The sequence below is a fragment of the Lynx canadensis genome, chromosome C1, assembly GCF_007474595.2.
Source record: "Lynx canadensis isolate LIC74 chromosome C1, mLynCan4.pri.v2, whole genome shotgun sequence".
NCBI classification, from domain to species: Eukaryota; Metazoa; Chordata; class Mammalia; order Carnivora; family Felidae; genus Lynx; species Lynx canadensis.
This window is the reverse complement of record NC_044310.1, coordinates 109,933,665-110,077,413: the sequence shown is the minus strand read 5'-3', so window position 1 is coordinate 110,077,413 and position 143,749 is coordinate 109,933,665. Positions and strand designations below refer to the sequence as shown.

At 49.0% G+C, this 143,749-nt stretch overlaps 1 protein-coding gene across 1 annotated transcript; it reads right to left on the bottom strand.

Moving 5' to 3' along the window:
- Positions 1-45,372: 45,372 nt before the first annotated feature.
- On the bottom strand, positions 45,373-91,519 carry HS6ST1 (heparan sulfate 6-O-sulfotransferase 1). The gene is made up of 2 exons (XM_030325779.1): positions 90,970-91,519; positions 45,373-48,900 (listed from the first exon to the last, which is right to left on the bottom strand). Exons 1-2 carry the CDS (start codon positions 91,494-91,496, stop codon positions 48,192-48,194), a joined length of 1,236 nt encoding a protein of 411 aa, XP_030181639.1. The 5' UTR covers positions 91,497-91,519; the 3' UTR covers positions 45,373-48,191.
- Between the last annotated feature and the right edge of the window lie 52,230 nt (positions 91,520-143,749).

The following is a 143,749-nucleotide window of genomic DNA, read 5'->3' as shown; positions in this document are numbered from 1 at the left end:
GGGTGTGGAGTTTGGTGAGCTCTTTATAGATTTTAGATACTAGCCCTTTGTCCGATATGTCATTTGCAAATATCTGAATAAGAATTTTAAAATAATTATAAATACCTTAAAGGATCTATAGAAAAGGACAGACACGAAGATGAAGATGTGGAGAATTTTACAAGAGACATACAATTTTTAAAAGTCTCATGGATGGGCTTACAATATTAAACACTGCAAAAGAAAGGATCAGTGAATGTGAAGACAGGCTAATAGATATTATCCAAGTTGAATAGCAAAGAGGGAAAAAAAATCATAGATAAATGAACAGAGATGTAACAACTTGTGAGGCAATAGTGAAAATATAAAATATGCTAAGTGGAACACTAGAGGAAAAAGAAAATATTTGGAGGAAAAGAAACAAGCAAAATGTTTCGGAGAAATATTAGCTAAAAATTTTCAAAATGTGATTAAAATATCAATATCCAAAAACCTCAGTGACCCTCTGTAATAGTTTTTAAAAAAATTCTAAAACCAGTTTTGAGGCCTTGGCTAGAGACCAGTGAATTATCTTGAGCATCCAATTAAGTTCATACCATCAACCACTTTACTGGTTGGATATGCACATTCTGGGCCACTGTACACCCACCCTAATCGCCCAAAACCATATACCAGACAGCCAGCGGCAGCTCCCAAGCCCCAGAGCCCACTGGAATTGTTCAAATTAGCTAGTCCTAATCTTTTTTACCCTTCCTTGCCCATTCATTCCTGGGGAAACCATTATAAAAATTCTTTCCCACAGTTCCTATCTTGCCTTTTTCTTCAAGACCAACTCTAGTGTTTCCCCTGAGTGATCCTGCATGGTGTGAACTGTGAGCATCACAGAACTCTGACACTCTTCAGGTTTCTAACCATATGTCACCCCACCACCCAAAAAGCAGGATAAGTATACAGGCCACACCTTAGGCACATCTTAGTCAAATGCTGAATACCAGAGATAAAATCTTTTCAAAGTAGCCAGGAAAAATAAAAAAGACACATGATACACAAGAACAGCAATAGGAATGACAGTTGACTTTTCAGCAGGAAAAAAACAGATGACAGCGGAATAACATTTTTAAAGTGCTGAAAGAAGGCAAAGCTGTTTTAGCATTCTATGTGTGGGGGAAATGTTCTCTGAGAATGAAAATGAAATAAAACATTTCAGAATAATTGAATGCAAATAGAATTCATTCCCAGTAGATCTGGACTATAAAAAATGGTAAAGATCCCTCAGGCTAAAAGGGAAATGATGCCAGATAGAAATTCAGATCAACAGGAAAGAATGGAGAGTATTGGAAATAGTAAATATGCAGGTAAATATACTATTTTTTTCTTTAAGATATTATTGATTGCTTAAACCAAAATTGATACCTATATGTCATAGGTATAATAGTTATATAGATAGAAGTAAAATATATGACAATTGCACAAAAGATGGGAGTTATAAGATTCTTATGTTATATGTGAATTGGTGTGATAGTAATGCAAGATAAACTGATAAGCTGAGGAAGCATATTGTTTTCCCTAGAGTAACCATTAAAAACCAAATATGAAGTTATAGCCCTCCCCAACCAAATGGGAGATAAAATTCAGTGCTTAAATTTTTTAAATAATAAAAAAAAACCCTATAATAATCAACCCAATAGAGGCAAGAAAGGAGGAACAAAGGAACAAGTACAGAGGAGATAAATACTAAACTAACAGCTAAACAGCAGACTTTAAACTGAAAAAGATCAAGATTTGCATCATATATTAATAGTTTTAAATATTCTAAGTAAAAGGCAGAGATTTTTAGATTGTGTTTTAAAAAATAATTTACAAGAATTAACAGTTAATAGAAATAGGTTGAAATTAAGAAATATACCACACAAACATAAGAAAACTGGTGTGGCTATGTTAATGTCAGGCAAAGTGAAATTCAAGACATTACCAGAGGATTATGAAAAGGACATTCTATAATGATAAAAGTCAATCAAGAAGACATTAACAATCCTAAATATATATGTACCTAATGACATTAATTTACAATGCATATGGGGTCAATCACTATTAAACTGGGAAAAGCTATTGCAATAAACTATTTTGGAACTCTGGAACATGTTTGGACACTTACAACAACCAGCATAGTGCTTCATGAAGAAGCTTCTGATCTTGTGTGAATGGCATGCATGAACTAACTACCACTTCCTATTTTTTGGGCACCACTTTGGCCGTGGGGACAGCAGCCTGTGTTCTTGGAGTAGATGGATGGTGCTGGTGTGGACAGAGATGACCTTGTTCTCAAAATATTTGGATCCATACATTTGAGCTGGTCTAGTGATATGTGAGGAACTGGCACAGATACTTGCCTTGGTTTGGGCCCTCAGTAGCAGTGGCTTACACTGGTGTCATCCTTCAGAAGATTTACAGAGACAGGACCCTCTTCTTTTCCTTGTTGGAGACAGACATTTAAAGAAATTGTTCTCAGGTCACTGCTTGACTACAGAGACAATGGGATAGAAACTTCAGGAACCACACAAAAGGAATACATACTTTGCAAAAATAGTTTGGGAAAGTCACAATCATATGGCTTTGTCCTCAATAAACAAATATCATCAACCCCTGAGGATTGGGAAAATCAGATTTCCAGATTTAGCATATTATAAAATCCCAGAATGTCCATTTCTTAAAAAAAAAAAATGAAAAACAAAGAAACAGAAAAATATGGCTCACCCACAGGAAAAAAACAATTTGACAGAACTATCCTTGAAAAAGCCCAGACATTGGAATTATTAAAGACATTGAATCAACTGATTTAATATGCTCGATGAGCTAAAGGAATCCACGGACAGAAAACTAATGGAAATCAGGAAAATGACATAAGAACAAAATGAAAATATATTAAAAAAAAATAGAAATGATAAACAAGTAACCAAATTGTGCAGCTGACAAGTACACTAAGTGACATAAAATGTTCACTGAGGGTATTCAAAGGCAGATGTGTATATGAGCAGGCAGAAAAAAAAGACCAGAGAATTAAAGACTAGGACAGTTGAAATTATCCAGTTTGGTTGGGGGGGTGGCGCAGAAAGAAAAATGAAGAATCTGAGGGATTAATGGGACACTATCAAGTGTACCAACATATGCATTGTAGGAGTCCTAGGAGGAGAAGAAAGTGCAGAAAAAGTATCTGAGGAAGAGATTGCCACAATCTGTTGAAGGACATGAATCTACACATCCAAGAAGCTTAATGAACTCAAAGCAGGATACATTCAGAGATCCACACCAAGACATAAGTCAAATTGTTGAAACCAAAGACAGAATTTTGAAAGCAGCAAGAGAGAAGCAGCTCATCAAGTACAAGATCAGACTAATAACCAAATTCTCACCAGAAACCATGGAAACCAGAAGGCAGTGGGATGACATTTATGTCCTTTAAAAACAAAAACAAAACCCCTCTCAACCAAGAATTCTATATCTGGCAAAACTATCTTTGAAGAAATTAAGATACTTCTAGATAAACAAAAACTGTAAGATGTCATTAACAGTAGACCTGCCTTACAAGAAATGCCATTAGGGAATATTTCTGGCTGAAACTCAGACAGTAACTCAAAGCCATAAGAACACTGGTAAATGTAACTACATAGACAAATATAAAAACCTCATTTACTTTTAGTTTATAACTCATCTTTTTTCTTTTTTTAAAAAAATTTTCTTTTTTAAAAATGTTTTATTTATTTTAGGGAGAGCATGAGTGGGGGAGGGGCAGAAGGAGAGAGGAACAGAGGATCTGAAGCAGGCTCTGCTCTGAGAGCAGTTAGCCTGATGCAGGGCTTGAACTCATGAACCGAGAGATCATGACCTGAGTCGAAGTTAGGTGCTCAACTGACTGAGCCACCCAGGCATCCCTCATCTGTTTTCCTATATGATTTAAAAGGCAAATACATAAAACAGTACTTGAAAATGTATATTAATGAGCACAAAATGTATAAGGATGTAACTGGCAAAATAATAGGAGAAGGAGAGAAGTATATAGGAGCAGAATATATACTATTGAAACCAAGTTGCTATTCAAACTAAGTTGTTACAAATAAGTTTAAGATGTTAATTGTAATTCCTGACATAACCACTAGGAAATAATTTTTAAATATATAGAAAAGTAAAGAAGAAAATAGAACATATACTTCAAAATTTTAAGTAAACATAAAAAAAATGAATAACAGATTAATTGAGGAACAAAACGTGTGGCATACGGAAAACAAAAAGCTAAATGGCTGAAGTAGATCATGTCTTATCTGTATTTACTCCAAATGCAATGGGTTAAACTCCCTTATTAATAGACAGAGACTCGCAGATTGGGGGAAAAAACTCATCAACTATCTACATGTTGTCAACAAGAGACTTAAAATACAAAGACACAAAAAAGTTGAAAGTAAAACGATAAAAAAAAGATATCTCATGCAAATAGTAACCAAAAGAGAGCTGGAGAGACTTATATTATCTGACAAAATAGGCTTTAATTAAAAAAATTTACAAGAGATGAAGAAGGACATTATAGGAGCTCCTGGGTGGCTCAGAGTGTTGAATATCTGACCCTTGATCTCGACTCAGGTCATGATCCCCATGGTTCATGGGATCAAGCCCTGCATTGGGCTCTGCACTGACAATGTGGAGCCTGCTTGGGATTCTCTGTCTCCCTTTCTCTCTTCCCCTCCCCTGCTCTCTCTCTCTCTCAAACTAAATAAACTTAAAAAGAAAAGGACATTATATACTGATAAAGTATTTAATCCAGCAAGAAGATATAACAATGACAAACTTGACCACACATAACAAAAGGGCCCCAAAATATATGACGTAAAATTGGACAGAATTAAAGGGAGAAATACAGTTTTACAGTAACAGGCGGACACTTCAGTGCCCATTTTCAAAAATGGATAGGTCAGACAGAAGATTAATGACATAAAGAGGACTTTAACAACAACCTAAAACAAGTGGACCTAACAGATATAAACAGAACACTCCCACAACAGTACAGCACGTAATCTTCTCAAGTGCACGTGGAACATCGTCCAAGACACACAAAAACATTCTTCATGAGTTTTAAAAGACTGAAATCATATAAAGTATCTTCTGATGGCAATGGAATAAAACTAGGTATCAATAATTGAAAGAAACTGGAAATTTCAGAGTAATAAAATCCACAAAAATTAACAGACTTTTAACGAATGGGTAAAAAAAAAAGTCACAAGGGGGATTTTTAAAAATATAATATTCCAAAATTTGTGGGAAGCAGTGCTAAGAGGGAAATTTTTAACAGTAAATGCCTGCATTAGAAAGGAAGAGAATCTCAAGTTAATATCCTAACTGTAAACCTTAAGGAACTAGAAAAAAGAAGAGCCAACTAAAGCAGAAGGAAGGAAACAATAAAGATTAGAGCAGATATACATGGGTTAAAGAGTAGAAAACCAGGGGTACCTGGGTGGCTCAAGCAGCTAAGTTTCCAATTTCAGCTCAGGTCTTGATCTCATGGTTCATGAGTCCCACCCCTACATTGGGATCTCTGCTGTCAATGCAGAGCCCACTTCAGATCCTCTGTTCCCCCCGCTCTCTAACCCTCCCCTACTCTCTCTCAAAAATAAACAAACTTTAGAAAAGAGAGAGTAGAAAAACAACAGAGAAAATCAATGATGCCAAAAGTTTGTTCTTTGAAAGTATTGACAAACCCTTAGGTTCAGGGAGAGAGAGGGGTGAAGGGTAAGAGGGAGAAAGAAGACTTAATTAAAATCAGAAATGAAGTGGGGACATTATTACTTAAATAACAGAAATAAAGTGGATTATAAGAAAATACTACGAACAATTATAAGCCAGCAGTTGAATAACCAAGATTAAAAGGAAAAATGTTTATAAACACACAAATTACCAAAACTGATTCAAGAAAAAACAGAATTTAGACTAGACATATAACAAGTAAATAGATTTAATCAGTGACCAACAACCTCCCAACAAAGAAAAGCCTAGGAACCAGTGGCTTACTGGTGAGTTCTACCAAATATTTAAGATGAATTAAAACCAATCCTTCTCAAACCCTTGCCCAAAAAATGAAGTAGGGAGGGAACCCTTCCTAACTCATTCTATGAGGCTAGGATTGCCCTGACAGCAAAATGAGACAAAGACACCCCAAGAAAACCAAAGTCCAATATCCCTTATGAATAGATGCAAATGCCCCCATAAAAGACAACCAAATGGAATGCCAGTAGATAAGGACTATACTCCATGAGCAAGTGGGATTTATCCCCAGGGCAAGTGTGGTTCAATGTATGAAAATTATTCACTGTAATATACCACGTTGATAGAAGCGAGGAAAAACACATGATCTCAACTTGTGCAAAAAAAAAAAAGTCATCTGATAAAATCCACTTCCCTTTCATGACAAAACACTCAATAAACTAGGAGTAGATGGAAATGTTCATTATGTGATAAAGGCCGCATATGAAAAACCAGCAGCTGGGGCGCCTGGGTGGCTCAGTCGGTTAAGCGGCCGACTTCGGCTCAGGTCATGATCTCGCGGTCCGTGAGTTCGAGCCCCGCGTCAGGCTCTGTGCTGACAGCTCGGAGCCTGGAGCCTGTTTCAGATTCTGTGTCTCCCTCTCTCTGACCCTCCCCTGTTCATACTCTGTCTCTCTCTCTGTCTCAAAAATAAAAACAAAAACTTTTATTTATTTATTTATTTATTTATTTATTTATTTATTTATTTTTTATATGAAGTTTATTGTCAAATTGGTTTCCATACAACACCCAGTGCTCATCCCAAAAGGTGCCCTCCTCAATACCCATCACCCACCCTCCCCTCCCTCCCACCCCCCATCAACCCTCAGTTTGTTCTCAGTTTTTAACAGTCTCTTATGCTTTGGCTCTCTCCCACTCTAACCTCTTTTTTTTTTTTTTTTTTCCTTCCCCTCCCCCATGGGTTCCTGTTAAGTTTCTCAGGATCCACATAAGAGTGAAACCATATGGTATCTGTCTTTCTCTGTATGGCTTATTTCACTTAGCATTACACTCTCCAGTTCCATCCACGTTGCTACAAAAGGCCATATTTCATTTTTTCTCATTGCCACATAGTACTCCATTGTGTATATATACCACAATTTCTTTATCCATTCATCAGTTGATGGACATTTAGGCTCTTTCCATAATTTGGCTATTGTTGAGAGTGCTGCTATGAACATTGGGGTACAAGTGCCCCTATGCATCAGTACTCCTGTATCCCTTGGATAAATTCCTAGCAGTGCTATTGCTGGGTCATAGGGTAGGTCTATTTTTAATTTTCTGAGGAACCTCCACACTGCTTTCCAAAGCGGCTGCACCAATTTGCATTCCCACCAACAGTGCAAGAGGGTTCCCGTTTCTCCACATCCTCTCCAGCATCTATAGTCTCCTGATTTGTTCATTTTGGCCACTCTGACTGGCGTGAGGTGATACCTGAGTGTGGTTTTGATTTGTATTTCCCTGATAAGGAGCGACGCTGAACATCTTTTCATGTGCCTGTTGGCCATCTGGATGTCTTCTTTAGAGAGGTGTCTATTCATGTTTTCTGCCCATTTCTTCACTGGGTTATTTGTTTTTCGGGTGTGGAGTTTGGTGAGCTCTTTATAGATTTTAGATACTAGCCCTTTGTCCGATATGTCATTTGCAAATATCTTTTCCCATTCCGTTGGTTGCCTTTTAGTTTTGTTGGTTGTTTCCTTTGCTGTGCAGAAGCTTTTTATCTTCATAAGGTCCCAGGAATTCACTTTTGCTTTTAATTCCCTTGCCTTTGGGGATGTGTCGAGTAAGAGATTGCTACGGCTGAGGTCAGAGAGGTCTTTTCCTGCTTTCTCCTGTAAGGTTTTGATGGTTTCCTGTCTCACATTTAGGTCCTTTATCCATTTTGAGTTTATTTTTGTAAATGGTGTGAGAAAGTGGTCTAGTTTCAACCTTCTGCATGTTGCTGTCCAGTTCTCCCAGCACCATTTGTTAAAGAGGCTGTCTTTTTTCCATTGGATGTTCTTTCCTGCTTTGTCAAAGATGAGTTGGCCATACGTTTGTGGGTCTAGTTCTGGGGTTTCTATTCCTTTCCATTGGTCTGTGTGTCTGTTTTTGTGCCAATACCATGCTGTCTTGATGATTACAGCTTTGTAGTAGAGGCTAAAGTCTGGGATTGTGATGCCTCCTGCTTTGGTCTTCTTCTTCAAAATTCCTTTGGCTATTCGGGGCCTTTTGTGGTTCCATATAAATTTTAGGATTGCTTGTTCTAATTTCGAGAAGAATGCTGGTGCAATTTTGATTGGGATTGCATTGAATGTGTAGATAGCTTTGGGTAGTATTGACATTTTGACAATATTTAAAAAATAAAAACTTTTAAAAAAAAATTAAAAAATCCCAGCAGCTAATATCACACTCACTGGTGAAAGTCTGAAAGCTTTTCTCCTAAGATCAAGAACAATATGAGAATGCCCACTTTGTCACTATTCATTATAGTGCTGCCAGTACCAATAGGAAAGAAAAAAAAAAGGTTACCAAACTGGAAAAGAAGAGGTAGTTACATCTGTTTGCAGACAACACAATACGTAGAAAACTTCTAAGGAACCCACAAAGAAGGTTGAATTTAGTGATGTTGTAGGATACAAAATTGACAGACAAAAATCAGTTGTATCTCTATACACCAGGAATGAACAACCCAAAAAGGAAATTAAGAAAACCATTACATTTACATAGCATCAAAATAATAAAATTCTTAGGAATAAACTTACCAAGGGGGAGAAATACTGTACACTGAAAACTGAAATTCATTGCTGATGGAAATTAAAGAAGACCTAAACAAATGGAATGACATGTCACATTAGAGGACTGAAAGACTTAATATTGTTAAAATGACAGTACTTCCCAAATTTATCTGTAGATTTAAAGCAAATCCTTATCAAAATCCCCACTGGGATTTTCTACAAAAATAGAAAAACTCACCCTAAAATTCATATAGAATTTCAAGGGACTCTGTATAACCAAAGCAACCTTAATAAAGAAGAACAAAGTAGGAGGACTCACACTTTGCTTACTGCAAAGCTACCACAGTCAAAACAGTGACACCATCATAAGAATAGAGATATAGACTGATGGAATAGAATAGAGATGCTAGAAATAAACCCTTACATTTATGATTGATTTTTGACAAGAGTGTCAAGACAACGTAAAGGAGTAAAGGCAGTGTTTTTAAAAAGTGGTGCTGAGACAAATGTACAGCCACATGCGAAAGAATGGAGTTGAATCCTACCAAGTTAGTGATAGATCATTGGTTGTTCGTTTGTTTTTGAGAGAGAGAGAGAGAGAGAGAGAGAGAGAGAGAGAGAATGAGTGGGGGAGGGGGAGAGAGAGAGGGGGACAGAGGATCCTGAGCAGGCTCTGTGGTGACAGCAGTGAGTCCAATGTGGGGCTCGAACTCATGAACTGAGATCATGACCTGAGCTGAAGCTGGACGCTCAACCGACTGAACCCCCCAGAAGCCCCCCAAGTTAGTGATAGTTTCTTAATCATGACACCAAAAGCACAGATAACAAAAGAAAAAATTGGACTTCATCAAAATTTTAAGAGTTTGTCCATCAAGGGACACTATCAAGAGAGTGAAAAGACAAGCCACAGAATAGAAATAATATTTGTAGATTATATATCTGATAAGGGGTTAGTATCCAGAATAAAGAAACTCTTACAATTCAACAGGAAAAAAAAAAAGCAAACAAAAACCCACTTAATTACAAAATGGGTAAAATGCTGGAATAGACACTTCTCCAAAGAAGAGACACAAATTGCCAATAAGCACAACAAAATATCCTCAAATGTCCTAATTAACCATGAGGAAAATGCAAATCAAAACCCAGTTTAAACGTCTCCAACCAGGAGGGGGACCTGGGTCGCCCAGTCGGGTAAGCATTCCAACTCTTGATTTTGGCTCAGCTCATGATCTCACGGTTCATGGGATAGAGTCCCAGGTAGGGCTCTTTCTCTCTCTCTGTCCCTCCCCCATTTGCTCTCTCTCTCAAAGTAAATAAACATTAAAAAAATTCCAACCATAATTATGTACTAATCTGTGTCTATTTTCAGTTCTGTCAATTATTGTTCCATGTAATTTTGTTACATTTTTTATTGTGGTAAAATACACATACCATAACATTTACTATTTTAACCATTTTTACATGTAAAATTTAGTGGCATTAAGTACATTCACAACGTTGTGCATCCAATACCATTATCCATCTCCAAAACTTTTCATCATCCTATACCAAAACTGTACCCATTAAACAACTCCCCACTGTCTCCTGCCCTAGCCCCTCATCACCTCTATTCCACTTTCTGTCTTTATGAATTTGATCCTTTTAGGTACCTCTTATAAGGGGAATTACACAATATCCTTTTGTGTATGCCTTATTTCATTTAACATAATGTCCTCAATATTGATCTATGCTGTAGTATGTCTTAGTTATCTCAAGCTTCCGTAACTAAATACCACAGACTGTTTAAACAACAGAAATTAATTTCTTACAGTTGTGAAGTCTGAAAGCCTGAGATCACAGTGCTGGCATGGTCAGGTTCTGCTGATCATGGCCATCTCTTTGCTGTGTCCTCAGATGGCAAAGAGAGAGAGAGAGAGTCCCCATGTCCCTTTCTCTTCTTATAAAGACAGTAATCCCATCATGAGGTCCCTACCCTAATGATGTCATCTAAACCTAATTATCTCCCAAAGGCCCTATCTCCAAATAACATCACATTGGGGATTAGGGCTTCAAAATATGAATTTTGGTAGTGGGGACAGAATTCAGTCCACAGCATAGTGTGTATCAGAATATAGTTCCTTTTCAAGCTTGCAGAATATTTCTTTATAAAGCATTTTATCCATTCATCTGTCATCGACTTTTGGGTTGCTTCTGTCTTTGGGCTATTATGAATAATGATGCTATGAATATTGGTGTACAGGTATCTAGTTGAGTCCCTGCTCTCAATTCTTTTGAGTAAACATCTAGAACTGGAATTGCTGGATCATATGGTCATTCTATATAACTTTTTAAGGAACTGGCACATGATTTTCCAGAGCAGCTGTACCATTTTACATGCCTACTGGCAATGCACAAGTGTTTCAATTTCCCCACATCTTTACCAATGCTTGTTTTCCTTTTTTGCAATAGCCATTCTGTTGGGTGTGAAGTGGTATCTCATTGTGGTTTTGATTTGTATTTCCCTAATGACAAATGATGCTGAGCATCTTTTCATGTGCTTATTGGTCATTTGAATATATTCCTTGGAAAAATGCCTTTGCCTATTAAAAAATTTCTGGGTTTTTTAAATTATGAATCAACAGGGTTCTTTATATACTCTGGATACAAGACTCTCATCAGATATATGATTTGGAAATATTATCTCTCATTCTGCAGGTGTCCTTTCACTTTTGACAGTGTCTTTTGGAGAAAAAAACTTTAATTTCAATTATGTCAAATTTATCTATTTTTTTTCTGTTGCTCATGCATTTTGTCTTATCTAAGAATCCATTGCCAAATTCAAGGACATGAAGATTTACTTCTACACTTTCCTTCTAGGGAGTTTTATAGTTTTTAGCACTTACATTTAGGTCTTTTATCCATTTTGAGTTAATTTTTATTATGGTGTAAGGTAAGGGTTTAACTTAATTATTTTGCACATGGCTTTTCATTTGTCCCAGCACCATTTGTTGAGAAGATTATTCCTTCCCCCATTAAATAGTCTTGACTTTGGGGAACCTAGGTGGCTCAGTCAGTTGAGCATCCAACTCTTGATTTCGGCTCAGCTCATGGTCCTGGGGTCCCAGGGTCATGGGATTGAGCCCCACATTGGGCTCCATGCTGAGCATGGAGCCTGCTTAAGATTCTCTCTCTCTCTCTCTCTCTCTCTCTCTCTCTCTCTCTCTCTCTCTCCCTCTCTGTCTCTGTCTCTCAGGGTGCCTTGGTGGCTAGGTCGGTTCAATGTCCAACTTTGGCTCAGGTCATGATCTCATGGTTTGTGGGTTTGAGTCCCATGTCAGACTCTGTGCTGACAGCTCAGAGCCTGGAACCTGCCTCAGATTCTGGATCTCCCTCTCTCTCTGCCCCTCATGCTCTGTTTCTCTCACGCTCTCTCTCTCAAAAATAAACATTAATTTTTTTAAAATAAAAAGTAAAAAAGATTCTCTCCCTCCCTCCCTCTCACTCTCTCTTTCTCTCTCTCTCTCCGTCTGCCTGTCTCTTCCACTCACATGCTCTCTTTCTTTCTAAACTAAAAAAAGTTTCAACATCATTGTTTAAGCTCATTTGAATATATACATTATTTCTTTTTTTTAACATTGTTTTTAAAGTTTATTTATTTATTTTGAGAGAGCAAAAGCATGCATGAAAGGAGGGGAGGGGCAGAGAGAGAGGGAGAGAATCCCAAGCAGGTTCCACATTGTCAGCACAGAGCCTGATGTGAGGCTTGATCCCATGAACCGTGAGATCATGAACTGAGCCAAGATCAAGAGTCAGACACTTAACTGACTTGAGCCATCCAGGTGCCCCATCAGGGTTTATTTCTGGATTCTCCATTCTATTCCATTCATCTGTATGTCTGTCTTAAGACAGTACCACACTATTTTGATTATTTTTGCTTTATAGGTAGTTTTGACAAAGAAATATGAGTCCTCCTACTTTGTTCTTCTTTTTGAAGACTATTTTGCTACTCTCAGTCCCATAAAGTTCATACGAATTTTAGAATAGCTTGTCAATCTCTGACAAAAAAAGGCAGCTGGGATTCCTATAAGGATTGTGTTGAATCCGTAGATTAATTTGTGGGATATTGCTATTTTAACAATATTAGTTCTTCCAGCCCATGAACAAGGATATCTTTCCATGTATTTAGATTTTTAATTTCTTTTAACAGTGTTTTACCATTTTCAGAATGTAAGTTTTGCACTTATTTTGTTAAATGTACGAAGTATTTTATTCCTTTGGATGCTGTTGTAAATGACATTATTTTCTTAACTTCATTTTCAGATTGTTCATTGCAAATTTCTACAAATACAATTGATTTTGTATATTGAGCTTGTATTATGTAACTTTACTGAACTAGTTTAATAGCTTTTAGTGGATTTCTTCAGGATTTTCTAGATATAAGATCACATCATCCATAAATATAGTTTTACTTTCTTCCTTTCAATTCTGGATATCCTTATTTCTATTGCCTAATTTCCCTGGCTAGAACTGTCAGTACAATTTTGAATAGAATTGGTGGTTGTGAACATCCTTGCCTTGTTCCTGATCTTAGTGGGGAAAACATTCTGTCTTTCAACATTAAGCATGATGTTAGCTATTAGTTTTTCATAGATGCCCTTTATCAAGCTGAGTAAGTTCCCTTATTTTTCTAGTTTGTTGAGCTTTTATCATGAAATTTGTTGGATTTCGTCAAATGTTTTTTCTATGTCTATTGAAATGATCATGTGTTTTTTGTTTTTTATTGATATGGCATATTTTAGTAATGAATGTTTAGATGTCAAACCCACCTTAAATTCCTGTGATAAATCCCATTTGGTTAGAGAGTATAATTCTCTCTCTTTTTTTTTTTTAACATTTATTTATTTTTGAGAGAAAGAGAGAGAGAATGAGACAGAGGAGGGGCAGAGAGAGGGAGACACAGAATCTGAAGCAGGCTCCAGGCTCTGAGCTGTTGACACAGAGCCCGAGACAGGACTTGAACTCACAGACTGTGAGATCATGACCTGAGCCCAAGTCGGGTACTTAACTGACTGAGCCACCCAGGTGCCCTGTGGTCATGGATATAATTCTTTTTATACGTTGCTGGATTTGGTTTGCTAGTATTTTGTTGAATATTTTTTCTGTCTATTTCATAAGAGATACTGGTCTGCAGATTTTTCTCTTGTAATGTCTTTGTTTGATTTTGGTATCAGGGTAATACTGGCTTCCTTTTAAATGGGAATTAGAAAATTTTTTTTGTGAGTAAAATAAATTCAAATTTACCATGTGGTTACCAAAGACTATGAAATGTATTTTTAATAAAACTCAAAACAGAATAAGGTTGATAATCAGCAAAGCAAGGGAAGAATGTGATCAAATTATACAATCACATAAGTAATACTTGTTATTATATAAAACCTGACGGATACAGGGAAAAAAGAGAAAAAAAATTCTACTACCAGAGATTACTGTTAACATTTTAATGTATTTGCATATATATTCACATAGACATATATATCAAAAGTAAGCCAAATTGTATGTACTACTTTTTAAAATACAGTTTTACTTTTAGCAATTTTATACATGAATGGAGTTATACCTCTTTGGATGCTTTATGGTGTATATAAGAGGAAATACTCCTTGGGTGGGCATATCTAATAAGAAAACGTGCTAGTTCACACATCAGAAATCAGAGTGAGGACTGTCTTCCAGCTGAGTGATTTAGGTGTTCAAAGATACATTAAAATCCCAGGTCTTCTCATCTCTCTGCTCTGCCAGTCACAGCATCAGCTTGGTACTAAGATAGTCACCCACAGCATTTGGTGCTGTCTGTTTCCTTATCCACATGGTGGAGAACGTGGCTTCCCAGTGACAAATTTCTCTTTCATGTCAGGAGAGAACTTTCCAGAACACTGGGCAAGATTCTTCTGTTCTGGAGCCATCCAATAGGTCTCAGTCAAGCCCAACCCTTGAGCTGAGGTCAATTCCCCAAGTGCCTTTTCAGATAGGACTGGGAAAAGTAGGAGTGATTATTGGTAAGTCCATCACATTGTCTATCATGAAAGTTTAAAAATCAAATAGTACTTAAAAATGTGTATGAAAGATCAGCAGGTTGAACTTGTATTGTGTAACTTTACTGAACCAGTACTGGCCCATTCTGCTCCACCCAGAGGCAAATATATTTCAACACTTTAAGTTATATTTTTCCAGTATTCCTCTCCAGATTTCTCAAGAATATACTTATATAGTGTTATTTCTTGATACTCAGGGTGATTGAGGATTTAACTCTTCCATAATAACATCTCCTGCTTGCCCACTTTCCCTCATACATCATTAAGTACAGTAGCTTTATGTTATGTTATGTTATTATTATGTTTTTTTTTTCAACGTTTATTTATTTTTGGGACAGAGAGAGACAGAGCATGAACGGGGGAGGGGCAGAGAGAGAGGGAGACACAGAATCGGAAACAGGCTCCAGGCTCCGAGCCATCAGCCCAGAGCCTGACGCGGGGCTCGAACTCACGGACCGCGAGATCGTGACCTGGCTGAAGTCGGACGCTTAACCGACTGCACCGCCCAGGCGCCTGTTATTATTATGTTTTATGTTACATTATGTTGTTAGGTTTTATGTTATGTTATGTTTTGTGTCCCCCAAAATTCATGTTTAAGCCCTAACCCACAATGTGATTTGATTGTATTTGGAGATAGGGTCTTAAAGAGGTATCTTAGGTTAAATGAATGAGTGGGCTCTAACCCACTCCTAGTTTTGTTGATTTGATCAACTATTTTTTTGGTTTCTGTATCATTTGTTTCTTCTATAATCTTTATTACTTCCCTTCTGCTGGCTTTGGGCTTTATTTGCTGCTCTTTTTCCAGCTCCTTTAGGTGTTAGGTTAGGTTGTGTATTTGAGACTTTTTTTGCTTCTAGATGAGGGCCTGTATTGCTATATACTTCCCTTTTATGCCTTTGGGATAATTGCCTTTGCTGCATCCCAAAGGTTTTGGATACTAAATAAAGCCATGTATTTTAAGTTTCTACTTTAATTCCCTAGTTAACCCATTCATTCTTTAGTGGGATATCTTTTAATCTCCATGTATTTGTAACCTCCATACTCCGCCCCCCCCCCCCCCACCCCGCCTGTCATTCCTCTTTAGTGTGTGCTTTGATTTGTTTGTTAAAATAAGCCTGGGGCCCCTGGCTGGCTCAGACAGTTAAGCATCCAACTCTTGGTTTGGGCTCAGGTCATGATCCTGCAGTTTGTTAGTTTGGACCCCAAGTTGGGCTCTGTGCTGTCAGTGTGGAGCCTGCTTGAGATTCTCTTTCCCCCCGCTTCCTCTCTGCCCCTCCCCCCCACCCCTGTCTCTCAAAATAAATAAATAAACTTAAAAAAAAAAGCCTGGCCCAAAAAAAAAAAAAAAAAAGAAAAGGAAAAGGAACAACAACAACAAAAAAAACCCAGACAAAAAACTATAAGCCTAATTCCAAAGAAAAAGAAAGAATGAAAGAAGAAAAAGAAAAAAAAAAAATAGAAGCTTGATCCAAAAAATGAGAAAAGGAAACAAAGAAATAAAAGAACAAAGAACTATAAGCCTGATTAGAGAGAGAGAGAGAGAGAGAGAGAGAGAGCCTGGTTCTATTTCCACCAGAACTGAAGTCAATGCTTTGGAGCACTCTATGATCAGTAGACTTGGTATATATGGGGGGCCTGTGTGCCTTGTGTCCTCTGGGGGAGAGGCCCAATGTGCTGGCTCACAGACCTGCCCTAGTAAAGATGCAGCTACAGGGCACAGAGGGGCAGGGTTTGGTATAAGCAGCTTCAGCCTCCCCTGGGAGCACAGCGTTGCTTGCTGGTGGGTGGCGGAAGATGGCATCACCCCACCCTCTCATCCCCAGGGAGGAAAGCCCACGCCTGCCGCTGTTCAGGTAGCCCTCACAGACAAGTGGACAATCTCCCCTCCTGTGTCCCAGGCTTCCATTAGATTCCTGCCCTCAACACTTCTGCGCTGGGCCATTGACCCGCCTGGTGCCACAGCTCTCCTGTGTTTTATTTCTGGCACATGGCCAGGATTCAAAACTCCAAATCTTAAAGGGCCTGGCAAAGCCTGGACCCACTCCCCTCCTCCAGAGGAGAGCCTCACAGTGTTGTGCCTGGTGTCGTTCTGTCCCAGAAAAGCAGTTACACAGCCACCCCCAGTTGCCTGGGGAATATGGTGAAGCACAGTGAAGAGCTGTGACCAGGCTATCCGCCTTCTGCATGAACCTCTGTCCCCAGTTGAACGGCTGCTCAAAGGCATCAGCCAGGTCTTTTGTCCTTGGAGGGGCAATATAACCTCTTCCAAATGTAGTCCAGGAAGGGGAGAATTTTCTCCCACTGCAATCCAGGAGATCCATGCACTACTCTGTCTGACGTCTGCTCTCAGGTCTCTGCCTTCCTTCTCCCCAGGAGCATCACTGTCTGTCTGGATTGACTCGGGTGAATGGTGGGGACTTCCAAAACCTCAGAATTTCAGCTCCACTGTTTGCATAAACTTGCAATAGTCAATTTTTAAAAAATTGGGCTATTTGTATTTTTCTTACTAAGTTCTAAGAGCTATTTATAAATATTAGATACAAGTCCTTTGTCAAATACATGACTTGCAGATATTTTATTCTCATTTGTGGCTTGCCTTTTCATTTTTGTAACTTTTTTATCTTTTAAAAATCTTTTAATTTTGAAATAACTCACAGGAAGTTGCAAAAATAGTACGGCGACTCTCATTGATCCTTCCCCCACCTTCCACTAATGGTGCCATGTTGTGTAATTGCAGTGTTGTGTTGAAATAAGAAAACTGACATGACATAGTACTGTTATTTAGACTATGGACCTTATTCTATATTTATTGGTTTTTATATGCACTCATTTGTGTGTGTGTGTGTGTGTGTGTGTGTGTAGTTCTGTGAAATTTGATCTCTTATATGGCTTTGTAACCACCACCACCGTCAACATACGGAACAGTTCCGTCACCATGAAAAAGTCCCCTTGTATTATCCTGTAGAGTTGCTTTTATTTCCAAAACTCCTGTCCCTGTCCTTTAGTGACCATTAATCTGTCCTTCGTTGCTATGGTTTGGTTATTTCCAAAATGTTGTGTGGTGTCATACAGAAAATGAAATCATATGGCATGAACCCTTTTGATATTGACATTTTCCCACTAAGCAGAATTCCCTTGAGATCCATCTAAGTCGTGTGTATTAATGGTTACTTTTTATTGCTGAGTACTAGTCCATTGTGTGGATGCACCAGAGACTTCTTTTTTTAAGTTTTTATTTATTTATTTTGAGAGAGAGAGTGGGCAGGGGAGGGGCAGAGAGAGAAAGGGTGATAGTGGATCCGATGTGGGATCTGTGCTGACAGCAGAGAGCTTGATGTGGGGCTCAAACTCACGAACTGTGAGATCATGACCAGAGCTGAAGTCGGATGCTTAACTGACTAACCCACCAAGGTGCCCCCCCCCGCCCCCCGCCCCACAGAGATTGTCTTTTTAACCATTCACTCACTGAAAGGCATTGGGTTTTGTCATGTTTTGGCTATTATGAATAAAGTTGGATGGCCACTTGTGTATAGGTTTTTGGGTAAAACATAAGTTTTCATTTTATGGGGGATAAATTTCAAGAATGCAATTGCTAGGTTGTTTTGCAAGTGCATTTTTAGGCTTATTAAAAAAAGAACCATCAAACTATTTTCCAGACTGTACCAGACTGTACAAAATGGCTGTACCATTTTACATTCCCATCAGAAATGTACGAGAAATGATTTCTTTGCTTCCTCACTGGCATTTGATAGTATCACTATTTTTAATTTTAGCTATTCTAAACTAATAGTGTAGTGATAGCTCATTTTGGATGTCATCCTCTCAGCTTATTTCATGGAACAAAAATGTTAATTTGATGAAGTTCAATTTATTCAGTTTTCTTTGTGCTTTTAGTGTCATGTCTCAGGACACTTTGCTTTGCTCTAGGTCCTGAAAATTTTCTGCTATGTTTTTCTTAATATTTTAAAATAGTTTTACATTTTATATTTAAACCCATGTCCACTTAGAGTTAATTTTTTAATAAGGCATGAGACTTAGGTCGATGTTCACGTTTTTGCCAATGGATGTCCAGTTGTCCTGGCATCATGTGTTGAAAAGCATATACTTTCTCCATTGAACTAATATGTGCCTTTGTAAAAATATCACTTGGGTGAATTTGTGTGAATCTACTTAGGGTTCCATATTTCTGGAGCAGTCTATGTTCTTCCACTGTGGTTTTGTAGTGTGTGTGTGTGTGTGTGTGTGTGTGTATGCCCCTTTCAATAGCACAGTTATTTACTGTAGTTATACAGTTAGTTTTTTTTTTAATATATGAAATTTATTGTCAAATTGGTTTCCATACAACACCCAGTGCTCATCCCAAAAGGTGCCCTCCTCAATACCCATCACCCACCCTCTCCTCCCTCCCACCCCCCATCGACCCTCAGTTTGTTCTCAGTTTTTAACAGTCTCTTATGCTTTGGCTCTCTCCCACTCTAACCTCTTTTTTTTTTTCCTTTCCCTCCCCCATGGGTTCCTGTTAAGTTTCTCAGGATCCACATAAGAGTGAAACCATATGGTATCTGTCTTTCTCTGTATGGCTTATTTCACTTAGCATCACACTCTCCAGTTCCATCCACGTTGCTACAAAAGGCCATATTTCATTTTTTCTCATTGCCACATAGTATTCCATTGTGTATATAAACCACAATTTCTTTATCCATTCATCAGTTGATGGACATTTAGGCTCTTTCCATAATTTGGCTATTGTTGAGAGTGCTGCTATGAACATTGGGGTACAAGTGCCCCTATGCATCACAAATCAGGAGACTATAGATGCTGGAGAGGATGTGGAGAAACGGGAACCCTCTTGCACTGTTGGTGGGAATACAGTTAGTTTTAACATCAGTTCAGGTGGTTCCTTTCTATTTTTCTTTTTCAAAATAGTTTTAGCTATTTTAGTTCTTTTAACCATCCATTTACATTTAAAAACTATCTTATCTACAAAATATCTACAAACACATTTTTTTGGCATTTTGACAGAATTGAATTAATCTATTTTGATAGATCAAGTATATAAATTTGGGGAGGATTGGCATCTTTACTATGTGAATGTTCCAATCCATGAACATAGAATGTCTCTCCATTTATTTAAAGCTTCTTCGACTTCTGTCATCAATGTTTTGTAATTTCCAGCATAAAGTTTTATGTATGTTTTGTAACATTTGTAGGTAAATGTTTAACGTTTTGAATGGATTGTAAATGGTTTTGTGTTTTGAACTCTGGTTTTCACTTTTTTGTTCCTAGGATATAGAAATACAATTGATTTATGTTTGTTCATCTTGTATCTTGCAACCTTGCTAAAATCACTTGTTCTAGGAATTTTATTTTTAAAAGATGACTTAAGATTTTCTATGCAGATAATCATGTTGTTTGCAAATGGGGACAGTTTTATTTCTTCCTCTCTCATATGTGCACAATTTTATTGCATTTTTTGCTTTGTTGTCCTGGTTAGGATTTCTAGTACTATGTTGCATGAGACTTGTGAGAACCATGTTCATGATCTTAAGGGAAAAGTATTCAATCTTTTACTGTTAAATATGATATTGGCTGTAAGACTCTTTTTGTAGGTGCTTTTTATCAAGTTGAGGAATTTCCTCTTTATTTCTAGTTTTCTGAGAGCTTTTGTCATGAATGGATAGTGAATTTTGTAAAATTCTTTTTCTACATCAATTGATATAATCATGTGTGTTTTCTTTTTTAGCCTTCTGATACAGTGTATTATATTGCTTGCTTTCAAATATTGAACCAGCCTTGTATCCCTTGAATAAATCCCAGTTAAGCATGGCACATAATTTTTTAAAAATATTTCTCAACTACGTTTGCTAATAGTTTGTTTAGGAGTTTTATATTTAAGTTCATGAGACATATTGGCCTATAGTTTTCTTTTTTTAAAAAAATATGGTCTTTGGTTTTGGTTTCAGGGCCTCATAAAATGAGTTAGGAAATGTTCCCTTCTCTTCTATTTTCTGGAAGAGATTGCCTGGAATTGGTGTTAATTCTTTAAATGTTGAATGATGAATGTCTCCAGGGAAACTATCAGGGTATGGAGATTTCTTTTTTGGAAGTGATTATAGATTCAACTTCTTTAATAAACATAGGATATATTCGGGTTATCTATTTCATTCTGGGCATGTTTTGATAGTTTGTGACTCTCTAGGAATTGGCACATTTCATCTAAGTTGTTGAATTTATGTGGATAGAGTTTTCATAATATTTCCTTTTTATACTTTTAATGGCTGCAGCATCTTTATTGATATCCCCCCTTTCATTCCTAATATTGGTAACTTGTGTCTTTTCTCTTTCTATTTTTATCAATTTTATTCAATATTTATCAATTTAATTGATCTTTTCAAAAGCTGCTTTTTTTCCTCTATTTTTTCCTATTTTCAGTTTCATTGATTTCTGCTCTTATTTTTATTATTTCCTTCCATCTTCTTGCTTTGGGTTTTTTCCCTCTTCTTTTCCTAGTTTCTTGAGGAGGGAACTTAGATTACTAATATGAACCTTTTCTCTTTTCTAATATAAGCATTTAGCACTATGTATTTCCCTCTCAGTACTGCTTTAGACATATCCCACCAATTCAGATATGTTGTGTTTTTTTTTATGTTTATTTAATTATTTTGAGAGAAAGAGAGAGAGAGAGGGAGAGGGAGGGGCAGAGAGGGAGAGACAGAATTCTAAGCAGGCTCTATGCTGTCAGTATGGAGCCCAAAGTGGGGTTCTGTCTCATGATTGTGAGATCATGACCTGAGCCAAAATCAGGTGCGCTGATAAGTTGTGTTTTCATTTTCATTCAGTTTTATGTGTTTTTTATTTTGTTTGATGCTTCCTCTTTGATTCATGAGTTATATACAAGTGTGTAGTTCAGTTACCAAGTGTTTGAAGATTTTCCTGTTATTGATTTCTACTTTAACTCTATTATGGCCAGGAATATACTCCATATGATTTCAATTTTTAAAAATTGTTAAGGTTTGCTCTATGACCCAGGAAATGGTCTATCTTGGTGAATATTCCATGGACACTTGAAGATCATGTATATTCTGTTGTTGGCTAGAATGTCCTATAAATGTCAATTAAATTCTGTTGGTCAGCTCTTCCATATCTTTACTGATTGCCTGTCTTGTTGTTCCATCCATTGTAGAGACTGGAGTGTTCAAGTCCCCAGCTATGGCTGTGGATTTGTCTACTTTTTCTTTTAGCTTCATGTATTTTGAGGGTCTGTTGTTTGGTGCACATATATTTAAGATTATGATGTCTTTCCAGTGGAGCGATTCTTTTATCTTGTAATATTTTTCTTTGTCATGAGAATTTTTTTCTTTGAAATTTATTCTATGTGATATTAACATATAACCACTCCTGCTGTTTTTAAAAATAATATTTGAAGGATGTATCTTTTTCTATTCATTAACTTTCAACCTATCTATAGGTAAGTTTGAAATGAGTATCTTATAGATAGCATGTAGTTGGGTTGTGTTTTTTATAATCCACTTTGCCAATCTGTCTTTTAATTGGTATATTTAAACCATTTACATTTAAAGTAATTGTTGCTATGTTAGGGCTTAGGCCTTTCACAATATTATTTGTTTTGTGTTTGTTTCCTTTGTTTTTTATTCCTTTGCTTTTCTTTTCTTGCCTTCCTGTGGGTTACCTGAGCATTTTTTAGAATTCCGTCTTGATTTACTTATATGAATATGATTTTTAAACCTTAGTTCAAATAAAGAAGCTCAAAGGAGGTGATCGTTATGCACATATCCAAATTAGAGATTTAGGGATCATCAATATTTCCAATATTTTCAATATTTCTTATATTTTTCTATTTGTTCCTTCTGTTTCTTATTCATCTCTGTTCCTTTTTTCATGCTTGCCTCTGGGTTACTTGAACATTCTGCGGGACCTATGTTATGATTTCTTTGTAGTTTTTTTGAGTACGTCTCTGTGTATACTTCTATTTTAGGGGTTTCTCCAGGTCTGACAATATACATACACAACTGATTAGACTACTCTTACCAGCATTTTACTGATGCTGAGAAAGTATAGAAAACTTACTTCCATTTAAGTACTTTTAATTTCTCCACTTTTAAAATATAGTTGTTGTAAGTATTTCCTCTCTATATATCAAGAATCACGTCAGATCATGTTAAAATTTTTACTTCAACCATCAAACACAATTTGAAAAACTTATGAGGAGAAGGATATTTACCCTTATTTTTTATGCATTTCATTGTTCTTTCTTTTTTCTTTTTGATGTTCCAAAATTCTTTCTGTTATCATTTCTTTTCTGTTTGGAGAATGACCTTAGTCATTTTTAGAAGTAGGTCCACTGGTGACAAATTCTTGTAAGCATTTCTCTGCCTAAGAGTGACTCCTTCATTTCTAACGGATATATTATCTGCATGTAGTTTGGCATTGACAATTCTTTTCTGTCAGCACTTGAAAAATGTCGTGTCATTCCCTTTGGTCTCCTTGGATTCAGATAAGAAATTTGCTGTCATTTGAAGTGTTTTTCTTTAGACAATGAATTATTTCTTTCTAGCCACTGTCAGGATTTTTTCTTTGTCTTTAGTTTTCAGAAGTTTGATTATGATATATCTTGGGTGGATTTATTTAGGTTTGCTCTTTTGGACTTATTCACTTCTTGAATGAATAGGTTTATGCTTTCCACCAAATTTTGGAAATATTCAACCATTATGTCTTCAAATATATATGTATATATATTTTTTTGTCCCACACTTTCTCTTCTCTTCTTGGAACATTAACGACACAAATGTTAGACTTTTGTTATTACCCCATAGGTCTCTGAGGCTCTCTGTTCATTTTTTCCTCCATCTATTCTCTCTTTGTTGGTCAGACTGAATCAATTCTATTGATCGACAGATCAGTATTCTTTCATATCTTATCTCCAGTCTATTATTGAGCCCATCCAATGATTTTTTAATTTTGATTATTTGATTTTTTAATTCTATAATTCCTCTATGGTTCTTTTTATATTTTCTATTTCTTTACTCAGATTTTTTATTTTTACGTGTTTCAAAAATATTCGTGATTGCTTATTGAAGCATTCTTATGATGGTTGCTTCAAAATCTTTGCCAGATAATTCCAACATTTGAGTCCATCTCAGTGTTAGCATTCGTTGATTGGCTTTTCCCCTTCTAGTTGTGATTTTCCTGGTACTTGGTATGATGAGTGATTTTAAAAATTAAAAAAAAATTATTTTATTTTATTTTGTATTTTAGAGAGAGAGAGAGAGCAAGCAGGGGAGAGGGGGAGAGGCGGGAGAGGGGGAGAGGGGGAGAGGGAGAATCTCAAGCAGGCTCTATGCTCAGTGTTGAGCCTGATGCTGGGCTCAATCCCACGATCTCTGAACTGAAGTAAAGGGTCAGATGCTCAACCAACTGAGCCACCAGGTGCCCCTGATGAGTGATTTTTTTTACTGTATTCTGGACATTGTGAGTATTATGTCCTGAGACTCTGGATCATATTGAAATAATCTATTTTAGCAAATAGTCATTCTGTTTAGGTTAGTGTGATGGTCTTGGCCTACTTTTGTGGGCTGTGGTTCCAATGACAATTTCATTTCTGAGTCCTTGCAATGCTATTCTGGTCTACTTTGTATGTGTGCTATTCAAAGGCTGCTCTGAAAAACCTGGGTCAACCAGCTGTCTGTGCAAAATATCCTATACAGGTTTAGAGAATCCCTTTTCCCAGTTCTGTTCTCTCAAAAATCCTCCCACCATTCTCTAGCTTGGAGAGTGAGGGGCATTTCCTGCCACTGCTAGGTCCAAGCTTCCCATGTTTTCCACTGACACTACCCACAGAGGAGGAATCTCTAGGGCTTCAGCCACTGCTGAATCATGGGTGGAAGTGAGACCCCCCCCCCCCCTTGGTTAACACAGCCAGCAGTGGGGGAGGAAAATGCCCCAGGTTATCTGCTGTTGCTGTGCTGCCATAAACTATTTGCTACCCCTGAGTGAGGGATTTCAGTCCAGAATCACCACTCAGTCTGCTGGTGCCACACCTGGAGGGGAGGAAAACATTCCATCCAGGGTCACAGATGTTAGTGGGCAGGGAGAAGTCTCTCTATTCGTTCTCCACTGACTGACCTGTCGATAGGGCAGCAAAGTACTGTCTCTGGACTGGCCAGGGCTCTCTGCTACCATTCAGTCACCAACCTGCCTTCTATCTTTCAGAGTCCTTGTTTGGACTGAATGTTTGTGTCTTCCTCCAAATTCATATGTTCAAGTCCTAATTCCTGGTGTGATGGTATTTGGAGGTGTGATGGTATCTGGGAGGTGATTAAGATGGGGTCATGAAGCTGGAGCCCCCCGATGGGATAAGTGCCCTTATACAACTGGGAGGACAACAACTCTCCTTCTCCTCATAAGGATGCACTGAGGAAAAACCATGTAAAAATGCATCAAGAAGGCAGCTGTTGGGGCGCCTGGGTGGCTAATTCGGTTAAGCAGCCGACCTCGGCTTAGGTCATTATCTCGTGGTCTGTGAGTTCGAGTCCCACGTCTGGCTCTGTGCTGACAGCTCAGAGCCTAGAACCTGCTTCAGATTTTGTGTCTCCCTCTCTCTGACCCTCCTCTGCTCATGCTGTCTCTCTCTCAAAAATAAACATTAAAAAAATTTTAAAAAGAAGAAGAAGAAGAAGAAGAAGAAGAAGAAGAAGAAAAGACAGCTCTCTGCAACCAGGAGGAGGGCTCTCAGCAGACACTGAATCTGCTGGCACCTTGATGTTGGACTTCCCAGCCTCCAGAACTGTGAGAAATAAAAGTCTGTTGTTTAAGCTACCAGTCTGTGGTATTCCGCTGTGGCCCTCTGAGCTGACTGCAACACCCCTCTTGTGATTGTCAGCTGTGTTATATCCAGGTTTTTAGGTGTACGTGGTGGAAGGAATTGGGAGAAATAGTGTCTATGAAGTTTCATTGACAGAGTAGAAGTTTTTGATTTTTATAAAATCAGATTTATGGATTTTTTTTCCTGTTATAGTACATGCTCTCTGTGTCATATTTAAGGCATTGTTGGCAAACCCAAGATTACTGTATTGCTGCATAATAAATAACCCCCAAACTTAGTGGCTTAAAACAATAAACATTTGTTTTTTTCACAAGGGTCAGGAGTTTGGGAACACCTTGGCTGGGTAGTTGTGGCTCAGTCTCTCATGAGGGTGCAATCATCTTAAGGCTTGATGAAGTAAATATCTATTTCTAAACTCACTCATGTGATTGAAGGCAGGCCTTCTGTTCCTCACCATATGGACCTCTCTCCTTACAGCAGACATGCTGCCCTCTCCACAGAGCAACCTCATGACATGCAGGTGGCTTTCCCCAGAATGAATATGGGGAGAGAGACAGATACAGAGGGATGATGGAGAGGGGGAGAACCCAAGATGGAAACTGTAGTCTTTTAATTGCCTAATCTTGGAAGTGACATTTTATCACTTCTGCCATATCTGTTTGCTAGAGGTGATTAAGTCTGTCCACATTCAGGGCGAGGGGGATTAAACTCCACATGTTGACAAAAGGAAGATCAGAGAGTTTGTGAACATCTCTCTTTAAAAAAAAATGTTTTGAGAGGGGGGAGGGACAGAGAGAAAGGGTGACAGAGGATCTGAAGCAGGCTCTACACTGACAACAGAGAGCCTGATGTGGGGCTCGAACTCACAGACCGTGAGGTCATAACCTGAGCCCAAGTCAGATGCTTAATTGACTGAACCACCCATGTGCCCCTGTGAACATTTCTTTAAAACCAACATGACCACTAAATTTTTCTTCTGTTTTCTTCTACAAGTTTTACACATTTACCTCATACACCTACGATCCATTCCAAGTTAATTTTTGTATATGGTGTGAGGTATTGAGTCCTTCCCCTCCTCTGCCCTCCCCTTCCCTCCCTTCTCCTCCTCTTCCCTCCCCTCCTCCTCAGCTGCCTTCTCCTCCTCCTCCTCCTCTGTGTATAAGGTTATTTGTTGAAAATGATGATCTTTTCTCCATAGAATTGCCTTAGCGTCTTTGTTGATAATTAACTGACTGTATATTTGTGGGTCTATTTTGTTGCATTTAGCTATGTGTCTGTCTTCACATCCATATCACACTGTGTCAATTTCTGTGGCTTTCTGAAATCAAGTAGTGTAAGTTCTTTTAGTTCTTCTTCAGAGACATTTTGGCTATTTTAGGTCCTTTGAATTTCCACATAAATTTTAGAATCAGTTTGTCAATTGCTACAAAAAATCTTGCTGGGATTTTGATTAGATTTCATTAATCTTTGGTCAATCTGGGGAGAACTGACATCTTTACGATAATGAGTCTTCAAACCATGAACACAGCTTATCTCTCCATTTGTGTAGGTCTTCTTTAATTTATCTCAGCAATGTTTTGTGGTTTATGGTATACGGGTCTTGCACATTTTTTGTCATATTGGTGGGGACTGGAGGCACCGAAGAGCCTGGGCCAGAGAGCCAAGCATGCCTCTTGAGAATGAGGTTAGGACTGTAGAGATCCTTCCTCCTCTCGTTCGGCCCAGAACAGCGACAGTCATGAGGGAAATGCCAGATGGTCAAAGGAATGAAAGAATGAACAAATGGGTGTATTCCTGGGGTCAAAGTCCACAAATTGACTTCTGATGGTCCTCTTAGTTTGGACTGGTGGAATAATCCTGAGCCTGGAGCTTCAGATGGATTCTGATATAGCTGCATAGTGACTGTCAGTTAGAAGGGGGCTGGGGAGTCTCTGCTGAGTTGTGAGGTCTGCCACCCCCACCCCCTCCCAGGGAAGTCATCTTCCTAGGGCTCTTGTGTGGCAGCTCAGTTGCCACATATTGTGCCAGGCACCTTACAGATGCCAATTCATTAATCTTCATCATCCCCGACTTAGGTAAATGCTATTTTTATTGCCATTTTGTCAGGTGGGGAAACTGAGACACAGGAATTTAGGAGCTTTGTGTAATTGCTCACAATTACACAACTGGAAGGTAGTGGGGTGTGTCACAAATGCTTGTTGCACCTGGATACGCCTAAAAACATGGACCAACACAGAAAATGTGTTGTAGAACACCTCTGTGCTACATCCTTCTGAAATTTTAAATTTTGAACTATGTCTTATACAAAGGAGAGTGTAAAAAATATATCTGTTCAGTCTAAAGATTCATAATAAAACAATACATCTGTCCTAGGTTGTGAAGGAGAACATTCCAGGTAACTTAGAAACAACTCCTCTCCTCCTCATGTACCCCTCCCTGATCCTGACCCCCTCGCTCTACTAGAGGTTATCATATTTCTGTCTTTTTTTAGATATTTTTTTAACATTTATTTTTGAGAGACGGAGCACAAGTGGGGGGAGGGGCAGAGAGAGAGAGGGACACACAAGATCGGAAGCAGGTACCAGGCTCTGAGCTATCAGCGCAGAGCCCGACATGGGGCTCAAACCCATGATCTGTGAGATCATGACCCAAGCCAAAGTTGGACGCTTAACCGAGACACCCAGGCACCCTGAGGTTGTCATACTTCTAAAAGTATGAATCATTGCTTTTCTTTACAGTTTTCCCTACTGGATATGTAAGTAATGCAATGTATTAGGTTGAACCATATGAAATTGAATATAGATGATTTCACATGGTTTAACCCAAGCATTTTCAGGGGGCAATATTGTTTCGTGGGGGTGAAAATTGGCTCTTGGTTGGGGACAAGCAAAAAAATACCTAGACAACAGTGGTTTATGGTGCCCCAAAGAGCCACAATATAGGAACAGACAGCGTATCTGCGGAATTAAAATTTCATGGGAGGTTGACATTTTAGGAAAAAAAAAATCTCTAAAAAGTCTCCTTTGGCAGGTGATAAAGAAAAATAGGTTGAGAAACACCATCTTAACATTATTTAGTTTTACTTGTTTTTTGAACTTTATGTAAATGAACTTTACAAACATCCTGTGCATGCGTCAGGTATGTGGACATTTAGTTTTGAGGTTTGTGCATGTGGGTGCAGCCTGTTTGCTAGTTTTCTTGCCGTAAACTAGTCCACCGTGGGAACATGCAAGCTGGCTCGCCCCCTGCCTTTCCAGTGAATGACCATTTGGGTTGTTTTCAGGTCTTTTGGCTATTGTAAACCTTGTTTTACACGGGTCCTGGTGCGCTTGTAGTCATTTCTCTTGGGTACACACTGGAAGGAGAGGAATCCTGGGCTGTGAGGCACCTCTGTTAGATATCCACCTTTATTAGATGTCAAGAGGAGGTCCCGTGATTGCTGCATTTTGCATTTCCACTAGCTGTGTATGAAAATTCTTTTTTTCCCCGTAAGACTTTCCTAACACTCTATACTTACAGAAGTTTTAATTTTTGCTAATTTAGTGGTGGGAAATTGCATATCATTGTTTTAATTTGTGCTTTTTTGAAAACGAAATTGGATATCTTCTCCCACATTTACTGGGCCTCTTAGGAAGTAGCAAGTTTTAGGTTTTACGCCATTGAGTTAACGTTTTTCCTTGTTGATTCAGACTTAAAAAATATATATATATATGTATATATGTGTATATACGTGTATATGTATATACATATGTGTATATACATATACACGTATATACACATATATATACATATGTGTATATACATATATACGTATATACACATATATACATATACACGTATATACATATATACGTGTATATATACATATACATATACATATATATACACATCATATATATACATTTATATATATAATTTATATACATTTATATACATTTATGTATGTATATATATAAATACGTGTATATATATATATTCTGAGTATGAATCATTTTTTAAGTATATGTATTGCAACTATTGTTTTCCCCTCTTAACCGACTGAGCTACCCAGGTGCCCCTGTTGTTTTCATTTTTTTATGGTGTCTTTTAAAGAGAACTTCTCAATTTTAATGGAGACATTTTCTAAATAGCAATCTTTTTCTTTTGGTTTATGCTCTCTTTTGCTTGTTTAGAAAATCTTTCCTTACCCCAAGGCCCTAAAGAATCTACTCTGTATGCCCGTTTAAGTCTCACTGATATGCTTTCCCTATTGATACTTGGAGATTTTCACACCTTTTCACTGCCCCACACCTCTTGGCGACGCCTCCGTGAGGCTGGCCTTGTTGAGAGAGAGAGGGACACACAGGACCGGAAGCGGGTTCCAGGCTCTTGAGCGGGTGAAATGAGCCTTGTTGAGCGGGTGAAATGAGGCCCCAGGCATCCCTCTCGCTGCCTCCCGCGCGGGGGCGCTGCTCCCGGCCCGGTCGCAGGCGTGGCGTAGACAGGCTCGGCCACCACGAGCTGACCTTCTGCGGCCGGCAGGTGGCGCCCGCGTCCCGCGCTCCTGCACAGCCTGTGTCCTCCCAGGAGCATCTGGCAGCTGCTTCTTGCTGTGTCATCTTGGGCTCTGCCTCTCCTGTTTCTATCTTCAAAACAGGACAGCTTTCAGAGCTTTTATGATGATTTAAGATTATGGTGGCAACAGCTGGAGATGGGAGCAGCTGGTTCTCTGCAGTCCCCACCACTCCCTATTGTCTTATGCTCAGCGCTGCTCTCATTTATTCATCTCGCCAGGCACCTGAAGGCATGTGACTTTGAGATCTCCCTTGTCAGACTTTGGCCCACTTAGATGGAGAGGAATTCAGGGCTGTGTGAGTCAAACGTCGCTTTAAAAATTTTATTCTGGTGATACCTCTAAGTGGTTTAGAAAATCTGAAAGGCATAGGAAAACAAGATAAATAGCCTATGTTTTCAAGTCAAAAATAAATCTGTGAATATTGTTTTTTTCCCTTCTTTCTGTGTAGTCTATTCTTTTAAATGTCTTTATATAAAGCATCTACTGTGCCCCCTGTTGTGTTTGAGAATGGGGCGAGCTCTGGAGGGCTGGCTCCCTGGGATTGCAGAGACCCAGGACACTAGTCCAGCCCAGGTGTGTGGACAGCATCTGGTTCATTGCTGGACAGAGTCTGGTCTTGGTTTCTGTGTCAAGTGGCACAGGACGGGCCTGACGGCTGTCCCCGCAGTCCTTCAGGGTCTGGTCCCCGGCAGTGGTGGGACCACAAGCAGCAGGAACTGCCGGTTTGCATCCCACCAGCAGGGTCCCTTTCCTGCCTCCTCATGGTGTCCTGTGAGGTGTCTCCTGTGAGGTGATGGCCATTGGAACATCCGGGGGCATCCCCATGCACACATGGGGTTCTGGGAGTGGGAGGCACCTGTGCTGTATGCTAGTGACCACCCAGACCCAGGTTCCCGCCTCGGTAGCTGCTGCCCTGGCCCAGGACCCACCGCTGCTTTGCAGATCTTTCTGGATTCTTTTGGCCTCTGGGTTCTGAGGACTGGCCAGGTGGAGGAGCGAGGGGAGGGGAGTTCCTGAGCAGTTGGACGTGGGGTTGCTCAGCCCAAGGGGATGCAGATCCATCTGCTAAACACAGTGGGGCTGTGCACTCCAGGTTGTGACCGTCTCCATACTAAATTACACTCCAGCCCTTTTGAGGACCCTGCCCTGGCAAAGGGGGGCTCTAGTATCACGTGGAAATCACTGGGAGCAGGTGGAGTCCCATCGGATTGTGAGGTCTGAGAAGTTGTGCGGCACCCAGTAGGCTCGCACATCCTGTTAGTAACTAATGGCAGTTATTTCAGAAAGTAATAAAAATAGTTCTCTTTCAATTTATGTATATGGCTTCCAAGCAGCTACTGTTATTAGCATATACACACTTGTTAAATGTTTTGGAGATACCAAGGGCTCTGTGATCTCAGACAGCTGAGAACCTCTGGTTTCGATGCTTCCGCCTCAGGACTAGTGGCCACAGGTGTGTGTGGTTTGGCAGTTCTCTCTACACAAGAGGACACCAGAAGCGCCCAGAGCAGGGGTGGGGACTCCAGAGGTCTGGGCCTGCAGAGGGAAAGAGAATTCCAAGCAGGCTCTAGGCTCAGCATAGAGCCTGACATGGGGCTCGGACTCATGACTGTGAGATCATGACCTGAGCCGAAATCAAGAGTCAGATGCATGGGGGCACCTGGGTGGCTCAGTTGGTTAAGTGTCTAATTCTTGGTTTTAGCTCAGGGCATGATCTCACAGTTTGTGAGTTCGAGCCCCTCATCGGGCTCTGTGCTGACAGCACAGAGCCTGCTTGGGATCCTCTCTCTTTGCCCCTCCCTCGCTCAATCTCTCTCTCTCTCTAAATAAAAAACTTAAAACTATTAAGAAAAAAAAAAGAGTCGGATGCTTAACCGGGTGAGCCACCAATGTGCCTCTGGGTGTGATTTTTATCTACACCTAGCAGTGTTGGATAGCTGATGAAGTTCAGCTGGGTCTGAGAAGCTTGGAGAAACCACGGGACATGGATTTGTCAGAGGGTTTGCACAGAGCTGTGCTGGATACATGCAGAACAGGAGCACGCAGGCCCCGTGCAGCTGGCAACAGCCCTCTGCTCTTGTACGCCCTGTGTCCACAGCGAGAAGCAGCCCAGTCTTCCAGTGGTTGAATGTCAGGCTACCCAAAAGCAGTTGCACAGCGTGTGTTAAAATTAAAATCCATCTATGTTCAGGCCCAGCCATCGTGATAGAAATAAAGCGCTGTGGATAAAATCAGCATCGGCCACAGAGCAGAGCACAGTGTCCGCCCCTCTGCCAGGGATGGCTGAGCAAATGACAGTCATCTGCACCTGGAACATTAGGAAGCCACGACAGAGACTGCACGAATGCCTGAGTGGAAGATTCCAGAGGGATTTGTAGAAGCTGAGTGAGAAAAGATGCACAAAGTGTGGGACAGGATCCCACTTTGTGAAGCAAACAAACCAAGACATATGGATAGATGTACGAAAGTATTCGTATGCATATATATGCTTATTATCAAAGGAAAACAGATGTTTTTATGTAATTAAAGGTGTGTTTACCATATGAGGAAGGCAGAATGGGATTGCAAGTGGTTCTGTTGCAAGTTTAATGGCGGCAACCATGTTTTGTACTCATCCAGTCTGTGGGGTCAGGCGCTTCACAAGGGCTCCACTGGACACTTTCCACTTGGTGTCAGATGTCAGCTGGGGCCACAGTCATCTGGGCTGGTGCGCCCACATTCCAAAGTGGTGCACACACATGGCTGGCTCGTAGCTACAGGCTTTGGTTGCTTTCTAAGTGGGCCTATCTATGGCACTGCTTGAGTATCTTTCTTCATGGCGACTTCTAGGGCCAGAGGGAGAGAGAACTGTTGTAGCCAGAAAGTAGCCACAGATAATAGAGAATGTGTGTGGCCATGTTCCAATAAGGTGCATTGACAAAAATGGGCTGTGAGCCAGATTTGGCCCGTGGGCTATAGTTTGCCGACATACAGCCTTGAGGTCCATGCTTAATACTCTGGCTTTTCCTCAGAGCCACTGTAGGGTCTTGAGCAGAGAAGTAACTTGGCATGGCTCAGAGCAGCCATGTGTGGATGACACATGGAGGGTCTAGAGGGAAGCCAGGACCCAGGGAGGAGGACTGTGTCATGACCTGTGGGACCAAGGTGCTGGTGTTGGGACTTTGAAGCTAGATGCAGATTGATTGGTTGATTGACTCACCGAGAGGGAAACACAAATCAAGATACCTCATTAGCCCTCAGACCTGTGTGACCATCATGAGCCTGGGGCCAAGGAGCTCCATGGTGGGGGTGGGGGTGGGGGTGAAGGTCGAGTTGGCCACTCTTGAGTGTGATGGGGTAGCTGAGGCTGGAGGTAGAGGACCACCTTTCATAGGAGTGCACGCCAATTCTACCCGAGACGGAGGCCACGTATTTGTGTGTGGAGGGGGCCCAGGGCCAGGAAGCCTGAGGGCAGAGGGCTGGCCTCCCAGGAAGCTGCCTGTGGCTTTCAGCAGAGTGTGTGGAAATTTGTGGGGTCCAGGGAGCAGGGAGGCCACTCCTGCAGGGACTGCCCATCGGTGGCCCTCTGCCTCAAATGGTGATCCCTGACATTTGGTACTTCTCTGTAAAAGCAAATATGTACACATGCAAATAAAAATGTGGGATTTTCGATTCAAGCTAGTGACTCATGTTGTGTAGCTGCTGGTTAGTGTTATGTTTAAGTGAAACTACAGATCCAGCATCTCCCTCCAACTTCTGAAAATTTTCTAAGGTGCATAAAGCGAGAAAGGTTGAAAACTGACACCCATACACCCACTACGTAGATTCAACACTCCGCTTTCGCGCCAATGGTGGCACACCTGAAGCCCGTCATTTTCTCTGCTATAAATCTTCCTCACTTCCTTCTCTGCCTTTGAGTCTCTGCCAAAGCGCACTTGATGGTGGCTGGCCCCCTTGAATGGCAAACTCTGAGTAAATCACCTTTGCCTGTTCTCATTTGGGTGGTCTTTGTTTATTTCCACAATGGGATTATAATGTTCTTCAGAGTGAAAGCTATGAAGTGAATCTACCTTGTAAAACCAGAGAAGAAATTGTGGTCCCCATATTGGACCCAGAGGCTTGGAAGATAAGAAGATGTTGTGAGTGGAGTGGGGGGGTGGGGAAAGGGGCATGATTTGGGGCTGGCAGTGCTGGAGGGCCCCTACTCTGCCAGGCCCGGCTGCAAGGGTATAGAGCTGGGCTGGGGAGGCTGTGCTCTGTGGACATTTTACTTGCCGCTCTCCAGCCCCATCCTGACTGTCCAGAACAAACCCCAGGCTATGTGGGCACCATCTGTCTGCTCAGACGCTGTAACAAATACCACAGACCGAGGGGCTTAAACAACAGAAATGTATTTCTCCCAGTTCTGGAGGCTGGACATCCAACATCAAGGTGCTGGCAGGGTGGTTTCCCCTAAGGCCTCCCCCCGCTGGCTTGCAGATGGCCACCCTCTGCCTAGGTTCTCATTTGGCCTTTTCTCAGTGGGCACGCATCCCAGTGTCTCCCCGCCCCCCCTTCTTACAGGGACACCAGACCTCCTGGATTAGGGCCTCATCCTTATAACGTCTGGAAAGGCCCTATTTCCGAATACGGTCACTTGGGAGATTAGGGTTTCAACCTATGAACTTGGGGGGCACATAATTCAGTCTATAACAGGTACCAAGGGCAGACAGCTGCTTCCTTCTAGAGGGAGGGAACAACAGCCCCAACGCATCCACAAGCAACCCACCTTTGGAGGACTAACCACTCACTGGTTTATTCTCTGCCACACCCCTGTTCACAGGTTGTCCCACTCCTTGCCTGCAGTGGCCACTGTCTGTCTCTGTCTGGAGTGGAGGTGACCCTGTAGAACATGTGTTCTCACTTTAGGCTCATGCTGGGCCTCCTAGTGGCAGTGAACCCTGAACCTGTGTGCATATTTTGTGGGGACGTGCGTCTGTGTCTATTCCATTTTCCAGGGCGAAAACCAACAGCTTTCACTTCATTCTCTGAGGCATCGGGTCCAAAAGACAACATTGGCCATTGCTCTTGGTGGCAGGCGGGCTGGGCCTAGATCTGGTGACCCAACATAAAACTCTGAAGGGAGCACGGCTCTGCACGGGACCCTTCAGCATGCCGTGTGGCTGAAGATACTGTCTCCTTGTCTGTGGTACAGAGACATCAGGAACATGCCCACTCGTCACATGCAAGGACCCTTGAAGTCCACCTTCCATCTTATTTTGTCCTCCCAACAATCTGGGTACCAGGCAGGTGCCTTTTCTAACAGACGCAGATTTCAGAGGAGGAAACTAAGGTTATAATTGGCCCAAAGTCATTCCTCTGGGAACCAAGACCTTCTGGCTCTTGATCCAGGGGCTCCACTGCTCCCCACTGCATATAATCTATTTCTTTTTAGTTTATTTATTTTGAGAGAGAGAGAGAGAGGAGAGAGAGAGAGAATCCCAAGCAGGCTCTGCACTGTGAGCACAGAGCCTGCTGTGGGGCTCAATCTCATGAACCATGAGATCATGACCTGAGCTGAAATCCAGAGTTAGATGCTTAACCGACTGAGCCCCCCAGGTGCCCATGCATATACTCTTTAAATAAGCTACTTTGTTTGGCTGGCCGGCAGGTTTTGTCTATATTTCAAGGCACATTTGGAACTTATGAGTCCAACTCTACTTCATGTAACTTATGAAGTATTCGTCCATTTCTCACCAGAGAGAGGCCAAAAGCTCACCATCTGGATCATAATGCTCACACTTTCAAGCCAAGAACAGAGCACTGATTTCAAGCACCAATTCTCAACCTTGACAGTCCATAGAGAGAGGAGACTACATCCTATTTGAAAACCTGGATGCCTGGGCCTCCCACTCAGGCTCAACCTGAATCACAGGCATCCCTACTTTTATAAGCTTACTATGTGACTCAAATAGACGATAAGAATTAAGAACTGATGATTTAGGGGCATCTTAGTGGCTCAGTTGGTTGAGCATCCGACTTCAGCTCAAGTCAAGATCTCATAATTCATGAGTTCAAGCCCCACATCGGGCTCTGTGCTGTTAGCTCAGAGCCTGGAGCCTGCTTCGGATTCTATGTCTCCCTCTCTCTCTGCCCTTCCCCTGCTCACTCTCACTCTGTCTCTCTCAAAAATAAATAAACATTAAAATTAAAAAAAAAAAAAGAACTGCAGAGAAGTTTTGAAACTAAAGTGAAAACAGAAGAATAGTGAGTTTGCAAATTGATCTTTATGTTTCATATATTTATATATATTTAGGGTTAGTATGGTGTCCTCATGATGTCTCAGGCTCCTTTTATCACATGGCTTCCCTTCCCAGGATCACCTCATTGTCTAAGATGGGTGCTAATGCACCAACCATCACATATGAGCTCCAGGCAGCATGATAGGAGAAAGAAAGGTGAGGAACCTACCCTATCCCTTTTAAGGAAGCTTCCTGGAAGTATTATATAACATTTATGCTTACATTTATTTGGCTGAAAAGACCCCAAAATACTAACCAAAAAATAAATAAAAATTAATAATTTAGATTTTATTAAAATTGAGAACTTCTCTTCATCAAAGAATTCATCAAGAGAATAAACAGCCAAGCTAAAGACTGGGAGAAGACATTCAGAACACATGCATCTGACAAAGAATATCTATCAAGAAAGTATAAAGAGGAGCGCCTGGGTGGCTCAGTCAATTAAGTGTCTGACTTTTGATTTTGGCCCAAGTCATGATCTCATGGCTCGCTGTCAGCGCTGAGCCTGCTTGGGATTCTCTCTTCCCCTGTCCCTTTCTCTCTGCCCCTTCCCCACTCTTAAAATAAATAAATAAACTTAAGAAAGGAAGATGTAAAGAGTTCTTACAAATTAATAAGAAAAAGACAACCCAATTTTAAAAAATGAGTAAGAGATACATTTCGCAAAAGAAGATATCTCGATTGCTCATAGGCATCTGAAAAAATACTTAACATCATTAATTATCTAGGTAATACAAATTAAAAACCATCTGAGATGCTGTTATTTAACTGGTAGAATGACTAAAACTGAACGAAGGTTGCCAGGGATGGGTAGCAATGGAAATAGACATCCTCTGCTTATGACGGTGAATGAGTTCAAACACTTTCAAAAAGTGCAAGTTTGTTATAAAGTTACGATGTACTTTTAAATGGCCCAGAAATTCCACTTTTTGCTATTTACACAGGAGAAACGAAGACATAAACAATTTAATAGCAACTGTTTTTATAAATAGCTAAGAGTTTGAAACAGCCCAGTGTCCAACAAGAGGAGAATGGATGAGCAGATTATGGAACAGTCACAGGTCAGAGACATTAAAAGAACAAAGGTCCACTGCTGTGGGCCATGCTTTCATCAGGCCCAGCTTTCTGCACAGCTCAAGACTCTGGGCCTGGCCTATGATCTTCTAGCAGCACTTGGCGGGCGTACTCCCTGAGTTGAGGGAACTCAGAGCTCGAAAGGGCTCGGTCCGCTGCAGCCAGCCCCACCTTCTCCTGGGACTGGACTCACCCAGCCAGTGTCTGCAAGGACTTGCATGTGACACACATAACACGTAACACATAACACACATATAGTATAAACTGTGCATAGCAAATAATTTATAGCATGTGCACATGTATAGCATGTAACACAGTGAATAATATTGCAGCATGTAACACACATAGCATATGGCATGTATCACATGTGACACGTAATAGAGTAATGCTATATGCTACACACAGTATATAACATGCACATAGCATGCGGCATACACACCACACAAACACGTACACGCTTATAGCACATAACGTACATTGCGTCTAACATGTATAGCATGTGACATATGTGGCACAAAACAGGCACAGCAAGTGACATAGACAGCATGAAACACGTGGAACAGATACAGCATGTAATGTGCACAGCATAAGCCCACGGCTATGGTTTGCCCTTTCATGAGGGATGTCTGCTTTGGATGAGCTGGCCTAAAATGGGAGCAGCTTTGTTAGCGGGCGTAACCAGGCTTGGTTTTCCCTTCCCCTCCCCCTCTACCCTTTCTTTCCTTCCTGAGAAGAGGTCTGAATAAGCGGGGGTAGAGAAGGACCTTTTGTAATGCGACTACTGCCCCAGCGGCCCCAGAGGCTCCTTCTGCACTAGTCTGGGAGCCACGCAAGGTGGCCGCTGCTGGCATCTCCACACCTCTGGCCGCCTTGCAGGCCTGCTCCCAGAGCGAGTATGCGAGGCGGGCTGGCTTTCCTCTCAACAGCCTCCAGGGGGCCCCACGGTGGGGGAGAAGCAACACAGGAGGTGGGCGTCTGGTGGGTGCCACCGGGTCAGGGTCTTCTTCAGGTTCGTGTCCCCAGAAGCAGCCCTGGGTCAGGGATTCAAGCGCAAGCAGCATACCCAGGTCGTGATCCCAGGAGGAGGGCACGTAGGGGTCACAGCCTCTGGGACCCTGGGACCTGCATCCCTTCCTTCTCCAGCTCCAGACACCGTGTCCCCGGGGAGTCCAGCAGCTGTTGGCTGCTTGCCTCTGAAATGGAATCCAGCCTTCCTTTTACAGCGGGAAAACACATGCTTGATGAAGAGTTTGCCTTGAAACCGCTAAGTGGAGGAGCTGGAGATCGCATTTCCACACTGGTTACTAGGCTGGGAAGCTCAGGACCCAGTGATGGCCATGGGTGAGGGTAAAAGGGGGGTGCGCAGAACTGCCTGAGGGGACACACGCAGAGCCCCTTCCTTCCTGATCCGCCAAGAAGGGAGCAGAGGCGGGCTGTGGCAGGAGCCTGACTCGGTTCCCTCCTGTCACTCCATCCTGTCTGAATGAGGCCCCGGGGTTGCCCAGCCCTGAAGGGAGACCAAGCCCCTGCAGGAGAAGCTGGCCAAGTACAGCTCACACCGTGGCCTTCCAAGGAACAGGTCCCTTAAAGGAGCTGTAGAAAGGACTGAGGGAAAGGATCGTGGCCGTCTGGCTTCTCGCCCAGGCACTCGGTTAGATGGTGCTGGCTTGGTGAGGGTGTCGTCAGTCCTCTCTCTGGCAGGGGGGTCAGGCACAGGGCATCAGGAGGGCCGGGGCCAGAGGCTGGGTGGCCCCAGCGGTGCTTGCCGGGCTGTGCTGAGTTGGTGTTTGTTGGCAGAGGGAGGCAGCGAGGGCTCTGTCCTCACCCCAACTTTCCCAATGACTGTGCCTGAGGTCCATCTGTATGAACACGTAAACTGTTAGAAAGCTGAAGTTCCTGGATTCCTCCAAGCTGAGTCCCACCCTCCCTGTGTTCCCTGAACTCTGAGAAAATCACTGTCATGAACGTACCTCTTATCTTCCATTTTGCTTTTGGGTTTAGTTTCAGCCAGCTGTGTTTTGAACAGGTAATTTGTTCATGCTTCAAAATTCAAAAGGTACAAAAGGGTACACAGGAAAGAGCCCCCGCCCTCCGCATGCGTATGAGTCAAGAACATCAGGGGGCAGTCTTGAAGCAGTGCATCCCCAGGAGTGTCTGGAATGGAGGTGCTGCCACTTGGGTTGCAGACTCCAGCTGGGTTGCCTTTGCAGAAATACCACCTGTAGTGGCTGTGCCATGTAGCCCGTTGTTAGATTAGGTTCAGGTGAGAGTGACAGAAACCCCAGGCAGCTAAGAACTTAAGCAAGGGACATGTTTATTTTTCTCTTACACATCTTGAGGTAGGCAGCCCAAAGCTGGTAGGGTGGTTCCATAATCATCAGGAACCTATCCTGTTGCTTGACCATCCTCAACACGAGGCGTCTACTTCATGGGCCAAAGTGGCTGCTTGACCTCCAGCCATCACATCCTCATTCTAACCATTAGGTAGGAGTCAGGGAAGAAGAAATGTCCACTACTTCTCTTTCAAGATTGTGTCCCGAAGCTGCAAGCATCATCTCTTGCATACCATTGGCCAGAGTTTAGTAGTGTGGCCACATGTCATTGTGAGGGGGCTGGGAGCATGGTCTTGATCCCAGCTGGCTGTGGTCCCACTGACACGTGGAGGTTCTATTACTAAGGAAGGAGGGGAAGACAGGTATCGAGGGACAGCTGGCAGGCTGTCCTGCGATGCCGGAGTTTACGATTGTTTTTTCTTTGAGACAGAGGTAGCATGAGTAGGGGAGGAGCTGTGCTGCCAGCACAGAGCCTGATGTGGGGCTCGAACCCGCGAATTTGGCATCATGACCTAAGCCGAAACCAAGAGTCAGACACTTAGACTGAGCCACCCAGGGGTCCCCAAAATCCTTTGAAGTGAACAAATCACTTTCCACATGGAGTGCCAGCTGAAAACCAGCAGGACCTCCAGGCCACTTCCCGAGGGCACCTCTCAGCATGCTCGGGAACAACAACGTGAGAGTGATCCAGGCAGGTCTCGGTTCCTCTGGACACCTTAGTCCCCTGGAAGCCCTTCTTGCCAGAGCCACTTAGAACAGCCCTTGTGAGTGTGGCTTTGTCACACAGCGGGCCACTCCCTGGAGATAGCTAGGCCTCTCCAGGCCTCTCCAGGCCTCTCCCTGGAGACAGTGCCACTGTGGATCTCTTAGGCTCATGTGCTGGGCTCCTCACAAACCATGTTGTCTGGAGCTCCGGGCTGAATCCTGCCTCCTGACTCCTGGGGAAGGGCGGGCACCACCCAGAACAAAGCAGACTGCCGAGTCCCAGCCGCAAGGCTCCAGGCCGGCTCCCTCGAGTCTTAGAGAGGCTGCGTTCTGAATGCTTGGCTTTATGTTTGAGAAAGAAAAGTGGCTTCTTTCCCTAGGCTTCCTTTCACTGAGAAGTGTCTAGGGTTTTGATGAGCTATAGAAGGGGGTGGGAGGACAGGGCTGGTGAGGACAAGCCCATTAGAAGGGAGGGTGGAAAGCTGCTGGGGGCACTGGGGTGAGGCGCCTCAGGAAGAGAGGAAGGGGAAGGCACCCTAGGTCGCAGTGCTCTGTGTTCACGGCCTTTGTTGGGTCAGGCACTGGAAACATAGTGGATGGGCTGAGAGCAAAGCAGAAAGGGGGACCATGCCCACCCAGCCTGCTTGGGACCTCAGAGCCATGCATTTGCAAGAGGGGGCTGCTGCAGGGGAGTAGAAATGGCTGTGTGGCAAATTTAGACAGAAAAGCAGGCTTCCTGTGGCTGCTGGGAGGGTAACCTGTCTGGTGGGGGTGGGGGTGGTAGTTAAGAACTCCTGCCTGCTGTGGGGATGGGGGTCCCTGCAGCACAGGGTGGGGGCTGGAGAGTGGGGTGACAGTGCTGGGAGAACTGAGGGGGGTTCATCAGCAGATCACTAGAGGGGACACACTGGCTCTCGGGAGGGGTCTCTGTGCCTCACCTAAGACATGAGGCTAGATCCTGTGTCCTGACCACCCTGGCCACCCTGCAGTGGAGCTGGTGAGGAAAGAGGCTGGCTGGTCCTGACCAGGGCCTGCTGGCCCTCTTGACAAGATAGCTGGGGGACAGTGGAGGGGGAGCCTGTGTGAGCACCCTGCCACTCATCACTTGGGGATAGGAGTGTCCTCTGGGCACCCAGAGAGGAGGGGAAGCAGAGGGGGGACAGGGAGAGCCATAACATGCTGGTTCTAACCAAGAGACACTGTTAGCTTGAATGGACAAGTTAAGAAAAATTTAACCCATGTCAGAGGGAATGGAGACTTGAAATCAGGATGTGAGCAATTTCTTTATAAAAAGCATGTTTTGGGAAAGGTCTGGGCAGTGCCGTGTAAATTCAAATTCCTCCTCTGAGCCTGCCCAGGAGCCTGGTCCCACCTAGAGTCTAGGGCCACAGCCAAGAAGGCCCCAGGACTGGGTGGGCTGTGCTGGGGAGGGAGGGAAGTGAGGGGTCCAGCAGGGATGGGACCAGGAGGGTCTTTGTATTTGTTTGGCAAGTAGAGAAGGCAGGGTGGGTGACTCACCCAACTTCTAGGAGCAGGAAACAAGACGGCGCTGACCATGTGGGGATGGATGGGGCTGGTGGGCAGGGACCTGGAATATTGTCACGGTCCTTTAGGGAAAGAAAGGGAAAGGAGAGAGCAGGCCACAGTAGAAGCTATAGCCCTTGTGGCTTTGCTCTTTGGTGGGCAGCGTGATGGGTGTGACCGAGCTGGTGGCGGGAAGGGTCAGGTCTCTGTGCACCCTCCCCTTCTCTGAGGTCAGAGCTGGAGCTGGGGATGATGGCCTAGTGTGTGATGTGTTCTGCCTGGCCCATTTCACAGAGAAGGGCTGACAGCAGGTCAGTGGGCCAAGTGGAGTCCCAACTCTGATCTGACAACACGCAGTGCTCCTGAGAGGTTCTCTGGTGCAGCAGCGGGGACGGGACCCAGCGCCAGCTCCTTGTAGCAGGGGGGTTCCTGGCACGGGGGGGGGTGATGCCCTTCAAGCTAGGCCATGTTGAGGGGGCTGGGTGCGCACCCTGGTGCACTAAGGCAGGAGGATTTCGTGGGGAGGGGGCTGGTCAGCCAGAAAGGCAAGCGTCCCCGTGACACGAATGGATACAGCTCCCTCTGACGGCCTCCTAGTCTCGAGGTTCATGCTCCTGGGTGGGGACTGTGGGCTGCCATCCCCTTGGGTTGGATTTAGCCCTCAGGGAGCCCGTGTACTTGGGGCTGGGAGCACATGGGCTTCTCCCTGTGCCACTGAAAAGGGGACCGTGACCGGGCGGAGTGAGTAGGGATGACTTTCCTCCAGGAAGAGAGAAGAGGAAGCACGCAGGCCCTGGGGCAGGATGAGCTCTAGCCAGAAGGTTTTGGGGTGAGAATCCAGGTTTTGGGGTGCGAATCCAGGTAAAGCACGTGAGTAGCAGGCCCACCCCAGGAAGTGGCTGCTGTTGGTCATGGCGGGTGTGTGAAAAGGGGACAGCAGAGCGGGCAGCGGTGGGCTGGATGGGGTTGGGTGGTAGCTGGCCACAAGGAGGTGGGGGGCTGCTCTGAACCCAGGAACCCACAGACTGAAGGAGCCCGGTAGGACCTGGTGGGACTTGTGGGAGTGGCAGGGCTACAGCCTAGTGCAGGAATGGGGTGAGCAGGGCAGGGCCCAGGAGCCTCCCTAGCCTCAGGCTCAGGAAGGCTTGAAAGGGGGCCTCCAACTTTAAATAACTCTCATCCTTGCGGGGAGGTATTTCCACGACTGACTTTGTCTGATGAAGACCCTGGCCCCACATTGCACAGTGGACACGTCCATCCTGTATTCCCGGATGGGGAGCCAGCCTGCAGACTCCAGATGAAATGTTTAGGGAGGGCCAATTCCAAGTTGTGTGTGGGGGAAGGTGTGTGGCTTGCTGCACAGGTCTTTCCACACTGGGGTTCCGGGTAGAATGCTTCCCTTGCAGGGACCCTGTTACCAAAGAGACACTCCCTCATGGATTCAGATGGTCAGCAAGGTTGGGGTTTGGATCTGAAGGTTGGGGTTTTAAGGGTTAGCCGTGTCTGTCCCTCACCCTCTTCCCCACGTGGGAAAGCTCTGGCAAGCAGGTGGCAGCCACTTTGCCCCCTGGGAACTAGTGGTGCCCCCATCTACTGGGTTTCTGTCCCACCTCTCAGTTGTTCAGGGGCTCCTCTCTACAGGCAGCTGTGGGGGAGGAGGCCTCAGCCTCCCCTCCCCGCCCCTCCCCCAGTTCTTCCCCGACAACGACGATGTGGACAGGGTGAGGTAGGAGTGTCCAGATACAAATTCTGGCAGGGGAGGAAAAGGAGACCCCCTTAGGCCCACTAGCTCCAAGGTACATTTTCTAGGGTTTTCCATGTGACAGTCACTGGGAACTGACAGCCTACTGGCTCTCCCCAGGACCCTTGTGGAAACGCAAGGTCGGTGCACTAGGGCCCCAGCTGTAACACTGTCCAGCAACAGCTGGCCCCCACAACAGATTATTTTCCTGAAGGCAAGGCAATGAGCTGACTCCTTTTATCAGCCCTGTGGTCTCACTGAGACCTTGGGCAAGGGCCCTCCCCCCCGTCTCATTAGAGAACTAAAATCCATCAGGGCTGGTGGCCAAAACCACCTCACCTGTGTGGCATTTGTGCCCAAATGTTTATCTTTTTAGTTTTTATTTTACAGAGAAAGAGAGAACTCATGAGAGAGCAAGGGGGAGGGGCAGAGGGAAAGAGAGAGAGAGAGAGAGAGAGAGAGAGAGAGAGAGAGAGAGAGAGAATATGAATCCCAAGCAGACTCCACGCTCAGTGTGGATCCCAATGCAGGGCTTGATCCCACAACCCTGGGACCCTGAGCAGAAATCAAGAGTGGGCCGCTCAACTGACTGGGCCACTCAGGTGCCGCTGAATCTGATCATGAGAGAACCATCAGACTGATGCAGACATTTTAAGGGACAAGTGGCCTATGTTAAAATGTCAGTGCTAAGAAAGGGAACAGGTGGGCAGTGCAGGCTGGGTCTCTGCTTGGTGAAAGGAGATGGGAGAAGCAGGACAGCTGAGCAGCGCACAGTCCTCGGCTCACAAATAAGACTTTAGGACATCGTGGGCACAAGTAGGAAATTTAGACAGGGAATGTATGTTAGCTCGGATTACTGTGTTTATGTTAAATTTGAGGAGATGATAAAGGGTTGAGTTTCATAGCAGGATGTCATTCTTAGGATGTACGTGCCTGAGTATTCTGAGGACTGCAACTTATTTTCAAATATTTCAGAAAAACGTGAGTGTATGTGTGAGTGCATACACACATATCTGTGTGTACTCGTGTGCACGTGTTTGCGTACAGAGAGAGCAAGTGTGAGTGCAGGACAGGAAGACGCGACAAAACGTTGACCTAGGTAAATCTAGGCTAAGCGTTTACGGGTGTCCATGAACTGTTCTTTTGCCTTGTCATCTGCAAATCTTTCCAAGTTAAAAGTGAAGGAGGACGAGGTCACCGAGAAACACACGGTGTCTGCGTTTCTCAGCCTCACTTTAAGCTGGGCTCCTGTTCTCAAGTGTTGCAATTAAGGACCACTAACCCCTGCTTCGTGGCGATGACAGGTCGACCTCTTCCTTTTGCAAAGGGCTGCCTCAGGGAGAAAGTGCGTGAACTCCTCTCTTCCTGGCTGCCTGCACCTGAGGGAGCCCCCGCTCCCACGTCCATCCCCGTGCTTGGATGCTCATTTTGAAAATCAAACCCAGAAGGTCTGGCCACGCCACGCCGGGCGGATGGCTGTTACCACAGACCACAGCACACCCGAGGCTCCTTGTCAAGGGTTTATTTCATCTGCTAACATTCATTCTTGACCTAGACAAAAACAATTAGATGATTATGACTTGCTTTTCCATCATCAACTCGTTTTTCTTGTATGAATAACCAAAAGATTTCTTCTCAACACTTTTTTCTTTTTTTTTTAATAAGAAGCTATAAATAAATAAAGCTTTAAACGCTCCTGGGTTCAAGTGAAACACTTCCAGTTCCCAAAAAGGTCACAGACTCATTGCTCAGACAATTTTGCTGTCCCTGTTTCCTCCTCCAGGAGGAGATGTTGCAGGTCTGTGTGAGGAGTGGGTTGTCTGCTCACCGCATGTTGCCTCTGTTTCCTCAGCCCTGTGCAGAGCCGCTGGGTGGGGCACCCCTTCAGTGGAGCCCCGGAAGGTGGTGGTGTTGGAGGAGGCGCTAGAGGCATGAGGAGCTTTCACCTCAATGCAGGTGGCCTGAGCAGAAGTGCCGGACTGGAGGCGTGAGGGGCCGAGGGGCACTGGCACCTGGTGCTGTCTCTGGGCGCCTTGGCCTGGGTGCTGGCCCCCCATGGGACCGCTTTCCAGATGCAGCAAAGAAACCAAGGAGAGACCCGTGTTTCCGTGTGAATTGGGACAACGGATCATAAGTTAAAACATTCCAATATGTACAAAACAGATCCTACACTCAAGGGGGCACACACAGGAAGCCCACTTCAGGAGGGCCGGGTGCCCAGGGGTTCAGGCAGAACGGGGCTGAGCTTTCCACCAGGAGGTGGAATTGACCACCTCCTGATGAAAGCCACAGCAAGCCCCGAGCACCCCACGTGCTTGTCCAAGACCCCAGAGGTCTCATGAACATGTCCCACCCTCCTCCCTGGAGCACGACTGCCCCAAAGGATGAATGTCAGAACAGATCCCCCCCATGCTGACCTTCACTACCCCTTGAAAGAACCACTACACCACTTGGGCACTGGCCTGCTCAGCCTGACGCACCCACTCTGCGGGGTGATCCTGGGTAGGTGTGGTGCCCATCCCAGCCTGCTAACCACTGCCCTTGGACTAGAAGATGAAGTGGTTGGTGTAGGAAGCAGGAGGTATGGGCACCATAACCTTTGCCAGGCAGGCAAAGACTAAAAGCTACTTCTTCCTGGGTACCTCCCATTTGACAACACTGTAGTGTTTCCTGTGCTATTGAAGGTTCCTTGCTTCCACACCTCTGGGGTGGCTGAGGAGAACCTGGGGCAGGGAGGAGGGCTCCTGGTAGAATCTGCCCTCGAGGCTGCTGTCCTCAGCAGGCTGGCCGTGGCCCTCACTGCCCTCGTGAGGGAGGCTTGTAGCCCCCAGGCACGTGTGGGTCCTCACCTGGAGAGAGAGGGCACTCGTCCACCTTGGGTGTGGGACACACATTTTGATCCCAGAACCCAGGGCCTCATGTGGGGAGAGTACCCCCAGAGAAGACAGTGGCCTGGCCTCCTGGAGCACAAGACAGGTAGGGCATGGGGGAAGTGTCTACAATGGATATGGAAGATGGCTTCTCCAATCTGCAGGGCTGCCAAGAACAGGGTCTGACCTGCTTGTGGTCAGGGGTTGGGCAAAGGGAAATGCAGGGAGAGGCCGGGGTGGGAAGGGCTGTGTATCTGGATACTAGGAAGCCACTGAGAGCCATTTCTTCCAACTCTGATAATCTGAAAGCCTGAGTCCCCTTCCCTGGCCATAGCAAACCACTGTGGCCCCAAGATATGATTCATGGGCAGCAGGTACAGTTGGCTGTGTTCTAGCCAATGGAGGCTTGATTGTACTTCTGCACATGTGGTTGTGGGAACAGTGGGGCATGAGCCCCGAATAAATGTCTAAGTGATGACCCTGGGGCCAGGGATAGTCTTACCAAATCTCAGAGGGTCAGAATGGTAAATGGAGCAGGGGAAACTTTCTGCCTGAGCTGGTCTGGCTTGGTGGCCCAAAGGCCAGCTTGGGTGGGGAGGTACATAGACACAGGTGGTAGCATCCTTGGACACAGCCTTCCCACTCTTTTCTTACTCTCTGTCCACAGAGGGGGACAGTGCACGTGGGCCCATCTCCTTGCAGCCCTTCTTAGCCTGAGGACTGTGGGAAATGGGGGGGAAGGGTCCCAGGAGGTGTGCTTTGATCTCCTGACCCAAAGCAAGAAGCCAGACTGTGTGTTTTGACCTTGGGCCAGAGAGAGAGTGAGCTTCCCAGGGGCAGGCCAGAGTCTTCTCGGCTTCAGGAGGGGTGGGCCCTGACCATGAAGATGGGTGAGCTAGGAGCTCCATTCCTGAGGACACCTCAAGGGGCTACCTTTCTGCCCAGAGAAGGGGCTTCACTCAGGCCCAGGGGCCCTGGGGCCACTGGAGGCCAAGGGGCTGCCTGGGTGGCCTGATCCCGGAAAGGTGCCTGGAGCTGGTGTTGGGCCCCTGCTGGCCTGCAGGGCAGAGAGCCAGCAGGTGTGCACAGTCGGGGTGGGACGCGCTCCTGGCCCAAGTCCGATCTGCACTCTCTGCCGTTTCTTGTTTTTAGACCTTCAGCTGGCCGCCGTGCGTGAGCTGGGGCCAGGAGAGGAGGGACAGTCCTGGCCTGCGCAGGCCTGCCTGCGGCATCCCTCAGGCACGCTTTCCTCTGGCCAGGGGGTGGGGGCGGTGGTTTGCACTGGCAGATTCCTCAGACCCCGCCGGGCCGCCACGTCCCCACTCCCTGACCCTCACTCAGCACATCTACCTTCTGGTGAGCGCATCTGGGACCCTCTTCCCACCAGAGTTCCGGTGGGTCAGTCCGTGTGTCTGACCTCACCCCCCACGGGGCCACCCCCCACGACCGGCCACCACTACCACTTCTCGATGATGTGGCTCATGTAGTCCTCAGTGGGCACGCGGCCCGGCTCCTCGGCGTCCTCCCGCGGCAGCGCCTCCTTGGCGCGGTGCAGCAGGCGCTCCTCCCGGCTCTTGAGGCGCTGCTCCCTGCGCTCCAGCTGCCGCTTGTACTGGTACCGCTGCTGGAAGAGGTCCTTGGCATAGTCGTAGAGCTGCACGTCCAGGTCATTAAGCTCCTCGATGCGCCGGATGGTGTCCTCGTCCACCTCCACACCGCCCGCCCGCGTGCTGTTGTACTGCATGAAGGGCCGGATGAACTTGAGGTTGAACGTCCGCTCGAACAGGTACTGCGTCTTGCGCTGGAACTCCGTCAGGCCGAAGAAGGCCATGCCCCGCAGGTTCTTCTTGGCGCTCTCCAGCAGCAGCTGGGCCCGCTTGCCCTCGGGGATGAAGGACAGGTTGTAGCAGCCCACCAGGCTCAGGTCGGCCAGCATGCGCACCTGGCGGTTGTTGGCCAGGTTGTAGGGGCAGTCCATGAACTCCTGCAGTGTGCAGCCCGACCAGTCCGTGCCCTCATAGCAGGGTGGCAGCTCTTCGGGCGTGGGCGTGCGCCCATCGCACATGTGCAGTGACGTCTTCCAGGTGGCCCCCCGCTGCACGTGCCGCCACTCGCTCAGGTAGCGGGACACGGGGTCTCGCAGCAGGGTGATGTAGTAGAACTTCCTGTAATGAGATAGGGACAGGGGGTAAAGTGAGGGCACAAGTGCGGGGGGGGGGGGCAGTATCTGGGGGCCATTTGGCGGTGAAGGAGAGAGGAGGCTGGAGCTCCAAATCTGACTGCTTTGGGTCCACATCGTGGGACTTCAGGCACCTCTGATACCAATTGTTACGTTTAGTTCTCCAAATGGCGATTTCTGAATGGGAAGCCTGGGAGCTAAGATGTGACACAACCTGCAAAGGGCACCACGGTCACCATCATGTCTGCCAGGTGTGACTATCGCAGGGTCCTGCAGTGCCTGGCCTCAGTGCCTCCTGAATCCTGGCCCAGGGGCTTCCCCTGGACCCCAAGGCCATCCTCCTGTGTGCTCCCTCCTTAGGAAGGACAGCCTGTCTTTGCCCTGCACTGGGGCAGACCTGCAGGAGCCCGTGCTCCCGGGGACCAGAGGCGTAAGGAAGTGCTCACAGCAGCAGGCTGCATGTGTGGGCCTGCTCAGGGCCTCCCACAGGCCCACTGCACACCTGCACCCGTGGAGGGCGGGCACCAGTAGACCACTCAACCCGGGACCCCCAGGTGACCCATAATTCATAATTATCTTGTCTCCCAGGAACTGTCTCCACCCCAGGAAGTCAGGCATCCCTCAAGATGCCACCTCCTTGTGCTATATGCAAGGGGCGACCATACCATTGGAGAAGTGACTCCCCATGTAACAGGCACATCCCTGTCTAGCATGATGACTGGCCTGATGTCACCAAGACATAGCGGGCAGGGGGGCTTCCAGATGTTCCTGTGACAGGCGTGGTGTGTGGTGGTCAGCCCCAGAGAGGTTCTTCCTGGAAGCCTCTCCTCCAGGGCTGGCAGAACCGGCAGCCTGTGCCTGGTGGGACGTCCCAGGCCAAGGCAAACCAGGCCTGGGGCAGGCAGCAGGAGCCCCCTGGGCCCCACAGACCACTCCAGGGGGGAGAAGCTCCAGGAATGCCCACCCCCACCCCCCTCCAGACAGCAGCACGGAAGCACATGCACACGAACCCCTCCTTACTGAGGCCCAACAGGGGCACCCGACTAACCCACTATCCCCCTTGCTAACCCCTTGGCGAGCTGCATAGAGCACCTCGGGGGGTCTGCTGGCAGCATGCTGATCTGACTGCACATCTCCCAGGGGGCCCTGGGGTTGGCAGGGCGACTGGCAAAAGCAAAGGCAGTGGGGTACCTCCACATGTCCCCTCAGATGGAGGAAGGGACATCTAGAAAACTGCAGGGTGGCATCTTCATTAGGGAACTTGGGACCCCCAAGCAGAGCCTGGGCAGGGGGATAGTTAGCCAGTGGCTGGGGGGGCAGGGACCAGATGAAGACTGGTCCTGCAAAGCAGACTGCTGAGGAGGAGCAGGGCAGGGACTGTGCCACCGGGAGTGGGGTGGTGGCTAAGGCAGACAGCAGAGAGAGCACCTGGGCAGAGGGAGTCAGGGACCCCTTTCTTAGCAGGGAGTGGAGAGCAGGAAGGGCATCCTGACTCCCACCTGTTCCCTGAAGCCTGGGTTCTAGTCTGTTGTCTCTGCTCAGGTCCTCCTTTGATCTGGAAGCACCCTCTGCCCCTTCCCACCAATACTGTGCCCCAGCCTAGGCTTCCAGCCTCTGCAGGCAGCTCACGTTCCAGCACCTGCAGGGGGGAGCCCTGCACCCCCACACTGGACCCCAGCTCCTGTGGAACACACCGTGGTGATTCTTGCTGCTCTTGGAAGATGAACAAAGGGCCACCTGCACCCTCTGTGACCACTGCACCTCCTTCCAACCCTCCTGCTGGCTCCTGGGGAGAAATTGCAGGGCCTTAAGCTGTGTCCTCTTTCCTCTCTGCTTCATCAGCTGACTCTGGCTCATCCTACAGACCTCAGACAGCGCCACCTCCCAGGGAAGCCATGAGGTAGACAGGGCTCCCCCTTGGGCCTCTGTCACAGCAGGAACTTAACACTGACCTCTCAGCTCATTTGACCAGAGCCTCCCTCAGGGGCGGGAGTGGGCAGGAAGGAAGCTGGCTCCTGTGTGTGTGCTAAGCTGGCTCCCCAGGGTTGAGACCGAGATGGATCCAAGGATCGAAGACAGAATGTGCCTCAAGGAGGTCACCTCACGTAGCACCTTCAGCCCCTAGTGGATGAAACCAAGCCCGGGAGGTTAAGCAGTTGTCTGGAGGTCCCCAATGGCTTTGGCAGTAGGGTGGGGTGAGAGGCCAGGACAAGAAAGGTCAGTTCATTCAGGTGTCAACTTTGTAGGAATGAAGTATAAGACATTTATAAAGCCTGACCATGAGAAGTGCTTCTGAAGAGGACAAGACAGACAAGCAGACACAAAGCAATAAACACAAGGACACACCCGGAAACATGCACATAAAGAAATGCATCCACTGCTCTCACAGGTGTCCCAGAGGGGTCTTACAGGTGTCCTTAGGCCCCTTTGGGAGGCTGAGGGCTACTTGGACCTCCTCCCATTCTGTGGGACCCTGACTCCTCATATGGAAATGGGCCAGTGTGGTAGTTCCTCCTGGACACAGAAAAGCAGAGTTTGAGGTGTCCACTGACACAGAGGCATGTCCACTTGGCCCCAGCCAAGGCCAGCTGGGGGTTCAACATGGCCCCAAAGATGACCTCTGAGGGCAAGAACACACTGTGCACACAGAGCACCAGTACCGTTCCCTGAGTGTGTCCTCAGCCTTCAGCCTGGGGTCCTGCGTCAGCACTGCCCTCCATCCCACCACGGGGGTGGGCTTGGGGGAGCCCCAGCTCCTCCCAGACCCTCACCGGTCCCTGTGATGGGACCAGGACTCTCAGCCCTGTCACAGCTGGTGCCTGCAGGTCCTGGGGAGGCCGGGTATGGATACCCCTGAAGTCCTTGGCCATTAATCTCTCTGACATGTTAGCCAGAGAGGTCACGTTCACTCAGTGACCTATAGCTGCCATCTGGACAGCCAAGGCTGATGGGAGGCCTGCCCGCCCACCTGTCCAGTCCCTCTGCTCACAGCCCAAGAGGGTGTAGGGCTTGCCCAGGGTCACATAGCAGGTCTTGAGGCAGGATGAGTCCAGGCTGCCTCCTCAGAGCCCGTGGTGTGAACTGCCTGGGCCTGGTTAGACAGCTGGGCTTGTTCTGTCTGTCAGAGAGGCCTGGGTATTGGGATCGCTGAGGGGTCTCTAAGGGTACAGTCACTGCTGGTGTATCTGGCAGGCTCCAGGAGATGCAGACGAGTCTTCTGGTCCTCAGAGCTTCCTGGTCATGCTCTGTGGTGAGGCCTGAGAAGCTGACTCCCCTGGGCCCCTCGAGCTGATGCTGATCTCACAGCCCTGTGTTCCACATGGGTGCTAAGAGGAATGGCTTCTCTCCTGGCCCAGCTGGTACAAGTGGGGCTCACCCATGCTAGGGTGACTGGGAAGGGTATCAGGATGGAACATGTGGTGTCTTCTCTGTGCAAGACATTGCCATGGCCTGGGCACCCCCCGCCCCCATTTCTGTCCCCCAGGCATAGCCAGTGGTGGAGAAAAAGGGCTCAGGCAGATTCTGGAGCCTGTTTGAGGGGCTGGCTACTACCCAGCTCTTGTCTGGACAGTGTGGGAGCCGCTGCAGCAGATACACACACCCGTGGCCTGTCAGCCTCTTCAGGAACTCATGAGCCTGACGCCCACCTCCACCTTGCCCACCCTGGCTGCTACCATGACACTGCAGACAGCCCTGCCCATAGGCCTGTATCCTGGCCTGCTCCCAACTCCCCTACTCTGCCCTGTCTGTCCATTACACACACTACCAGACACACTGGCTGTTTATGTTCTGGTTTACTGTCCGATGAAAAGAAGGTATGAAGGCATTGACAAGAAGGCATTGACAGAAGGCAGGGTGTGGTGTGGGGGTAGAAGAACCCCCTGATCACCGACCACACCCCACAAGATGTGACCTGATGTACACTCTGTGAAGGTGCCGAGGGGCTCACGGCTCAGGGATATGAGGAATTGGGCAGGGGCCAAACAACACAGTCTGCACCCTCAGTGGTGTCCCCAGCACCTGCCCTTCCGTGCCCAGACAGCTGCCACCAGGCTAACCTAATCCCTGCCCTAGCCCCACCTCATGGGAAACTGGAGGGTCTCTGCCCCAAAGTTCTTCCTGCATGGACATCTGGGGTCCCCCATAAAACAGGGGGCTTTCTGCTTATCACTCTCCAGCAGGAGCTCATCCATTCAGATGAGCTGAATGGAGCTCATCCATTCAGATGGCCCAAGTACCAAGCAACAAGGTTTCCAAAAAAAGGGGAATGAGGAAGCAGAGGAGAGGAGGAAATAATGAGAACTGCAGTATATGGTTCATTTAGCCTGAAATGGCCAAGTGCCCAGCAAGTGAGTGTGGGGACCAGAGCCAGATTACAGAGACGGCCCATGCAGCACCTGGACAGAAGAACAGAATACCTGCAGAGGACTGGCTGTCAGGAGACCCAACTTCTCCGCAACATCATATGCTAAAAATCAATGGAGCACTGGCTTCTAGATGCTGAGAGAAAATGACCAGCGACATGTCAGACCCCACCAAACTATCCAGCAGATGTGAGGACAGAGTGGAGACAATGTACACATGCAAAGACTCAGGACATTTATTTTCCATGAATCTTGTTTTAGGAAGATACTGGACTACGAATCTCATTTAGTAAACAACAACAACAACAACAAAAGCGTGGGAGACAGGAGCTCCAACCCAGGAGAGAGGTGGAGGGTGTCGACCGCACATCCCGCTGGGCCTCCAGGAGCAGAGGAGAAGGGGTTCCAGGAAAAACGGGGCATGAACAGATTACCTGATGCAACAGAGCATTTGTGGAAAAAAACGAATGGTAGGTACACAGGAGATCTTTGGAATCACTTGGAAAAAATTACGTCTATGAACACAGAAAACAATGCAAGTAAAAAAAAAAAAAAGATTGGGCAATTATTAATTCCAGGAAAAGCAGGAAGTAATACGAAAAAGAAAGTATTCTACTAAAATCAGAAGTAAACAGTGCTTTTAGAGACATTATAATGTAAATACTGACTATTGATTTAATAAAAACTTGAGATTTTTACTCTACTTGGAGGATGGGGGGGGTTATGGAGAAGGATGTGCAAGGGCTTAAGAACATTTAATCTTCATCTACCCAAACAGAAAGCAAATACACAATGTTTAAATCAATAAATCAAGAAATAACACTATAAATTATTTAGAAATACAGAAGTAAATACATGAAGAACACTGAAAAGAGCCGCAAGTGGTAATTTGGGGAGGTTGGAAAGGAAAAGCAGATCTGTTGGTTTTTACTATAAGCCTCTTGGAACTATTTGTCTTGAAGTGTGTATATAAACTGTTTTAACCAAAAACATGAAAAATACAACAATGAGGAAACTGGCCAAAGAAGCATATGGAAGGATGCTCTCCTTCCTTAGTCACGGAGGAAATGACACAGTGAGCCACAATGTGACTTAGACAGGCAACGCAGAGGTGGGGCAATGCCAACTTCCAACTGCTCATGGGATGTGAGTCGGGGACAGTTGTTCCGGAGTGTCTTCACTGGAAAGCTGTGACCCAAGACTCCTCTCACAGGCGTACAGCCCAGAGAAACCCTGTTCAAGTGCACTGAAGACATGGACAAGACCACCCACGGCTGCACCGTTGCTGACAGCCTCACACGTCTGCCGCAGTGGCATGTGAACATAAACTGCGATATTCTTCCAACAGAGTGCGGCTCAGTAATAAATGAACAGAACAGACTATAGTTACAACAACTCGGGTGAATTTGAGAAATAAGATGTTGCAGAGATAAAGCAAATAAAGAAAATGTAATAAAGTATGATGACACTGTTTACAGTTTCCAAACATAAACACAACCAAAGAAAATACCATTGACTGATACATATGTAGATATCGACGTCAGTTAAAAAAAGAAAAAAGGCAATGAGGGGACACACATGAAAATTCAAGGCAGAAGTCAGCAGTGGTGTGTACTGGGGCAGGAGGGTCGCTGGGGTGGCACCAGTTCATGGTGGCTTCTGTCATGTGGATGGCGCCCTCACTCTTAAGGCAGGCGATGGGGGTGTAGGTGTTTATGTTTTACTTCTTATGTACGTTATGCAAATTCTTTTGTAAGTTTAGAAAACACTTTGTGATAAATAAGTTTAAAAAAGTTTTACAAACAAAACCAAGATTCGTGCCAGCAGGCCTTGCAGGTAAACTGGCATTCTTGCCAAACCGGAGTCTTGGTTCCCCAAAGTATGCCAGTCCCCTCCATCTTGCCCCCATGCTCCCTCTGCCTGCAACATCCCCCCCTCCCACCGCCAGTGCCTCCAACTCTAGGGGTTTACTGCCCTTCGCCCTTCTTTCGTGCCCCTCTCACCTCCCCTTCCTACTTGCTAACACTCCTACAGTGAGTAGGGAGAGGTCTGTGGAGGATCCCCCGTGGACATCACCTCTTGGGATGGTGATGGTGGCTAGTTTTCCAGGCTAGCAGGGGCTGCTTTTGGCTTGTGAACTAAGCACGCATTAATGAGCTGGCTGCTCCATGACCTCTAGGAGGGAACCACCACTTCTACCAAGCTGGAACACCCAGTTGGTGTCTGGCTTCCTATCCAGGGGGGCCTTCCTGGGACTCTTCAGTGGGGTCAATCCCAATGTGAAGACTCTAGTGACTTGGCTGGCAAGTTAGGCTCTGTTGGGGTGGCAAGCTTCGGGCACCTTCTCTGAGCAGAGCCCTACACTATCTCCTAGCTAAAGTGGGTGGCCCTGGGACCTGACCTCTAAAACAGGTCTCTGCTGTGCCCTAGGACAGGCCCAGGATCACCCAGAGCACGTCCCAACCAGACTGTCCTGCCTGTGGCTACAGAGCAGGGCTGACAGCACCGTTACTCCTGAACAGGGAGCACACAGGGACCGGAGGGGTGGTGACCAGGCCCTGTTACATCTCCCCTCGCCACCAGCGGGTGCTCAGCACCACTCATCCGGTCAGTGCCCTGGCTTGGCAAAGGACACGAACTGGCAACGCCCCCAGGTCCCTCCCAGCAGCGACAGCAGCCAAGGTTACAGGCTCACGGCATGCCAGGCACAGCCTGGGGGCAGGCGCTTCTCGCCTTTCACAGAGGAAGAGTCCCAGGCTCGCAGCTATTCAGTGTTCTAGCGCTCTGGGCTGGGTGGGGTGGGGTCAACAAGGGCAGTGGGAGGGGCAGGGAGGCTTCTCAGAGAGGGTGGGGGCACAGCCTGTCCCGACCAGAGGGAAGGGCAATGGAGGCTCAAGGGGCAGGCAGGGCCAGACCAAGAAGGGTCTTGTTCATTCCACAAGAGAACGAGTTCCAAAGGGAAAGGGCACACAGTGCAGCGTCCACATGGATTTCAAAAATAAGTCATGGGACTTCAAAGACATTTTGTGCTGTGAAATAATTCTAGTCCGCACGCCTGCGATCACTCCTGACACCCTGCAGGGCTTATCGCCTGTATCATGCATTCTTGAGTTCATCATGTTAGTTGTAATGCTTTCTGTGAACCTAGCTGCTCTGACATTTTTGTGTGCACTGGTTTTAGCACGCCCCACAGTCACGCAAGATCCTAGAGGGCAAGGAATGTGCCTTGTTCTTGGGTCCTAACACTGCTGTCAGGCAGTGGCCAGCTCCAGTCTTAAGTGTGAGTTTTTATGGGACAACTGTAGCCCTGGCCTGGGAACCCTGCTTTGTTGACAACACACAGACACTTTGGGAAAGTTCTGCAAAATGCAGCAAATGAGCTTTGAGTTCCTTCCTGGAGGAAGGGGTGGGGGGCAGGTGGGTGGGCAGCTAACAGGAGGCTCCTGCTCTGCTCCTGCGCTGGGATCAGGGAGGTGGCACCCTCTCGCTCTGTCCTCAGGAGCCCCTCTCCCTCCTGCCACCTGCCTGTGGGCATCAGGCAAGTAGTCCACAATCCTGACTTGGTATAGCTCAAACTTTATCACTTATGTGAAACCTGGGTTCATGAGGCAAGGTGACAGGTCCAAGGCCAGAGCCCACACCTGTACTGTGTAACTGGACATTGCTGTCCCAGAAGCACCCACCTCCTGCCCCTCACACCAGTGGCCAGAGGATGCTTCATTTTCCCTTCTCTGCCCTGAGAGTGTGGGTCTGATCTGAACACAACCACTCCTGACTCTCCTCTGGCAGCCCAGGGCTCTGACCAGAAACCAGACTTGAAACCTGGCTCAGGCAGAGAGAAGCCTGGAGCTGGGGGCGGGGGTGGGGTGGGGAGGGTGGAGGGGATGCACAGGATTCTGTGGCTGGGGGAAGGGCCAAGTGGGCATCAGCTTGCAAGAGTCTGCCCTAATGAGAAGGGCTGGGGGGCGGGGCAGCAAAGTCGCTGCAGAAAGCTGACGGAGTGTTAGCTCCCGCAGGAGGCATGGAAGCCAGGCAGGGAGGGGATGGTAGACACACAGCAGAGATGCCTATAGGCGAGGATGTGTGGACGAGCCCGTGCCCTCCCACAACAGCACTCTGTGATCACCACTCGGCAGGGAAGAAGAGCACGATTAGGTGGCTGCCTGAGGATGGTGAGATTATGGACTCTAACATTTCAGTGTAAAATTTTCAAACTTACAGCAATGTTGGAAGTCTAGGGAACACCCACAATCCCAAGTAGGTTCCTTTAACACTGTCTTTACACGTTTCTGTGTTGTCAGCAATGAGTGCACTGTTATTTAAATAACTGAAATAAAGTAACAACTCTGCTCTCTGGAATGGGGTTCCGTTGCAAAGGGTCAGGTTTGTGCTGTTCGTCCTCTATGACAAAATGCCAGCTGGCTGATGTCTCGGAGTGGCACGCTCACCTCCTTCCTGAGCTGCTGGCTCCCACGGCAGGGCTTTTGTGAACGAGGGCCCAACCCACCAGTCTCTAAACCCAGACCATGAAATAAAGGCAGATTTTTCTAGCCAGTGCCAACAGAGCTGTAGCTCCCTTATGTGGGTGAGGGCACTGTTATTTACGGTCAGAATTACAAAGTCTTTAAAAAAAAAAAAAAAAGACCTGCTGTATTACTTCTGGATACATAGTCAAGGGAGAAGACTAATGCTATGGAGGACCGGCCACTTTCTCCCACCTTGGTTGACTCAGGGGGTCCCAGAGTGGCCAGGGAAGCTCCATGAGGGGTACTCACACCCCCTGCTGCCCTACCTGTCACATTAGCCCTCCCAGGGCCCAGGAATCCCCCTTCATGAGGACAGAGGCCACATGATGAGGTCAGGATCTGGAGGATTAGTGCTTCACAACCACACTGAGAGGTACCTGGGAATTCAGAGGGAGGACTCCAAAGAACCTGCCCAGGTGGGTGAGAGCTGACTGCAGCACTCCAGACTTAGCTGGTGGGCTGGCTGGGGCTGGTGTGCCAGGAGCCCCGCTTGCTCTGCTTATGGTCTTACCCCAGGGCCTATGGCTGGCTCCCTCACTGGGGCCTGGGTCCATGTTATATGGGTTCAGGGGTGGCCAGAGCCAGGAGCTGTGGCCTGACCTGCTGTGATTAGCTCACTGAGCTAACCCCATCAGAACTGCTCTCTGCCAACACTAAGCCAGGTGCTGGTAACCTCAGGGTGCATGGCCTGGTGGCTCCTGCAGTCTGGTCCTGCTGTTCCCGTTGGCCTGCTGGCCTTGGAAAGGGCTGCATGTGCAGGAGGGCAGCTCTGGGGAATGCAGCTCACGCAGTAAGATGACCCAGCACCGAATCCAGATGGGGGACTGATTGCCTTACAAAATGCAAGTCAGATTTTAGCTCTGATTCTCCATGATTGCCCTATGTGGGGCTGGCTGCCTCCTCCTCCTTCCTGTGACAGGAAGAGGCCTACAGGTGCGGCTCCCCCGGGTGGGCACCTGGCTGGCTGTCAGCTGGGTAATCTCTCCTCTCTGAACCAGGATTCTCATGTGCATCATTAACAGGGCCTGGCTGGGTGAGCAGTGCAGACTGAAGGGAGAGGTGGCAGAGTGGGAGGGAGGGAGAGGCGAGTGCTGGCATGGGCAGTAGGAGGATGGCCGGGGAAGATGAGCCAGTTCCAGGCAGGACAAGAGTTACCGGGAACCTGCGAGTGAATGGATTCTCCACTGGCTCTGGCCATGATTTCTGTCCCCACACCATACCCAGTGCTGCAAGAGCAGGCCCCACAGGGCCCAAGAGCATGGCACTCCTGCCAAGCCCCTGCAGGAAACACCTAGATCACCAAGTGCTGAGCTGGCAGTGGCAGGCTGGGGAGCCCCCTCTCCAAACGCACTGTAGAAAACGTCTGTGTAAGGCTATCCCTTCTTCGGTAACATGTCCACAGAGCAGCTGTGGTCAACTGACTCTGCTTCTAAAAATACCTGGGTCCAGAGAGTGGCCCCATGGCCTCAGTGATCAGTGGCTGGGTACGCGCAGCCGTGGCTAGGTTCCACCCCTCCCCCCAGCCCCTTGCGCCTTGGGACTCTCAGTGCGGAGCCCATAGCTCATACAGTTCTTGGAAAAACACCAGAATAGGCGCTCTTAGGTGAGCACAGGCTGACCAAGCCCCTCACTGATCACACAGTGACATCTGAGGTCCAGGTGACTGGGCCAGCTGGAGAGGTTGGGTGGGGGCCTTACACAGAAAGACAAATGGCTGGCCCAAGACTGGGTCCTGAAGGCTGAGCTGTGCTTGGGAAGGCACTGGCTGGGCTGGCTGGCCTCACAACTGGGATCCCTGCCCTGCCCACTTCCAACAAAGTGAGGAGGGCCTCAGCTCGCCCGGTGAGCTAAATTCCTACAGTGGGAAGGGCATTCAGCTGCAGGGAGCAGCATTCACCTGGGACCCCAGGTGACTCCTCAGGCTTAGGAAACAGCACGCAAGTCCCTGAGGAGGAAGAAGCCCAGGAAATGTTTTGTGAGGTGTGGCTGTGTAACTAAGCCTGGCCATTAGGATGTGAGGAGAGACACCTTCTTCCCCCTGTTCTCTGGCTGGCTGGAGTGTAGCTGTGACTGCAGAGTGCCAGCAGTTATTTTGGATCACGAGGCAGAAAGCCCTGCTCTCTGGGGATGGGAGAGCTTAGAAACAGAACCTGGGTTCTCAGTGATTCCTATGGCTGCACCACCTGGCCTGCCTACAGTGGGCTCCTTTTCAAAAGGAGAGGAAAAATGGCTTACTTTAGTCTCTGAAACTAATCCATCTATTCAGGGCCAATGCATAAGGACCTGGGCATGATCAGAGGGTAAGCTCCTGGGGTGGGGCCAGCCTGGGGTGTCAGGGACTCAGTAGTGACTGAATTAATTAATTTGGTGAACCTTAGTGCTTTACCCTGCTCAGCCTGGACACTCACAGACATTCTGTGGAAGGAAATATTCCCATTTTGCAGATGAGAAATAAAACTGGGCCCAGAGAGGTTAAATAGCAAACCTAGCCACAGAACTGGCTGGTGGTAGTGCTGGAGTTGGAGCTCAGGCCCACCTGGACCCAGACTGAAAGTGCCTGATGAGAACCCATGGAGCCCCAGCCCCCAGCAGGCACTTAAATGTCGCTTGGCAAGGCTGGCCCCCAGCCACCTGCTGACCGCTCACCAAACCACAGCCAGAGGCAGTGGTATTTTCTTTAAGCAAACTATGAATATAATTTACAATCTATTTCCTTTAAAGTACAGTGAGTTGAGAGTGGTCTCTGTAGAGAAAAAGACACATCCAGATCTGCAGCTAGGATGCAACAATGTGGACCTGAAAACACTTTATACAGCCACTGTGACTGTTCTCCTGACACGGTTTCCCTGGAGCGTCTGTCTTGGGGAGCAGAGAGCTGGAGCCCTGACTTTGGCCCAGCCCAAGCAGTTCCTGGCTGTGGGACGCTGAGTGGGCCTCCTGGATGGGCTCTCCTATGGTCATGCACAGCCCTCCAGCTCCTCCTGCCTAACGACACATGGTCACCAACACTGCCGCAGGCACAGAGCTGGGGCAGAGACCTAACAGCACTCCTGTCCTCTGCTGGGAAGCCCAATGGGTGAGACCTGTCCCTACAGGGCTGCAGGACACATGGCTGGTAAGCCTGACTCTCACAGGGTAGAGGCAGGGAGCAGCAGGGGTGAGAGCAGGGCTGCTATGAGCCCCCACTCCCTCCCCACTGCTGTCCCACAGTCCAGCTCCCAGGGAGGAGCCTGTGCCCCTAATAACCCCCATCTGAACGAGGAAGAGGGCCTGGTCAGAGGCCTAAGTGTGTCCAGGGTACATGAACCACATGGGCCCGCAGCTCCAGATAGGTGTCTCTGATCTCCCCGCAAACAACCAAATTCCAGGTTCTTTGGGACCCAGGGTCTCCAGGATTAGCAGGGTGTGTAGGGGAGGAGTGGTACGGCTCTGGCTCCAGCATGCAGTGCACCTCCTATACCCCCCGGGCTGGTGTGCACACCTGAGCCTGGTGTTGGGCCCTCACTATTGGGAGGGGCTGTCAGAACAAAAGGACATACAAGCAGAGGTCTTGTGTGAAAGTGCCAGCAGGCCAAGGGGAGGGGACTGTGCGACTTGGGACACTGGAACCTGAGGGTGGGTTCTTCCAGCAAGCTCCTGACAGCAGAGGGACCTTCCCAGGCATCCCCTGCCTGCAGGTTCATGCACTGGCTCATCTACCCACATGGGCATCCCTGCCTGCTGTGGGCTCAGGCTGAGGCTCCACCCACCAGAGGGAGTGGTACTGGGAGCCGGGAGCTCCCACCCCTCCCCTGTGCTCCCAGGAAGCCTTCCTGGTCATGAGGCTGGGAACATAAAGGCGAGAATGGGGTGATATGAGGAAGCTCTCTGCATCCTGTCAATTGGATTTGAGGCATCTTCATGGAGGGGTCCATCCAGTGTCAGACTCTGCCAGCTCTCTCCCTACCAGGGGGCCTGGGGAGAATGATGACCCTGGGGAGCCTTACTTCCCACCTCCTGGGCCTCCCAGGTTCCTATAAAGACCTGGTGAAAGCAGTGTGTAAAAGAGCATTACAGCCTGGATGCTGAGGGACCCATAGCCCCAGGCAGATTCGAGGAGCCCAGACAGGTCCAGGAGGTGTGAGCCTGGTGATCTGTCCCCTCTCTGCCTCAGGGCTCAGCACCCTGGCCTGGGCTCCACGGTCCCCTCTGTCTGCCTTACCCTTTTCTCCTTAACGGGAGCACCTGCTGCATGCAGGACGCATACTGCTCTGCCCTCCAATAGCACCTGGAAGGGTGGGGAACGTGGCCAGTGCCAGAAGCAGAAAGGGGGGTGCCTAATTCCAACTCTGGGTCCACTGGGGCCTCGGAGGTGTGACATGTGACCTGACATCTGAAGGACAGGGAGGAGCAGCGTTCCAATAAATCCGCAGAGGAGGAAGTGGAGGGGTGCCAGGGGAGGAGGGGATGTAGGCCAGGGGAGGGCACAGCCAAATGCAGAGGAGCTCGTGACTTCAATAAGGAAAGAACAGTTATCAAACAGTGGGGAAAATGAAGTTTCTGTCTTTGTTTCAAAATTCCCAGGTGACAAAATATGAAGAAAAACAAGTTGATTAGTTTAGGCTTAGAAAATAACCTCCATAGCCTCCCTCCACCTCCCCTGGCAACACGTGCAGTTCTGTGAGTGGATGACAACATCCCATCTACAAACAAGGCTAGCAAAGTTTCAGGACAGCCCTACAGGCTACTCAGCCTCTTAGCCCTGTGGCACAGAGAACTGAGGCACAGCCTGGCTGGACCCCACAGCAGGCGGCTACTTTGTGTGCATTCTAGGGGCTTGAAACCCTCACCTTCCTCTTTGGGCCCTCCTGACCAGGCAGCTTTCCTGGGGGAAGCCCAAGCTTTTTCTCCCAGAACCCCTGACCTTGGTGATCCCACTGGATCACCCATGGGAGACCCATGGGGCAGGAAGTGACTTAATCATCAGGCCAACATGCTCTATTGGGTGCTGTGGAGGCACACCCACTACACCCAAGCTGGCACAGACTGGGAGAAGATGCTAAGCCAGGGCTGGGGTGCCATGAGGGGCCCTCCTGGCCCAGCCTCTGTGCTGCTCACTCTCGGTTCTTTTTTTTTTTTTTAAGTTTATTTATTTAGTTTTTGAGAGAGACAGTGCAAGCAGGGGAGGGGCACAGAGAGAGGGAGAGAGAAAGAATCCCAAGCAGGCTCCACATTGCCAGCGTGGAGCCCAATGTGGGGCTCAAACCCACGAACCGTGAGGTCATGCCCTGAGCCGAGACCAGAGTTGGATGCTTTAACTGACTGAGCCATCCAGGTACCCTGCTCACTCTCCACTCTTGACCAGGGGTGAACCCTAACAGCATCTCAGGACACCTCTAGGACCTGGGGTTGGGCGTGCTCTAGCACAAAAGTCTGGGTAAGGCTGCTTACCCTGGAAATGCATCTCCCAGCCAAGTGCAGGGACAGGTGCCAGCGTGCACAGCCAACGTGCACGAGCCCCCAGCAGGCTTCTTGCTGGGGAGCTGTTTTCCTGATAGCACTGACACTGAGGTGCCCAGGGAGCTGCACAGTGAGGGCTGGGCCAGCCAGGCTCACAAAAGCCCCTCCTGGCAGGTGACCACAAAGGCTGTGACTGCTTGGCATTCTGGAAGCCCTGCTCAGGGAGGGGGCCACAGCCTCCCAGTGAGGCCAGGCTTGGGGCTACTCTCCGACGAACCAAGTGCAGGCCTTTCCAAAAGGGGTGGTTGATGGCATTCTGGGAGACTGCCCGCTGTCCCGAGATCCACCATGGCTGGGGTCAGCTCCCGCCCTGGACTCCCTCCTGAGCAGCACTAACGACATCCTTCTCTGACTGCACCCAGCTCCTGCTGGCTGCTCCCCGGCAGTGCCCTGCCTAAGTGGGTGCTGACCTGCAGGTGAACCCACCCAGGCCTCCAGGTGCCATCGGGCTGTTCACACTGCACGACGGCTGCCCACCTGGCACCTTCTGGCTTCTGACCCCCGGCAGGCGAGACTTCCGCCACACATGCAGACCTCAGGGTGAGGGGAAGGTGAGTGTCTGCTCCTTCCCGGGTGGGGCCGGGTGCTTGCGGACTGACTCAGCCCAAGACCTGCCTCCAGAGCCTTGGCCTCTGCTGGTTGCCAGCTTGAACCCCGGCCGATGGCTCGCAGGCCTCTGCTGAGGCTCCTTCCCTGAATCCTCACAGCCTGTACTTGCAGACCTGCCACAGCCACCTGGGCCCAAGGAGGAAGAGGCGAGGGCCCGTGAGTAAGGCGGGAGGTGGTGTCAGGCCCTGCTAGGGTGTGCAGCATGTGTGTCAGGAACGCCCGCTCCTGCCGTTTGCCAGGCAATAGCAGCTTCTGGGTCTGTGCGCCAAGATACACCCTACAGCCAAGACAGAGCACGGAAGGCCCGCGCAGCACGCTGCAGCTCAGTGGACACTGTCCCTGCCAGGCTGCAGACAGCTCAGGGCTTAACCCGAGCTCAGGGCACACGGCTTGATACCTGTGCCCAGCAACTCCATGCCAACTGGACACACAGCCTTTCTGGGGACTCTGCAATGACACAGAAGCAGAAGCATGTGCTGGCTGAGGAGAAGCACCACTTCAGGGCTCGTGTCATGACTTGATGCCATTTTGGAGAAACATGAAGATGGGACAGAAATATAACAGGCCAAACGCAAACGGGGCTTGTCCCAGGGCCTGGAGCTCTCGGTAGCTTTGTCTTCTGCTTTTAATTTTTCTCATATTCTTCCAATTCTATACAAACAAGACACAAAGATTAAAAGCCCTTTATGTACCTGATCTAATAGGATTTTCTCACAGGAGGGGCAGAGTCAGAAGCCTGGCAGGCTCTGGGCCTCCCAGGAGCCACTAGGATGTCTCTGAAACCATGAGGCCACCAGCTGTCTGCTTTTCTGGGGGTCAGGAGGGCCGGGGCTGGTCTGAGGACCACTGGGACTCCCTTTAGGCTCCACCCGCTGACCCCACAGCTGGTGTCTGGTCCCACGGAGCCTCTGAACAGACAGGAGGGGGCTGATCCCCCCTCTTTCATGCGCACACATCACCTGAACAAGCACACAGCGTGCTGGGGAAGGATGGCTTTACATGCTCTCTGAACGTAAATTATTTTTCCCCAGACACAGAAAATCAGATGTCAATGGCACACTCTAGACAGAACCATCTGATGCCCAAATTAACTGCAGTGTCCCACTTTCTGCCACCCTGTGGTCCCTGCTGACCCAGCTCTGCTCTCCCAGGTAGGGCGGCTACCTCTGGCCGATGTGCTGGGAGAGCCGCCACCTCAGCAGCAACCCCTGGTCCTGGGGACTGGGGACACCAACGGATCTAGAACCAAGAGACCCTCTACCAAGTGCTTCAGTGGGGGCGGGAGGAGAGAGGCTGATGCTTGCTGTAAGGAGCAGGGCCTAGCAGGCACTCACTCGCTCTATTCTTACGACTTCTGGGGTGAGCACCACTATTCAATTCCCTCTGGCAGATGGGTAAACTGAGGCTCAGGAGAGGTTCCTTAGCCAAAGTCTCCCAGCTACCAGGGGCATCCACCCTGCTGAGCAACCCCAGATGCAGGGTGTCTGAGAGGAGCTGGGCAGGGTGCCCACGGGTACAGTGTGTGGTCTTTCAACTTGTCATAGGCTCTGCCACTTAGCAGCTGCGTGGCCCTGATAGGACCCAAGGAATGCCTCTACTGTGTTTTCTCACTGCACAATATGGATACCATGCCTTCTAGAATGCATAGCACAGTGCCTCACACAGGGATGCCCATGCCAGGGCCCTTGAACCCAGCCATGAGGGAAGGAGAGAAAAGCTCTAGAGAACAAACGGACAGATGAACTCACCTGCTCTCGCCAACCATGGGTGGGGGCACCAGGGGGACATGCAAGAGACAGAGAGAAAAGCCATCAGCCAGATATAAAAGGCATAAGTAGCCCTATCACCTTAACAACAACAACAAAATCAAAGAGGTAGTTAAAAATCCTCCCACAAGTGGTCAAATGTTGAGAAGTGTCTGCAGCTTATTTTCAAATCGTTCTGCTGAAAAGAAAAACGAACACACACACACACATACCTATACGTATACACCCAAGTACCTGCATACACAGATACGCACAGGTACGTAGCGCAGGGGAGCACGTGTGCCCAGATGGCAAAAACAATAACAATCCGTGTGTCTGGGTGTAAGGTCTAAGGCTTTACTACTCTGTAGGCTCCACATTTTTCAAAATAAAAAGGTGGGGAGAACTCTTACAAAGACAATGCCAGGCTATCTCTACCAAATTTTTAAAGAACAGAGTATCCAACTATATGCAAATACTTTTAGACAACAGGAAAGAAGGACACCCCACCCCGACCCATTCTAAGAGGCCAACATAACCCTAGTACCAAAGTCAAACACATGAAAAGACAAGAAAATTACAGCCCCTTTCATTCACAGTACAGATGTAAAAAACCCACACAAAAATCTTACCAAATCCTATCCAGCAGAACACACAGAGGATCCCACACTATGACCAAGTCGGGTTACCCCAGCCAGGTACCCCATGTATGCAAGGATGGTTTAATGTGAGAAAATTTGCTTTAAAAAATTTTTTTTGATGTTCATTTATTTCTGAGAGAGACAGAGAGAGACAGACAGAACATGAATTGGGGAGGGACAGAGAGAAAGGGAGACACAGAATCTGAAGCAGGCTCCAGGCTCTGAGCTGTCAGCACAGAGTCCAACGTAGGGCTTGAACTCACAAGCCGTGAGATCATGACCCGAGCTGAAGTCGGATGCTTAACCGACTGAGCCACCCAGGTGCCCCTAATGTGAGAAAATTTGTAAACGAGATTCATCGTATCCATAGGTCACAGACCTTGGCAGATGTGTAAGAAACAAAATTTGCTAGGATGTGAGGGCGATCTGGCTGTGACATCTGTCACCCCATTGATTGCCAGGGTTGATTCGGCTATCTGGCTGGCTAGGTGGGTGTCCCCTTCCTCCCTCACCACTCCACGTGCATCCCTCCCAAAGCTGCACGTTTGGTCGAAGAGGACGACCTCCCCTGATAGAGGACCATTGGTCAGTCAAGGGTATACGAGTAGCTGCGCTCCCCTGCTAGAACCTCCAAACAAGCTCTCAAGAAACAAAATTTGCTAAAATTAAACACCTGTTTCTTATAAAAACTCTGAGTAAAGTAGCAATAGAAAAGAATTTTCTCTCTTTTTTAATGTTTATTTTTATTTTTGAGACAGCCAGAGCAAGCAGGGGAGGGGCAGAGAGAGAGGGAGACACAGAATCTGAAGAAGGCTCCATCCAGGCTCTGAGCTGTCAACACAGGGCTTGAACCCACAAACTGTGAGATCATAGCCTGAGCTGAAGTCGGATGCATAACTGACTGAGTCAGCCAGGTGCCCCTAGAAGAGAATTCTCTTAACCTGATAAAGTATTCTAAGTAAACTAGAAGCAACATGGTCCTCGAAGGAAGAGTCAGATGTATTCCCTTTGAGACAGGAACAGGTTGAAGATGCCCACATCCCACCCTGCAACTCTCCATTCACTGGGGAAGCAGGGCAGGGGGTGTTTCTCACCTCACACGATAAAATGACAAGATGGACCTGTCTGTCCACCTCATCTTTGCTACACACCCACGTGCAGGCACCGGTCTGGGGGCTTCACCTTCAGAACCCCAGCTGCTGGACGGCGCTACTTCCCACATCCAGTGTCCTTGTCTTGAGTCCCAGAGTGTCTGACAGTAAAAGATCTGGGCTGCTCTCAGAGCTCTGCAGGTTCTGGAGGTTTGGGGCAGCCACACCACTGGAAGAGTGGCACGAAGCAGCAGCCTCATCAGCTGGCATCCTCCCTGCTCCCAGCCTCCTGGGGACCAGGTCTCAGGCTGGGAGGGCCCCAGGCACCAGGTGAGCTCAGCAGATGCGTCAGCCAGAGCACCTGCTTCCAAGTGAGCTTAGCAGGCCAGCCTCGAGCCCCGAGGGGGAACCCCTGGCTGCATGGCCTGGGGTCTCTGGAGGCTGACACCCTTCCTGGACAAGGTGGATTGAGAGGACCCACATGTAGGCAAGATGTGGGGTCAGGGCCTGTCCAAGCCTCACTTTCCCTGTTTCCCTTCTCTATCTGTGGGAGATGTGGGTGTGCTCAGGAAACAGGTGGCAAGCAGGATCCTGAGAAAGGCCTCTGGACAGATCTGAGGAAAACCATCCCCAAAAGGACATGTGCTAACAGCTCTGCCACAGGGCCCTGAGCATGGACAGAGGCCCTGGGCCCTGCTCACAATTTTATCTGATTTAGCAAGGGGCCCACAGGCTCATCTCCTTGAAAATGGTTCTTAGTCTGTCCAACTCCCTCACTGCTCAGGGTCCTTCAAATGCACACTCCTCCTATCCACCTGGGTAAGCCTCTGCCAAGCTCCTGGATCCCAGGACAGCTTCAAGGAGAGAGGGTCTAGCCCTGAGATGGCCCCTGCATGCCTAACAGAGGGACCAGAGCTTCCTGGGGTAGAGGAAACCAGCGGGGGGAGGAAGCTGGGCGAAGAGAGCAGGGACAGGGCCACACCAGCCCTGAGCCCTCTCACTAGCACTGGAACCAGCCTGGGTGAAAGGGGAGGGACAGGGGACCTGAGAGGGACTGTTCCCAGGGGCCTGCCCACCCTTCTGTGAAATCCAAGCCCAGCAGGACACTGGCTAGGACAGGCTCCTGGCCTGGTGTCTGAGGCAGCCTGGCAGCCCACGGAGCAGGGTCACCCATACCATGTGCAGACAAGGAAGCAGTGGGCCCTGGCCCATACCAGCCTAGACACAGACACAAACCTTGAACCAGAAGGGAAAGTATGTTCTGTGGAGCTCAGAGACCTTGCTTCCTCAAGCAGCAGCAGAGGGCATCCATCAGCAAGGCTTTCTGGAGCATGTGATGCGGGGTGACAGAGGAGGATGCTGGAGGGTCCAGGGTGGGGGAGATGCCTTCAAGAAGTGGAAGCGGTAGCATGGCAGGGTGAGAGTTCTGGCTGTGGGCACCAGGTCTGGGCTGTCTTGCGCAGGATGGGGCTAGCAGGTGGCTAGGGACACTGATACAGAAGGAGCAGCATCTGAAGACTTGCAGCCCTCTGAGGGCCGAAGGCCAGGGAATGTGGTGCAAGGAGAAGGATCAGTGACTCAATGGGCACATGTGGGGGGCGGGCTCAGGGGGCAGATGGGGTGCTGTCAGCTGACGGGCTCCAGCTGGAAAAGATGGCTTGACTTGCACAGGAGGGTGCCTGAGATGCAGGAGATTCTGAAACAGGCAGTGAAAGGGAGGCAGCTTCCCTGTGGGGCTGTGGCTGGGCTTCGGCCTCTCACCAGCGCTCCTCCTCCCTGGTAATGACAGGCCCCTAGTACCCACAGGGTGCCCACCCTGCCTTCCCACTGCTGGCAGCAGTTAGAACTGGGGGGGGACCTCCCTCCTTGGCTCAGAGACAGGATGTATGCCAGCATGTGGGAGCCAGGGAAGGAGGGCCACAGCCTGGACCTAGCGAGCAGGATAGTGTAGGGTGGGCCCTGACCACAGAAAGTCACATACCCCTGGGTGTCCACAGGCAAGACCAAGGGGCTTCAGCACAGGGTCGCCATGTACTGGAGGGCAGGCCCCAATAGCCCCCTCCCCACAGCCACACCCTCCCACCAAAGTTCCTGTCTGGATATGTCTGTCTCCCCAAGCTTCAGAGTGGGCAGAGCTCATGGCCAAGGCCTGTCTGTAAAGTTCCCAGTAGGCCTGGCCAGCTCGGAGCCCAGGTGGGTCCAGGGAGAGCCATCTATGGCCACTGACTCTGTGCAGCTGAACGCAGGCCCTCTCAACGCCTCTGGGGGGCTGCAGGGGGTCCCAGGAGTTATCTGAAGACACATGTTCCTTTCACAAACAAGGTCTCAGACTGGGCCATAGGTACCTACTCAGCCCTGCATCACTACCTTGGAACACGTCAGGATGCAACCATCAGGTGTGGCCAATGATTTCCCTCTGCATGCCAGCCCCCGGGGGAAGGGGTTCCTTAGGGCTCTGAGCCCAGGCTGGTCTCCCTCCCCTGGGCACGTCCCTCCTGTCTAGCCCTGTGTTCTCCACATCTGCCCCCCCGCCCCTCCCATGCCTGTCCTTCCCAACTGCATTCCCTCTCCTGTTGCAAATGAGCCTTAGTGGTCACCCTGGGTGCTCGCCCCAGCCCATGTCTTGGGTCCTTTATGTGGCTGCAGGCCCCTCCATTGGGTTCTGTCTCATGGGCCCTGGAGGAGCTGCCACCCTGCTCAACCCCCCTCTGAGCTCTCCTCTCTGTCCCTGTCACACCTGGCCTCCTGTCAAAGAGCACAGTTTGTCTCTGTTTCAGAGAACCTCCTTTCCTCTTAGACCTTCCTGCCCTGGTCTACCTCTCAGCCATGGGTGTATCACACTACATGGTGTTTCTTCCTCTCCTGGTCTGTCTCTCACTGTCTCCAGGGCCAGCCAGCCTGGGGCCTGGACAGAGTGACTCAGACAAAAGCCGAGGCTTTGAATCTTGGAATGAAACTGACAAAAGAGCATTTGTTTGCTCCATAAAACCAAGAGTGAAAGCAGGCAGTGGTGGCTACCTCGGTGGCCATCACACACCTATCGGACCATCTCCTTGCACAGAGTCAGGGAGGTCAGGAGGACAGCTTCTGGATTTCCCAGGAACCACAGCTCCTCCCCCTCCTCTCTGCTGAAGGAGCAGTGGCAGCGGCCCTAAGGGACCTGGAGGTGGGTTCTCTGCTTGCTGAGGTCACAGCTTCAGGGTTCGTGGGTCTGGGAATGGATGGCACCCAGGGGACCCAGGAGAGGAAGGCCTGGAGATATGTGGAATTAGTCAGTGCATGCTGGAGGGCCCACACCTTTTGTACTCCACGGCTGGTCCTGCCTGGGGCTCTGGGGTGAGGGTCCACAAGGAGGGGTGGCCTCACCAAGCCCCAGGGGGACTCAGAAGTGGGGACACACACACATACATACTTCCAAAACTTCTTACAAGGGGGAAATAAAAACGTGGTTCAAATAGTTGGAAGGTCAGCCAAAGTACAGTGGCCTCCACCCCTGCAGGTGCCCTACCAGCTGAGAAGGTCCCCTCTGTGCACCCAGGGCCTCATCTGCTGAGCGATGGCCTTGGAGCAAAGGCCCCTGCACTGTCCCCAAGCTGACACCAACCTCGGTGGGAATCAGGAAACACAGGAATGTGAAGGCAGCAGGCCGGCAAGCGGCGCCAGCTGGGTCATAAAAACTCTGCCTGTCGTCCGAAACCCCCACATCCAGGAGAGAAGCACTGAGTCCATTACAGCCCAAGACCTCCAGAGTCATAAATGACCCCGTGCAGGCATCCCTCATAAATCCTGGGTCTCTGAGGCTGTGAGAACTCGGCATGCACCCCCAGCCTCCTACAGCATGGCCTGCACAGGGCCTACGGGGACAGACAGGCAGAGAGGACATGAGCCCATTTGTGCGTGCAGCCTCAGGCCACTGGTAAAAGAAGGTACCTTATATACCTGAGCACAGACATGGCTGCTTCAGGGCTGCCCATGGGGGCTGAGGAATTAATGATCAACCCTCTGAGGCAGGAAGTTACACAGAGGTGACTGCTACATGAGCAGGGGTCTGTGGCCATGATGAGGCCCAGCGAGTCCCACTGTGGGCCTCAGACCATAGGATGGCCGTGCTGAGCCAGGCAGAAGCTCAACTGGTCATGTTGGACTTCTCAGGTGGGAAGTGGGGGGGCTTGACCAGGTGGGGGGGTTCTCATTGAGACCACTGTAGGGATAAGCCAATTGTGACAGGGGCCACTCCTCAGCTCAGCCCTATAGCCAGTGGACCCAAGCTCCATGCTTCTCATGGGTGGGAACCTGCCCAGTCCCTCTGCTTGACACCGGTCCCAAACTCTACTAAGTGCTGTCCGGCACCTCTGCCTTCCCAGCCTCTGGGTCCAGAGTCTGAGGCTGGCTTTGTCAGATTCTTCCCGAGACCCCAAGTCCGGACTCTCTGCAGTAGGAACTCCCACCTCGGCATGCCTGCACTGAGATCTGACTGTCCTCCCCTAGGTCGTGACAAGTCACTAACCAGAAAACGAGAAATGCTGCTGGAAAAAATGGACCCCTGATGCATTCCTGATGGGCAGGTAAAACAGCCAGTAGATCCTCAAAGAATCAGACATCAAATTACCATATAACCCAGAGAGTCCACTTTTGGGTATACACCCAAAAGAACTGGAAGCAGAGGCTTGAACAGATACTGTGCACCAATGTTCGTAGCAGCATTATTCACGACAAGAGAGGAAACAACCTGAGTGTCTATCCACGGTGAACAGGTAAGTGAAATGTGGTATATGCATACACCTGCACATGGTTCAGCCTTAAAAAGGGATGAAGTAGTGACATGCTCTAACATGGATAAATCTTGAAGACGTTATATGCTAAGTGAAAGAAGCCAGCCACAAAAAGACAAATACTGTAGACTCTGCTTACGTGAGGTATATAGAATCATCAAATTCACAGAAACAGACAGTAGATGGTGGCTGCCAGGGGCTGGGGACAACAGGGGGGCAGTGTTTCATGGCTAGAGTTTCAGGTGGGAAGAGAGAGAGGATCTGGAGATGCATGGGGTGGGGAATGGCTGCACAGCAATGTGACTATGCTTAAAGCCACTGCACTTTTTTTTTCTTATTGACTGTTTATCTTATTTTTTTAATATGAAATTTATTGTCAAATTGGTTTCCACACAACACTCAGTGCTCATCCCAACAGGTGCCCTCCTCAAAGCCCATCACTCACTTTCCCCTCCCTCCCACCCCCCCATCAACCCTCAGTTTGTTCTCAGTCTTTAAGAGTCTCTTACGGTTTGACTCCCTCCCTCTCTTTTTTTCTCCTTCCCCTCCCCCATGGGTTTCTGTCAAGTTTCTCAGGATCTACATAAGAGTGAAAACATATGGTATCTGTCTTTCTCTGTACGACTTATTTCAATTAGCATTAACACTCTCCAGTTCCAACCACATTGCTACAAAAGGCCAGATTTCATTCTTTCTCATTGCCACGTAGTATTCCATTGTGTATATAAACCACAATTTCTTTATCCATTTATCAGTTGATGGACATTTAGGCTCTTACCATAATTTGAAAGCCACTGCACTTTTAAAAAATGGTAAGAATGGTAAACTTTATGTTATGACCACAATAAAAAAAAAAAAAAGGCTCTCCTTTTCCATATCTCCGTATAATGGGATATCTGCAGCCAGCCCCAGGCCAGGCAAGTCTTCAGGAGCAAAACCATGGCAGGCTTCTAAGGACACAGCCACCCCCAGGGACCCTCAGTGACTGCATAACAAGGGGAGCCCACCCACTTAAGCCTATCCCCAGCGTGAGTGTGTGTGTGGGGTCCATCCTCGGCTCTCTTGGGGAATGACAGGACCAAAGAAAAGATACAGAGCACCAGGCTTGGCCTTGGATGGGCCAGAAATGCAGGCATACCGGGCTCAGGACTCCAGTGTGAGCTGAGAACTCCATTTCTGTTCTTCAGCTGGACAGAGCACAGGCTCAGTAAGCACCCCTCCCCACTGTGGGCACAGGGAGCACACAGCCTCTTCTTCAGCCCCTGTGCCACACCTCATACCACATGTGATACTGGTGATGCTACCTCCACTGCTGAGGGGCTCTCAACACCCCACCCAACCCTGAGGTGGTGCTCTGCTCCCCCGTCCTATGAACAAGTGAACAGGCTCCAAGAGGCTCTGGTCTGGCCCTCAGCTGCAGGACCACCAGTAGAAACTAGGCCTCTGCTCCAGCTCACAACAAACTGCAAGAAGTCAATACCAACCACAAGAACTGTGAATTCAATCTTATCCCAAACTTGTGATCTTAAGGTAAACACAATGGATAGCCCTCTCATCCAGGACCCTTCCCCTGGGCTCCAGGCACCCCCGCAGGCTGCATCGTCCACCCCTAGCTCCATTTGGCAGAGGAAGAAACTGAGGCACAGAAAGGTCACACTCTGGTGAGGAGCACAGTGGGGCTTAAGCTGGGCTCTGTCTCTGGAGGTCACAACCTACGCTGTGCCAGGTGTTCAGCAATGGGTGAAGACCCATACGTGAATCATAGTGGCCCAGCCTGTCTTGAGGGGCTCCAGCTGTCAGTGGGACAGAGCCAACAGGGTGGGGGCTGTGGTGGAAAGAAGCGCAGGGCCCCTCATCCACTCTCAGCCCTGCAAATGCTGTCCATCTGCCAGGCAGAGAAACGAAGTCTATGACAGCAAGAACACCAGCCCCCAATAGGCAGAAGGCTGCACCCCATTTTGGGGCTGGGGTCTTACTGGCCCCTTCCTTCCCACACAGAACGAATGTCAGGTTACTCTTTTGAGGCCCAGGCTGGGGCCCCAGTATGGGTGATCTATGCTTGCTCTGTCGACCTGGCTCCCTCCTTCTGCACAATGGGGGATTTCTCCATGGCCCCCAGACTTCAACCCTGAATGTCTGCACAGAACCATAGGCACACATGGCACACGCTGAGGGCAAGGCTGCGACCTTGGTCCCCAGCCCACCTCAGCAGCCCCCCAAGTCCCTCAGGTCTTTGGGCTGATGCTGGAGTCTATCAGGTGGAGAATGCTGCTCAGGGCACAGCCCACAGCCCTGCTGGAACCTGGCAGGGATGGGGCTCACTGGAGCAGATGGGGGGCTCCACCCTCCCCAAACCGACCTCACGGTAGGGCCCTCTCATCACCATGGGCCATGCCCAGGAGATGTGGCATCCTGGATATGCCTGCCTCCTGACCCTGTACCTCTGGTCTACCTGGGGAGTGGTGTGGGGGGCGATGGGTGTGTCTACCAAGGATCTGGTGGCATGGAGTCTATTGGGGGGCAGCAGACATGTGTACCTGGAGGCTGGTGGTGTGGGGTGTGTCTGGGGCTTCTGGCCCAGCAGCTGAGCAGCTCCTGTATCTGGAGGTCTGCAGCCCCTGTCCCAGACCTGTCCCTTGACACTCCCTATCCCCTTGCTACCACGAGGAAAGGAGAGGCAGCTGGGCCTCCAGGCCCAACTGTCTGGCTGCCTGTTTGTACTAATCTCTTCAAGCAGGCCTGAAAAACACCTGGGGGAGGGGGAAGGAAAGGGGGAGGGGTGGGTCACCTCGAGTGACAGGCTGATTCAGGTGGACAGGGGATGCTCCATGATCGACAGTCACCTAAGCCATCAGTCGGGCAGCCACACACATGCTTCCAGGCCCCCTGGGTGCCAGATGCTCCCATGGTTACTCCATGAGGCCACCCCAGGGATGAGCCCCAGGCAGCCGCTACAGCACCAGCTTTAGCCCGCCAAAGCTGCACAGTCCCTTACCCTGTCCTGGGGCCCTCGCCTGTGGGAGAGTGACCACTGTGTCTCAGGTGTGGTGAGGACAGCAGTGATGGCAGAGAGCACTCAAGGTACCCTGCTTGGCACGCCTGCCTAAGGAGCAAGGACGGCTGCTGCTGCCATTAGCCAGGGCCCCTTCTCCTGGGAAGGCTGGTGACCGAGGAGTCTGCTCTTTAACCCCCGACAGACCCTCCTGCAAAGCCTGGCCCCCCCACCTGTTTGGGTGGGGGACCTGAGGGGCCACCTGGCTGGCTCCAGGCTGCCCCTACCGCCGCCCTGCAATGACAGCAAATCTTCCTTGAAAACACACTTCCTTAATGTCCTGGCCTGTTCTAAGGTGATGGGGATGGAGGGGTGGCCTGGCCATGGGGTGGAAAATTGCTCAGCTCTGAAGGGGGCTAAGCAGGAAGGAATTTCAAATGGAAGGAAACGTCCCAAAGTGCCCACTGCTTGTAAGGAAAAAAAGGAATTCTTGTTCCAGGATGTTTCTGAGTCACTGCTGGCTCCACAGCTCGAGTTGTGCTCCCAGCTACTGCTGGGAGTGCGTGTGAGTGTGGCTATGTCAGAGTGTGGGTACCTCGTGCAGCCCGTGGTCAGCCCTGGGAGCCCTCCAGCCTCTCTCCCTCCTGGGGAGGGGGTCCAGTATCCCCAAGGCCCACATGAATCCAGCCCCAGTCTGAGGCTGCTGCTCTGTGAGGCGGAAGATGGCCTGTGGTTGGCAGTGACACACAGCACAGATCATAAAAAAGGCTTTCAAACTGGAGAAGGGGCCACGCCATGTGGTCAGCCCTGGGAAGCCATGGCCTGGAGCCCCCCAGCAGCAGTTGCCAGTTACCTCTTACCCTGGGTGACGTGCGCAGCAGGCATGAGGGTGGGAGGGGGCCCGGAGCCCAGTGGAGACACAGTGGCCACCAGACCAGTGGCTGCAAGGTGTGTATACAATCTTTGCATAGGATGGAGGTGAAAGTGCTTGTCCCAACTTCAGGGACACAAGTGTGCAGGCGTAAGGCCTGTGGGCCTGCCCCCCAGAGCCTGGCCTTCCTGGCATCCCCTGGTACTTATGGAAGCAACGGCTGAATGTCCTCGGGGCTCAAATGGCCTGAAGGGCCTGTTTCTCCACCAGCCCACATGGTTGGTAGCTGATGAGCAGTGCTGCTGGCCTGTGCCTCCCCAGTCAGATCCACTCAGGTCCCAGCTTGGCCTGAGGGCAGGGGAGGGCAGAGAGCCAGGCCTTCCATGGTACCTACTGGGCCTTCTCCCTAGATAAAGTCAAGCCCCACTCAATCAACTAGCATTCCTCCTGAGCCACAAAGTCAATCCTGTCCCTCAGGAACACCTGTTGGCACTGGGAACACGGAAGGCTGCCAGGCCTCCTGACCCGTTGCTGCACACTGCACGGCCACAGAGTGGAGGCTTCCGGCCAGGCCCTGCACGCTCAGCGGGCGCTGCTGCTTCAGAGGGACTCAGAGAGGCACAGCCAGGGGGAGGGTGCCAGGTCCTGGGCCCAGGACTCCCTGGCCAGATCCCGAACTACAGTGTGTACCGCTGTTCCAGGAAAAACCCTGAAAATAAAGACTTAAAACGTGGCTTCCAGGCCAAGCACAAACTTTTCCATAGCCTTGAGCTTCCTCTTTGCCACACGTGAGATGGACCAGGTGAGGTGTGGGTGACAGGTGACCCTGCCCAGGAGGCTGGGTGCGTCCCATGGCTGTCTGCCCTCAGCAAGGGGGCAGAACTGGGGCCTACCCTGACCACCGCCACATCTGAGGACTGGCTCTAGAGCGACAGCTGCCATGCAGCTGCAGCCTGGGGTGTGGGGAGGGCCCAGATGGGGCTTCAAGGAAAGTCATCTGGGCTCTCGAGGCCTCTGCTCTCCCATCTGTAATGGGACAGCCGAGCCACCTCATAGTGACCTGGGACAGTGCCTGCACCTAGGCCCACTGGTCCCTGAAGGCCAGTGGCACATCCCCAGCACAGCGAATGGGGGTCCAGGGTGCACCCAGACCAAAGCCAGAGCCAGATGTGTATGAAGGGCCCCCAACTTGATATCACCTGGAGAAGACTTGCATCTGGCCTGGCAGATGGACAGGAGAAACACCACCCCAGGGGTCAAGGCCCTCATAGTACCCCTGTTATGAACTCAAGGGAGCCGACAGTACCATCCGTGGGACCTGCCAGCTGCTGAGACTCCTGGGCACTCCCACCTCTGGGCTGCCTGTCAGACACAGCTGGGCAGCCTTGGCACAGAAAGGAGGGGACCACGATCTGATGTTGGTGCCCCTCTCAAGACTCCATGGAATGAAGGCTCAGTAAAAATTTGCAAAGCAAATTAAAATGAGTCACAAGGCTCTATACACAAAGTCCATGCTGGTCAAGGCTGGGGTTTCCTACGATCTCAGCAAGGGTGAGGCCCCTACGCCAGCTGGCTCAGTGGCCCAAGCAGGGATGGGAGCTGAAGCAGGCTGGGGAAGGCCACGTGTAGCTGCAGGCCATCATCCCAGGCTCTCTGGCAACCCACTGACCCCTCTAGGGAGGCTTTCCTGTGGAAATCACCTGTAACAGTTCATATGATGTTCTGAATGGATAGGGGCGTTAATCTGCAGAAGGCCTGCTAAGCCGGGTGTTACCCCCAAATCTGCCACTGCATTTGTGCACACTGTGAGGACCAGAGTCAACCTTGTCTGCAGCCCTGGGACCATGTCAGGCTGCCTCTGGCCTGGCAGCCAAATGGACACAGTGGCCAGAGACAGCAGGGCTCAGGCTGGGAGAGCATGCATGGTTGGGGGGCGGGCAGAGAGAGGGATTACAGGGGCCTGCTCAACCTTGCTGTGCCAAACAAGTCTCACGTGGGGTTCTTTGGTCTGTGGGGAGCCCCTGCCAAATGCAGAACTGCTCTGGGACTCAGACAGAGACTCATAGAAAGTGCCCCCCCCCCCCAGATGTGGTGGCGTGTGAGGGAGCCCAGGGCCCTGGCTGCTGGTCTCTGCTTCTGGAGTCTTCTGTGCATCTGATGAGCAAATCAAGGGCTCCACGAGGCGAGAGGGCCCATGCTGTGGAATGAGCCAGAAGGACGCATCAGCCTAGCAGGGCCTCCTAAGCTCTCACATTCTGGGATTCTACTGGCCTGATGGGCATTCTGTGCCTCTGAGGGAAGCCCTGCCTGATGCCCATTTGGTCCCCTTTCCCCTCAGTTGCTTGAGGATGGGGATCTGCTCCTGCTGTGAATAGCCCCTCATCAATCCCATCACCCTCCTTTCATCCGCTTGGCTGAAACCTGACCACCTTTTCCTTGGTAAAAATGGTGTTTTCCGGGGAGCCTTTGTGGTTCAGTCGGCTAAGTGTCCGACTCTTAATTTTCTGTTCAGGTCATGATCTCACAAGCCCTACACTGGGCTCTATGCTGACAGTGCGAAAGAAGCCTGCTTGGGATTCTCTCTCTCTGTCCCTCCCTAGCTTGCACTCTCTCTCAAAATGGATAAACTAAAAAAAAAAAAATGGTGTTTTCTACTGGGCACACTGTCAGCCCAGCTTCCAGGAAAGCAAAGGAACAAACTTCCGCTCACAGGACTGGGCTTCCTGACTGCTTGGGTAGAATGGAGTTAAAGCTGGACTTGGTAGGCCCTGAACTTACACAGGCTCAGATGGTGGGCCAACAAGCAGTCTTCTGTCTGGACTTGTGCCAGTAAAACATACTGCCCAGACCTGCTTGCCTGTCTGCCTGCTACGAGGGAACAGAAGACGGGGGGGGGGGGGGGGGTGTCTGTGCTCCTCTTTGGGATGAGGGGCCCCAGGCCCAGACCTGCTTGCCTGTCCGCCTGCCATTAGGGAAAAGAAGAGGGGGGGGGGTGTCTGTGCTCCTCTTTGGGATGAGGGGCCCTGGGGAGGCTCAGTGGGGTGGGCGGGAAGAAGGCTGTGGCCAGGGTTTGAAGCAGGACAGGTGAGGCCTTGGCTCTCCAGGCAGGGCAGGAGACACACTCAAGCAGTGGCCCACCTCCTCCCCTGCTTTGTGCCTGCCTGGGCAGGGCCTCTTCTCACAGGTGACATCAGAAACCTCCATGGGGCGCCTGGGTGGCGCAGTCGGTTAAGCGTCTGACTTCAGCCAGGTCACGATCTCGCGGTCCGGGAGTTCGAGCCCCGCGTCAGGCTCTGGGCTGATGGCTCAGAGCCTGGAGCCTGTTTCCGATTCTGTGTCTCCCTCTCTCTCTGCCCCTCCCCCGTTCATGCTCTGTCTCTCTCTGTCCCAAAAATAAATAAAAAACGTTGAGGAAAGAAAAAAAAAAAAAAAAAGAAACCTCCAGACTCCCCTGGGAAGTTGTCTGCTGTGCCCTCCCTGTTCCACCTGCCCTCACCACTATACCATCTTGGACTCCTGGGAAAGCCGATCCTCGGAGCAGCCACTCTGCTTCCCCATAGGTAGGCAGCATGTTGGGCTTGAATCCTGTGCCCAGGTGACGCCTGGCTCTCCCTCCTGGGAGGGAATCGTGGGGAGGGGTCAACAGGAAACCCTGTGGCCGCAGACCTGCGTGTGAATGTCACTTCTGCCAGGTGTGATCTTGGGTGACAAGTTATTTAGGCTCTCTGAGCCCCAGTTTCCTCATCTGCGAGTGGAGCCCCTGACAGCGAGGCATAAACAAGGGTGGCCTGGCCATGAGCGAGTGTGGAGGTTGCCGCAGTCACTCTGTGCTGTGCCCTCCAGGCTAGGACACCTGCTCGTCGCTCTCCCCAGCACAGCGTACGCCCAGTAAGCAGGCTGCACGCGGCACAGCAACTTCCCCTCCCCAAGCCCTGCTCCATTAGCTGCGATCTGGCTGGAGGACTTCCTCCTGCTGCTGGTGCCAAGTTCCCCCCACGGGGACTGTGAACCAGAGAAAATGCCCCCTGCCTACTGCTCCAAGATGATACCCCATCCTGCCTCATGCTGCTGTAACGCAAATGTGAAACTTGAGTTTGCTGCTCCTCTTTTCCCAAGGACACCGATGCTCCAGAAATGTAAATATTTACACTTAAGGCTTTAAGGCTCATAACTCAGAGGGGAGATGCTCACCCGCTGCCCATGTTTGTTCTTGGGGCCCTAAGAGCCCTGCGGTGGCAGGAGTGAATTCTCAGATGGACGATGATTTATGGGCCACTCCTCCCGGGCCAACTGGGGACGTGGTCCAGAAGCAAATGCTGCACATAAGGGGCTGGGGCCACGTGGGGAACATTCCAAGGCCCCTGGGATGACAAGGGGGGGCGGTGCAGGAAGCTCACCTACAGAGGAGAACCATGTAGAGGTAGCTCTGGTGTGTGGCTACAGCAGATGGGACTAGGCACCAGGCTGGAGGCAGTGATGTCTGGCTCCTCGGCCAGGCTGCGGGGTGACACAGGTAGATCTCACCCCGGGAAAGCCCTGCCTAGATTTCCATCGTGTGGGAAGGAGACTCCCATGATTTCAGAGCAGGGGGCTCCAGGCTCCGTTTTTGACTTCAGGATCCTTTTTCCAATCCAACCTCACAGGAACCAACAAACCAGGATCAATGGGCGTGAGACGCCAGGCAGGAAGACTGACTACTTGTTTGGCCTTCTGGGCTGGGCTCCCACCACCACTGGCGAGGTGCTGCTGAGGGCTTCCAAGGAAGGCCCTGGGGGTATTCCTGCTGCAGGAAGGATGGCTGGTTAGCCGGCCATCTGTCTATCTACTCAGTCTGCTGGGCTTCTGGCTGAGCTCCAACCACAAGCGGCCCCAGAGGGGTTTAGAGGTCACAAGGTACACTCCCTCCTTCCCCTGCAAGTGCACTTGGTGCCACTGGCTGCAGAACAGAGGCCCACCTGGCCCGCACCTGTGCATCAGTAAACCAAATGCCCAGGACCATAGGCAGTGTGGAAGGACAGTTAGAAGGAGAGGTCTGGCCAACACACCATGCACAGGGCTTCAAACTAGGATACACTAAGAAGACAAAGCATCCCTCAGGGCAGAAAACAGCCTGGGGACACAAATAGGTAGATGGCAGGGAGGAAACCTGCCACATAACAGAATGCCCGTCTCACCAGTCACGGGTACATGTGCTAGGACCACAGCGGTCCAGCTCACAGCTGCTGGCCTGGCAAAGAGGACCGTGTCTTACAGGCCCCATGGTGGGGAACCTCAGGCATGGTGCTGGGGGTCTGAGGAGCCAGTCTGGAGAGCAGCAGTCATCTCTAAGAGGGCTGAGGGCGGACCACCTGTCCTCCAGCCCACTCCTAGGGACATGTGAGGAAGGGTGGCCAGGCCTGGCCACTGCCACCTGGCCTGTGAGACGCTACTCCTGTCTGCAACAAAGCACGGGAGAAAAAGAGATGTGTCTAGACAAACTTGATGTTAAATCCAGCAGTCGATGAATTAAATATGCATGTCATGGACCAATGTGGATAAATCTCAACAACAAGGATGAGATTTCTTCAGAAATCAAGTAGAAAGCAAGTTGCAGAAGGTCAAGTACAGCCTGATGCGGGTTCTGGAAAGTGCGTCAACAGCCCTACATGCTGTTCAAGGGATACACATCTGCAGTGAAAGTATAAGAAAGCGTGCTGAAAAGCATGAAATGCAGACGGTGGTGACGGGGGTGGGTGGCAGCCGGGAGCCACAGCAGGGCTCCCTTGGGACCCCTGTGTTCAACTCTCAGCCTGCAGTGAGGACAGGGGTGCCGGTGACACAGATCACAGCCACCACCAAGTCAAAACATGAGCCTGCCACATCATACCCGTCAACGCCTGTGGGTCAGCAGCACAGCCCAGGCGCAGGACAGATGGGGGTCCAGTGAGGGGGAAGAACTACCACATCCCTTGGATTCTCCGGGAGGCAGGTAGGCCTCTCTGTGCTTGGCCACAGTCCCCCCCACCCTCATTCCTGCCCTTGTCACTGAGCAAGCAGCTCCAGGCTGCGTGTCGAGGGTTCTCAGAGGAACAGTCAGGCGAGCTGCTGCTGACACGAGCCGCAGACAGCAGGGCCAGCCTGCACTGTTCCCACAGGCCATGATTACAGTGCCACTTGTGTCCGGGCTGTGGAACGGGGGCGGGGGCTTTCTGGACATCCAGGGAGCAAGCTCGGCAAAGCCCTTGATGGGAAGGAACAGGGTGGTCCCCAATGCCACAGCCCCGGGTGAGCAGGGGACCCTCATGGCTGAGGCACAGCACATCTCAGCTTGTCACATCAGAAGGCCAGTGATACTTGGTGGCTGTCCCAGATACTGGGACCCTAGCTACCTAGACCACAGATGCTGTAAGGAAGCCCCCTGCCGGCCCTCAAGCTGACCCAGACAGGAGCCGAAAACCTAGCTGGTCCTGAAGGACCCCTTCCCTAACCCCAGAGAGAGGGGATGCACCGTGGCCTCTTATAAAAAAAGTCTCCAGCACCAGGCACAGTTCCAAGTACCCACCTCTGAGGCAGGTACTGTCACTATGCCCATTTTACAGAAGGGGGAACCGAGGCACAGAGGTCACACAGCCTGTGAGTGGCAGAACTGGGATTTGACCCAGCTGGTCTGGCTCTAAGCCTGAGCCCCCACCCTTGTTCTGCTGTCCACCCTGGCAGCCTGCTGTTACTGCTCTCCCATCTGCTTTGAGCTGTTTCCTCCCAGCTGGCTTCTTTGCTGCTGGGCTGCCTGTGGACAGCCTCCATCCTTATGTGCCATGGTGGGCAGTGAGAAGCTTCTGGAGCTGGCTATCTGCTGGGGTCTGGCTCGTTCACGGCCTCTTGCCACACCCAGGCAGGCAAGGAAAACGAGGCTCAGAGAGTTCTGGGTGTATGCAGGTTCCAGACTGGTGTCACTCAAGAGGTCAGATGTCCAAGTGTCCACCCTGATGCATCAGTCTCCAGAGACACCTGGGTCCCCAGCTCCTGCCTAGCCATTGACCTCCTTTGACTCCACAGCTTTATAAACAATTAGCCCCAGAGTTTTAATCTCTCGAGTTACTATCTTTCCAGACAATTATTGATTTGCTGCAACGCCTGCCCCTCCCCCCGCGTGGGTCTTTTAACGTTGCCCGTGTAAACACGCGGAGGCAGCTGTGCTGCTCACATGTGGCCCTCACAGAAAGGCTGGATGCACGGCTGTCGGGGGCTGCCTCTCCCCAGAGCCCCGCCACCACAGCCCTGACACCACAGCTAGCCTCATGCTGTGCTGTGGCAAGCCACCGACACTCCACTTTATAGACGAGGAACTGGGCCCCACTCCTGGGCCATGAGGCCTGTGTCCCACCTAGGATCACAGAATCTAAGGGGTTAGAGTGACCACAGCTCCAACAAGACACGAACACAATCTGGGGCTGGATGAACCGTGTGGCCACAGGTGGTCACGGATGACAAGTCCCTGGTTCTTCTACAGAACCAAACAACAAACTCCATACCCCTGTTTTTGAGATGCAGAAACAATCTCACAGAGATGTTTCACTGTGCCCACGAGACCCACTGGCTCAGACCCAAGGTGAGAGAGGCTGCCCAGGGGACTCCTCTCTCCTCTTCCAGTTCTCTCCAGAGGCCCCTGGCTGCTTCCTGGGCTGCATGAAAGGAATCCAAGAGCATGTCCCATATGTGCCCGTCCTCCCCTGCAGCCTCAGAGACCCATCTACATAGAGAGGGCCTATAAGGTCCTGCAGTGGCCATGTGGAACTCGGTGTATCAGTCCCCACAGGTGGCCCTGGTGAACTGAGGCTGCAGCCCCAGCGTGGCTGGCTGAGTGAATGAATGGACCAACAGCCTGTGTGGGGGTGAGGCCTCTGAGCAGTCCGGCCACTCGGGACGGAGCCTCAAGAGTGGTGGAAAGCAGTCAACACTGCAGGGAAGGGCTGCTGGCTGGCCGGAGTCTGGCCAGAGGCAGCTGTAGCTGTGGGACAGAAAGGACGCCTGGCTGGCTTCTGTTCCCTCATCAAAGCAAACAGGCCCTAGGCCCAGGCCGGGCAGGACGTGTGTGTGTGTGTGTGTGTGTGTGTGTGTGTGTGTGGTCATCAGCGGCTGGACAGCCCATGCCCACCGCCCGCCTGCCCAACACAGACATCCTCTAATGTCTGCCCAGGTCCCGCAGCCCGGGATTAGCACAGTTAACTCTCTGGTGGATGGGTATGTGCATGCCACACTTCCAGAATAGCAAGCCCTGCCAGCTAGCGACTTGGAACACAGCCACACCAGGGAGGGGACATTTTACCTAGGGAGGAACAGAGAAATGAGACCACAAGTCCCATAGGCCGAAAGTGAGGCCTACATCCAGGGGCAGATTGGACCCTAACGCCTGGGCCCCTGTCTTTCTGTAGCTGGGACAGCATCTCACCCCTGGCAACCCAAACAGAGAGCAAAAGCTTAATAGGAAGAGAAGGAGCCAATGGAGTTCCGGAAGAGGCAAGAACGAGAGTCTGGAGAGATAACTTTCCTGCAAACACATCTCCTCAGCTGTGAGTGCTGGCAAGTGAGGCCGACGTGCAGACCTCAAGGAAGAGGAGAGCAGGGCTGCCAATGAGAAGCGTCCACATGGTTATCGGTAATTGCTGAGGAGAAGTACTCAGAAACCATCTTCTTGGGAGGGAGCCTGAGTGCCCTTCCCGCTTCCCATCCTCTCCAAAGACCAGCTGAACTGAATCCTGGCCGGAATCACACCACCTCTCCAGCAGGCCCAGGTGGCGGGCTGCTGGCTGCGGGCCCTCACGACCACCTGGGAACAACCTGCAACGGGCACTGGGTGGGGGTGGGGGTGGGCCCACTGGCCGGGCTGTGCTGGGGGCCCCCCTGAGTGCTGCCAGCAGTGCCAGCATCGGCTCTCCCTTGCTGGAGCCGAGAGGATGCGGCCTGATTCTTGTCTTGCTGCTACTCTGGTGAAGGCCACCAGATGTTTTCCAGTAAACTAACGACACAGGTCTGCCTGTGAAATTGCCTGTGTCTGCTCTGGGTCTGGGGAGCCGCATGTGCTGAACCTGGCTGGTCTGACTGAACTGCTGGCTATTGTTCTCACCCAAAGACAGTCTTCCCGCCTGGGGGTGGGGTGGAGCGGGACACACAGGCTTCGGAACAGACATCTCAGCATCAGCTCCTGGCTCAGGCTGAGGGACTCTGCAAGTTCCCCAACTTTCTTGGGCCTTGACTTCCTTATGTGGAAAACTGGGACAATCATCAGATACCTGCATTATTGGGGTGGTGGGCCACATAAGATGACCCATTCCAAGAAGCCACCCAGTGCTTGGGGGACAAGAGCTAGCCTATCTGCACCCTTCCCTCTCTGGACTCTGGCTTCCTTGGATTTGGGTCCCCAGAGCCCACCACGCCTTTCCTTCAGACCCCAGATGTCAGAGCTGCACCTGGCTCTCCCAGCAGGGGCTGAAGCCAACAGCTGTGGCCAGATGAGCAGGTGTTTGGGGAGACTGGACATGACCCCTCCCCAACCCCCAAGAGTGCATGCACCAAGCAGGGCTTTTAGATAAAAACCACAGATAGACACATTTTGCTGGTTTAAAAAAGTAAACTCTTTTCACACCCACAACGATATCCAATACCAACCAAGGTGCTGCTCAAGCGGGCACTCAAATACCACATGCGGCAACATGGTAAGGGCAGACTTTCCGAAAAGTAACCTAATGTTTATGCTGAGAGCATTTAAACCTGCAGATCATTCAACTCAGAAATTCCACTCCTAGGAATTTACAAAGGAAATCAGAGCTACGCAAAACATTTGCACACAACGACACCCACTACAGCATTACTTATAGGAGCCAGAGACAGGAAATCTGCACATTTAACGACAGAGCAGGACTAACAACACACCCAGCGGGGGGGGGGGGGGGTGTCACCTGCAGCTACTAAAATAGTAAATTTTTAATAACAAAGAACAACATTTATAGAAAATTTATATTATGGTTTCAATTACAGTGTAAAAAAAAAAAGATGTGCATGAGGAATACAGTGAGTTTACTTTTCTCTTTTATGTTTTCCTCTCAATTATCACACAGTCATTACAACAACAACAAAACCATGAGATGTGAAAGAAAAAGACTTCAGGTCCTTTAAGGATGACAAAACCAAGCCCCCCAACCACCCTGACCTGATCACCTGCTACTCCTCAAGATCAGCAGCAAACCTCTCAGACCTCCAATGGAGAAAGAAAGAAAAAGACAAGGAGCCTCACAGGCCCCAGGGGCGGGAGCTGGGCCACTGTCCCCAGGGCTCTCTGACCCAGGAGCGACAGTCCCCACAGCAGAGCAGGCCCCGGCACAGTACAGTGGGCCAGCCCACTCTACACAGCCCCAGGTTTTACAAGTGAGGTGCCTAAAAGGACAGGAAGCCCTGGTCTTGCAACTCTCAGGTGCTTTAAAGAAAACACGAGTTACAGAGAGAATTCTACAAACTGAAGAACCATTCAAAATAATCATCAGTAAGCTATTTAAAAATTTGCCTTCTCATGCATTTGCCTAAAAAGTTTTGTTTTCAATATGAATGAAAATCTAATTCTGAACATCTTTTCTTTTTTAATGTTTATTAATTTATTTTGAAAGAGAGAAAGATAGAGAGAGGGCGAGCACAGGGGTGCATCCGTGCAGGAGAGGGGCAGGGAGGGAGGGAGAGAATCCTAAGCAGGCTCCATGCTGTCGGCAGAGTCCAATGTGGGGCTCGAACTCACAAACTGTGAGATCATGACCATTAGCTGAGATCAAGAGTAAATCAAAAGTCGACACCTGACTGACTGAACCACCTGGGCACCCCCTAATTCTGAACGTCTTGATCTCAGATTCCCTTCATCTCCAGGCAAGGCCTCCGCAGGTGATTCAGGCCATGATGACAGTCTATCCAGGTCCCCTAGGGGGCTAGGCCCTATATATGGGTCCTAGTCATGGGCTCTGGTTAACATCTGTCCTGCTGTAGGCAAACGTGGGTTTTGTCCCTTGATCGCACGTAAGAAAGTAACTGTGAAGGCAAGTTGGGTGTGGAGTGCCACAGAAAGAAGTGTCACAGAAATGCCCAATCTTAAGTCTGCCCAAGCTGGCTGGGCCCACTGAGGGCCCCTGAAGCCCTGTGGGACTGGCACTGTACTCAAGGCTGACTTGAACCTGATTCACTAAAAGACTCATGGAAGGGCACAGCTCCTGCAGAGGGTGCGGGACCAGGAAGAGAACATTCTAGTTGGTACCAACACGTGGGCAGTACCCACTCGTCATCTGGCCAGTGCCAATGTGCTGTGGACATGCCAGCATAGCAGATGAAGGACGGCCAGTGGCATCTAAGGCAGCAGGGTGCTGGCAGCGAAGGCTTCCTGGAGGAAGGGACAGCAGAGCTGAGGCTGAAGGGAGAGGAGGACCCAGCAGCAGTGGGCAGAGAGCACAGCATGCTGGGGCACAAGGTAGCAAAGGCTGAGCTGACAGCAGATTTCTGGAACACAGATAGGAATTCAGGAGAGTGGAGGGTGGGTGACCAGGGCTAAGAGGACACAGGCTACCAATGCTGCTTCTACATGGCAACATTATAGATTGCAGGGAGCCCACCAGGGGCTCCTGGGGTGGGGGTGGGGGACTGCTGCACAGAGGGCCTGGCTGAGCCAGGGAGGCGGCCTGGAAGTCATACTTGGGACCCAAATGCCCAAGGGGGCTCCAAATGAAGCCTCCACAATTTCAGGAACATTTCTGGGGCAATCCAGGCAAGGCCCTGACTGTCCCCTTCAGGCACATGGGGAGAGGTAGGAGAGACATTCTGGCTCTTAGGAGCACTTCTACGAGTCTCTGAAGCGACACAGGAGCATGGGGTGCTGAGACTCTAATCAAAGTGGCCCCTGGCAGCAGTTGAATACCTGCCTGTTGCGCTGCTCCAAGGTCAGTGCTTCCTGGAGTGGGGTGGGGAGGGGGGGGTGGCTTTCAAGCACATTGACTGATGCTAGCAGGTCAGGTGTGGCAGCCCCCTCAGTGGACACAGGACATAAGAGGGACCTACAGACACTTGGCTCATATGTCTTTTCCTCTTTTAACTCAGGAAGAAACCACTGTTAGAAATTGAAAACTGTATTCCGGGAAGGTGTGTTTCCTCACCTTGAAGTCTGTCACCTCAACACCTGCCCAGCTTAGAACCCCCGAGGCTGACGCTGTGTGATGGGGCAGTTCTGGAGCCGCAGAAACCCCCACTTCCCTGAGCCACAAGGCCTGCCTCTTCTAGGCCCCCAAATACTGCAGACACTAGCACCAGGAGCTGCAAGAGGCTTGGCGGAGTTTCTAAAAGCACACCTCATGGCAGGGAGGCATTCATCCAAGCCCTGCAACATGCTTGGCCCTGGAACCCAGGGAGAAAGGAAGGGTCCTCACCCTAGGCCCAGACACCCAGGGACCTGTCAGGGCAGCTCTTGGAGGCTCCCCCCCCCTCCAGTTAACCAGCCATGTGGTCACTCCAGCACCCTCAGGGCCATGGGGAAGGCAAGCCGTAGCCTGCTGGAAGGAGGGTGAGGGTGAAATCTGGAGTTCCCGAAACCAGAGATCCCACAGAATCTGGGCACTGACGAATTCATCCAGAGAGGTGCTGGGCTGGGGGTCGGGGGACAGATGGGAGAACTGCATGCTGACCTTCGAAGTACCTTGGTCCAGCTCCAGATGAGGGGAACACTCAGCAAGTGAACCTCAGTTGGATGGGCTTGTAAATGCACAAAGCCAAGATTACCCTGGCCTCTCAGGGAAGCTCATTAAAAAAGCAATCTACCTAGCGCCTGGAACAGAAATGAAGGGGGGGGAGAGCGCACAGAAGACGATGCTCTGTCACCTGCCTCACACCACAGCCCACTCCAGAGTGGACAGCAGAGGGAGGCCTCCTGCGAACCCCGGAAACTCCTCCTCCACTGGGCCAGCATGCTGCTGAGCACAGCAACTTCTAGGCAGAGGGGCTGGCAGCCCACCACAGCAAGAGGCATCGGCTGACTAGGCACGGCTTTTTCTATTCTTGCTCAGACACCCACCCTGAGTGGGGCGGTGCTGGGCCTCCCTCGTGCAGCACCTGGGGGGCCCCATCTGCTCCACTTGGTCCCCCCACTCTTGTCTGGAAGGGTGGCTGGGCCTCCTGCTCTGGTGGACAGACTCCAGAGAAGGGAGGTCAGGGGCCCTTCATCCTGGTGACCTGAAGGGAAACAGCCTCAGGAGACAGGCTGCAGGAAGGGCGTCCGGTTGTACAAACTGGATTCAGGCCTCTAGGCAGCCCCCAGAACAGGTTCTGCACACTGTCCCCTCTGGGGTTCGCCCAAGCTAATTCCCTCTAGCAGACAGGATAGTGCCCACCCCCATCCTCACTCCTGCAGAAAAGGAGGAGGCCTATGTGGCTTGGTCAGTGCCTAGTTCTTAGAGCCTACAGCCCTGGTGTGTCAACCCCAGACCTGGCTCAGTCTAGTACAGAGTGGCTGGATCACACCAGGAAAGCACACCAAGTGCTGTACAGGAAGCAAGGATTTAAGGGCTTTGGAATGGTAGATTTGTAACCACTGGGGCCTTAAGAGACCTGGAACATCACCTCTCAGGTTCCGAGCTGCTAGGAGCAGGGGATGGGGCAGCCAAGGCAAAGTAAGATGACCTGTGCCCTCAGCTCTAGGGCCCTCATTTCCTCACAGTCCAGGAAAGACCACATGAAAAGGACTGAAGAACTGAACAGAAGAGCAATGCCATGGACCACGTTCAGCTCTGGACTCGTGAGATACCCAACCTTTATCCTCCAAACACACCAGGGACCCTGCACCCTCCTGACCCAAAAGTATGCCAACAAACATGATTTACAGAGGTCACAGAAGCTATCCTACCCCCAGCCTGTCTGTAAGTGCAGTCCTGAGGCAAATATGGAAGATAAACAAAAGGCAGGCAACAAGATCTCACTCCCGGCCTTCCCCAGCCCTGACGTCTTGGGGAAAAGGCCCCTAGGGCACCAATATGAGCTGGAGGAAGAGAAGTCAAATTTTAAGCACTGGAAACCCAGCCTGGCCTCCAGGGTTGTGGCTACAGTGTACTCAGCAGGAAAGCTGTCCCCCAGAGGTCAGCCCTGTGCCTCTAACCTCCACAGAAATGGGGGGCTCCCAAGCAAAGTATGTGGCTGTACAGGTCCCCCTGACCAACTCAGCTCCCCTAACCTAGCTGTTCCTTTGCACTCCTCTTTCGGAGGGAGCTGCCAACTGGTTCTGGCCCAACTGTGAGCACAGGCAGCACTGCCTCCTCCCCGCCCCCAGCCCCAGGTCACACTCAGGCCTTTGTTCTACATGCACACACGGCAGGCAGAGCCAACCCCCTTCCCTGGCAGCTCCTCCCCAGCTCTCTCAAGGCAGGTTGGGGGGCTGGGGGGCTCACAGGTGCAGGCGGAAAGGCACTTCACTTGTCTCACTTCTGCTTTGGGTATGCGAGCGGCCATGGTAAGCGAACACTGCAGGTGGGCTACACACACCAAGGAACCCACTTTCCCACCCGACCCACGCAAGGCCAGCCTGGACCCGCTGCTGGGGAGAGCCAGATTATACACTGGCCCGCGGTGCAAGGCAAGTGATATCCCCAGGGCAGTGGCCAGTGACCCGAGGGAAACCGAGGCTATGCGCAGCCGGCGGGGCGGGAGCGGTGGAGGAAAAAAGTAGAGAGGCGACGCGGAGAAGGTGAGAATAGAGGGCAGGGTGACTACGGGCCGGGCTGCAGAGGACCAACTGGGAGCCTTGGGCTCCCAGCAGGTCGGGAGGGGGTCCACAAGCGGCCCGCGGGGAGGACAGGAGAGGGGGGACGGCGAGGGCAGTGCGGGCCCAGGACAACCCGGCGGGGGCATGGCCCGGGGCTGCAGCCGCAAGCTGGGACCCTGCCGCTCCGGGCGCTCACCTGGGCGTGCGCAGCGCGGCGGGGTCGCGACGGTCCAGCACGCCGGGCACGCAGTTGGTGAGCTCGGTCCAGTCGGCGTGCAGCCCGCAGCTCCAGCCCGTAGAGAAGCGAGAGAAGAGCCAGGTCTCGCGGCGGTTGGGCCGGTAGCAGGTGCACTTCTTCTGGCCGGGCCGGCAGTCGCAGGGCACCTCAAGGCGCACGTTCTGCACGAGGTGGCGGCCGAAGGTGGTGCCACCGGTCTTCTGGATATGCAGGAAGACGATCACGTCGTCGCCCTTCATATCGAAGCGCAGCGAGCGCTCCAGCTCGCGCACCGGGAAGTAGTACTTCTTCTCGTAGTGCGGGTCGGGCGTGGGGAAGAGGTCCAGGTCGTCGGGCGGCGCGCGGCCGCCGGGCGCGCCCAGGCTCAGCCCCGGGCCCGCGTACTGGTACAGGATGAGCATGAAGCACGCTGAGCCCGCCACCACCAGCACGAACTTGCTGGCGCGCTCAACCATGGTCCTGCCGCCGGCGCGCCGCCGCCGCATGTGTCACCATCGCCGGCGGCCCGGGCGCGGGGCGCGGGGCCTGGGAGGGCGGGGGGGCGCGGGCGCAGCTGCCTCCTCCGCCGCCGCCGCCCGCGCTCCGGCCCGGCCCGGCTACTCGGCGCCCAGGCCGCCCGCAGCGGCGCGGGCCCCGGCCCTGCGCGGCGCCATGGCTGCTCTCCGCTCAGCCCCGGCTCCGGCTCCCCGGGCCCGACCCCGGCTCGGCTCCGGCTCTGCTCCGGCCCCGGCCCCAGCCCGCGCCCCCTGCGGCCCGCCGCCGGCCGCTCTGCTCCGCGCCGCGCCGCGCCGCGCCGAGAACGCTCTGCGCCGCCCCGCGCGCCGCCGCGTCTCCGCAGTCCGCCGCCGCCCCGCCCCGGCCCGCCCCCGGCCCGCCCCCGCGGCGCCTCTTGCCGTCGCCGCCCGCGCGGGTTCTCGGCTCCGCCCCCCGGAGCTCGCGGGGCCTCAGACCGGTGCTGGGCTCGGGACCCGGTCTCGGGCAGCGGCCAGATGGGGAACTGATTGCTGTCAGGGAGGCCGGGGCGTGGGGGCGGGGAGCGACTGGGGAATCGGGGAGCAGGCGCGCGGCGGCCCTTCTGGGCAGGAGCGGGGAGCGCAGCGGCCGGCACCTCTGGCGCTTGGGGCCCCCTCCCTCCACGTTCCGGCCGCGCGTGGACTACCCTTCCGCGCTCCTCCGGAGGAAAGCCACTGACCTTGCACGCTGGGCGCTTCAAAGTTCCAAGTGCGAGAGGGCCGAGGCCGAACTGCCATTGGTGCGACCTGCGGGCGGTGGGGCCAGAGCGAGACGAAGAGAAGGGAGGGCTGGGGGCGCAGAGTTCTGGGCGCGCGCTCGCGATCGGGACCCCCCTCCCTCGTGGTTTTGGGACAATGACCCGGGGTCCCTCTTGGAGAGATACTGAGGTGTCCGCAGAGGCCTAAGGCCCAGTTTTATGCAGTCCCTTCTTCTTTGAAAGGAGGTTCAGACAATGTGCATTTCCCCCTCCATGTTTATTAAAACCCCAACGAAAAAGTTATAAAGTGTTGAGCCCATGTTTAAAATTGTGAAAGTCCACAAAACATTCCAGCTTTCATCTTTGGGAGGTCGGTCTGTCTGGCAGCCCTGGCCCTGTCCTGTTTTTGGTGGTGCCCTCAGGGACGCCTCGGGCCTCCCTGCCCTGTGGTCCACTCTCCGCTCAAGCCTCCTGGCTTACACCACGTGGGGAGTTCCTCATCAGACCGACCCCCACCTGGCCCACCACATTTAGGGTAGGGCACTGGCCTTGACCTCCACGGAGCAGGAGGTGAGCTGGGGTGTGAAATGACCTGTCAGAATAGAGCTGGGGTGGGTTGGGACACGCACATCATCGTCCCCTGCGAGGGGTTACCCTGTTTTGCTTCTGTTGGGGCTCCTGAAAGCATGGTGGATTTGGGGGGATGGGAGGGTTTGTCGATTATGCCTCAGTAAACTGTTAAAAAATAAATCACAACAGAAAACCCTCTTGGAAGCAAACCCAGAGAACTGGAAAACAACCACCAATGCTCCAAAACCCACCTAACAGAGAAGCATGCGGTTTTCACAAGGGGCTGGAGGGGCATCAGCTCCAGATGGTCTGGTGCAGCACCCTGAACAGGATGCAGAGTGAGCTAGAGCAGCTGGGGCGGGGTGGGGGTGGGGGGTCCAGGGCCCAAGTCCCTGCCCAAACTGAAGCTGCTTTAAAACCGACCCTCCCCCTGGGGCCAGGGGCATTTGGGCCAGGCTTCCTCAGTGATGATTCATTTTTGCCAGGAGTGGGGGCTGGCTCTGTGCTGTGCCTGCAGCTAGCTGCCTGCCTCTGCCTGCACTCACTGGTCGCTGTTTTGGGCTGAGGCCTAGGGAGTCTCCCTTCATGGGCCTGAAGGCAGCAGCCCAGATACTGAGGGCAGAGCTTCCCTGGGTCAAACTCCTAGGCACCCAGATGACAATCCTCCACCAAGTGGTAAATTATGCTTAAGCCTGCTTATTATCCAGAACTACTGAGTACTAGGCATCATAGGTATGTCATTTCCAATCTAATTGGCAAGCCTGTAGGCCAGACTATAATACCCATTTCACAGAATAGGAAAATGAGGTTCAGATGGGTGAAGACCCTGGGCAAGGTCACATGGCTGGCTGGTGGTCTCCTCTCTCCAGTACAACCTCTTCCTGACCCACAGCAGCAGGATGGTTAGAGCCTGAACAAAAGACTGCCGGATATGCCCCCTCATCCTTGAGGCCTGAGTATCTGGGCCAGGCATGGAGACCACAGGGTGGGCCAACCCTCTCTCAGTCTTAAGAAAGTCAAGGTTCTGATCCTGGGCTGTCTGGCTTCAGAGTCCAGCCCGTATTCACCCCTGTAGTCACCTCAGCTCCCCCAGGCTAGATGCCAAGGCTGAATGGGGGGGCAGTGAGATGGTCTAGAAAGGCCACTCCTCAGCTCCCAACGACAGTCTCTGTTGCCAGATAGGGAATTGGGTGCAGAATGTTCAAGAGAGAGCTGGAGTATTACTGAAAGGCCACTGAACCCATCTGTGCTTGTCCTGGGTTTCCATCTTGTGCCTCATGGAATGGGGAAACTGAGGCCTAGAGAGAAAGAAGGAGAAGAAAGGCCTGACACAGGGTCCCCCGTGGGTGGGTGCCCCTCCTGTGAGCTGTGATGGGAACCAGAGCGGCCAGGTCCCTGGATAACAGCCCCCCCCCCCACCGGAAGCTGTGTAATTCAGCTTCGTACTTGCCAGCATAGCTGACAGGGAAACCCCCTATTTAGCCAGGAAGCCTTTCATTCCTAGAATTCTTCTAGGAGGAGAATCCAAGTTGCCTCCAGGATTTTACTCAATTTTCCCCTCTGACTTAAGTGCTGCACTTGCACTGTGAGACCCCCAAGGCTGTAGATGCTTTCCTCACACCTCCAAGTCAATCCGATGAGCCACTGATCCTAAAAGTCAAGTTGCTTCAATGAATCAGTGGACATCTGGGAGCAGGGTGGACACGACTCTGCCTAACCCTGGGGAGCTGGGTGCTCCATCAACTGACCCCGTGTGTTGGACCCTCAGTCTCATCCCGACAAATTGGCAGAAACACACACATTGAAAGGCAGTTGTGTGTTGGGGCACCGGGTGGCTTAGTCACTTAAGGTCTGACTCTTGATTTCTGCTCAGGTCATGATCAAGACCCGCTAACAGTGGGGGCCTCCTTTGGATTCTCTCTCTCTCCCTCTGCCCCTCCCCCTCTCAAAATAAAGAAATAAGCTTAAAAAAAAAAAAAAAAAGGCAGTTGTGGATTTCAGGTGAAGTCCCAGCACAGCCAAGTGCCTTCGCACTTAGTGGGTCCTGTCACTTGCTGTCTGTGTTCTCCCACTGTTTGACCTGCGGGTACCCAACGTTCCCCACAGTCCTAAGATTGCCAGTGACTACAGGAGGGCTAATTGTTTGCTGGAGGCAGCGCCCAGACCTTAGTGTTTTCAGAGTTCAGGGAAAAGCAATTGCAGCTCTTCCGCTCTGTGACTATCTTTGTTCTCTGAATATCCACTTCATAAATTCTTTAATATATGATCTCTGACTTACTGTAGAAGAAAAAGAAAAGAACACGGCTAGTGGTGGGATGCGATGATCAAATAAAGCAAGTCATTGTACTTCTGCTCCGGGAAAGTGCAAGCCGCGATACGATTTCGGGCTTCGGTAATGAAATGGAAATTCTTTTGAATCTAAAATAGCCTCAGAACCCAAACGCAAGCTTTCCTTCCCTACACGCCACGCGTCCTCAGAGTCTGAGAACCAGGAGATCAACCCACGGCGCTCCTCCTTCCCGGGCGTGCAGTCCCACGGAAGGGCGCGCGGGGGCAGCACGGCCGCCGCTGGCCGGCCGGCCGCCCAGCAGTTGACATTGCAAGACTGGGGGATTTTCCACGCTTGGTTCCCTGCTTTTCTTTCGTCCGGTCGCCCATTGTTGTTTCCGAAGGGGTTGAGGAGGGCAGCCGCTCCTGTCCTCAGAGCCTCCCTCGGGGATGGCCCCGATTCTCACGGCGGGGCGGAGAGAGGGGTTTTGTTCCGGGACAAACTTTTAAAGGGGACTTTGGATCGCAGCGGAATCGGCGTCGCCTGCAGTTAGACCCGCTGGAGGGGCCGGCCCACGGCCTCGAGCGGCCTGCGCTGACCCCAGTGGCTGGCCAAGGAGTAGCTGGGGAGGGGGCGCCAGGGCCCTGAGCGGAGCGACTCATGACCACTTTAGTTGAACCTTGGCACCCTCCTCTATGGAGGCCCATCTCTCCTGGGGTGTCCACACTTGACCCTTGGTGCCTCCTGCCTTTGCCCCCACTCTGTACCCTCTGCCCTGGTCTCCTTGCGAATCCTACCCACTTCAGGGCTCTTCCTCCAGGAAGCCCACCCCTTCCCACAGAAGACCTGTCCCTGTGACCAGGTGCCTGTCCTTCTGTAGTACCACTGAGTGCCGCCAGCACCCTGGGCTCTGCGAGGTACCGGGTTCCCTCCACCCCAGCCCTGCACACAGGTCTGCCTGGTGTCTTCCAGGGTGGCTGTCTTGTGGGTTGAAGGACTCAGGCTTGAATAGGCCACCAGGACAACGGACAGGCCCGCTGCCCCCAAGTTTGCCTGACCTTCAGAAGTGCCTGGGCAGCCCAGCATTGGGGAGGGGCGCCCTAGAGCAGCCATCTCTAATTGTCGGTGGCAGTCCTGAGCCCGGTGGCCTGCCTTGTTAGTGGGCAGTGGCTGGAGGGCAGAGCACAGCCAGCGACAGCAGGACCCTGCAGGTCCCTTCCTTCCAGCTCCTCCTCCCTTGGTGTTGTCCCCTGCTGAATTTTAAGGCCTCCTTAAACCCTTTTGGAAAGAGGGTGAGAGTATAAATAGGTTAGTGAGAAGCTGAGCAATTCAGATGGAAATGACGTAGCCCTGGTCTTCTACCTGCCCCCAAGAGCAGAGCTTTATGACCTGGTTGTGGCCCTAGCGTGGCCCTTCCACAGCCCTTGCCCTGCTGGACCTGGATGACTGTCTGATCACTCACACTCAGCCCTGCCCTTTCTAGCTCCCAGGCCTGATAGGGGGTGGGTGGGTCGTGCAGGGGGCCTGTTTGCCTGCTGCCTGGTGGGGACTCCTTGTCCAGCAGTGGGACCCTGTTCTGCATCTCCCTCCCCACTTGGACCACAGAGAGGGCACTGAAGCCCCCCTTCCTCCTCAGCATGTCCCTGCTATTGGGGTTATTGACAGGGCAGTTCCTGAACCCTGCAGTGGCAGGTTCTGCCAGCTTGGCCAGGGGGATGGGCATAATGTTATCCCGAGGCCATCGCCCTCATTCTTACACTTGGAACTTCTCCCAAAGGGACACACCTTTAGAAATTCCAGAGCAAAGTCAGCCTGGCAAAGCCTGGGTCACAGGGAGGGGTGGGGTGAAAAATGAGAGGTGTGTCTACAGAGAATCCAGCTCCCAGTGGGACCTCATCCCTGATTTATGCTATTGTATTTGCCGCCCAACCCAGCTGGGATGGATGGGCTGCCAGAGAGGGTGGTGGGGGCACTTTGGAAAGATGCACTGCTGGGAATATTCCCTGGGGGGTGGGGTAGGGGCCCTTCTGAGGGCTTAATGGTGGAGGCTGAGATAAGCCACCAGGACCTGCTGGCTCTGCTCCCAACCCTGGCTCCCTGAAGCCACATGGGGCTGGACATGGGGTGAGAGAGGATCTGTGCAGAGGCCCTGATGCTTTGCAAGGCTGAGGTGGGATGGGGGGGTGGGCGTCAGGTCCTTCCAGGCAGCTTCATCTCTGTGTTACTCGAGGGACCAGCTTGTGTCTCTTTCTCTGCCTCCTGCGCTCAGCTGGGCACACCCTCCCTCAGGAGGCCTGCCCCTAGCACCTGCTTCTGTCACCCTCACCCTGTGGGTTCTTCCCGGTTGGGCTGCAAGATAGCAGCCTGCCCCCTCCTTTATCTGGCCTGTCTCTTTTTAACTCGATTCATCTTGACTGTTATTAACAATTCGCTGTCCTGATAGATTCAAGTTCACATGACAAGTCAGTTGACTTTTTCTGACGGAAGCTGCTTTCCTGGGCAGAGCCACATGGCCTTTGATGGGGTCTGGGCCCTGAGTATGTGCACAGAGGCACAGAGGCAGGGGATAGAGGCAGCTTTATGGAGAGCACCTGGGTTTCAGAGAGGTCGCTCGTGTGGCCTGCCTGCTCCAGGGCACTGTGAGAAGGGGGCTATCTCTTCTGGAAACCAGGCCTTGGAAGGCACTGCCCTGTGTCCCCCAGTGCCAGCAGCTGTGAACCTGGCTAGCCATGGCACTTTCTCCCAGCTCTGTAGTGACCACCTTTCTTTTTGCTCCAAATGGGAATGTTCTTGCTGTTCATTTCTCTCACTTTCCCTCTTTTTACCACCCTCCTTAAAGAGGAGCTTTTTGTGGGAATTAGACACTGGCCCAGCCAGGCCCTGGTGGTGCTCTGAGAAGCCAACGGGAGGAGGGAGCCTCTCCCTCTGGGCCACCACCAGGAGGGTGGTGGGCATACAGGGAGTCTGGCCCACGGCCACAGCTTTTGCTTCAGTCCCACCGCCCCCAGGAGTGGGGGGCACGCTGTGGCACAGGGTGCACCAGGATGTCCACTGGCCGAAAGCCTGGGCTAGTGACAAAGCCTTGACATGGCTGTCCTGGAAAGAGCAGGTGTGCAGGAGGCATGCTTCTGGCAGAAGCAAAAGGGGGGCGGGGCTCACTTCCTGTGGGCAGTAGGGCTGGCGACCACAGCTCAGACCTGCCCACTGCTGGAGGTCAGCTCAGAGCCCCAAGCTGTGTCTGTGACAAGACCCATCTATGCCAGTGGTGCTGTACAGACAGCCTCCCTGGCCGGGTCTCCTTTCATCAATTTGCATGCACAGCAGCACTGTGAGGGGGTCCTGTGGCCACCCCCTCCTTACAGATGAGGCTGCCAAGACTCAGGGAGGCCAAGTCACTCTCCAAGGCCACAGAACCAGCTGTGAGAGGAGGCAAGAGGTGAACAGAAGCCTCTGCCCCAGTGCTGAGGTCTGCCAGGCAGGTAAGGAGGGCTGGGGAAGAGGGGGCCTGTAACGCCTGCCTTCCATGTCCTGGCCCACCCTGGGGCTGGGTGATGGCCTCCTTATAGGTGTTTGGCTCCTGACTTTGGCTTTTGGGTCACTGGGGATTGGGATACACCTTCTTCCCATCAGGCTGGTCCCTTGAGGCTCACCTGAGCTGGGAGCCCAAAGAGGACACTTGGCCTTAGCCGTATAAAAAAAGTCAAGTGGGTGTTAGGAGCAAGGGACACTGTGTTCACACCCCAGCTCTGTCTACCTAGCTATGTGACCCAGGGCAAATTACTTAACCTCTCTGAGCCTCGAATTCCTTGTCCATAAAAGGAGGATAATAATAGGACCCATTTTATAGGGTTGTAAGGATAAGTGAGCCTCATGTAAAGGGCTAGATCCTGCTGACCTGTGGTAAGCACTGTGTTAGTGTCAGTGTATTAAATAACAGCTGATCAGATGGCCCTGTGGGACAGGCTCCGTGCTGGTCTCTGTGCACTGATTTATTCGGTTCTCTCAGCTGCCGTGGGGTATCATTCCCCCATTTCACAGATGCTGAGGCTGAGAAAATATGAGAGGCTTGGCCAAGGGTACTCTGTCTCAGGCCTGGCAAGAGTCTTGGCTGAAGGTTCTCTTCACTGTCTCATTTCTGGGCAGTCCAGACCTTGGGGACCCAGGACCCCGGTTCTCTCAGGTTCTCCCTGGGCTGGCCTGACTCTCCTTGGCCTGGCAGGGTTTGCAACTTCTGTGTTCCTACCTGGGACCCACCTGCTTGTGCCCCTGAGACCCTAGCTCCCCTCACACAGCCTTCTTTACTTCTTTATTGGGACAGTAGTTCTTGAAATATGTTAATATACCTGTCTCATTTGCATTTCCTGGTCCTGACTCTCCCCTCTTCTGCTGGAGGCATCCATTTGCCTCGGGTGGTTTGGGCTTGCAAGAGTGAATATTCAGTTTCAGAATTTCACAGTAAGGCTTTCTGAGTTTGCACTTGGACAGTGGGCTTGAAAGGCAGACTTTGTTGAGAGACAAGGATTTTCTAAATCTTTCATCTTCTAACGTTTTCAGGATGGAAGTGTGTGTTCTTGAATACAGAGGTGTCTGTAAGGGCCTCTCCCTCTGGAACCACTGGGTGTGGTCTGCTATTCAGGGCAGCCTCTGCCAACAGGGGGAAACCTCAACAGGATAAAGTAAGGTGGGCTACGTGCTCAGGAGGCCTAGAGGCTCCTGATGCCTCAAGTGGGGAGGTGTAGAATCTGACTGAGACCTGGGCTGGGCAGGGTGGCTCCCCGAGGACCACTGGGAACAAGCTAGTCCTGTGACAGCCGGGACCGGGGGCTGCAGCAAGGCCTCTGCCTGTGCTTGCCCAGTAGGCTCGACCAGCCTTCCCATACCGGGCAGTGACTAACACACCCAGCAGCACCCGGCAGCTGGCTTGCAGCCTGTGAATCTCGCCTGCCCTCTTGCTCTGGGGTCTCTTGAAGAATTTTGAATTCTGAAACCAAATGTTTACTTGAACCAGGCAAGAGGGACCAGGGTGTCCGAGGAGAGGGTTTGAGGATCACTCTTGGTCAGAGATGCAAATGGAGGCACTTAGGGAACTTGCTTTAAAATGCCCTGTGATGAGGGGGTGCACGCCTTGAGGCGTGATGGGCACGGGCTGCTAATTGTAGACGCTAGAGAAGAGCCGGTGCATGTTCATTATGCTACCGTCTCTACCGGGTGAATCTAAACTTCTCACAACCAAAAACTAAGAAATAAAACAAAGGCTTAACAATCACTGGATTGGAAGGGAGTGACCAGGTTTTGTCTGTTGCACACTGCGATGGTGCTCCAGCAGGTCAGAGCAGACGGAGAAATACAAAGCAATGGCTTAGCTTCTGGTCTGGACAAGGTGGTAGAGATGTGTGTCTCCATGCTCCTCGCTGTTGAGTATTGCTACAAACCTTGGGAATGGCACAGGAGACAAGCGAAGGAGGACTCTGGAGGGTGGAAGAAGAAGGCAAGCCTGTTGGAGCAGAGCTGCTCACAAGCCTTCCTGACAGGGACCAGGCCTGGTGCTCCCCAGCCCCCAAGCTAGCAACAGAAGGAGGCCTGCTGGGCTCATTCCTCACCCTGGAGGTAATGCTGAAAGCAGGTGAGCAAGAAAGGTCAGCCAGCAGGTCTGACGGACAAGAAGGACAAGAAGTGACTGGGGGAAGTGCTCTCTGTCCCTGCTGGGCCTGACAGTCTCCTCTCCTACCCAGAAACAATGGCAGCAGCAAGGGAACCCTACCACCACTAGTGCCCTAGTTTAGGGAGTTCCTTAACCCCTGTGGGATGGAGAATCCCACCACTACCTAGAGGCATCAGGTGGCTGGGCCTGGGCCAATCTCATCTGTCCCTTAAGCACCAGCAGGGACCAGCGGGAGCCCCAGCAGCGACCAGCATGAGCCCCAGCAGCGACCAGCATGAGCCCCAGCAGCACTAGATGAGCTCAAATGGACCAAAAGAGTGCCATAAGCTCTGAAAATTATATTCTCATTGGAAACAGAGCACAAAAGTAGGCCTGCATGCTAACCCTAAACCAGCAACTGACTGCTAAAAGTAAACGTTTAACCATACACTCAGTGTCCAAACATTATAGTCGAGGAACGATAGAAAGTCACCCATTATACCAAGAACCAGGAAGATTGCAACTTGAATATGAAAAGAAAATTAATTAATGCCAACACAGGGATGAATCAGATGTTGGAATTATCTCACAAGGGTTTTAAAGTAGCTGTGATAAAAATGTTTCTACAAGTAATTACAAATTCTCTCGAAACAAATTAAAAAAATAGAAAATCTTAGGAAATAGAAGTTAAAAAAGTCATATCTGCAAAATACAATAATGGAAGTTTGAAAAAGTCCATTGGATGGGCTCAATAGTAGACTGGAGGTGACAGAGAACAGGAAATTGTGAACTTGACGGCAGAACAATAGAATTGACCCAATCTGAGTCATGTAGAGATAATAGATTGAAAACAAAACCAAAAACACAAACACAAAATCAAAGTCAAAGCCTCAGGACCTGTGGAACAATAACAAAAAATTGAACGTTTGTGTCATATATCACTGGACTCCAGCTGGAGAAAAGAGAGAGGGACTGATGAAACCTACTATATTTGGCAAAATGCATAAACCTACACATTCAAGAAAATGAGCAAACCCCAAATATGATAAGTCCAAAGAAATTCATGTTGACACATCATAATTGAACTTGTGAAAATGAAAGACAAAGAAAAAATTCTTAATGGCAGTCAAAGAGAACCTTGTCTTCTTTTCTTTTGCTTCTTCCTGAGACCCATCTTTTAAAAACATTTCTGCTTATCAGAGAGAGGCAAACCAAGAAACATACTTTTAACTATAGAGAACAAACTGATAGTTACCAGAGAGGAGGTGGGTAGGGGGATGGGTGAAATTGGCCATGGGGATTAAGGAGTGCACTTGTCATGATGAGTACTGACTAATATATAGAGTTGTTGAATCACTGTGTTGTACACCTGAAGCTAACAAAACACTGTATATTAATTATACTGAAATTAAAATATCCATTATCATTTTGGTGGGTCTTTTGATTTTGAAAACATTATTTCTAAGTTATGTAGATAATACATAGTGACTGCAAGAAAATTAAGCATGTTATTCATTAAAAGGATAAAAATTACTGCAATTCTATACAGATATACAAATGGCCCACAGACACATGAAAAGATGCTCAACATCACTCATCATCAGGGAAATTAAGTCAAACCATAATGAGATATCACCTCACACCAGTCAGAATGGCTGGTATCATAAAAATAAGAAATAACAAGTATTGGTGAGGATGTGGAGAAAGGGAACCATCGTGCACAAATGGTGGGAATGTAAATTGGTGCAACCACTATGGAAAACAGAATGGAGTTTCCTCAAAAAACTAAAAATACCATATGATACAGTAATTCTACTGCATTACTGTAATTACCCAAAGAAAATAAAAGCACTAATTTGAAAAGATGTATGCATTGCTATGTTTGTTGCTATGCTTATATACAATAGTCAAGATATGGAAGCAACCCCAGTGTCCATTGATAGATGAATGGATAAAGAAGTGGTATATATAGACATAAAGAAGAATGAGATCTTGCCATTTGCAGCCACATGGATGTTGGTTATTTTGCTAAGTGAAACAGGTCAAGCAGAGAAAGACAAATACCATATGATTTCTCTTGTGGAATCTAAACAAACAAAACAAACAAACCAGAAACAGACCCATGCATACAGAGAGGAAACTACTGGTTGCCAGAGGTGAGGGTGGGGGGGGGGAATGGGTGAAATAGGTGAAGGAGATAAAGATAACAACTTCCAGTTATTACTGCAATCCCACCACCCAGAAGACACTACCATTAATATTTTGATATTTGTATTTCCAGATCTTTTTCTGTGTATATAAATGCATATGAACAAACATTTCAGTTAAAAAGAATCATAGAATGCATATCATTCTATAATCTACTTTTCCATTTCAAAACATGTCACCTTTTCTTGTCAAGAAATGGACAAGTATATCAATTGTTCTTAATGACCATATAGAATTTCATTGGATGAATATGCTATAATTTAAATAACCAAAAATGTTGAAAATTGAGGTAACTAATTGTAAATAATTCTGTAATCAACACTTGTGTATGTATATCTTTGTGCACTCATCTGATTATTGCATTAAAGTAAATTCAGAAATTTTGAATTTTGGAGTCAAAAGTGTATGTGTGTCAAAGCTTTTGATAAATGTTGTCAAGTTGTCTTTCAAAAAGTTTTACCAATGAATACATCTGCTAGCAGTGTATGAGCATACTAGTTTCCAGGAATACCATCATTGCATGTTCCCCCTAGGTTCCAGACAGGACAGCTCCCCTACTGGTATCCTGAGTGTGCCTCGCATGTTCTCGCCTCAGGAACCTTTGACTTGCTGATCCCTCTGCCTGAGATAATTTTTCCCAGACATCCAAATGGCCTTCATTTTCTTTTCTTTAAAAACATTAAAAAAAATGTTTATTTATTTTTGAGAGAGAGAGCGAGCGAGTGCAAGCAGGGGAGGGGCAGAGAGAAAGGGAGACACAGAATCCAAAGCAGGATCCAGGCTCTGAGCTGTCAGTACAGACCCCGATGCAGAGCTCAAACTCAGGAACAGTGAGATCGTGACCTGAGCCAAAGTCTGCCGTTTAATCAGTTGAGCCACCCAGACACCCTGGCCTTCATTTTCTTTGGGTCTCTGCTCAGATGCCATTTGTCTGGAATTGCCTTCCCTATCAATCTTATGTAAGAGAGATATCTCTCTTCCCTATTGCTTTCTAGTCCCCTTTCTTTTCCTTATCTTCCTCTCTTACACTTATCACCTTATCTTCTCACACTAGGTCCTAATGTCCTAAAGGCAGAGACTGTCACTTCACTTCTGGATTCTAACTCTCAGGGATATATGAGGATCCTGCATGTAGAAAGTTTGAATAGATATTTAGTGAATGAAGGACTAATATTTTAAAATTGTAGTAAGTTGGTGGTGAAAAATGGTATCTCACGTGTTTCAATTGACATTTATTTAATTACTAATTAAAATGGTTTTCATTTTTTGCATGTATTGTCTTCTTTTGCAAATTACCCATTCATTTCATTAGTTTATTTTTCTATTGAGGTGTTTATCTTTTTGATTATTTTGTTTTGTTTATTTATTTTTTTAAAGTTTATTTATTTTGAGAGAGAGAGAGAGAGAGACAGCATGAGCAAGGGAGGCGCAGAGAGACAGAGAGAGACAGAGAGAGAATCTGAAGCAGGTCCTGCGCCATCAGCACAGAGCCCGATGAGGGACTTGAACTCACAAACTGTGAGATATGACCTAAGCTGAAGTCAAGAGTTAGATGCTCAACTGACTGAGGCACCCGGGCACCCCTATCTTTTTAGTTTCTAATAGTTCTTTAAATATTAATAGTATTAATCTCCTATGTATCATATGTCTTAGAAATAATTTCTCACAGGTTTTAATTTATCTTTAATTCAATTTTTTTTGTCATATATAAGTTCTAATTTTCTGTTTAGTCAAGTCCATCCATTTCCGTTTATGTTTTCTTATCTTAGTGTTGTGTTTAGACCATTTTTCCACACCACTGGACTATATGAAAGTCATCTTAAATAAATTCTTTTGGCATCTTTATTGTATCTTTTTAACATTTAAATTTTAAATCCATCTGAATTTATACTGCTATAATGTATGAGATAGAGATAATTTTTAAAAATCATGTGTCAATTTTCCCAATGACATTTGTTGAGAAATTCATTTTAGCTATGAGAACAAGTTGATAAGGTACAAAATTATAGTTTAAAGAAACCTACTGGAGATCTAAGGTTATAAAGAAACTTAACTACCAAATTCTGGAAAGTGGAAGAAGCCATGACTATTTCCATCCCTGCTGAAGTAAGGAAGTGGGAGAAATCTGTTATAAATGGGAGTGAGAAGGAAATATCCAGATGCATAGAAACAGAATTGAACAATACATAGAAAATAGAAGACAAATAAGTAGGGTAAAAACAAAACATCAGCTGGGCTTGCAGAGTGGATTAGAATCCTGAGAAGCCCTAACATAGCAAGTCTGCACCCACCTGCCAACTTAAGCTGCACTAAAACCCAAATATAACTCTACCCTCCACAATAGTGGCTTGTATATGTCCTTCACTGGGAATGAATATCACTAACTTCTCAGTGATTGCTTTACAAAGTCTACTATGCTAAAATCATACCAAACCAAACTAAAAAAAATGATGAAACATACAGAGAAACAATAACAATACAGAGAAACAACCCATGGTCAAAAGAAGAAGCAATCAACAGAAGTAGACTCAGAGATGGCCCAGAGGTTGGAATTATCAGAAAGGGATTTTAATATAGCTATGGTACATCTTATTAGGAATCCACCAGGAAAGATAGACAGCTTATGAACACACATGGGGAATTTCAACAGAGATATGGGAACAATACTGAAGAACCAAATGGAAATTCTAGAAATAAAAGATACTTTATCAAAGAAAACAATCAGTGAACTTGAAGACTAAGGTTAAGAGGTTAAGAGAAAATCTGTCAACTGAAATACAAAGAGAAAGGAATATAAAGAATGGAAGAGAGCATCCAAGACCTGGATCAATATCAACTGGTCCAATATATGTGTAAGTGAAGCATCAGAAGGAGAGGTGATAGAATTTGGTGCAGAAGAAACATTCAGCATAGATAACAGAGAATTTAACAATGTTGATGAAAGACATCAATCTATGATGCAAGGATCTCAGTGAATCTGAAGCAGTATAAACACAAATAAAACCATACCTTGACAAGTCATAGGCAAGCTACCGAAACCCAAAGATAAAGATAAAACCTAACAGCAGCCAGAGAAAGAAGACATTTTATACAGAGGAACAATGAATGGAAGGAGTTTACACTCACTTTTCATCAGAATCAATGGATGTCAGATGACAGTGGAACAACATAAATGCTGAAATAAAAGCACAAAAACAAAAATAAAAAACCTTTCCATTCCAGATCATACAGACATCAAAGTGATAATGAGGGCTATTATGAACAACTTCACTCCAATAAACACAACTTAGATGAAATAGACAAATTGCTTGCAAATTGCAAATTCCTAAAACTCAAGCAAGAATAGAAAGTCTAAAGAGGCTGATGTCTATCAAAGATATTAAACTTATAAGTAAAAGCTTTTCTATAAAGAAAACTCCAGGCCCAATGGCTTCTCCAGGAAATCTATTAAACATTTAAGGAAGAACTAGTAGCAATTTGACAAAACTCTTCAGAGAAGATAGAGGAGGAGATAATTTTCAACTCATTTTATGAGGCTCGCTAACAGCCCTGATATGAAAACCTGACAGAAAATTATAGATTAATTAGAGATTAATATCCCTCTTAGACACACATGCAAAATTTCTTAACAAAATACTAGTAAATTGAATTCAGTAATATATAGAATACACAGAAAGAATAATATATAATACAAAGTGGGATCCCAGAGATGAAAATTTCATCTACTATTCCAATAAATCAATGAAATTTATGGCCATCAGTTGAGGAACAAAGAAAACTAAATGACTAAAGGAGAGAAAGCATATCATTATCTCAGTAAATGCAAAAAAGCATTTGATAAAATTCAACACAAATTAATGATAAAAAACTCAACCAGAAATAGAAGACAATATCTTCATTCTTATAAAGGAGGTATACAAAACCCTACAAAAGTGAGATTAATAGTACTTAAAAATAACATTAAACTTATCTGTGAATAAATCTGATAAAAGAAGAGCAAGACCTCCATACTGAAAATTGCACATTGTCAGGAAAAATTAAGTAAGAGCTGGGGTGCCTGGGTGGCTCAGTCGGTTGAGCGTCCAACTTAGGCTCAAGTGATGATCTTGCAGTTCGTGAGTTCGAGCCCCATGTCTGGCTGTGTGCTGACAGCTCAGAGCCTGGAGCCTGCTTCAGATTCTGTGTCTCCCTCTCTCTGCTCCTTTCCCGCTCATGCTCTGTCTCTCTCTGTCTCTCAAAAATGAATAAACATTAAAAAATTTTTTAAAAAATTAAGAGCCAAGTTAGTGGTGGCTCAGTTGGTTAAGTGTCCAACTTTGGCTAAGGTCATGAACTTGTGGTTCATGAGTTCAAGCCCTGCGTTGGGGTCTGTGCTGGCAGCTCAGAGCCTGGAGCCTGCTTTGGATTCTGTGTCTCTCTCTCTTTCTGCTCCTCTCTCTGTCTCTCTCTCTCCCTCCCTCTCTTTCAAAAATAAATATAGATTTAAAAAAAATGGAGAGACGTAACATGTTCATGGACTGTAGTTCACAGTATTGAGAAAACATCAGTGTTCTCTAAATTGGCTTATAGATTCAACATAATCCCAAACAAAATTCCAGCAGTCTTTTTGAAGAAAGCTGATTCTAAAATTTACGTGGAAAAGTGAAAAATATAGAGGAGACAAAACGCTTTGGAAAAGAACAAAATGGGTGAGGCACACTACCTGGTTTTAAGACTTGCAATAAAGCTACAGTAATCAAAGTGGAAAAGTACTGCCATAAACATAGACAAATGGATGTGTGGGACAGAACAGAGTTGTGAAATAAACCTGCACAATATGGCCAGTTGATTAAAACAAAAATCTCTCCCATCTTCTCATGCCCCAGTCTTGGTAGCCACTTTTCTACTTGCTGTTGCTATGAGTTTGGCTTTCTTTTTTTTTATTTTTTAATTTTTTTTATTAAAAAAATTTTTTTTAACGTTTATTTATTTTTGAGACAGAGAGAGACAGAGCATGAATGGGGGAGGGTCAGAGAGAGAGGGAGACACAGAATCTGAAACAGGCTCCAGGCTCTGAGCTGTCAGCACAGAGCCCGACGTGGGGTTGAACTCACGGACCATGAGATCATGACCTGAGCCGAAATCGGACGCTTAACCAACTGAGCCACCCAGGCGCCCCTCTTTTTTTTTTTTAAGTATACCACATATAAGTGAGATCATACAGTATTTGTATTTATATGTCTGGCCTATGTCACTTATCATAATGTCCTTCAGGTTCATCCATGTTGTCAAAAATGGTAGGATTTCCTTCTTTTTAGGGTTTAATAATATTCCATTGTGTATGTGTATGTTATATATATATATATATAAGTGTGTGTGTGTGTGTGTGTGTGTAACATTTTTGTTACTAATTCATCTGTCAATGGATATTTAGGCTGTTTCCATATCTTGGCTATTGTAAATAAATATGCAATGAACATGGGAGTGTAGATGTATTTTCCTTTCAATTAAGTTAAAAAAATTTTATTAATTTTGAGAGAGCGCGCGCGCGCGAGAGAGAGACAGAATGTGAGTGGGAGAGGGCAGAGAGAGAGGGAGACACAGAATCTGAAGCAGGCTCCAAGCTCTGAGCTGTCAGCACAGACCCTGACGTGGGGCTTGAACCCACAAGCCGTGAGATCATGACCTGAGCCGAAGTCAGACGCTTAACCAACTGAACCACCCAGGTGTCCCACTTTTCAATTAATTTTTGATCAAGGAACCAAGTTAATTCAAAGGCAAAAGGGAAGTTTTTAAAATTTTTTTTTTCAACATTTATTTATTTTTGGGACAGAGAGAGACAGAGCATGAACGGGGGAGGGGCAGAGAGAGAGAGAGACACAGAATTGGAAACAGGCTCCAGGCTCTGAGCCATCAGCCCAGAGCCCGACGCGGGGCTCTAACTCACGGACCGCGAGATCGTGACCTGGCCGAAGTCGGACGCTTAACCAACTGCGCCACCCAGGCGCCCCAAAAGGGAAGTTTTTAAATAAATGGTGCTTAAATGAACTGGATATCTGTATCAAAAATAAACTTAACACCACACAGAAAATAATTCAAGATGGATCATTCATCTAAATGTGATTCATGTAAAACCATGAATCTTCTAGAAAAAGACATAGGAGGATATTTGACATTTTGGGGGAGACAAAGACACTGACAAAATCAGCATGAAAAACACAAACCATAAATCCAAGAATAAGAGCTGGACATCAGAAGCAACATTTCTACTCATCAAAAGATACTAATAAGACAAAATGAGCAGGAAGCCACAGATAAGGAGAGTATATAATACAGATATCTGACAAGGAACTTATCTTCACAATATGCAAAGAATTCCCAACCATCATTAATAGACAACCCAGTTAAAAATGGGCAAAATACTCTTAGACGATTCACAAAAGAAGGTGTATAAATGGTCAATAAGCATGTAAAGAGATACTCAGCATTAACACTCATCAGTGAAAACCATTAGATACTGACTAGATTAGCTATTAAATTTAATTAACATTAATTAAATTAAAACAACTGACAATATCAAGGGTGGAGCCTCTGGAACTGTCATACGTTGTTGGTGGGCTTGTAAAATAGGACGGCAGTTCCTTGTAAAGCTACACATGCACAAATCTTATGCCCTCGCAATTCCACTCCTAGGTATTTACCAGAGTCCTAAAAAAGGCTCATATATGAATATGCACTGTAGCTTTATTCAAATAACCAAACACTGGAAATATCCCCAATCCATGCATAGGTGAGTGAATGAAACAATTTTGATGGATTCAAATAATGGAATTCTACTCAGCAATAAAGTGAAGTGTTAATACACAGCTATGTAATTGAATCTCAAAAATATTATGCTGCATGAAAGCAACCAGACACAGGAGTTCATGTGGTATGTTTCACTGATAAGAATTTTTAGAACAAGCAAAACCAATCTCTGGTGATAGAAATCAGAATAGTGATTGATTCTGAATACATGTGGGGGAATTGACAGAAAAAGAGCATAAGGAAACTTTCTGGGTGATGAAAATATTCTAGATCTTGATTTGGGTGTTTGCAAACTATCAAAATTCTGGAACTGAAAAGTGAAAATCTATGCATTTTGTTGTATGTAAAATATGTCACTTATTTTACAAATATATTTATATCTATAAATTCATTTTAATTGTTGTTATCAATATACTTTTTCTATGGTATTTTTTAATTGGTCAGAGCAATTTTACTTTTTAATTTTTTAAAAGTTTTATTTGTTTATTTTGAGAGAGAGAGAGAGAGGGAGAGAGTGTGTACGCACATGCAGGGGAAGAGGCAGAAAGAGAGGGAGAGAGAGAATCTCCAGCAGACTCTGTGCTGATAGGAGGACCTGGGACTTGACCTCACTAACCATGAGATCATGACCTGAGTGGAAATCAAGAGTCAGATGCTTAAACGAATGAGCCACCCAGGCGTCCTGGTCAAAGCAGTTTTATAGGCAAAGTCCGCTAAACTTTTAGTGAGTACTTCCATAGAATTTCCTTAATGTCAAAACTTGATAAAGTCAATATTTACATGTGCACACGCACGCATGAACACACACGCTTGCACAGCCATAGACCAAGTTCACTTCTGAATGTAAATGTAAACACACTAAATAGTAAAAAAAAACTAAGTCCAGTAACACCATGATAACATAGGTCATATTCTAGGAATACAAGGATAAAAAGTATATGATTATCTTAAAACACACAAAACCAACTCAAGAGGATGACAAAGGGTGGGAAGGAGACTTGCTTCGCATTTTGGGCCTGAGGGTCTCCTACTGCTGGATGTTGGCTCCAGAGGGTGGGGTCTCTCTGCTCCCGTGGCCCAGGCACTGTGGAGCAGCAACTGTCATTGGTAGATGCTCAATAAGCACTGATTGAACAAAGTAATGGAGTCAATAATTGTCTTATTGTAACCACCAGACATGTTAGACCTCCACAGCCTTTGTCCTTCCACAAAGTCACCTGAATACTGATATCCACACTCTTCATTTCTTTCTTTTAAGAAACTCTCCTAGTGCTAACCAATGATGTTTGAGCTCAGTCACACAGAGCAAGGGCTGAAGCCTCTTAACTCCACAGGCCTCCTGCCAGACAGGTGCTGTTGTGTTTCCTTCTCCTGGGCACGGGTGGTTAGGGTTGATGTCTATATGGTCAGGGGTGTTGTGGTCACTCACTCTGGCTATGTCCCCTTCCCTGGCTGCAGGCATGGCTGGAGCCATGGGAATCCCTGGGCAAACCCTGCCCAGAAGAAAATTGGGGAAATACACGTATGCAGTCAGAGGAGAGATGATGGAGGAGACCAGAAGTCATGTCGACTAAGCCCTCGCCTGGGTAGGCTCTATACCATCCTCACAACAGCCTTATGAGATGGAACCCAGCTTACAGAGAAAGCCCATGGAAAGACTGGCCTACATGTGCAGCTGGTGACTTGGGTATTGTCACAGGTGTTGGTGGTTTTGTGTGAGAATGTGGACTGTGGACAATTAAGGACTTCAGTATGAGGGGAACAGAGAGGTCGTGCTGAAGTGGGCGCCTGCTGCTGACCTTCCATAGACCCTCTCCTGGGCCAGCCTCAGAACTTGGCTACAGATGGACACCAGGGTCTGGATGTCAGTATGTGTGGGACCACAGTCACCAAGCCTGCCCTGTTCAACCAGACCTGTGTGCAACTCCCCCTCCGCACTCTCTGCCTTGGACAGAGCCCAGAGGGAGCAGGGACACATCACTCTCAAAGCCCACGATGGGTCCCCACCTGTGCTTCCACCACAGGGAAAGCAGCACGCTGTCTGACTTTTACTGCTGGTTCAACCCCTTGCTAGAGTGCGGTTGATACATCACTTAGTCTGCCTCGGTTTTCTTCTCTGTAAATGTGGACAGCGCTGGGTAATGTATTTGGTGCCTTATACATGCCAGGCGTTGTGTCACACAAATGCACTATATGGTGAGGGATGTTTTTACCCTTATTTTACAGATAAGGAAACTGAGGCTCAGAGAAGTCAGGTTCCCTGGCCAAAGTCATCCAGCCACTCTGTGCTAGGATTCTCTGCTTCTGTACTCCATCAGATGTCTGACTGTAGGTCTCCCTCCCCCTCCCTCATCCCCTCCTGCAGATTGTGATGAGAGTGATGGGGAGAACAGGTAGGTCCCCTTCTGTGGAGAAAAAGACAGGCTGCCTAGGGAAGGGAGCGGGGCCCTGGGGAGGGGATTCTCCATCCCATTTGCAGGACTCTCCAGGTACTGCGCCATGCTGCTCTTCCCAGGCCCAGGGCAGCTGCTACTGCCAGTTCTGACCTCAGGGAAGCCAATATTCACATTTCCACCCCACCTGGGTCCCTCTCTTCTTGTTGCCTCTGTTTCCCTCTACCTACCCCTCTCTGACCGCACTAGCCCTCTCCCGCCTTCAGCCCAGAGCTGCCTCTGTCTCTCCTGTTCCTCCTGCCCTGGGGCAGGGCCCCTTTTCGGGCCAACCCCAGCACCCCACCCTCACCCCCACTGTGAAAGCATAGCCTCCAGCCCTCGGAATTTCCTGGGCACCCAGACTTGTAGCCAAGGCCATGAATAGCTGTCTTAATTGCTCTCAGTTGTTGAAAGTAAATCCAACTCATCACCAACTGAATACCACAAAATTTATATTTAAAAATAGAGATAGTAAGGATTTGGAACATTAGTGGATTGAAGCATGCAAATGTAAAAGTGGTAATGTGTTTTCTAGCACAGATTTTTAGCATTTTCAGCAAGTGAATTTTTCTCCCTGAAGTCCATTTGCTCTGTCCTGCCTGTTGATAGAGTTCGTTCTGAGCTTCGTCCAAAATCAAACTGCTACTTAGGGACCCAATGGCTCATCACTTCATTCCATGCAGGTCTCAGGCTCCCACACGTCTCAAAATAGCCTTGGGTTTTATAGTCAGATTCCACCGAGGGCTGCAGCCTGGACACAAGGTTAGCACGGACAGCTGTTCCCACTGCCAGTGATGCCTGTGGGCCAGCTTCTGGAACTTTCTCATGGTGGTTTTCAATATCATCCCCAGATTCAGCAAACCTTGTGACAAGCCAATTTTGGTGGAATTTTTGACAAGCCTAGAGTATTAACTATTTATAAAATTTTATGACTTCCAAATAAGCACAACTTCACCAGCTAATAGCAGCCAACAGTGGCCTTCTTACCAGAAACTTTATCTTAAGTTTGCCTTTGTGTAGCTATTGAATAAATATCTTATGTGGTTCATGCTTCAGTGGTGATCGTGAACATGACTGAAGACTGTGCTTTCTTAAGCTGGTTAAACATTATCTCCTGCTGTTTTACTTTCAATGACACTTTTTATTTCTTTAGCAGGACGCTAATTCACTTTTAGTTAAGGAACTTCTTGCCCAACACCTGTTGCCATGCAAAAGTCTTCTGGAAGGAAGTGTCCTCAAGAGGAGAAGAAAGGTATATCTGGGAGTTAGAGAAGGAGTGAAGTGTGTGGAAGAGATGATGGAGGATAGTGTGCACCTTGGCCTCCGGGGCTGGTTGTTAAAGTGCACAGCTTTAAACTTCTTGCCAACCCTGGCACATCTGAGGGGCACCACCTGTTCAGTGCCTCAGTGATTCCATGTGTAGGCTATAGGGCATGAAGAACACTCCCCAGGGTGGGGGGCACTATGGAATCTTGGGTATAGTTTGAAAAATTCCTCCTGAAAGATTGACATGGCCATGATACTTTTTCCCGCCACTCCCCCTCCGCCAAATCACCAGAAGGAGCTACTTTCATCAACACCTTTCCTTTTCATCTTTCTTTGCTAAAGGAATCTCAGTGTTATTTGGGTTAAGATATGTCAAGTTTCAGGTGACACACTCTTTTCCAGCCTCCCAGAGGCTGGTGGTAGATATAAATCATAGTTCCTACCAGTGAGACACAAACTAAGACTTCAGCAGTGGTGGTTTGATAATGTTGGTGGAGGAGGTAGTGGTGGCGGTGGTGGTGGTGATGGTGGAGGTGGTGGTGGTGGTGGCGGTGGTAGTGATAGTGATGATGGTGGTGTTGGTGATGGTGAGGGTGGTGAGGGTGGTGGTGATGATGGAGGTGGTGGTGGTGGCAGTGGTGGTGGTGATAGTGGTGATGGTGGGGGTGGTGCTGATTTTGATGGTGATGGTGGTTGTGGTGGGTGATTTTGGTAGTAGTGACAGTGGTGGTAGTGATGGTGTTGTTATTAGGGGTGGTGGTGGTGCTGCTGCTGCTGCTGGTGGTGATGATGGAGGTGGTGGTGGTGGTAGTGTTGTTGATGGTGAAGGTGGTGATGGTGGTGGAGATGGTGGTGATTTTGGTGATAGTGATGGTGGCAAAGGTGATGATGGAGGTGGTGGTGGTGATTTTGGTGATAGTGATGGTGAGGATGGTGGCTCTGGAGAAGCAGACACAGATGTCAGTTGCTCTTCACTCTTCACATTTCTTTCCCCTCCTTCCTCCTTCAGTCACACAATATCTGGAATGGTAGTAGCCATCCTGTAATCATGAGACAGTAAGGATGAGAATTAAAAATGGTTTACTAAGGGAAGCCAAGTGGACCCTACATGCCACAGCTGAACAGTTGAACCAGTGCCAACAGAAACCCTCCTCTGAACTTGTGGTTATACGAGAAAAATCATCCTGATTGAGCAAACCACTTTTGATCAGTTGGGTTTTCTGTTACTTGCAGGCAAACAGTACTGACACAGGAATCCTGGGAAATGAAAAATGCCTGATGTCAACACATGTAGCATTCTCTCTGAGCACCTGCCTTCTCTGTTTTTGCACAATACTGTGCTCTTTTCCTATAATTTCTATCCCTTCTTTTGTGTGTTTAGTCATTTTATACATTTTGTAGTAATTTTCAGTTAGTTCCATCACTTGAAGTATTTGGAGGCCTGATTCTCCATTGTTTCTTTTACGTCTGTCTCCTGATTTCTCACTTCCTCAACTATTTTGTAATTTTAGGAAGTGAGTTTTTTCCATACTGCTTCTTTGTGACCTGGATTGAGAGAATTGACATTAACCTCTGCCAGATATCCATGGGGTGTGAGCAGCTCATGTTGATTTTTTCATGTTGATTTTTTGGTATGTGTAGTACCTAAGCCATGAGGTACAATACAGTTGAACACTAAGCCTTTGTGACATGAGTCTTGAGTTTACAAATTCTCAGGGATCATTTCCCCCCACTTTGAGCAAAAACAGATAAGCATCCTTATTATCCCTCTTTGCAAGGTGCAATCTGCTTTTCCAGCAAATATGGAATATTTTGAAGTGCCACCACTGTGGGAATCTCAGGCACAACCTGGTGCCCTTTGTGGGCCCACAACCTCTTCTGCAGGTATATAGTCACAAACCCAAGCCGCAAGGTGCATAAGCAGGCCCCATCGCCCCTCCTACCTGCACCAGGCATCTGAAGTACTACCACTGCTTCGTCTCTGGTTTCCATAACCTTTTCCATTTTGGGTCTCTGGTGTTCATCCTCATTTCTTTTTGAACTTAGCTGTGCATTTAAACAGGTGTTTATTATACTTTACCCAGAATCTAGCACAATCTCAGGTAAGGCTTTTTGGACATCAAAACCCATCATTTTTGGGTTTAGAATGTCTTCTGGGCCACTATAACATCCCCACCTGCTTCCCCAGGAGCAAGAACCTCAGGAGCAAGAACTAATGAAGGGTGAGCTCTCCCAAGATTGGACTGGGTCTGACTTTTTCACCAATTTATCACTAGTGCTAGCTCAATGCATGGCACATAGTGAATGCTCAGTTGAATTTTGAATCAGGACTTGGTAATTTAACTGTTGCACATCCATGTGTGCCTTGTTAAGCCACACTAAAGTTATTTTGTAGAGAAATATTTAATAAAGTGGGAAAATGTTCTTGACATATTTTTAGTAACAAAACAAAACAAAACAAAACAAAACCAAAAGGCAGCATAGGTTGCCTTGACAGCTATGCACAGTTTAAGTCCCATTTGGAAAAGTGAAATGGCAAAAGGAAAACATAAGAGAAAGATATAATGAAAATATTAAAGAGGTTATCTGCCAGAGCAGGGTTCTAGACAATTTTTGTTTTTCTTTTTGCTCTTTTGTATTTTTTCCAAGTTTTTAAAGAAGAGAATATGCATGACTTTTGTAGGAGAACTTGTTTTGAAGGTGGCAGATAGGCCAATTTCTGTCACAGCAAGACTGTGCCAGGTCTGGATCACTCCACAGCTGACTGCCCTGGGAAGACCTGGCCTCCCCCTGACCTCCACACTGTTAGTCCTGCTGGCAAGTCCCAACACCTCCCCTTATACACCTCTAGTCCTTCTCAGGAATTGGAGCTTATGGAGGAAAAGAAGACATGAGGGCAAGAGCAATAGCATCACTGATGATAGTTAACATATATCATGCATACTCTATGCCAGGCCCATATATACTCACTTACATATTATTCATTTAGTCCTCATGACATATTATCCCAATTTTATAGATGATATGAGTGAAGCAAATACATGTTACAATAAAGCATTTATCTAGAAAGTATACTGTTTTCATATATATTATTGTATCAGTTAACACAGGTTGAGTTTGCTGCTGTAATGAACATCTCCCAAATCTCAGGAACAAAAGCATCACATTTCTCTCTTATACTGCTTGACCATTGTGGATAGCTGGGTACTGATATTATTTCTTTACCTAAGGACCGAGGCTCCATCTTTTGTCTCTGTTATTGTCAAGGCAAGACAAAAGGGATATGAGACTAATGTGAATTGTCTCTTAAAACTTCCTCTACTGCTTCCTGGCTACAGCAGGTCACATGACCATACCTAACTCCTAACATACCAAGTCACGAGACCATACCTGGCCTCCTGCCACGTGATTGGAAAGGAGAACTAAACTATTTGGGGAATGGCACTAATAACTCCTGTGGTCATCTACACTGACCCTCATAAAATTTCTTCCATTTTAGATTAGAATGGCGAGGGGCTTCCCAAAGGAGCCCATCCAGATGGCAAATAGGGCATGGGATGAGTGCCCAGGATCTAGGATCCCAGAGTTTGAGACTATTCCAGTGCATGAGTCACTATGAGATGGGCCCTACCTTTCCCAAAAGGAGATCCCAAAGGGGCTAACTTCTCTAGTGAGAGAGGGATGATCTTTCACAGCTCAGAGGGGATGAAAGGCTTCAGTAGTACCGTAAACCAAACTGTCACACAGCTCTATTCTCTTGAGGCTGTGTGAGCCAAGTGAGCACCTAGCCCTCAGAGCCTCAGTCTCCCCAGCTGTAAAATGGACCACCATGACCACCTGCATTTTATGGGTTCTTGTGGGGGATAAAACTCACAAGATAACAAGTGCAGAGGGCATCCTAGTGCCTGGCACACATGGTCACTCATGAGTATGTTTCTTTTCTTCACCAGCTTACATGGATTATTTGCTTGTGTAGCCCTCAGTTTTTTCACTTATGTCACCGAATTGCTAATAGTGGCTGTACTTCTGTCATGACAGTTGTAGTGATATAATGTAATTTTAAGAAGCTAAAAAGTACTAGAGGGGCCTGGGTGGCTCAGTTGGTTAAGCATCTGACTCTTGACTTGGGCTCAGGTCATGATCTCATGGTTTGTGGGATCCAGCCCCATGTTAGGCTTTGCACTAACAGCACAGAGCCTGCTTTGGATTCTCTCTCTCTCTCTCTCTCTCTCTCTCTCTCTCTCACTCTCTCTCTCTGTCCCTCTCCTGCTCCTGCTCTCACATGCTCTCTCTCTCAAATAAATAAATAAACATTTTTTAAAAAAAGAAACTAAAAGGACTTTAGAAAATTCAAGTTAAAAAATGTGCTCATGATAAATGTAAATGTGTTGAACTTTTAGAAGATGTGTCTTAAAAATTTTAAAAATATTTTTAAAAATAGGGACCCACGCTAGGCCAAGTTGGGCTGATATTTTTGCACCAGTACTAAATGTAGCTGGAGACGGTCCCTCCATTCAGTGTGTGTGTGTGTGTGTGTGTGTGTGTGTGTGAATCCCTGACCCAACTCAAGAAAGCACTGTTCTTTCCATGAGGTGAGGAAAGCGCTGGGCTATCAAGTAATAATTATCATTCACCAGCAGCTTCCCCTAATCGGCCAGGCCTTGGAGGAGAGGGCAGAGGAAGCCAGGCTGCCCAGAATGGAAGGCTGTGTTTGTGTGTGTGTGTATGCATGTGTGTGTGTGGGGGGGGGGTGGTGAGGAGGAGTGAGCCAAATAGGGGTGGGGGGAGTGGGTTGTGTGGCCAGTGAATTTGGGGCTGTGGCCCTTGGCCTCACTTTGCTCCCTCTGGAAGGAAACCTGTGGGGTGATGGGGTGATGGGGGTCCCTGGCCCCTGCCCTGCCCCTGCTCAGTTGCCCAGCTGAGTCCAGTTTCCTGTTGGTGCTCTGGATGGCAATGTGGCTTCTTATTATCTGAGGATGAGCTGAGTGTACGTGACTGCCATTCTGTCATCCAGGAGCTCACATTAGGACCTTCCTGCCACCTTATTTCCCTCCTGAACCCCCTCCTGTCCTTGGCACCTGGGAGAGTCTGCATGCAGGTTCTGTGGGCACCTTTGCCTGGGATAATGGAGACGGGAACTTCAGGAGGTACCCATGTCACCCAGAGCCCTTCCCTGCTAGTGTCACAGTGTCTAATGTCTATCCACGAAGGTAGATGGGGGACTGACTGGTGGGGTGGGCCCTGGCCATGATGGGTGGACCCCATGTAGAGACTGGGTACCTAAAGCCTCAGCACCTCTGATAGAAGATCAGCCTCAGAGCACAGGAGACAGCCCTTAGGGTCCAGAGCAGTGCCTCCAGCTAGAGTAAACAGTGGGCTGGGATCCCAAGACAAGGTGCAACACTGGTGTTAATGCATTCCAACAATGTGAAGCTGTGTGTAGGATTCTTGCCCTGCGAGGTGGAGAGAGCTAAAACCCCTAAGCTATGAAACCCAGGCTCAGAGATGTAGTCTGCCCAAGCCTGCAGTGGTGCAACCCTGGGTTCTGTGCTCCATCCATCCATCCATCTATCCATCCATCCAACAAAGCATTTAGGAGAATCTAATCTGAGTGCTGGGGGTCTAATGCTGAATAAAACAGCTATGGTTCCTGTACTCATAAGCCCTCAGTCTGGGAGGGTGGTGGTGGGGTGGGTGAGCACTTAACTTCCCATGGCAGAAGTATGTGACTGTTTATAATTGGGGTGGTGCTGTGAGGCTGGATGAGAGGGTATAAGAAGTGTGGTTCAGGCATCAGATATGGCCAGGGTCAGCTCGGAAGGAGGCTGAGCTGCTGGCTGTTGGATGTGGTGTATGGCAGGAGGAGGCTGTGGATACAGGAGGCAGGGCAGGGTCACACGTGAGCAACGGAAAGACGCCCTTGTGGCAGAGTCGGGGGCGGGGAAGCATAGAGGGGGAGGCCTACACATCATGCCCTATGAGGACGGGAAGCCCTTCTTGAGAAGCTGTCCCCCTGAAAGTGTCATGCAGATAAGGGGGTTGCCCAACTTGGCACCCTTCCATTTGTTCTTTACGTGAGGAGGATAATTATAATGCTAACAACTCGCCCTTGCACAGACTGGGCCCTGAGAAGGCTGTCGTGCCATGTGGGGTTGGCATGCACTGAGATCTGCCAAGGGTTGGGTCTAGTAAAGCCCACAGGCCAACAGAGTGCAGGATCCTCATTACTGGGTCCTGCCCATCCATTTGCTGGGACACCATCCACTTGACCCAGGTGGAGCTGGGCACAGAGAGGGTGGGTCTTTCATGGAGGGTGTCAGGGAGATTTCTCTGAAAAGGATATGTTTTAAGAGAGTCCAGAATTATGATGAGGAGCAGAGAGCAGCCTTCTGAAGACCTCCAGTCAGAGGAAGCAGCCAGTACAAAGGTCCTGGGGCACAAACAAACTTGGCACATTGATGTGGAAGACAGTGAGGGAAAGAGGGTAAGGCAGCAGAGGAAGGCAGGGCTCAGACCCTGTGGGCCTTCCTTGTAGGCCATGGTAAGTAGCTTGGGTTTTTTCCAAGTTGGGGGATGCCATTGGAGGATTTAAGCAGAAGGGCAATACCTTCCTTCTCCTCTTGCATTTTGTCTTTTTTTCTCTCTCTCTTTTAAAAGTACATTTTATTTTTTTAATGTTTACTGCGAGAGAGAGAGAGAGAGAGAGAGAGAGACTGTGCATGCATGCTTGCATGTGTTTGGGAGGGGCAGAGAGAGAGGGGGAGAGAGAGAATCCCAAGCAGTCTCCATGCCCTGACTCGGGGATCAATCCCAAGAACTGTGAGATCATGACCTGAAATGAAATCAAGAGTCGGATGCTTAGCAGACTGAGCCACCCAGGCGCCCCCTTTTCCCCTTTACAAAAGTCCCTCTGGCTTCTGTGTGGAGACTTGGTGGGGGAGGGGAGGGTGAGCAGATAGGAGTTGTAGCCAGTGATCCCTCAGGTGAAAGGTGGCCATACAGGGTGGTGGTGGTGCAGGTGAAGTTGTGATTAAACTGGTGTCTCTGTGGGGTGACGGAAAGAGAGGATGCAAGTGTCTGCTGGCTCATTTATCCGCAGATGTTGACCTGCCAGTCAGTGTTGGGGTCTCAGCTGTGCACACAGCGATGAAGCGAGCCTCATGCCTGGAGGAAACACATGACCAAGTCGATGAGCAGCTGCCTGCGGTGACAGACCGTGGTGGGTGGCCCTGCGTCTGCAGCTCAGGGGCGAGGTCTGGGCTAGTGTGGTGGTTCGAGTTCCGTGGGTAAAGCTTGCCCACTTCAAACCTTATGGGCAGGCACAGGATCACCAGGGGAGGAGCGTCTATGGGTGTCCCCAGCTGTGGTGGTCCAGTGCTAGGTGGCTGGCAGAATCAACACCTGGCCTCTCTTTGCCCCATCTGCTGGTGCCTCCCACTGGCTGAAGGTGACAGGAAGCCAGAGGGCAAAGGAGACCGCAGAGGCTGTCCGGTGTGTGGAGGAGGCTTGATCAGAAAGGGCAGACTGAAGAAGCTGGCGGCTGGCCGGCCGACATGCTTGGAGTGGGGTCTCTGCACTCAAGTCCCTGCTTGGTCCTCTTTTCCCTGAAGACCCACTTTCTCCTGGATTTCTCTCAGCACAAGACCTGTCGGGTAGATTCTTGACGTCTGTATTTACACATTTTAGGCCGGGGGGAGAGAGAATTTGAGCAAGTGGCTCTGGCTGGGTGTCCAGCCTGCTCCAGAGAGCCCCAGCTGGGGGAGGAGGCTGGGCACATGGGTGCCATGTCTGGGTGGGGAACCTGTCAGAGAAAGGCCTTCTGTGGGCTCAGCACAAGCTCTTGTCATCCTTGGTGGGTCTGGGCAAATTCAAATTTATCTGGGCTGCTGACCCTTCACCGGGGGTTTTCCACCTGTCCCATGCCAGGCCCTGACCTGAGCCCAGCCACAAGTTCTGGCTCAGCTGGCCTGTGGGGAAAGCTATGTACTTTCAGTACCAGAAAGGCCCATCAGTGGGCTGGGGTGTGGGAGGGGGTGGTGGTCCAGAGGCAAAGCCAGGAGAAGAGGCCAAAAACTCCCAGTACCACATGCAGCCACTGAATTACTGCCTCTTTTCTTGGCATTTTCTGGTTTTGTTTTTCCCCAAGAAAATTTTGCCATGAACCTGTCATGCATTTGGGTCACCCTTGACCTCTACCTCAAGGACCATTTCCTCTGTCAGGGTGGGCCTTCCAGGAGCCCACGTCCTCTGGCATGGGAGTGAGGTGGGGTCTGAGGCCGACTGAAGCAGTCATCAGCAGGGAGGCCAGGTGACAGGGCTGTGTCTGCTGTGTGTCTGCATATAAAGTGTGTGGAGCCCTCACACGTCATGTTCCTGCGCTCTCAGTGCTATCCTGTGCTGTAGATAAAGCAAGTAAAATGAAGCCCTGACAGAATTTTCTAGAGGTCCAGCTAGCAAGTGGTGAGCAGGGGCTGGAATCTCTGGGTGCCCATCCCTGTCCTTGAAGCCCTGAGGGATGGCCCCTGATGCACGCATCCAGATGTGCACATGCACATGCACACTCGCCCACACCCGCTCGGACTGCCCGTCCGCATGTATGCCCACACTCCCCATGACTGCCTGCATCACATGAGGCTGCTTTCCCAGCACACATGTCCCTGGGTGCCTGGCTTGGCTGCTGCAGGGAGTGGGGATTTGGAGGGCAGAGGTAAAGAGAGATTTTTCCTAATTCGAACCATTTCCAAGCCATTGTCTGCAGATGCAGCCCTGCGGCCCACCGCATTTTTCACAGGCGCTGCCTTGCCAAGAAAAAGAGGAGCCTCTGCCAGCAGCCGAGGGGGAAGCTGTGCAGCATGGCAGGCCTGACTTCCGTGGGCCTCCAGTGGGAGCTCCTGCCATGGCCGCGTCTGGCATCCTGGGCTGGCGGGGCTGGTGGGTGATGGCCTCCCGCCCAGGGTGGGCACAGCCCACTCCTCCCGCTCTTGGGTTCACCGTCTTCCTGGCCCAGCTGGCGAGCTGTGCTCCTGCAGGCCTTCCATGTCTCATTCTTTCTTTTCTTTCTTTCTTTATTTTTTTCTTTTCTTTATTTTTTAAAAAAATTGTTTTGATTTTGTGAACAGGCAGAGTATCCAAGTGCCAAGAGCCGTACCCGGCTCTGCCCCATTCCAACTACCTTATCTACCTTCCTATGGCAGCCAGTATCACACATTTTTGGCATGTCCTTTCAGAGATATTTTCTGCATATTCAAGCAAATGTGTGTGTCAATTCCCGTTTCCCCCAACTTGTGCCAAAAAGGCAGCACACTCTGCACACTGTTCTTCTCATTGCTATTTTCACTCAAGGATGTGATGCTGGAGCCCACTGTGTCCAGGCAGAGGAGGTCCTTCCTAGTTTTTGCAGTTCCGTTATAGCTCCTGGTATGGAGGAATCATAATTTACTTAACCCGCAGTGCATCCAGTTTTCCAAGCTCCTGTGTGCATCTCCCAGCATGTGGCCAGCGCTGTGGCCAGGTCCAGAAGGAGGCAGGAGGCAAAGGCCATCAGATATTACATTTCGTGAAGGAGAGCAGGGCTCTCTGCTGTCCCTCCACTCTGATGATGCTGTGGGGAAAAGACCCCATGTTCACGTGGACCAGGTCCGATAGGATGCAGACAAAACGGGAACTGATATGGGTGAGGTTGGAGTGCTGTTCTTGTCCACCTGCATAAGAGCAATTGTTGTCACGATGGCAACAGGACATGATGGCAACCTGATGGCAAAGGAGTGTTATGATAGCATGTTTGTTATTTTAACAAATTATATCAAAAAATTTAAAAATTTGAGTATGGTTGACATATGATGTTTTATTAGTTTCATGTATACAACATAGTGATTCAAGTTCTCTGTACTCTAACAAAGTACATTTTAAAATATAAGGCACATGTTTAGTGCCCACCATTGAGACCCTGTCCCTTTGGGGTTGGGACTGTCCTCGCCCTGCCCCTCCATGTGTGGATGCTTCATGGCAGCTGAACAGGCCACACTGTGATAGGTTCCCATGTCCAGATTTTAATTCCACTCCTTGTCCCTCTCCCAACAAAGTCGCCGGGTCTTATGGGACTATTTCACCATCGTCCCAGTGCCCCCTCATTGAAAGCCAGCCATCCCATAGCTCAGTTCTAGGGCTTTCTGTTTTCCAAAGCAGGGGAATGGGAGTAAATCAAGATTTAATGAGCATGTACTAGGCGCCAGAGCAAAGGGAAAATAAGGGCTGAATTATAGGGTAAAGTCAGTGGTATATTGGTATTCAAGAATCATCTCATAAAGTCTGACACAAGTATTGAAAGTGGAAAGGAAATTTGAAATTGAATTTCTTGGTGGCCAAAGCCAGTCCATTTAGAAAATGCAGACTTGTGGATATATGCATTCTTGATATATGACAAAACTGGCAGAGTGGTAAGAAAGGAAAACTTAAAAAAATTTTTTAAAATTTTTTAATTTTTTTTTTTTATGAACTGTGCTGGGATAAGTGAGTATCTAAGTGGAAAAAAAGAAAACAGCCTTGACCCCCATCTCACACCAGGCACAGTCAACTTTGTGTGGGTTCAGATTTAAATGGGAAAGGCAAAATAACACAGTCTTAGAAGGTAATACAGGTGTATCAGCCAGGGTTCAACTAGAGAAGCAGAACTAGTAGCTGATTTTGTGTGTGTGTGTGTGTGTGTGTGTGTGTGTGTGTGTATGGATTTAATACATGGCTTACACAATTGTGGGGCTTGGCTAAGCAAGGCTGAAGTCTACAGGGCAGACCATCAGGAAGGAGGACCCATTGGCTGTTGGAATCTGGCTCGAGAAATGGCTAAGCCCTTTGGGAAAGGCCTCACTCAACTGGTTGAGTCAGGCCCATCCAGGATAGTCTCCCTCTTGATTATCTTAAAGTCAACTGACTTGGGACTTTAATCACGTCTGTGAAATCCCTTCCTGGAAGTACCTGGGAGAAGGTATCTGCATGCTCTGTGGCTGCTGACCCCCTCTGTCATCTGGCTCTCAGGAAAGAATGTACCTTGCCTCCCTGTAGGCCCCCTACCTGAAACTAGAAAATAGCTTATAACTTTGGGGTAAGAAGAGACTTTTTAAGCAGGATATAAAAAGCACAAACCATAAAGAGAAAGTCTGATACATTGGGCTACATTAAAATTAGGAATGCCTGTTCATCAAAGATATGATGAAAGATGTACAAAAGCAAGCTAAGAGTGGGAGAAGGTATTTGCAGCACATATAACTGGTAGGGGGCTCATATCCGTAATACATAAAGAGCTTCTACAAATCAACAAGGAAACACAAACACCACAACAGGAAATTGGGAAAGAGACTTGAAAAGGTACTTCACAAAAGACTTAATCCAAATGACCAGCCAACACATGAAAACTCAACCTTGTTAGTCAGAGAAATGCAAATTAAAACCAGAGTGAAATACTTCTAGTGGTTTAAAAATATGCCCACAAATTCTTTAATACTCCTCTTTTCAGTAGGTGGACCTTAATTCCTCTCCCCTTGAGTGTGGGCTGGACTTAAGTAACTCACTTTGAAAGACTAGGATATGGCAAAAGTAATGTGTGTCACCCCCAACACTAGGTCATAAGGGACAGTGTGGCCTCTCTTTCTCTTGGATCACTGGCTGGGGAGTCCTGATGCCATGTCAGGAGGACAGTCCAACAGCCCTGTGGAGAGGTACATGTAGTGAGGAATGGAGGACTTCTGCCATCTCCTGAGCGCACCATTTGAGAAGCATGTCCTCCAGCCCCAGGCAGACCTTTGGATGAGTGCAGCCTTGGCTGACTTCTTGACTGCAACGTTGTGAGGGATCACTAGCCAGAGCTGCCCAGATACCCTCTCCTGGCTTCCTGACCCACAGAAACCTTGACATTTGCTGTTTTAGGGTAATTTGTTATGCAGCAACAGGTAACTAATACAATACCTTTACCACCAGGATGGTGTGCACCTGGCTGGCTTGGTTGGTAACTGTTGATCTTGAGGTTGTGAGTTTGAGCCTCACAATGGGTGTAGAGATTACTTAAAAATAAAATCTTAAAAAAAAAAAAAGACCGATAACACCACGTGTTGATGAGAATGTGGAGCAACTGGAACTCATAGTCTGCTGGTAGGAGTGTCAACTGCTACAACCATTTTGGAAAAAAATCTGGTATTTATATTTCTGCTGTTTTCTACATAATTGAAGGTTTCCACTTCCAACGCCCCATCCCCATTGACCCAGGAATTCCACTTACGGGAAGAGTACCCAATGGAAATGTATCTAGATATGCATATGAGACAGAATGTTCCTAATAGCATCCATAATTGCCCTAAACAGGAAGTGGGTCCAAAGTCAACTTGCAGTGTGTTCATACAACAGAATACTGTAAGCTATGAAAATTAATGAATTGTGGCTACAGGCAACAACATGAATGAATCTCATAAGCCTAAGTTCTGATGAAAGAAGGCTGAGACAAAGAGTACTAATTGTATAAATTCACTTACATGGAGCTACCCTTGGTGAGGTGCAGGGGACCCAGGGGCTTCTGGGGGGTTGGCAATGTTTTCTTTATTTGGGTGGTGGTTTTATGGATGTTCACTGCACTATCTGCACATTATTTTTTGTTTTGTTTTGTGCCTTTTTCTGTGTGAATGTGTACCTTAAAAAGGATTTAGGGTCACCTGGGTGGCTCAGTCAGTTAAACATCTGACTCTAGATTTTGTCTCAGATCATGAGCTCACGGTTTGTGAGACTGAGCCCTGCATTGGGCTCTGTGCTAACAGCATGGAGCCTGCTTGGGATTCTCTCTCTGTTCCTCTCTTTCTCTGCCCCTCCCTTGCTTGTGCTCTTTCTCTCTCTCAAAATAAATAAATATAAACTTAAAAAACATAAAAAAGATTTCAAAACCCCCAACAAGTCAACAACATAACAAAACCCTGGTTTTATGGGCCTCTCTTAACAGCCCTCAGTGTGGCTGCAGAGACAATGGGCCAAACCACACAGTCAGACCTGAATCTCTCTGATAGGTGTGATCTCCTGGAATCCATGGAATGTGTATTCACCAGGTAATCCTTTGTGAATAATATTTCTTTGACTAATGCTAGAGAACAGAGTTTGAGATATGTTCTCTGGTGAGAGCCTGAAGCACTGCTGCTCAGCAGGCCTGACCAGAGGCCGATGCTCCCACTTTAGAGACTGAATGGGACCCTGGGAGAGCTGACATCCTCTTAAGATGACTGGGGAGTCTCAGCTTGCTTCTCTGCTGAATCCATATGACCTCCTGCTCTCAATGGGCAAGGGAAACATGGCTGTGGGGGACTTAGGCTAGACAATGTTGAAGCTGGAGTTGCCGATTGCCCCAAGACCAAAGAAACATCTCAACATGTTTGCCCCATCTTGTATTTAAATGGTGTAGTCAGGGCTCTTGTGCGTAAGGCTATGGAATGAGCTGAGGTGACTACACGGTGTGTGCAGTCGTGGCTCCAGTCACCTCCATGTCCTTCTGCTTTTGGAAACAGTGTAAGCTGCTCGGGCCCAGGGTGGCTACTGCCTGTGCCACCTGGGCATCTCACCACAGGGCTGGCCAGTGACCTATGGGAGGGGGATGGTGGTTCTTGAGCCAATCTGATGGGTCCCTCTGCAGTCCCTGCCCCTCCAGAGCTAGAGAGGGAGCAGCCTGACCTAGGAAATTTGGACAAAAGCCTCAGACTTTGTTCCTTTCTCAGAAGTTGGGGGCACCTCTGGTCCTTCACATAGCTCTCTCAGGCTGTCCCTGGTCCCTGTGGCCTAGGCCTCAACCCCATCCATGTTTCAAGAGAGAGCCAATTGCTTTCTTGGTAGAAGAAAGAATAAGGCAGAAAGCAGAGGAAGGCAGCCCCACTGAATATCAGAATGGAAGGTTTTGTTTGCAAGAAACAGAAAATCTACCTCAAATTGACTGAAACAATAAAGACTGTTAAGAAAAATTAAGTTACAATTCACCATTTGAAATGTATGGTTCAGTGGTATGTTCACAGAGTTGTGCAATTGTCACCACTTCCTAAGTACAGAACATCTCCTCACCCCTGAAAGGGATCCTGTACTGTCAATTCCTGATTCCCTTCACACCTGGCCACTGGCAACTATAAGCCTACCTTCTGTATCTTCAGATCACCTATTCTGGATGTTTCATGTAAAATGGAAGATTTCTGTGTCTGGCTTCATTCACTGAGCATTAGATTTTCAAGGTTCACACTTGATGTAGCATGTATCAGTACCTCATTCCTTACTCTGCTGAACATAGATATATGAGTTAATTTCTGAAACCTCAGTTCTGTTAAATTTATATATATATATATATATATATATATATGTATATACATATACATATATATGTATATGTATATATATACATATATATTATTTAAAATTTTTTTTTAATCTTTATTTATTTTTGAGAGAGAGAGAGAGACAGAGCACAAGCAGGGGAGGAACAGAAAGAGAGGGAGACACAGAATCTGAAGCAAACTTCAGGCTCTGAGCTGTCAGCACAGAGCCCAGTGCAGGGCTCGAACCTATGAACTGTGAGATCATGACCTGAACCAAAGTCAGATGCTTAGCTGACTGAGCCAGCCAGGTGCCCCAATATGTATATATATATTTTTTCTTATGCCAGTTTCAGTTTAAAAAGTTTGTTAAATGTTTATTTATTTTTGAGAGACAGAGAGATAGAGCATGAGTGGGGGAGGGGCAGAGAGCGAGGGGGAGACGCAGAATCTGAAGCAAGCTCCTGGTTCTAAACCATCAGCACAGAGCCTGATGCAGGGCTCAAACTCACAAACCACGAGATCATGACTTGAGCCAAAGTCAGACACTTAACTGACTGAGCCACCCAGGCGCCCCATCATATAGTGTTGATTATTGTAGCTTTTCCATAAGTTTCGAAATTGGGAAGTGGGAGTCATCCAAATTTGTCCTTTACCAAGATTGTCATGGCTATTCTGATTCTTTGCATTTTTAATATGAGTTTTGGAATCAACTTGTCCATTTCTGTGAAAAGGAAAGTTGGAATTTTGATAAGGATTGCATTGAATCTGTAGAGCGTGTCTTGGGACACATTGACATTTTAATGACATGAAGTCTTCCAATCCATGAATGCCGGATGTCTTTCCACTCACTTAGGTCTTATTTAATTCCTTTCAATGGTGTTTTATAGTTTTACTGAAACTGAAACTGAAACTGAAAAATATGTACAAGTCATATTCATTTGTTAAATTTGTTCCTAAGTATTTTATTTTAATTTTGCTTCTATTGTTAATAGAATTGGTTTCTTACCTTCATTTTTGGATTATTCATTGCTAGTGTAGAAATATAGGTGACTTTTGTAAATCGATCTTGTATTGCCAAACTTTGATGAACTTAGCTGTAATAGTATGTGTGTGGTGTGTGTGTGTGTGTGTGTGTGTGTGTGTGTTCCTTAGGCTACTGTATGCACAAGATCATGTCATCTGCAAGTAGATAGTTTAACTTCTTCCTTCCCCATATGGATACTTTTTGTTTAATTTTCTTGTCTAGTTGCCCTGGCTAGAACCTTTGTACAGTGTTGATTTGAAGGGCCTCCTTTTGAAAAGCTTTAGTGGAAACCCATCCCAAGAACTTCTTCCTATGTAGCACTGGCCACAATTAGTCACATGGTTACTCCTCTCCCAAGGGAGGCTGGGAAATGTAATTTTTCTCATGGGCACATTTCTGTGTAAAAAAAAAATCAAGGTTCTTTTACTAAGAATAATAGAGGAAAGAATGAATATTTTTGTAGGCATCCAGTGGTCCATGTCACATTGTCTCCTACAAGTAAAATTCAAGAATTCAGCCCTCATTTCTCTGTGATTCTTCTGTATTCAACTCCACAGCCAGTCTCATCTCAGGCTGACTTCTGCATGGTAGGTTGCAAAATGACTTTCACAGTTCCAGGCCTCACTCCTGCACAGTTACATGATCTAGAGGTAGAGAAAGTACCTGTGTCTCAGGATTCCTGCCAAAGTATCCGGCAATTTGCTCTAATTGGATCAACTTAGGTCACATGCTCATACCTGAACCAATCACTGAGGCCCACTGGATGGAATGTGCTGTTGAGATTAGCCTATATATACCTCTCACCTCCTGGAGCTGAGGGCAAGTTGAGATGTTGGTTCCCCTATATCCACTCCACTCTGGAGAGTCTGGTATTGGGACTGAGAACCTGTGGGCTGACTGTGTGCATGCATGTAGCTGGAAGCCATGCTTCATTCCTTACCCCAGCTGTCAGATCTGGTGGGCTTAGGCCCATTGCCAGTGAACTCTCACCTCCACCTACACCAGAGAGGGGTCTGGCCACCCCTCTCATCATCCCAGCCATTGTACAGCCCTGGGACAGTGATGATGATTCCCATCTTTAATGTTAATGGGATAAGCATTGATGGTAGTACCCTATTTTACCTGATGAGTAAAAATATACCTGTAAATTGAGGAACTGGAAACCCCATTCTATTTTTCCAACTTCTAGCTTTTTCAGAGGTGAGTTAGTGTTATTTCTGATTGTGTGTCTGGAATTCATGGGTTCTCACACTTGACCTCCAGGTTTTGGTGGCTGAGAACTGTGGAGTTAGGCAGGTAGGAGTGAATCCTGGTTCCACTGTTCACCGGCTGGGTGACCTTGGACACATTATTTAGCCTCTCTACACCTCTGTCTTCTCCACTGTAATATATGTTATGGGTGGGTCCTGCTTATCTTCTGGGGGTTGGGAAAATTGAATAGAAGGTTTGTGTAAAACACATGGCACATTTTAAAGTCAGTAGATAGAGTGACAATGACAAAGACGAAAGTGTGCCGTGTCAAACATTTGCTGTCCACTCATTCACTCTCAGCCCTGAGAGCTGCTAATTCCTCCTGTTCACTGATCTGTTTTCTCATTTCCTCATTGCTGACTATGCTGCAGCAAATGAAAGTAGAACTTTGAACAATGGGTCATAGAAACCAAACCACCTTCACACTGCTCAGGTAAAGAGGGCATTTGTCCCAGGCATTCACCTGGGACAGCCAGGACTGGGAGGTCAGGTGTGCTCCAGGGATGGAGCCTGGCTTCATTGTAGCCCCTGAGCTTGCTTTTCCTTGGGCTGTTCTCACTTCTCACTTCATCCTTGCAGGGTGGGGAAGATGGCTTTCAGCTCTCCAGGCTTACCTCCTCCTGGCTAGCCCTACAAGGAGAGAGTGTCAGGGCAGGGGAGAGTGAACGACAACAGGGTGGATCTTTCACTCCAGTGGTACTAGAAGTGGGGGATGGGAGAACTTTCTGGGCCCAGCACTAAGACAAACAAAGACCATCTGGTTCCTTTGGGACAGAAAACCTGGCAGCTTAGAGTTTCTAGATGAGTGATAGAAAGGAATTTACACTTCATAGCCTGTCATCTCCAGCATAGGGTCCCCCTCAGGGACCGCCTGGCTATAGTTTCATTCTAGGTGCATTTCTTGCCTGACCATGAGCCTGATGCCAGATTCTGGATGCCTGGAGGTCCAGCCTCAGCTGCTGAGGACTGTTTCACACCTTTGTCATTGCTGTTACTTACCCTGGGGTTCTTGTTCATGCTTGTGGGCATGGGACTTTCTTGCTTCTCTCTCGCAGCCTGGCACAAGTTCCTTCCTGAACACACCTTCCTAGTCCTACTTGACCAATGGAATGACTGGTGCCTCCCTTGGGCCCTGCTATCACCACCCATGCTGTACTCTTGGAGTTTCCCTGTCTGCCTACCAGCTCAAGGGCAGGGTAGGCTTATTCTTCTCTGGGATCCCAGCTCCTAGACCAGGGCTCAGCCAGTGGAGATGCTGGGGAAAATCATGGTGGGTAGTGGTAAGATTAAGATGGCCATGGGGCCCATTGGGCCTTGGCTTGACAGCTCCTTTATATGTTAGTTTCAGGGTCACTGCATAAACTCACATGTAACCTGTTTGGCTTAGTCTGGCTACCTTCCAGACAGGTCTTTCTCTTATGAATTATTCTTCAAACACCAGACTTTCTGCTGCTCCATTTGTGTCCCTGCTCAGCATTCCCATAGGCAGTGGGGCCTGGAGTCCTCTGTGAGGAATGTGGCTCCGTGGTCCAGGGCAGTGTTGCCAATGGGCTCATCTCAGCCAATTTTATCAGAAACCAGGTCTGCCTGACAGTGGAGCACAAGACCTCCCCTCTGCACTAGCCCCTAGGGACTGTTCCTCCCTGCCCCTCCAGACCATATGGTCACCATCCCTTTCTCAGTCTTATAACTGGCCCTTGCTTGCTGAGTCTTCTACTAGGGACTCCCCAGTTAGGGTGGAGCTTCTGGAATGTGGGTACCAGGAGCTTTGCCTCCTGTGTCCTGATCCTGCCTAATGCTGTCCTTGGCACATTGTTTGGTCAGGGGAGACGTTGAACAGTGGTTCTCAAACATTTTGATCTTTGTGAAAGAGGACTTCAGCTATCTCCATTTTGACCTCAGTCTCTATACTTTCTAATTGATTAAGTTCTTCTTTGCAGCTTATATTTCAAGTCAGGCAAAAGACCTGGGGGACAAAGCAAGCCCTGCTGGGAACATTAACTACCCCAAGTCAAAGATCCACCTGAGCTTGACTGCTCACTTGCATGTAAGTACTGACCTTTGTCCCATGTTTTCCTTATATAAACCTGGAAATATTTTGGGCACTTTGGAGACAGTCTTTGGGACACTAGTCTGCTGGCTTCCTGGTGTTGTCCTCACTGAAATAAATTCCTCTCTTGTTTCACCTCTGCTCATTTCTCTGTCTTTGGATTTTGTCAGCAGCGAGTGGCTAAGCCTGGCCTGTTTGGGGACCCAGAAGCCCCAGTTACATCAGGACCCCTTTGTGTCCTTAAAAATTATCCAGCACCCCAAAGAGCGTCTGCTTCTGTGTGGTGTGCTGTGCTGGAGCTCTCTCTCCCCAAAGGGCTTTATTGCTTGGATACCTGGTTGTTTAACATTTACCAGTGCACCATGGTTATACCTGTCTATGTTCTATTGCACCATGTAAAACTGAGAACCTTGTAAAACAAGAGTACACCGTATACTTCATCAACTATGAGAGTGAGGATGTATTACGCATCACCGGCCTTTGGATAACGCCTGGATATATTCATGACAGAATGAAAGTAAAAAAAGGCAAATGATGTCTTGACATTATTATGAAAATAATTTTGACCTTTCAGACACCCTGGGAGGGTCCTGAGGCCAGGAGTCCCCAAGCCACATCACAAATTTTGTAATACCATCAGTAGCTGTCTCTTTTATGGACTGAACATTTGTGTCCGCCTAAATTCTTATGTTGAAATCCTAATCAGGGTGATGGCATTAGGAGTTGGGGCCTTTGGGAGGTGGTCAGGTTGTGAGGGTGGAGCCCTCATGAATGCAATTAGCCTGGGAGATGATCTTACTCACTCTTCCTGGCCACATGAGGACATAGTGAGGAGACAGCCATCAGGGAATCAGGAGGAGGCCTCTCACCAGGCATGGGATCTGTGGGCCCCTTGATCTTGGATGTCCAGCTTCCAGAACTGGGAGAAATGCGGGTTTGTTGTCTAAGCCACTGTCTGTAGTATTGGGTCATAGCAGCCTGAGCCGACGGACACAGGCCCTACGTGCATACGCTTTACAGCAGCTGTGTAACAGGAGATGAGGATCACAGTGGCTGCTCTAACCCTTCCAGGCAAGTGGAAAAGAAAATTACTGGAGCCTGATTAGGGGAGTGTCCTGGGAGGGAAAGAGGGTTCTCCATGGACTTTAGATGGCCATGCAGGTGCAGCATCTGGGCTTCCTAGGGGTTGGCTAAATGGCTTCCTAAGCAGGGAGAGAATTAAAGCAGGGCTGACACCCGGACTGCCTGCCTGGAGTGGCCAAGGGCCCAAGAGCCTGTGAGTTGGCATGCCCACAGGATATGGCTGGACTCGAGCCCTGTAGACCCCCAGCAGGAAAGCTGGGCTCTGGATGGGATACTAATGGAGCAGTGGGGCCAGGCACTGATGCCTGGATGGCAGGGCCAGGGCTCCTGGGACCACTCCCCTGAAGAACTCCCACACGCTCAGGAAGGAACCTGTCTGGGCACTTCCTCCAAAGGGGGGCCATGTTTGGCCAGGGAGGGCCTTTCCCTCAGCCCTAATCCTCAGGCCACACTTGTGAGGGGAGCACGGGTAGTAGACTGCATGTTATCAAGACTAGATGCAAGGATGCTTTTCTTCGGGGTTGGAGTTTTTAATACTTGGACAAATCCAAAGAGAGATTTGACACACATGGCTGAGAGTAGTGATTGGAGGAAAAATAAAAACCATTTTGTATTCGCACCACTGACTTCAGACTCAGAGGCAAGCTCAATGTTCCAGTTTTCCCTCCCCACTGCCCAGGCAAGGGTGAAACATGCAGGGAGGTCTCTAGTACACAGTGAGGTGCCAGAGAGATGGCTGGTGTCCAGTCAGCTGTCTCCTATCTGCTGTGTCCTGACTGCTGGGTCCTATCTTCTGTCTTGTCTGCCATGTTATGTCTGCCGTGTCCTACCTACTGTTTCCCTTGTCTGCTGTGTCCCGTCTGCTGTCCCCTGTCTGCTGTGTCCTGTCTGCTGTCTCCCCCATCTGCCATGTCCTATCTGCTGTGTCCTGTCTGCTGTCCCTTGTCTGCTGTCCCTTGTCTGCTGTGTCCTGTCTGCTGTCTCATATCTGCTGTCTCCCCTGTCTGCTGTGTCCCGTCTGCTGTGTCCCGTCTGCTGTGTGCTGTCTGATGTCCCCTGTCTGCCGTGTCCTGTCTGCTGTCTCCCCTGTCTGCTGTCTCCTGTCTTCCATGTCCTGTCTGCGGTGTTCTGTCTGCTGTCCCCTGTCTGCCATGTCCTGTCTGCTGTCTCCCCCATCTGCTGTGTCCTGTCTGCTGTCCCCTGTCTGCTGTCCCCTGTCTGCCATGTCCTGTCTGCTGTCTCCCTCATCTTCCATGTCCTGTCTTCTGTCTTCCCCCTTTGTGGTGTCCTGTCTGCTGTCCCCTGTATGCTATGTCCTGTCTGCTGTCTCCCCTGTCTGCTGTCCCCTGTCTTCCATGTCCTGTCTGCTCTGTCCTGTCCCCTGTCCCCCTGCCTGCCGTTTCCTGTCTGCTGTCTCCCCCATCTGCCATGTCCTGTCTGCTGTCCCACATCTGCTGCATCCTGTCTGATGTCCCCCGTCTGCCGTGTCCTGTCTGCTGTCTCCCCTGTCTGCCGTGTCCTGTCTGCTGTCCCCCATCTGCCATGTCCTGTCTGCTGTCCCCTGTCTGCCATGTCCTGTCTGCTGTCTCCTGTCTTCCATGTCCTGTCTGCTGTGTCCTGTGTGCTGTCCCCCATCTGCTATGTCCTGTCTGCTCTCTCCCCTGTCTGTTGTGTCCCATCTGCTGTGTCCTGTCTGATGTCACCCGTCTGCCGTGTCCTGTCTGCTGTCTCCTGCCTGCAATGTCCTGTCTGCCGTGTCCTGTCTGCTGTGTCCTGTCTGCTGTCCCCTGTCTGCTATGTCTTGTCTGCCTTTCCCCGTTTGCTGTGTCCTGTCTGCTGTCTCCCCTGTCTGCCGTGTCCTGTCTGCTATGTCCTGTCTTCTGTCTCCCCTGTCTGCTGTGTTCTGTCTGCTGTCTCCTGTCTTCCATGTCCTGTCTGCGGTGTTCTGTCTGCTGTCCCCTATCTGCCATGTCCTGTCTGCTGTCTCCCCCATCTGCTGTCCCCTGTCTGCTGTCCCCTGTCTGCTGTCCCCTGTCTGCCGTGTCCTGTCTGCTGTCTCCCCCATCTTCCATGTCCTGTCTTCTGTCTCCCCCTTTTGTGGTGTCCTGTCTGCTGTCCCCTGTATGCTATGTCCTGTCTGCTGTCTCCCCTGTCTGCTGTCCCCTGTCTTCCATGTCCTGTCTGCTCTGTCCTGTCTCCTGTCCCCTTGCCTGCCGTTTCCTGTCTGCTGTCTCCCCCATCTGCCATGTCCTGTCTGCTGTCCTCCATCTACCATGTCCTGTCTGATGTCCCCCGTCTGCCATGTCCTGTCTGCTCTCCCCCATCTGCTGTGTCCTGTCTGCTGTCTCTTGTCTTCCATGTCCTGTCTGCTGTGTTCCATCTGCTGTCCCGTCTGCTGTGTCCTGTCTGCTGTCCCCTGTCTGCTGTGTCCTGTCTGTTGTCCCCTGTCTGCTGTGTCCTGTCTGCTGTCCCCCGTCTGCTGTGTTCTATCTGCTGTCCCCCGTCTGGCATGTCCTGTCTGCTGTCCCCCATCTGCTGCATCCTGTCTGGTGTCCCCTGTCTGCCATGTCTTGTCTGCTGTCCCCTGTCTGCTGTGTCCTGTCTGCTGTCCTCCGTCTACCGTGTCCTGTCTGCTGTCCCCTGTCTGCTGTGTCCTGTCGGCTGTCTTTGTCTGCCGTGTCCTGTCTGCTGTCCCCTATCTTCTGTGTCCTGTCTGCTGTCCCCTGTCTGCTGTGTCCTGTCTGCTGTCCTCCGTCTACCGTGTCCTGTCTGATGTCCCTGGTCTGCCATGTCCTGTCTGCTCTCCCCCATCTACTGTGTCCTGTCTGCTGTCTTATCTTCCATGTCCTGTCTGCTGTGTCCTGTCTGCTGTCCCCTGTCTGCTGTCCCCTGTCTGCTGTGTCCTGTCTGCTGTCCCCTGTCTGCTGTGTCCTGTCTGCTGTCCTCCGACTACTGTGTCCTGTCTGCTGTCCCCCGTCTGCCATGTCCTGTCTGCTCTCCCCTGTCTGCTGTGTCCTCTCTGCTGTCTTTTGTCTTCCATGTCCTGTCTGCTGTGCCCTGTCTGCTGTCCCCTGTCTGCTGTGTCCTGTCTGCTGTCCTTGTCTGCTGTGTCCTGTCTGCTGTCCCCTGTCTGCTGTGTCCTGTCTGCTATCCCCCGTCTGCTGTGTCCTGTCTGCTGTCCTTGTCTGCCATGTCCTGTCTGCTGTCCCCTGTCTGCCGTGTCCTGTCTGCTGTACCCCATCTGCTGTGTTCTGTCTGCTATCCCCTGTCTGCTATCCCCTGTCTGCTGTCCCCTGTCTGCCGTGTCCTGTCTGCTGTACCCCATCTGCTGTGTTCTGTCTGCTATCCCCTGTCTGCTGTGCCCTGTCTGCTGTCCTCCATCTACCATGTCCTGTCTGCTGTCCCCTGTCTGCTGTGTCCTGTCTGCTGTCCCCCGTCCACTGTGTTCTGTCTGCTATCCCCTGTCTGCCGTGTCCTGTCTGCTGTCCTTGTCTGCCGTGTCCTGTCTGCTGTCCCCTGTCTGCCGTGTCCTGTCTGCTGTCCCCCGTCTGCCGTGTCCTGTCTGCTGTCCCCTGTCTGCTGTGTCCTGTCTGCCGTCCCCTGTCTGCTGTGTCCTGTCTGCTGTCCTTGTCTGCCATGTCCTGTCTGCTGTCCCCTGTCTGCCATGTCCTGTCTGCTGTCCCCCATCTGCTGTGTCCTGTGTGCTGTCCTTGTCTGCCATGTCCTGTCTGCTGTCCCCTATCTGCTGTGTCCTGTCTGATGTCTCCTGTCTTCCATGTCCTGTCTGCTGTGTCTTGCTGTCCTGTCCTGCTGTGTACTGTCTGCCGTGTCCTGTCTGTTGTGTCCTGTTTGCTGTCCCTTGTCTGCTCTGTTTACCGTCTTACTTGCCATCCCTTGTCTACTTTTGGGAGGGAGACACCTGCCTGTCAGAGGTAGTCTAGACTGATCTAATGGAATACAATTTATCTTATAGGTTCCTCCTTGCCCTCAATGCCAGACTCATTGCTGGGGGGTTCATCAGAGACATGTGTCTCTAGGTGGATGAGCATTCTTTTCCCACCAGCTTCTGACTTCCTTCTCAGGGCCAGTGTCAGGGAGGGCCTTCTGTGTGAGCTGAATTCAGAGAGAAGCCCTTACGGAAAAGCAGGGGTTTGCCACATGTCAGGAGCTGGGGGCCTGACTGGGGTTCCCTCCGGGTCCCCTTGCATCTGCTTCTTGGGTCAGGGGCTGAGCTGGGTGGGGATCCCTCCTGAAGATCATACCCTGGGGTGGGGTCACTGAAAGCTGTGTGATCAGGGGTGACAGGGGTCAGCATTCTTCCTTGGAGCTGGCCTGCTGGGCACACAGACAGCTTTGGGGGTGTGCAGAGGAAACCTTCGGACTAGACTGGAGTTGGGGCAAGAGTTCCAGCTCATCTGTGGGAGGGGAGCGCCTCCCTTGCTTTCCCAGCCCTGCTCCCTGAATCCCAGGAGGCCTGGAGAAGCAGGCAGAGGCTGAGACAGGGGTGCATTTTTGGAATTCCAAGCATGTCTGCTTCCTTTCCAGGCCAGGATCTAGAAGCCAGGCCTAGAAGCCAGGAGCCGGTTAGTCCCACCCCAAAGGTCTGGGAGTGGGGTCTTCTCAAAATGTTGCCAGATGAAACCCCTCCTCCCTGTCAGGCCTTCCCAATCCCCCACTAGCCTCTGCTAAGGGGTGGAGGATGGAGGGGGGGGTGGGGCATCCCCCAGCCTCGTCCCGACTCTGGTGGGGGACTTAGCCCCCAGGACACATGGTGTTAGAAAAGGCCACAGAAAATGACATCACTTAATTTACAGATCAAAATATCGTAGGGAGTTCTTTTAAAAGAGGTTTACATGGGACATTGTGTAACCACTGAAATGTTAAACATTTTTAAAAAGCTCAATTTTATTTTGTTCTTAACTTTTGGCTATAACTCCAAGCAAAGACATAAGTATGTGTGTGTGATGTTACTGACAAAGCTGGACATTTGGCTCTTGTGACATGACCATAGGAAGTGTCTCTTTTGAAAAGAAAAGTCTGTCAGCTTGTCAGTTTCCCTGTACACCCTGCTGGCCTTGGGGCCTGGGTGGTGGCCTGGTGCTCCCTTTCATCTGGTCACCCGCCCCCTGCTGACCCCTCTTTACGAGGGTTCGGGGTGTTAAGGCAGCAGCTTTCCACGTTCCTTGGCTTTACCACATCCTTCATTTCTCTTGCAAGATTTGGCATTTCTGTCTGCAAAACGTCTGTCAGGTGTGTGTGTCGATGTCTGTTGTCAGGTGTGTGCATCACTGGGCGAGGCAGCAGGGGAGACTGGAGTTAAGACACCATGTACATCTGCATGTGGTCCTAAGAGGTCCTTTGTGAGAGGGCTTTCTTACACCGTGACCTTGGCTTTCCCACCCCCACCTATGGGGAAGCGGGTGCTGGAGATCTGGATGAAGAAGGCCTGGGACCTGCTGCTCCTGCAGATGCCATGATCTCCACCCTCCCTGCCTGGCCAGACTGGTGCCCAGGCTGGAAAGTCCTTCTTCAGCACCCCCTCTCCCCCCTCTCTCCAGGCCAGCCAGAGAGGCCCAGTCCCCTCTTGAATGTGACTGCTCTCCACAACAGCTGTCCCTAGGCAGCACCCTTGGTGTGCGAACCTGACGTCCCCCACCAGCCTGCGGGCCTGGCGATGGCTGTCTGCAGCTGAAATTGAGCTTGCATTTTGAGTCAGGTCCTGCCCACTCCAGCTGGGGTGTGGGTCCTCAGGGGAGCTGCTATGAGGGGCCAGCCTGCCTGCTGGGGCCCTCTCTTGGACTTCAGACTGCTGCCTGAGTGGCCCTGCCCTGCCACAGCCCTGCATTTCGAGGGCTCCCAGACCACGGATGACATCTCACGCCCTCCTCCCGTGGACTCTCCTGCCTTTGCTGGACCCACAGCTTGGCCACTCCTTCCTGGCCAGCTTCATGAGTTCTTCCTGCCAGTCTTGCTGGGAGTCCCTCAGGTTCACCCCTCCACTGTGAGGGGGGCTTTGGCAATGCAATCTGCTATCTATTACTTAGTAATAAACCACCCCAAGAATTAGTAGTTTAAAAATAACAATTTGGGGCATTTGGGTGGCTTGGCTGGTTAAATGTCTGACCTTGGCTCATGGTGATCTCATGGTTTGTGAGTTCGAGCCCTGCATCGGGCTCTCTGTACTTTGGATTCTCTCTCTCTCTCTCTCTCTCTCTCTCTTTCTGCCCCTCCCTTGCTTTTGTGCACTCTGTCTGTCTCAAAAGTAAATAAACATAAAAAATAACAATAATTTGTCTCCTTTGTGAATCTTCAATTTTGGCTGCTTCTGGCATCAGTGGAGGGGTCCCTTCCAAGACCGTGCACTTGCATGGCATGCTGGTGCTGGCTGTCAGCTGGGATCTTGGCTGGGGCTGGGAGCTTGGGGTCTTGGTTCTCTCTGGGTTGCTTGGGTTTCTTCAGAGGAGGGCAGCTATGTTCCAAAAGTGAGCATCTCTAGAAAACAAGGTAGAAGCCTGAAAGGTTATACCGCATCACTTCTGCCATGTAATAGGGATTGAAATAGTCACCAAGTCTCACCAAGATTCAAGAAGAGGGGCCATGGGCTCCATCTCTTGATGGGTGAGTGGCACGGTTCTCGAAGAGCATGGGGGTGGGAGATGCTATCACAGCCAGTTTTGGGAAAAAGATCTACTCCAGGAATGAAGATGATAAGTGGCCTCTGAGGTGGCCCCAAGAATCCTCTCCTCCTAGGATTTGTGTCCTTGGGCAATCCTCTCCTCTTGAGTGTGGGCAGGACATGTGGACTCACTTCTCATGAGCAGAATATGGTGGAAGTGATAGGATGTCACTTCTGAGGTTAGATTACAAAAAGGCTATGGTTTCTGTCTTGGGTGCTTTTTGTTGCTATTTATAGGATCACACATTATGGGGGACACCAGCTGTCATAAAACAGCCCCATGGAGAGCCCATGTGACAAGGGTCCAGGGCCTGTCAAAACCATGTGAGAGAGCTCAACGGCAGAGTTCTCCAGTCAAGCCTTCAGAAGAGACTGCAGCCCTGGCTGACAGCTTGACCTCAGTCTCATGAGAGACCCCTCCCCGGAGGTCCCCAGCTTAGCCGAATCTAGATCCTGGTCTCCAGAAACTGTGGGATAATGAATGTGTTATTCTCGGGGCACCTGGGTGGCTCAGTTGGTTGAGCATCTGACTTCGGCTTAGGTCATGATCTCACAGCTTGTGAGTTCAAGCCCCGGGTTGGGCTCTGTGCTGACAGCTCAGGGCCTGGAGCCAGCTTCCAATTCTGTGTCTCCCTCTCTCTCTGCCCCTAACCCACTCACATTCTGTCTCCATCTCTCTCAAAAATAAATAAATATTAAAAAAAACTTAAAAAAATGAATGTGTTGTTCTTAGGGTAATCTGTTACATAGCAGCAGATAATACAAACAGTTTTGCCATAAAGAATAGCTTGAACCCATGGTGCACTACTGTGTCCTTTTAACCCAGAGAAGATAGGGCCATTTCCTCTCCTGATGTCCTGCTTTTGCTGGCCTTTAAGACTACAAATATAGTTTTTTTTTTTTTTTTAAAGTTTACTTATTCATTTTGAGATAGAGAGACAAAGGGGGAGGGGCATAGAGAAAGGGAGAGAGAGAGAATCCCAAGTAGGTTCCACACTGTCAATGAAGAGCCTGACTTAGGGCTTGAACCCCCGAACTGTAAGATCATGACCTGAGCCAAAATCAAGAGTCAGACACGTGACTGAGCCACCCAGGGGGCCCTATGGCTCCAAATACACATGGGTCATACTGACAGCTGCTAAAAATGGTTTGAATGAAGGGTGAAGGAAGGAAGAAAAAAAGTGGTTTGGTGAAAAGTTTCCCATACCAGGAAGGAGGTATTTTTGCCAAGCTCTCTGCTCTCCAGTGACTGCCTAGTTCATTCATGCGATCCACACAGCATCTGCTGGGTGCAGGCGTGCAGTGGTGAGGCAGATGGCCAAGCGTCCCTCATGGGACAGGCCACAGTTGTAGGAGGGAGGGCTTAGGGAAAGGCCACAGAAACGAGATGTGTGGGTGGGTCTGCAGAGGCACAGGTGTGTGGAAAGGTAGGGTTGGGAGGATCAGGCCTGGAGGTGGGTAAAGATACCTGGCTGGGGCAGGTGGCTGAGGCTTTTCCTCAGAGCTGCCTTTCCTCAGCAGGGGAGAAGCTGGAGGAGGCAGAAGGTGCACCTGCTAGCCTGCAGTGGAGGTGATGACTTAGGAGAATTTAGGCAACCAGGTCTGGGCTGCACATCAGAGGCTGTCACGGGTGAGCAAGGATGTAGTAAGCGCCAGGACCCCAGCTCCTCTCCAGGGTGTGGACAATGCTCTCGGCACTGGGGGGGGGGGGAAGCGGGGGTCTCTGAGGGGAGGGCCTATCTGGGAACCTCTCTGCTGTAAGGGGAGGCCCTGACTCTCCAGTGCCAGCCCCTCCCCAGCCTCTGTAACTCTTACTCTCCCATGCAGCTTGTCACCCCGACACCCATGTGGGACTTGGACTGGCCGGGCTGTTCCAGATGCTGTTTGTAGATGCTTCCCCCACTCCCTAGAGTGCTCCTTCCCCACTCATCCCTGTGACCTGTTCAGGTGTCTCCTCCCTTCCTCCCTGGCCTGCCAGTGTCTCCACCTTCCCACCCATTCCCCTCCCCGAGTTTACCTCCCACACTGGTAGGCCTCCTCCCAGACCCCTGGTGCTCACACCCTGGAACCTATGTCCTGATGTCCCAGCTCTGCTGCACAGACCCCCGGATGCAGAGCTTACCACTGACTCGTTTACACAAACACAGAATGTTCTGGAAACGGAGGCCAGCCGGGACTCAGACAGGCCTCTGGGTGTCCTGACTCCCATCCCACCCTGCCTGCAGTTCATGCTCCTCTCTGCCCTTGGCACCTTTACTTTACTTCTCCCTTTTGTAGTTTGGACCTTGACCTAATGTCCCAAAAGTTCTGTATCTGAGTCTGACAGAATCTGAATCATCCCTATTCTGCTGACAGAGACTCCAAATTTCGTCAATCACTGAAGTCCACATGCCTGAGACCCCCTGAAGGGACATTAATTAATATTTGTAAAGATTCCAGGAGCCCCTTGTGGAAAGGTGCTGCATGTAGAAGATATTCCTTTAAAAACTGATTATAGATCCCCTCCTGAGACCCTGTAATTAGGCAACTGTTGCTGTACTTGAGTAGCTGCAACTTTAATATCCAAGTAGATGGTGATTAAGTCGGGCCTCCTGGAATCGGACGGGCCTTGCTTTGCAGTTGGGGAGAGAATTCCACCCACAGCAACTCATTACAGGAATGTGCTTGGATTCCAGGAACTTTGCCAATTATTTTTTTCTATAATTCAAATGTGGTTTTAATCTCCTTCCTTGCAATTTCCTTTTAGGTGAATGGAAATGTCTTCTCGTCTCTTTACACTTCTCTGGTATTTAATTGATCAAACATCCTGTAGTGAAAGCCACATGTGGGGGTTTCAGTTTGAACAGTCTTGATTCAGCCCCTGTCCCAGAAGCAGACTCAGAGAAGATATGCGTGGGGAAGCCCAATGGCAGGGTGGGTGGTGGGGTGAGGGGAACCAGAGCCGGGGCATCCAAGCCGGGGCTGGCAACACCTGGCCTGATGCCCCCAGTCACATCCTTCTTTCTGGGCACACTTGGACTGCATTTTCCAGCCTGCCTTGCTGGAAAGCTAGATTATGTGACTATGTTATAGCCGATGGGTGTGAGCTGAAATGAGGGGCGTGCCAACCTTCAGGCCTGGCAGAACCACAACCTATAGGGCTCTTCCCATTGTCACTTACTGACCAGCACAATGTAGAGGGTCCAGGGGAAGACCCCAAAGACCCTTGAAGACAGTGCCCCTGCTACATGGCAGGAGATGGCCAGCAGAGACACAGACCAGACCATCTGCACTGGGTTTTGCATCAGTAAGAAATAAGCTTTCCTTGTGTCAAGCCAGATTTTTTGGTTGTTAGCATGGCCAGCATTGATAGCCCTAACATATGGAGACTCCGTTTTCTCACCTGTAAAATTGGTGAGAATGGCGTTTTCCCCAAACCACTCACAGGGCTGTTGAAAAGGCAGACAACAGAAGTAAAAATACTTTGAAATGGGGAAATGTCCTCGAAAGAGGGGCTGTATGGAGCCCTCAGAATTCACAGGTAACACTTACATGCCGTGCTTTATTTTCAAAATGGTGCTGCCTGTGTGGGTCGTAGGCTGGCCACTAGAGACCTGGGGCCTGAGGTGGGGGTGGGCGGAAGGCATAAAGTCAGGGAAGCTGAAGCTGCAGGATGTGTGGATTCTGCAGTGAGTCATGTGTCCCGCGGTGGTGGAAGGCCTGGGCCCTTGCTCTCCCAGGTGCTGTCCTGCCTCTTGAAGTGCTGGCCATCCCAGCAACTGTGGCCTCAGCTGCTCGGGAAGGCTTGTGACAGGTACTCCTGCAGCGGGCAGCTCAGGGGCACAGGCCCTGGTGAGGGGAGAGCCCAGCCCCGAAGCTTACAGCCTCGGCCCTAACTTGCCAGCTGTATGATGGCCTTGTTGAGGAAAACTTGGCAAGATCCTGGCACCCCAGCTCATCTTGCTTCCCTCC

Bases quoted from the DNA above. Each gene is read 5' to 3' on its own strand.
- HS6ST1 (XM_030325779.1), bottom strand. From the start codon at position 91,496: ATGCGGCGGCGGCGCGCCGGCGGCAGGACCATGGTTGAGCGCGCCAGC. The intron at 48,901-90,969 runs GTGAGCGCCCGG...ATCTCATTACAG, and splicing joins GCCGCGCTGCGCACGCCCAG to GAAGTTCTACTACATCACCC.